General features: G+C 39.4%; 7 protein-coding genes and 2 long non-coding RNA genes across 10 annotated transcripts; 6 read left to right on the top strand and 3 right to left on the bottom strand.

The window, feature by feature from the left end:
- Positions 1–7,988: 7,988 nt before the first annotated feature.
- On the top strand, positions 7,989–16,264 carry LOC124260286 (tumor protein p53-inducible nuclear protein 2-like). The gene is given in 5 exon segments (XM_046694559.1): positions 7,989–8,193; positions 10,574–10,720; positions 12,440–12,481; positions 12,704–13,078; positions 13,081–16,264. Coding segments are annotated over 4 exon segments (618 nt in total). The 5' UTR covers positions 7,989–8,193; positions 10,574–10,578; the 3' UTR covers positions 13,140–16,264.
- Positions 16,265–24,708: 8,444 nt separating this feature from the next.
- Positions 24,709–61,112, bottom strand: LOC124260287 (phosphorylase b kinase regulatory subunit beta-like). The gene is given in 27 exon segments (XM_046694560.1): positions 24,709–25,407; positions 25,588–25,662; positions 27,100–27,207; positions 27,842–27,971; positions 28,120–28,257; positions 28,896–29,098; positions 30,429–30,704; positions 30,963–31,130; positions 31,933–32,023; positions 40,635–40,646; positions 42,313–42,395; positions 42,864–42,968; positions 43,383–43,523; positions 43,525–43,614; positions 44,151–44,248; positions 44,511–44,666; positions 45,585–45,662; positions 50,422–50,479; positions 50,812–50,889; positions 50,891–51,010; positions 52,487–52,646; positions 53,127–53,263; positions 54,818–54,877; positions 55,686–55,793; positions 57,890–57,989; positions 58,830–58,974; positions 60,798–61,112. Coding segments are annotated over 27 exon segments (3,246 nt in total). The 5' UTR covers positions 60,922–61,112; the 3' UTR covers positions 24,709–25,203.
- LOC124260288 (polar tube protein 1-like) lies at positions 36,841–38,127 on the bottom strand. Of its 2 annotated transcripts, XM_046694561.1 has the most exons (5): positions 37,625–37,668; positions 37,516–37,575; positions 37,141–37,260; positions 37,030–37,089; positions 36,841–36,971 (listed from the first exon to the last, which is right to left on the bottom strand). In XM_046694561.1, the coding sequence occupies exons 1-5, from the start codon at positions 37,659–37,661 to the stop codon at positions 36,841–36,843; spliced, it is 408 nt and encodes a 135-aa protein (XP_046550517.1). In that variant the 5' UTR covers positions 37,662–37,668. The 2 variants fall into 2 exon arrangements, with proteins under 2 accessions (XP_046550517.1, XP_046550518.1); XM_046694562.1 differs by lacking the exons at positions 37,516–37,575; positions 37,625–37,668 and adding an exon at positions 38,043–38,127.
- Positions 36,996–37,511, top strand: LOC124260289. The gene is made up of 3 exons (XR_006894049.1): positions 36,996–37,072; positions 37,163–37,303; positions 37,478–37,511. It is a non-coding gene; the product is annotated as an uncharacterized LOC124260289 (long non-coding RNA).
- Positions 37,825–38,137, top strand: LOC124260290. Its single transcript, XR_006894050.1, has 3 exons — positions 37,825–37,905; positions 37,945–38,025; positions 38,065–38,137. It is a non-coding gene; the product is annotated as an uncharacterized LOC124260290 (long non-coding RNA).
- A 9,933-nt stretch (positions 61,113–71,045) lies between the features above and the next one.
- On the top strand, positions 71,046–88,653 carry LOC124260299 (T-cell immunomodulatory protein-like). Its single transcript, XM_046694577.1, has 17 exons — positions 71,046–71,280; positions 74,652–74,897; positions 76,628–76,679; positions 77,393–77,464; positions 78,308–78,423; positions 79,738–79,799; positions 79,955–80,036; positions 80,297–80,385; positions 80,623–80,792; positions 81,475–81,628; positions 82,654–82,756; positions 84,952–84,995; positions 85,574–85,652; positions 85,956–86,077; positions 86,423–86,505; positions 87,755–87,872; positions 88,280–88,653. The coding sequence occupies exons 1-17, from the start codon at positions 71,103–71,105 to the stop codon at positions 88,337–88,339; spliced, it is 1,830 nt and encodes a 609-aa protein (XP_046550533.1). The 5' UTR covers positions 71,046–71,102; the 3' UTR covers positions 88,340–88,653.
- Positions 88,654–91,587: 2,934 nt separating this feature from the next.
- LOC124260300 lies at positions 91,588–103,825 on the bottom strand. The gene is made up of 11 exons (XM_046694578.1): positions 103,727–103,825; positions 100,383–100,498; positions 99,235–99,355; positions 98,537–98,648; positions 97,298–97,495; positions 96,801–96,916; positions 95,165–95,285; positions 94,343–94,440; positions 93,523–93,551; positions 93,011–93,247; positions 91,588–92,532 (listed from the first exon to the last, which is right to left on the bottom strand). The coding sequence occupies exons 1-11, from the start codon at positions 103,795–103,797 to the stop codon at positions 92,384–92,386; spliced, it is 1,368 nt and encodes a 455-aa protein (XP_046550534.1). The 5' UTR covers positions 103,798–103,825; the 3' UTR covers positions 91,588–92,383.
- A 2,861-nt stretch (positions 103,826–106,686) lies between these two features.
- On the top strand, positions 106,687–109,580 carry LOC124260346 (cilia- and flagella-associated protein 20-like). The gene is given in 6 exon segments (XM_046694634.1): positions 106,687–106,912; positions 107,555–107,634; positions 107,947–108,058; positions 108,226–108,414; positions 108,738–108,755; positions 108,757–109,580. Coding segments are annotated over 6 exon segments (579 nt in total). The 5' UTR covers positions 106,687–106,828; the 3' UTR covers positions 108,853–109,580.
- A 5,704-nt stretch (positions 109,581–115,284) lies between these two features.
- LOC124260327 lies at positions 115,285–135,692 on the top strand. Its single transcript, XM_046694607.1, has 12 exons — positions 115,285–115,833; positions 116,793–116,961; positions 125,405–125,560; positions 126,305–126,443; positions 127,022–127,124; positions 128,919–129,014; positions 129,370–129,463; positions 133,448–133,525; positions 134,232–134,323; positions 134,926–135,025; positions 135,277–135,345; positions 135,594–135,692. Exons 1-12 carry the CDS (start codon positions 115,673–115,675, stop codon positions 135,690–135,692), a joined length of 1,356 nt encoding a protein of 451 aa, XP_046550563.1. The 5' UTR covers positions 115,285–115,672.
- The last annotated feature ends 726 nt before the right edge of the window (positions 135,693–136,418 follow it).

Raw genomic sequence — 136,418 nt, 5'->3', positions numbered from 1 at the left:
TAACAAATAAAGAAGTTGTTATCCATAAAAAAGAAGTTATTATAAAGTATTATACTTTTCTATTATCCATCAACTTCTAAAATGCCAATCAAACAGATTAGTACATAATGACTACTCTAAAAGTCGTATTCGAATATTTGTAATGATCCCCCCAAAAGTATGTCCATCTTTTTAATAAATTGAAATCATCATCACCCAAAACATAAAAGCAATAAAATACATTTTTGCCTAGTTGTTTTAAACAGCTCATAACATTTGTGTGGCATTAAAGCTGTACTCTATACAAACGTTTTCATTGGGATAGATCGACGTAAGTAAGCAACGTACGTCTTTAATGTCAGGGCGTGTACAGGTTCAGTCTGCATCGCACAAACATCCGCTAACTCAGCATCACACAGCATTGCTGTTAAAGGCTGATATGATTCCGTCAAGGACAGAAAAGTGAGCTCATACGACACTTTAAATATCACGCCCATACCTGAATGAGTGAGTATAGATTACGGCACTTCACAGCGATTTTTGTATATTGAGGCATGTTACACCTTGAAGTTAGACTAAAGCTTAGTCTCTGAATATATATAATTGTCATACAGACAAATGACTTGGTTGAACTTGAAAACAAGCCCTATAGTGTCTAGATTACCACAGTTCCTAAAAATGAAGAAAGTCTCTGGGCTCCTTTTCGTTCTATTTTATGGCTGTAATTTAGGAACCGTTTTTCTTTAAAATATGTTCATTTCAGAGACTAGATGTTAGTCTAGGGAAAATAATTTGGTTCAGGGACTGTTATACAGACTATTCCCTTGAAGCAGAGACCATATACAAGTAATGATAATCTTATTATATGGTCTCTGCTTGACGCATAGAATGTGACTTTTAATCTTTAGTGTCCTTTTTTCCGAAGTCGGTTGAATTCGTGAGGAATAAAAAAAATATTTATGTTTAGAGGGGAGTAATGAACAGGGTAATTTGAATCCTGCAACACCGCTTTGAAAAAAGCCTCTATATTAGGTTGACATAATCGGCGACCCATTGTTTCTCCACTGTACAATAACCATTCTTATGTCAACAGCCGACACGGGATAAGGGACGTTATCAACTCAAACCTGTCCTCCCGGCACATGTGAATGGCGGATATATTATCCGTTGCTAATATTTTCATTTCCCTGACGTTTAACGCAGTGTAATGTAAATCCGCTTGGGGGAATCCGGCCCCGGTTGATACCAATACGAGGTTAAACAGTGGAGTAAATTAACAAAAGACATATTAATATTTACTTTCAAAACATTTTCATTTCTCAGGTTTTCCTTTAACACCACATAAGCTGCAATGTTGTGTGTAAAACAAAGGCGTCCACCCGCTCCCGGCTTATAGGGTTCATTCTGGGCGCTAACGACCCGTAAGCCCTGGACTTTCCGGTGGAATAGAATCATTCATAATGAATGACAATAGCCTCCAGTGACCCTAACAAAGGCGTTGGTCAGCAGGAGGAATCAATAAATCAAGAATAGATGTCCAGCGTTATTACTAAGGTCACGTGAGCGTGTTTCCAAAAAGCGATATGTTAGATAATGTTTTTAGACTGTAAAGATATCATTGGTAATACGTTATCAGTTTGCATGTATGTATATGTTTTCGATAGAACATATATGGGAAAGTCAATCATGTATCCAGGAGATTGCGGACAAAATGTTTCTGTTCATATCATGACCATAGAATGTAGCCTTGCTCCAAGGTTCTACTGAATGCTGAGCCCATGGGTGTAGAGTACAATGTAATTAATTCTATCCTTCGAGGCACGTCCAGATAAGCAGACAGTACATCTAAGGACCCCAGTCTGTTATTCATTATTTTTTAGAAATTATCATTTCAACTATTTATTTTTACCTTGGAGACTTGTGCAAGTCTACATCGACTGTAAAGGAGGAAATGTTTTTTACCTAAATATATATCGAAAGCTTTCACAACACAACGGGACGACGAATGTGATGCTGGTTCAACTCGGTGCAGACCTGGACAAGGAAGACACGCGGGAAGTTCCCTTGCAGTGGGCTGTATTCATAACGTGTAACATATACAATCCTCTGTAATATGTAATAAATATTCTGATTCTGTTTTATCTACAACCAAAAGAATATCGCCAACTTCCATACGGAAAGTTTCATGAAAGGAGATATGAGACAAAATATCATGGATGTCAACTTCTTTCTTTCTTGCATACCGCAGCGTTTCTGGTCTTTTCCTTGCACCTACGTCAGGTGAATAATTAAGGAAATACTTCTCATGTCATGTTATTTGTACGTTGTCTAATGTAAGTCCGGTAACATGTATACTCCCCAGGGAGTTGAGATTGATGATATGATGTGCCGTTGAGATTGACATCCAGTGATCGAGGGAAAAATACCAGCGCCTTGAGCAAGCACTAGTTGCCTGGATATGTGCGCTATATAAATATCGTATAATATAATAATAATAATGTTTAATAGTAATGTCATATGTGACAAATATTCTGATTTCCTCAACAAAAGCAGAAAAGGAAACATAACAGCAGCTGCCATGTCGTACACTCGGCACACCAAGTTACCTTAATTAACAATCCTCATACCTTGTACTTTACTAGTTTGTTTAATTCAAGTCCGTTCACAGTTATGGAAAAAAGCCACCTTCAGCTTAAATAACAAAAGATGCAGTAATGGTGTTCGAAAACATCAAATAATGTTGTGACCTATATATTTGTGTTAAACATCATGACGGGGCCGCCATATAGCTGGAATATTGCTGAGGGCGGCGTTAAGCAACAAACAAACATCATGATCGGGCACCCTCACAAATGGACTTGCAACAAGTCTCTAAAGTAATAATTTATAGTTTAAATGATTATTTATAATAAAAAAATAGAAATAAAATTAACACACTGTCCCTCAAGCAGAGGCGTCTAGATTTGACCCATTAAAGGATAGAATTACAATACATCAATACATCCAGGGACTTAGCATTCAGTACAGTCTTGGAGCAAGCCTACCCTACGGCCTGTCCGCGAGTCCCATCATACACAGACGCGTTCACATCATGCACGAGGGTCAGAGAAACATTCTGCCCGGGTCACCTGGCAGTCTACCAACATCCGTTGTATAACCTATTCCAGTGTGCATTTAACCTATTTCGTCATTGGATACATAGGAGAATGGCTTTCAGGTCATTCGTACGACATCAGAACATTACCAGTTGGTTCGAGACCAATGAATTACTAATGGTTGCTTGAGACAATCACTGAGCTCGAAGACAGAATTAAACAATTGGCATGGGTTATCTCAGACACCTACATATACAAAACGGGAGTTATAAGTATTGGTGAAACAGTATATTGCCACTACGGTATGTTGGGCTGAGAAAAACACAGACGATGGCAAAGCATCGGTCAGTTTATGCAGGAAGGGCCTCCGTGTGTTTTACCTCACTCCGCTGGGTTCCCCAATCAAGTGGCACGGACCCATAAAGCGACCTTAGTGCTAAGATGATTGTAACCTTCTCTAACATAGGCTACGATAGTTGCATAGTAGAACCTGCCCTTTACGTCTTTACAACTGAAATGTCTTGAAAAGCGACGAAAGTTGATGATTGTTTCATCTTATCTCGACCGTGTGTGTGACATTATTCGTATTGTGATATAATCACAGGTTTCTACATTCCATTATAACTAAGGTCTTATTGCCCGTGACGTTACAAAAAGTTTCTGTGCTGACAACAATCTCCGAGACACACAAACTTAAGGCTATAAACACAACATGGTACCTGTATCAAACACGACGCCATCGAATAACCATTTCTTGTTTGAGTCGTTTTAGCCGCCACCAAACATCTAATATAATTTTTCCCCGCTTAGTGGGCTGTTTTCTTTAACCTTCTTTTCCAGCTTATCCACTGATTAAAAAGCTACAAACCAGTAGCCGTCATGCAAAAACCACTTTACCTCAAATTCGGATAGTCACTCTTCAGTGCGAAGCGATTCGCAGCACCAAGTTGCCTATAATGGCGGGTTCGAACCTAGTGTTGGTTTGATTGTGTTTCTAAGTACGTCAGCCTCCGTGCTCGTGGTGAACGTAATCAGATCCGTATCACCATCCGGCTCAAATTTCCTTCCACAGCAAGCTGACACCCAGTGACACCGTTAGACGCCATTGGTCATAGCTAAATAGTGTGTAGCTCATTCTGACTAATGGTTACGTAAATGTATAAATTGTTAGAAAAATACAACTTTGGATTTTCACTTGTCTTGAACTAACGGACAATCGTCCGAGTCTATCCATGGTTGACATTACTGAATACTGTTAACAACTGGCGTTAATCTCCAATCACTCACTCACTTCACATTCCTTGCCACGCAACCGCCATGCAGTGTCATTAATGAATACTGAATATAACGTTGAAGAAGAACAAGTTGCATTGATTGACAACTTGTTTACTGCAATAGATCCGACGTTTTAGCGTAGATGCTAACGCCATAATGAAGCAGGTGATCACCGAAACGTCGCCTCTATTGCAGTAAAGACATTGTCAACCCATACTCGTTCTTCTTCGTCCTACAAACTTCCAGTCTGCCATACAAGCCCTGAAACAAATATATCCAAGAAAGCCCCTACAAGTCTAGTTTATGTGGCAAGTCTAGATTTCCACAGTTTCTGTAAATGAAAAAAGTGTCTGGGCTCCTTTTAATTATATTTTATGATCATAATATAGGAACTGTTTTTCTGTATAATATGTTTATTTCAGAGATGTTAGTCTAACAAACTTGTAAATGCCATGTAAACAAGAACAGATCTTTCTATATTTTTGTCCTGCACCTGTGTAAAGTGAAGCCTGTCACTGAAGCACTAGATCCACCGACGTCATGGCCGCCCAAACAATGTTGTGAATGACGTCACCATGTGAGGTCAGTCAGTACACTTTATCTCCTAAGTGTGTATACCAACAGGCTACGTGTACAATGCAGTATAGCTCATGAAACAATACATCTACAACCTACTCGCCACAGTAGCTACCAACAACACTACGTGTATATTGTTGTGCATGCAACACAGCGTGTAAGTTGCTTCTCCAATCACACAGTCATTATGAGTAAATTCCCCTTGATAGAGTGTGTGTTCTACTGTCTGGTTTATGATGTCATAATATTGTTACATAAACACTCTCATTCACGATCTATAGACAATGTTAAGCTGACAATTATACTCTGTATAGATAGAGCTGGCGTAAGATCGTAGTGTCAAGATAACCACAGAAGTACCGCTAAACAAAACGGGGGGTGGGGTTGGATCAGTCGACACTGCACGGTATCCACCTATAAATACTGCTACGGTCAGGTTCAATCGTGTCAGATTGCACTGGACGCTCCTCTCGGGGTATTTCGGATCGTTACGACACTACCACATCACGGTAAGTCGCAGAATGAACTGATCGTCATTATTATATGTTAGATAGGTCTGAGGACATTTTGGTGAACTAATGTGTTAAAAAGATCTAGGGGTTTAATCAACCATAATCTTTGATGCTGTCGCAATTGGCAAATTAAAGATCGGGTGGTCAATATCTGTGACTTGGTTAATTTGCGTGGATCATCATCATTCACTTCAGTTATGACAAGAACCGGGTTAGAATTGATCTTCAGCAACCAATGTTTGTCGTAAGAGGCGACTAACGGGATGGGGAGGTGACTTGATTGATGCATTTCATCGTATCTCAGATCGATGTTTATGTTGTTCATCACTGGATTGTCTGGTTCAAAATCGATTATGTACAGAACGCCTCCATGCAGCTGGAATATTGCTGAGCGCGGCGCTAAACACACACAAAAAAAAACAAAAACGGATGAATTACTTTCATGCTCCCGTTAGTATATGGAATATTTATGAATGCAGCGTACGCGCACGTGCGCAGAGATGCATCCAGTTATGTACGGTGTCAACTTACCTAAAGTTCTGCTCAGGAAATGTCCCAAATATGTGTAACAACTAGGGTGATATGGCCAAGCACTCCTGGGTAGGAAGGTGATGTGAGGCTGACCATGCTATAAGCTAAGCAGGGTTAGATACATCCTTTTCTTCAGCATGTGTAACGTTTAATCAACAGGAATGAAGAAGGTTTTACTTGACATCCTTTGTTTTAGGGACAATGTGCAGCAACTGTTCTGACAAATGAAACTGACACAAGGTGTTACAAATACGTGTTACTCTCGCCGTGTCAAGTGTTGTTTGAAAACTAACTGTCACATAGTTGTACCTAATTAACACATGTGCCTAATTAAGAAGTCCATAGTCCATGTGAGACCGCACAGGTGGCCTTGGATTTTAGCTTTAAGAAACGATATGTTGCAGACAGACAGACAAGTATTTTATTAGCCTCACCTCAAATGTGGTACATACATTACATTGCATTAAAACATATATACATAAAATACCTTGAGCCACTCCGTTAGGAGTTGTGAGAGACTTTTCCGCGAAACAAAGTTGGTCATACAAATATACATATATACAATTAAGAGCAATTTTCATAGAAAATACTTTTACATTTATCTAAAATAAGTTTGCAGGCTTTGGCACTAAACACAGCACAGTCTCCTTTGCATGCTGTATCTTCCGAAAAAGATGTGTTGTGAAAGAAAATTGTGCAGAAATGCTGTGGGCTACGAATCACCGACTTATAAGTATAATGAATATGTGGAATGTGGAATATATTAAGTTTTTATGATGATATCCCGCGACATTTTGGGATAAATTGTCATTATGGAACACATAACAGTTGTGAAGTTTGGGGGCAGATTTTGCAAATATCAAAATGCATTTTATAGAAAAGGCTTCATTTAATCCAACCAAACAGATTATACACATACATTATATGAAAAAAGGTTGGCCACCTCAAGACACCCCCCACCCCCACCCCACACAATTACACACTCCTTTTGTCAATGCAACATTTTATTGTACACTTAATGTCAGCTCCGAATATAGTTCAAATAAAAGCGGATACGAGCAATCTACGTTCCAAATAACATTGCATCTGTTCTAAAATGTCACTTTTTATGTAAGTCGCCCTTTCCCCAACATCGGTCTATCGGACACCTGGACTTATAACACGTCACGGTAACCCTGACAAGCAGTCATCGAATGGTCAGAAAGCTATACACATACTTTGTATTGAATGACCTATATTTTGAAATACGCATCAGCGCTAAGGCTTCTGAAGAGGCTCATCCTGACCCATGTATTATTGATTCGTCAGCCTTCTGACCCACATAAAGGTGGTTGACCTATATGCTGAACACATAGCCCCCTCATTCGCGTGTATCTTTATAATATGATCAAGAATGACTTAAATAGGTCGACACAAACGTTTTTGCTGAGCCAGCTAAATGTTTAAAATAGCCCGGCGTTAGCCAGCGTGAATACTATTAGATTACTGCTATGTAGATTTCGGCAAACAGGTATCCTTTCTGTTTCTCAAAAAAGAATCACGTATTTTTTCCTAGACTATGACACTGAAGTTTTTAGGCATTCTCAGTAGGCAGTCTCTCCGGTTCTTACCAAAATGCAAAATAAACTTGCAAACAACAGCTAAACAATGGGGCCCCGCCCAGGTGCATATATTTATCATCGTATCAAGAATAGAACATTGATTAATGTTCGTCTGAAAAAAATCTCCTATGAAATTGACACTTGTTGCGTAATTCACCCTGCTTATATAAATACAAAAAATGACTGCTTAGATATTGCTGACATGCAAGCTTTAAAAATAGCCTGTGTTAGTAAACAGAACTGCCGAATCACATCGTCAAGCATTAGTGACCGCTGGGTCAGCCATCCGGGCATCAGCCACAACTGTCAAAATATCAGCCAATTCGCACGTGATATAAACATTACCACGCGCTGGTATTGCCTTATAGGGAACGTGGTCCTCATTAATATTCATAAGATATCCATATATGACAGGTGATCCCTACGCAACAGCCAATGAAAACCTGCCAAGCTCAACGTAAACAGAAGATGACGACACAGATTCGCGACTGCTCTGCTTAGACGCGATCAGCTGTTTTTGACAGAGAGCGACATTAACACAAAAAATACATTACACAAACTTCTCCTGAGACCTGGGTTGAAACTTATATTGAAGCATAGATAAAAAAGGAGCTCATACACAAGGTAAGTGTACATTATCTTGACGCACAGTCATCATTTCCCCAAATTTCTTTGTTCACAGCTTGCAAGCGGACGGCCTTCCTCCATTATTCGTTTCTCTGCGCCAGTTTGTCCGAAGGGTACATCCCTTGGAGAAAGATATTTGCGACGAATTGTTAGTGCATATCGTTGAACTTTGTTTCTAATCTGTCAAATAGTGTATTGATGTAGTAAAAGCTGAAGGTTCAAGTGAATAATTCGGAGAGCCAAGGTGAGTTCTCGGGACTCAAGGTCAGCAATCTGAAATTGTCAATGTTGATAGCGAAAATTCTCTGACAGCGCTTATTGGCAGCCTTTCCAAATCGATCATAGTATGAATTATATTGATGCTAGGTCCAAAGGTGGTTTTCTGCTAAGGAAATTCAAGCTTACTATTAGTCAATCTGATATTTTGGAAAATTATAACGAAGGTGCCACTCCCACAGTCCGTTTGACAGAATGACAGCCGTCATAGATGATTGATTTCGCCCTACATTCTGGTGAAGTAGCCTAATTATGTTGTCTTTAGTCAGACGAACTATTTCTGATTCGCAAACTGAAGTCCTATGATATACATCCTGGGGCATCCTGTATTGGCTTATCGCAAATGGACAAGACAAATATTCAGAGTATCGTCCTGCTTTTCGCTTAATATTGGCCTAACATCTAATATTTTCCTTATTCATTGTGTGCTATATCCGCCAAGAGTACCTGTAAATGACGCTTTGTCGCCCTAAAATGTAAGTCAGTCAGTGGCTAGTCTCATATGATATTTGTGAAACGAATGCCAGGGCAGGGATTGCATACATTTTCAGAGTACAAATAAACGATCAAACGTTGATCGGAATTAACATCTATGTTTAATTTTCCCCTGACCTTTTCACGAGAATATAATAATGAGAAACTATTTTGGATTTGAAATACATAGACAATAATGAACGGCGCGCGCGATAATCACTTGCAGGTCAAAGGTCATTATATGTGGAAGCGTTCGCTCTGCGCGCTGAACTGTCAACATTCATAATCATGCCTCGAGTTCGTAAGTCCGCAATTGCATTTCGTCACATTTTAAAAATAAATCTGTACGTGCCATACAGCTCTGTACTGTAACGTAATGTACAAAGCGACGCGAAGTGTTGCAATGGAAGAGAAAATGTATGCATGCCGACGAGACAAAAGACACTTCTGTGCCTGTAGCGGCTGTACTGCAGTACCGTCGCTTGTGGTTGACAGTTGGACTAGGCTTCAAATTTCATCTCAGTACGTGTAATCATTTATGTCATAACTAATTCTGTCTTGATTATCGTCAGCCATTGAAATACATGACCCAGATAAGTGTTAATATCCAAACTGATATAGGGACTCACAAACCGATAGCACATCACCAAGACAATGGGATTTATTTTGGCAGTTGTTCCTTTATTGTTTACACGGCCCAAACTGGCCGGTTCAAGGGAAGTAACTCGTTCCTTATGGTGTTTCACAACCACCTGTCAATGTTGCAGAATGTCATTTGTGTGTTTGTGCGTGAATAGTGGGGGTAATGTTCTATTGTGTAAATGAGTTGACGGCAGCAAGTGTGAAAATAATTCACAGGTAATAAGTTATTGAATTAGTAATGCTAACTACATCAGCTAAACTCCAGCTTAATCGTTCTGTTTCAGTATTTAGAATAGTATGTCTCTTCATATTTATTTACTTCATTAAAATGAATTCTTTTTGTCTGTTCTCGAAATCATTTATAAATACCTTTCGAATACAAATTACAATTCTTGGTTCATTTAAGAAAGCTGGGAAATATTGTACTTTCATTGATCTCCTGTTCTGTTACGCTTCATTGTTAATTATGTTCAGCTTTTTAAGAATTGTATGACTTTGTGAATCATTTTACATGAGATATTTGCCATCTTAATATTCTAATGAAAATGCTACTTTCTTAATCAAGCAAGTGAGCAAGTGAAGTATCATTAAGCTGTTCCTATTAATGGTGTGAAAAGTAGCCTTTATAATGAGGAATTTGTCCAAGGCATTTAGTTACAAGGTTTCTAAGTCTTCCATTTTTAACATTAGAACGATATCATGATAGAATGGTCAAAGAACATTTATCTGTATTTTTAATGCCACATATTTTAACCTTCAACATTTGGCTAATGAGGGGATTCAATTCTGCAAATCTTATTCTGAACACATCCTATTGACTTGTACCAAGTTCAAATTTTTCAGGTTTGCTCATAATATAAGAAGGTGAAGGGGTCAAATTTATTGTATTTACTGAGCAATGTTGAGAGTGACAAGTATTTCAGTGGTACCATCACATCACCAAAACCATCGGCCAGTTTTGATATTTTGTAACTGTTACTTGCAGGAAAAATGTTCAGCGGTGTCGCCAACCTGCTTTTTGGGAGCTCCTCCACTGAGCCTGAAACTGAAGTGAAGGAAGTTGATGTCCCAACGCGTGATGCTGAACTAGGCTGGGTAGTCGTGGATCTCCCATCCTCGGAAAAGTCCTCCAGTAAGTAGACACTACATGACTGAAGGTGGCTGGAAATTGTCCCCTGTTCCTGCTTTCTGCTTCTAGAATTGCCATGGTAGCCAAGCCTCACATTTCTTGAATTGGGATTCAGGCCAAATAGAATCAAAAGCTCTTCTCATATTTAAAGAATTAATAGTATAATGTGAAAAGATGAACCTTTCTCTTGTTGGTATTAATTGAATCCAAGTCATATTTTGTAAGGTATATCTAAACTTTGTGAGTGTAATTTAATGAATTTGTGGAACTCGTAATGGTTTATCATTATATGGGATTAGATTCTGAGAAAAATATCTATGTATTTTAAAATATATCACACCTGTTTGGTATTCGTTTGTGATTGTGATTTTTTTAATGTATTCATGACATTCGCTATTTTATAATATGAGGAAGTGAAATGCATCTCTCTTTTTTTTTAAATATCAAATGATACTCTTTGGCCTGGACACTCCCAGATTGTAATTTCATAGCAAGAACATGAATCCTGCCTTGCAGTAGAGATTTAGCAGTAGGTTTTCCTTCCGTGTACTGGATCACTGTGATGATATCAGTGACCAACTGTCTCTGTGGACACACTTGTCTTGCATATTTTACTGATGCATGACAACATATAATATTTTGTGAGAAGAAATAAGTAGACATTAATCAATATTCCAGTCATATTACACTTTAGACAATCTTTTGATTGCGGTATGTACATCTGATCTCCACAGGGAAATATTTCATTAGCCTAATTTATTTGAAAAAGATATAGCATTAAGTATTATTTAAGTTCAAAGAATGTACAAAAACAAAAAATTGTTCTCTTAACATATACATAAATATATATATTTCTCTAAAAATGCCAATAGCATTTGCTTATTGAATAAAATCTTAGCAGTGCCTGATCATAAGCTAGTTCACAAAGAAATTGATCATTGATTTATTAGCCAATTTTGGCCAGTAGTATGCTGATCTAACTACTCAAGAAGAAATTATATACTAGATTTTCTTTTGACTTGTTTGTCTAAAGACACAGACACTGTTGGTACAATATTTGTAATTGGTGTAGATCTGATGTATACAGTTTATTTGCCTTTATGATCAACTTAATTTATCCTTAGCATTTCCCCCTTTTAGCTTGCTGTCGCTGCTGCTGCTGCTGCTTGTCTCCTGTGTCACATCCCTATACAAATTGTGCACTTGTTCACATTTGGTCATTTTGTTTACATATCTCTTTTACTAGTGTCTATCTTCATTTCTCACAGTTTTAGATAACCATAAACATTTTCCAGACTCTTTTTGTGTTTTACCCTGTGTTCTGAAAGGTGTAGTTGTGATAGAACATTCATTGTTGTCACATATTTTGTATATTGTAGTGGGACAATTGTGTGGATGTCTATTGTTTAACTAAAACTAACTTGTAATTTTTGGTGTTTGGTGAAAGTTAACAATAGGAAATATATGTTTCTGATAATCAAACATCAGCTAGTTAATTCCTAATTGTAAAACTGAAAATGCAAAATTAACAGTGTCAAAATATTAGTATCAAAGATGAAATGGAAAAAAAGTATAGTCAGTATCTTTAACTTAAATTCAAACTGTGAGACAAAGAAAACAATAGTATGAGTAAGATATGAACTAAGTGTTTGGACAATAAGTGCACATGGACGATGAGAAGCTTGTATCAGTTACTGTTAGACTTTATCTGACCTGTTCCAGATGAAGGTGAATACAGGCAGCAGCAGCAGCAGCGGCAAGGGGGTGAGTGCCCACTTCGCCCTCACCACTGTGAACTAAGGGTACCTGTGGAGATCCCTGAGGGGGACAGCAGCTGTCCGTCCGACCCCGAGAGTACAAGCTCGCAAAATCCCTGTAGCCCTGGCTGCTGTAGTCCCTCATCTCACTCCAGTGATGTTGTTTTATGTAATAGAAACAGTATACGTGTTGAAAGTTGGGTTCTAACACCACCACCTTGTTTTACAGGGAGGAGAAAAAGAAACACCGGAGTAGCTGATAGCCCCATGGAAAACTTACTAATTGAACACCCAAGTATGTCTGTATATAATTCTTACGGTGGTGACAGTACCGGTGAACTTAGCAACCAATCAGAGTCTTCCAGTGATGTAGACATGGAAGACGAAAATGTTGCTAGAAGGACTCGCAATCAGGTGGTGCACCAAGCTCCACGTAGGCCACATGCTGTAGCTGCACGTGCAGGGATGCTTGCACATGTTCAAAACGTTAAGATTGCTCAACGAAAACATAGGTTGCAGGACTGTAAGCATATGAGCAAGAAGAGCCTTGAGAAATCCAACAAGGTGAAAGAGTATCAGTCTCTAGGCAAACGACAGAGTCAACGCAACCGTACCCTTCTCCATCTGGTTGTATGAATGGCCGTATTGGCCAGAGGAAATTCTAAAGTCCAGCTCTACCGGTGAAATGTTTCCTCGCCTTGTTTAGAGATTAAATACCCCCAGAAGTTTATGACTTTATGTATATTAGAATTTGTAATTATTAATATTGTTATTTATACACCTTTATGATGTTTGTATTTTATGTATATTGAGGTGAGTAATATGGAAAATAATAGTTATTGTTCAGATTGAAAGTTAATGTCCTTTGCTGCAGTATAAGTCAAGAGTGATGATATCTAACACTTGTGTATGTGTGTAAAAATGAGGGAAATACCGGGAAAAAACCCAGCAAAACAAAAACCCACAAAAATAACTTTTATGAGGTTCCAGTTTCTGTTGTATTGTTTGTTTTTCTCGTGTATGTTAATGTCAAGTTAAAATGGTTCTGTATGTCAAAACAATGGCATATATGCATTATATGTGTATAATGTATATAGTTGGCATATTCCCAATTCACAGCCATGGTGTTCAGAAGTTAACATGTGTCACTTCTGACCCCCTTGTTAATTTGTTTTATGTTAATGTGGTTCAAAGGGTTATTTTTAAAGTTTATTGTCTACTCGAATTGTTACTGCATTCATCATGTTGATCAAGGAAATTTTTAACATTTTTTTTGGTATTACTTTTGTCTAACTATAATATTATCATGTCAACACAAAAGATTCAAAGATTTAGATGAACAACATACATTTTACAGGCTATTTCTACATTAATTTATTCTGGGAGTATTTCATGTCATACACGTATTAAAATATGTAGTTACATTTTTTTATTTTGACATTTATGCATAGTTCTCTATCCATACTAATGAATTATTTTGCTGCATGGGTAGACCAGAGATTGAATGGCATTGAATAAAATCATTTGATATATCAAAGAATGATTGGCCACCCAATACTGACAGATTGACAGAAACACAAATGTCATGATGATTGAATTACTGCTTATCACTGGAGACCAATGTTTTACTTCAGGGAACAAACAAAAGCACAATGTGATTACCCAGACATCAGACAGAATTGTCATTGCTGTGAACAGAGGTCTTGAAGACTGAAACTGTTGTATCCATGTTGCTAAACAGTCAGCACTTTGAAGACTTCATATCATTGAGATATTGATGTGTTATATAAATTCAGGATTTAACCGTTCATGCTTACCTAAAATATTCATGTACAATCAGACAGAATGACTGATACCTCCAAATCAATGTTATTTTTTAGTGATCTGCTTTAGTGAGCTGCTAAATGCCAATCTGATTACCAAGGTGCTTAAGATTGAACACTGCTTGTCAAGTTGTACATAGAACATTGAGTATTACTGCCATCATCAGCCAATGAGTGTACATACCTGTAATATACTGCAAATTACATCATCACCGTCAGACAAAACTGGTGCTAAGTCATCTAGGCACATGGCCCACCCACTTGCAACATGGCCCTCTCTTGTCCACCCATTCAACCTTGTGTGACTGCAATACTCTCTGTTGCAGTCTCCGTCCTGTGTTACTTTCTTGTAGACTAATTGTTACACTGACTAGGTTTAAAGACTTTCTTGTTACCATGTTCTAGTGTGGAAGTGAATATCCTTCTGATGTGTTCGACTCTTCTGACATGTTTGCATTCAGAACTATTTGACAATGTTGGCATCAACTGATTTGCGTTTTGTGTTGACACTGCATGTGAAAATTGTAGATTAAACTTGACATACTACCACTTGTCTTTTTGTAAATCTGTTCTACATTTTGAATTGTTTTAATGAAAATAAAACAAATTTAACTAAATATGAACTGTATGCCTTTATGATGTATACATCTCCTTCAGTAATATGAAAAATTCAATATTTTAACTTAGAAAATACATCACAAAAATATACACAAATAATGTCAGCTGTTTAGTAGAAATACAATTTTCATGTATCTAATTTATATAAAAAAAACATACTTTTGTTTCTCACTTGTGGATTAGGTGTTTGTTTAGACGGATACCAAGCTTTGATGCCTCAAATTACCTCTTGACCTATTTGATGTTTTATTGGCACATGCATGGCGCTGTCTTTAGATAGCTTTGCCCTAAGTGCTGTTTTATGTCCAGTTGTATAGCATTAGTAGTCTGTATCACATAGTTGCAATGTAGATGATATAAACAAAAAAAATAACACTGCATCACTCCCGGGAAAATATGCAGCTGTACTTAGGATACACAAAAAGCAGTAAGAAATTACTGTTAGGGTCATCTGTTAATAATTTGGATTACAGCATCATTAATCTTTTCCATCCAACCTGTCCAATAGTTCCCCTTAAATGATTCAAAATGCCTCCCGCCTCATGCTGAAGGCATGGTGATGAGAAGACCTTGTTAATATAACTACCTCCAAGGGATCTAAGTGGCCATCATATTTTCTTTTTGCTCCTTAGCATCTTGCACTGTTTTCCATGATATATCTACTATGCTGTGAGAAGTGAGTTTCTAACTGATGGACAGTTAAGTAGTAAGACCTTCAATTCGTTTTTAAGCATTTCAGTTTAATGTGACAATAAGGATTCCTCTCACCACCAATCAAACAATGTCTGATGTAAAGATACACCATGGCCGATGATCAACCTAGCTTTATGAAATGTGAATTTACATTACAGTGATGTTAAGCCAACTACTCTGCTGTTGCCACTTGTGCAGCAAGCATGACCTTACTATGCTGTGTGCACCTGTGCAGCAGGCCTTATCTGTTTACTGATCTGTTGTTGACAGTGAGCCAGCTTGCCACTGTTGAAGTCTTATCTTGCTCGAGTCACCCTGTGACAGCTGTATATAGACACCTTGTATCATACTGATGTTATGGCTCAATATGAACTATATGAAACTGAAAGGCAGCTTTTCCCCATTTGTTGTTAAGAGCCTGTTTTTTTAATTAGAGGATTCTGTATGATATCTCGGGCTATTAATTTTGCTGTAAGCTGAACATGTTGATGAGGACATTAATGCAATTTGTATTTATTCATAACTGTCATACTGTGTATGTGTTGAAGTTGTTACTCCTGTGAATGATCTGCGGAGAGGCAAGAATGTTTGTGTCTGAGTAGCTGTGTGATGCAGGTTTACAAAAACAGTAATAAACTTCTTCTTTTCAAGTTAAACAAATTGTTTGTTGTATTTATATACAGTGAGTGTAAGCATTAAAGAATAACGTATGAGGAATTTAGTTTGTGCTGACACATAACCTTGATTATCCAATATCTCCTTTCTGTTACAGTACCCCAGCCACATCAGCATGCTTTTGACTGTGATGTCACATTGCCATCTCTCTGATCACTAACTTCACAGAGACTTGTGCACAGAGCTCGAAATAAACAACCAATCAAAATGCCACTTCTGAAGGCACATTCTGCACAGCTATTGTCATAGCTGCCACAAAAGCAATCATAAAGACATTTAGCTGGTAAAGATATTCTCCTGAGTAATGAGACATGAGGGATGTCCTTTTGTTAAAAGATGTTCGAGTTGTATTTGAGACACTAGTAAAGTTTGAATTGGTAAACACACTTGTTTCAATCATTCATTTTAACTGGGCATTTATTTATCATAAATCAGACAATAGAGTGATATGATGCTTATTATGGAATAAGAGATTTCAGGGTTTCAAATCTGTAACATTTTTTTTTAACCAAGCCGATCGCAGCCTGTACCCACATTCTTCTTACAGTGGAGATTTGATTGATACACTTGGCAAACCTTTATATGATCGATATAAGTAGTCCGTCTGAGGAACACATTCATGTAAATAATTTAACCACAGAGAAATAGGATGAAACTTTCTTGATGCTCCTGGAACGTAGTCATAGAACTCTGAAATTCAATATTCAGACTTTCATTCCCTTCATTCTACTATGACTATGATCAAACAAGTATTTTGAAATATTTCCTGTGAAGAGCAGCTAGGAAGGTTTTGATAATTTGGAAATGGGTGAACTCATAAGTAGAGCTGCAATGGTTGACATATCATTCCAGAGACATTTTATTTGAGATTAAACTTGTATATTGGAAATTGTGAATCCTTGACAGCATGTAGAGGGGTGTGGAACTTATGTTTATGGTTGGGTTAGCTTGATATTTCCTCTATGCTTGTGAAGCTGAAGGCTTTTGCATATACTGGTTACTCTTAATGACGGTCACAGAATTCCAGTCTCACTCTAACACCTTAAACTTTTACAACATGAAGCTGATACACGTACTTCATTTCCAACATCTCTGAAAACTCTGGGCATACAATTCTCAACAGTTTATGATCAAGGTCTCTAAAACCTGCTCAAAGAATTCCTATTCCTAATTGCCCAAGGTCACTTATGTTCACATAAAACATTGCTCAGGTTCAGGAAACTACAGATCAAGCCATTTCTCTAATCAGTAAATGAATTGAAATGGCTTGTAAACAGTTTCATTCAGGAAGTATTGTACGTAAGGAATAAAGACTCCATATTTGTAATAAAACCTAAGCTTGTGACAAGGACTTCCTGTTTCAAACTGTATTGTGTCTTCCCAAGACAGCTGCCCACATCAGACTTTCTGTTTCAATGTTACTGAACAGGACATAAGATTTCCTCAGTGTGAAAAGCAAGACCATTAAAGCTGTCATGCTTTGGACTTAGTCTGCTATCACTGTGACTGAAAGTGCACATCTGACCCTTCACTCAGCCAAATACTGATGCATCTGTGTATAATTCAATGTACAGTAAGCAAAGGTTATTCCGAACTCAAAGAGGCCACTAATTGTAGTTCGGTATAACCATAGTTTGTCATGTGGATTTCAACCAAAATATACAGCAAGTAGGCAGGGTCCCCGTATTCAGTGTTATATCCATCAGTTTGTTGTAAGTGTGTTCGTTATAAACAAAGTGTACTGTACGTGTGTTCTGTCGTGTAGAAACTTCTGATAATTACTTTTTGCACATTCTTGATGATGATGCTTCCTTATCTAATTCTAACATTTCAGATATGGTTTATAACAGCGATTGGGTCGAAGGTATTTTTCAAAACAAACATGAGACATTAAGGATGATAATGAATCTGTGGAACTACACCATAGACTATTCAGTGCATCTACTGGTGGGCTTTGAGTGGGTGTACTGTGTCAAAGTGCTGTATCCATGTTGTACTGCTGCAGGGTGTTGGGCTAGAACATGAGATAAGTCTGGACTAGAACATGGGATAAGTCTAGACTAGAACACAGGACAAGTCTGGACTAAAACATAGGACAAGTGTGGACTAGAACATGGGACAAGTCTGGACTAGAACATGGGGCAAGTCTGGACTAGAACACAGGACAAATCTGGACTAGAACATGGGACAAGTCTGGACTAGGACATGGGACAAGTCTGGACTAGAACACAGGACAAGTCTGGACTAGAACATGGGACAAGTCTGGACTAGAACATGGGACAAGTCTGGACTAGAACACAGGACAAGTCTGGACTAGAACACAGGACAAGTCTGGACTAGAACATGGGACAAGTCTGGACTAGAACACAGGACAAGTCTGGACTAGAACATGGGACAAGTCTGGACTAGAACATGGGACAAGTCTGGACTAGAACACAGGACAAGTCTGGACTAGAACATGGGACAAGTCTGGACTAGAACACAGGACAAGTCTGGACTAGAACATGGGATAAGTCTGGACTAGAACATGGGACAAGTCTGGACTAGAACATGGGATAAGTCTGGACTAGAACATGGGACAAGTCTGGACTAGAACATGGGACAAGTCTGGACAAGTCTGGACTAGAACATGGGACAAGTCTGGACTAGAACATGGGACAAGTCTGGACTAGAACATGGGACAAGTCTGGACTAGAACATGGGACAAGTCTGGACTAGAACATGGGACAAGTCTGGACTAGAACATGGGACAAGTCTGGACTAGAACATGGGACAAGTCTGGACTAGAACACTGGACAAGTCTGGACTAGAACATGGGACAAGTCTGGACTAGAACATGGGACAAGTCTGGACTAGAACATGGGACAAGTCTGGACTAGAACATGGGACAAGTCTGGACTAGAACATGGGACAAGTCTGGACTAGAACATGGACAAGTCTGGACTAGAACATGGGGCAAGTCTGGACTAGAACATGGGACAAGAACAGAACATGGGACAAGTCTGGACTAGAACATGGGACAAGTCTGGACTAGAACATGGGACAAGTCTGGTCTGGACTAGAACATGGGACAAGTCTGGACTAGAACATGGGACAAGTCTGGACTAGAACATGGGACAAGTCTGGACTAGAACATGGGACAAGTCTGGACTAGAACATGGGACAAGTCTGGACTAGAACATGGGACAAGTCTGGACTAGAACATGGGACAAGTCTGGACTAGAACATGGGACAAGTCTGGACTAGAACACAGGGACAAGTCTGGACTAGAACATGGGACAAGTCTGGACTAGAACACAGGACAAGTCTGGACTAGAACATGGGACAAGTCTGGACTAGAACATGGGACAAGTCTGGACTAGAACATGGGACAAGTCTGGACTAGAACATGGGACAAGTCTGGACTAGAACACTGGACAAGTCTGGACTAGAACATGGGGCAAGTCTGGACTAGAACACTAGAACACAGGACAAGTCTGGACTAGAACACTGGACAAGTCTGGACTAGAACATGGGACAAGTCTGGACTAGAACATGGGGCAAGTCTGGACTAGAACACTGGACAAGTCTGGACTAGAACATGGGATAAGTCTGGACTAGAACATGGGACAAGTCTGGACTAGAACACAGGACAAGTCTGGACTAGAACATGGGATAAGTCTGGACTAGAACATGGGACAAGTCTGGACTAGAACATGGGACAAGTCTGGACTAGAACATGGGGCAAGTCTGCACTAGAACACAGGACAAGTCTGGACTAGAACACAGGACAAGTCTGGACTAGAACATGGGATAAGTCTGGACTAGAACACAGGACAAGTCTGGACTAGGACAAGTCTGGACTAGAACATGGGATAAGTCTGTCTGGACTAGAACACTTGGACAAGTCTGGACTAGAACATGGGACAAGTCTGGACTAGAACACAGGACAAGTCTGGACTAGAACATCAGGACAAGTCTGGACTAGAACACAGGACAAGTCTGGACTAGAACACAGGACAAGTCTGGACTAGAACACAGGACAAGTCTGGACTAGAACACAGGACAAGTCTGGACTAGAACACAGGACAAGTCTGGACTAGAACATGGGACAAGTCTGGACTAGAACACAAGTCTGGACTAGAACAAGTCTGGACTAGAACACAGGACAAGTCTGGACTAGAACATGGGGACAGAAGTCTGGACAAGTCTAGACACAGGACACAGGACAAGTCTGGACTAGAACACAGGACAAGTCTGGACTAGAACACAGGACAAGTCTGGACTAGAACACAGGACACACAAGTCTGGACTAGAACATGGGACAAGTCTGGACTAGAACACTGGACAAGTCTGGACTAGAACACACAGGACAAGTCTGGACAGAACAGGACAAGTCTGAAGAACATGGGACAAGTCTGGACTAGAACATGGGGCAAGTCTGGACTAGAACACAAGACAAGTCTGGACTAGAACATGGGACAAGTCTGGACTAGAACACTGGACAAGTCTGGACTAGAACATGGGACAAGTCTGGACTAGAACACTGGACAAGTCTGGACTAGAACATGGGGCAAGTCTAGACTAGAACATGGGATAAGTCTGCACTAGAACACAGGACAAGTCTGGACTAGAACATGGGGCAAGTCTGCACTAGAACACGGCACAAGTCCAGACTAGAACACGGGACTAGTCCCAGTCTAAGTAAACTTAGGCTCAGTATTATTCGTTTTAGATGACACGACCTTCTACCAACCTATGACCGTCCAATCAAACTGAGATGTCTGAACAGACTTAACGAATCAGACAACGGCTACTATTTAGTATTCGCAGGACTTTTTCAGTTCCCTTTCAAAATCACTAATGACTAGTTTAATCTTTTCAATTCTTTCTGAATTCAGTTCGAGTTTATGTGTGAAGAGTTTTTGGATTTTCTCTTCCCTGGTCACTCAAGAAACGAAAATCCGCACAGATATTTGATCTGCAGTATATATGCTTAGGGGTTTCCGATGATATGGTTTCCGACTGTTTACTCACTGTTGTGAATAATGGTGTCCTCCATGTGTATCACTCGGAAGCGATCATGTGAAAAATAGCATTTGGAATCCTTCGAGTACAAACGTTTTCAAGGTAAAAGTTCAAACGGTATGTGTGAATGTTAACTTTCGTGATTTGGTAAGCTGTGTTCTGATTGGTCAATTCAAAAGGTTAGCTGACGCAACCTTCTCCTAGGGTTTGTTAGACTCAGTATAGCAGTGTAACGAATAACACTGAGCCAAAGTTTACTTAGACTGGACTAGTCCAGGCTCGAACACTGGACACATTCGGACAAGAACAAGCAGACACATCACAGTCACCTCCAACCCCATGTTACATTACAATCATGATTGCACCATACAGACTCCAGAATAAAGTTGAGTTGATGAAGAATGATGACAATATTTTTATGGATATACAACTTCTTTATTCAGAGAAAGGAGACGTTTCGACATAGATTCTAATGTCGTTTTCAAGCAAGTGTTGACATCACTTGCTAGACAACAACATTAGAATCTATGTCAAAACATCGCCTTTCACAGAATAAAAAAGTTGTATATCCATAAAAATAGTCGTCATTCTTCTTTATTGGAAATAACAACAACAGAATTTAGCATGAAGTATTTTTATCAAACAAGTTTCATGGCAGTATCTTGCATAACAATCCATTGCATGGAGTAGTACCTCATGTGATCTCACAGCCAGATATAGCAAGTTCCAGACCATTATATAACATGAACCTGTAACCTGGGTCACAGCCTTGATAAATAGTGACAGTTTCCTAATGGAACATATTACATCCCAAATATATGTACATTGACACAAACAATCATGAATATCCATTCAACAAGTGCCATTCATGCAGACAGCTGTAACACTGCTAATGGCCATCTGGTGCCTACTGAGCCTATTTAGCAGTAGGCAGATAATCTCCGTAGGGTATAAGGAGGTCTTATTGGGTGCAATGTGAAACATCCTAATCTTCCTGCTTCCAGATTTTCACAGGAAGCACTTGTGAATGTATTATACATAAGGTGATGAGTTCACACTGCAAACTCAAGACAATCTGGTGGTAAACAAGTTATACTGTATCCTGACTTATGCTACATGAGACATGGCATTAAACTTTTATGGAAACAGGAACATTTATCAAGATATTTGAGAAAATATAAATATGTAACATTCATAAAACTGTCTTCAGACTGGCACAATGTGCTCAGTTCACGGTTACTTCATAGCTACCCAACAACATCACACACAAGAACACCTTTGGCTATAAACAAACATTGGGAAGTATCACAGTTACCTTTGTACCCCACCTTTAACCATTACTACTGAAAATAACCATGTATAATACCATCAACAGTCAACATTGAAAACACCCATATTCATGGTCAACACAAAAAGGTCATTTCAAAAACATTGTGAGCATGTCTGTTACTAGTATTTCATTAACTTATTGAAATCATCGTCCAATACCATACCTAACATGTTACATGTGGCCCCGTTCCACAAAGCGATCATAGCGCTAAGATGATCATAACGCTAAGATGATCGTAACTCCCATTCTTTAACATAGACTTACAACAGTCGTAGCGCTACAATCGCTTTGAGGAATGGGGCCCAGGACCTAGATTTTCGAAGCTATCTTAGCGCTAAGATAGCTGTAAGTGCCATACATTGACACTAACTTACGACTATCTTAGCGATAAGAGAGCTTCGAAAATCTAGGCCCTGGATCTTAAAGACACCTCAAGGGGAACCCTGAGTTAACTTTGAAAGCTCAATCTAAATCATTGTTTCTTGTTTTCTTGATTCAAATGATTTGGCTTATTTCTTCACCAATGTTGCTTTGAGAATTTTATTCTTACCAACAATGTAAATGCCACAGAATAAAATGTACCTTTGGGAGTACACCATTTTGGGTGTAGAAGGTGCTCAGAAACAAGAGGGCACATAAACATGATAAACTATCATCAAGATTGCTGTAGTACATCATACAGTTCTCCCCTATGAGAATCATTCACTCCTTGTACTGAGAATCATTGACCGATTACTAAGTTCCAGGTGTGTCCCACAATGTGACGAGGCGTCCTCAGATCTTCATGCAGAGAGGCATTGTATCAGAATAACAGACCTAATTTTGTTGAGATTGTTTATTTTACTACTGTGATTATGCAACACGTTGATGGTTTTTGCTCTGAATTTAATATGAGATTACCCATCCTATCAGTGCTGGTACATGATCTAATTATCATGATATAATCTCTGGTTGACACCAGTGTCAGTGGTTCTGTACACAATGACACCATGGCAACCTCAGGCTCAGAGCAAGTGACTGAGTTTGTTTCAATGCTCTTTTGATCAGCAATTTGATCAGTTTTGATATATGAGCTAGGTGATGCAAATCTTTGACAGTTACCATTTGGAGAAACCCACAAGCACTGGTATTGTGCTGTTAAACCTGGAAACATAGCCTGGGCCAACTGGGGATTTGAAGGTATACATGCCTAAGGGAGGCAACTCTGAACAGGGAATGGCTTTGCTTCAGACAACAGGGCCAACTGTGGCCCCTGTCAGAAATTATACAATGGTAAGTAAATATTTTTGTCAAATACTCCATGAGAAAAGTCATTCACAAACCGATTGTTGTTCTACTTCTCCATAGATGTGAAATCACAAGATCCCACTGTTTCAGGAAGACTGTCTATTACATTACCATGTCTGTCTGCTGGTGCTGGCAACCCTTCACACATCAACAGCGCTGTGAACTGTTCAGCTGCTTGTAACAAACTGAAGGCTTATTGCGCAAGTATCACATGCATATTTCACAGGCATGAGTTGTCCCAGCAATGAAGACACAGGGATGTCCAAACTGGTCACACCATGAATCCATATCTGTGCTCAGCACTTGACTGACCTCATGAGAGGACTCATGTGCAGCTTCACAATCAGCCAGCCAGCCGGATATCCATGTTTCATGGTTCCTTTGGTATGACAGGTGAGGGTTTGTCCATGTGGTCATGGTTCACATTTGGTATGTGGTGCTGAGTCACATCAAGTTGGGGACAATGTGGTGCTTCCTGTGAGTCACATCAAGTTGGGGAAGATGTGGTGCTTCCTGTGAGTCACATCAAGTTGGGGAAGATGTGGTGCTTCCTGTGAGTCACATCAAGTTGGGGAAGATGTCGTAGCTTCCTGTGAGTCACATCAAGTTGTGGAAGATGTCATGCTTCCTGTGAGTCACATCAAGTTGGGGAAGATGTGGTGCTTCCTGTGAGTCACATCAAGTTGGGGAAGATGTGTGCTTCCTGTGAGTCACATCAAGTTGGGGAAGATGTGGTGCTTCCTGTGAGTCACATCAAGTTGGGGAAGATGTTGATGCTTCCTGTGAGTCACATCAAGTTGGGGAAGATGTGGTGCTTCCTGTGAGTCACATCAAGTTGGGGAAGATGTCGTGCTTCCTGTGAGTCACATCAAGTTGTGGATGATGTGGTGCTTCCTGTGAGTCACATCAAGTTGTGGAGGACTGATGGTGGTGAGGAGGTGGGGAACCATTTGCTACACCGTGAAGCGGATTAACCACAGCCATCTTCACCATCACAAACAAGATTTCATGAAAATGTGAAACATACCAGGTCATGAACATGACTGTGAACATATGAACCTCTGCTGTCAATGAACACTTTCTGTAACTGCAGATGCTGTGAACACAACCATGTTCATTAAGGGGGATTCTGGGAACAGGTGAACCTCTGCAGTCCACTGTGAATTACAGCTGGCAAGTTACCAGGATCAGTGATGTTGGAGGAGGGAGTGGAGAAGCACCACCAAACATGTCTTTCCCCCTGCTGTTGTTTTTGGCAGGTTCCTGCAGGACCGGAAGAGTGTGGCACAGGCGCAGCTAGGACACACAGCACATGTCCTCCATGGTGACTCGTAGATCTCCATCCAGCAGCGTCCTCATCACAGCCTTGCCGATGTATCCTGTCGTGCCATGCTTCACGTTGGGTGCCGTATTGAAGAAACAGCGCATGTCATCCTGCTTCTCGCGACCTTCAGACTTGTTCAGGTCACGCTGAAACTCGTCGTACGCCTCCTGGATGATCTGAAACATGCAGAAGTATCACAGTGAATAAGAGATGCTGGCAACATCTTACTTGAAGCAAGGTATAGGGAATGAGCAAATGTTTTATTTGAGGTTTGTCATGGATCCCCATTTTTAATCATTTGAACTTATGTTTATCCCCCAAAGGTTATGAAAATAAGAAAAAGAAAAAGTTGTGACCTTGTCCATGTTGACTGCCTGCTGGAACATGAGCTCTGGGTTCCTCTCCAGGATGATGGACACCACCATGAAGGCCTACAGCACATAATAACACAAGATCATAAATCATGAAACTGCTCCATAACACAACACTATATATCATGAAACTGCCCCATAACACAACACTATATATCATGCAACTGCTCCACAACACAACATCATAAATCATGCAACTGTTCCATAACACAACAGTATATATCATGAAACTGCTCCTTAACACAACACTATATATCATGAAACTGCTCCATAACACAACAGTATATATCATGAAACTGATCCATAACACAACACTATATATCATGAAACTGATCCATAACACAACACTATATATCATGAAACTGCCCCATAACACAACACTATATATCATGAAACTGCTCCATAACACAACACTATATATCATGAAACTGCTCCATAACACAACACTATATATCATGAAACTGCTCCATAACACAACACTATATATCATGAAACTGCTCCATAACACAACACTATATATCATTAAAACTGCTCCATGATAACAAAACATCATAAACCATTAAACAGCATTGTAACATGAAACTCCATCATGACAAAACAACATCACAGATCATGAAAGCGCTCCAGACATCATAACAGGCAACGACAATAACCAACAAGACAACAAATATAATTAAAATTGCGTCAAACCCAAATGGCTGACTATCACCAGTCAACACTAACCTCCACCATGATCTGTCTGTATGAAGGGTCCACAATCTTTGACAGTAAACACTAACCTCCACCATGATCTGCCTGTATGAAGGGTCCACAATCTTTGACAGTAAACACTAACCTCCACCATGATCACTAACCTCCACCATGATCCTGTATGAAGGGTCCACAATCTTTGACAGTAAACACTAACCTCCACCATGATCTGCCTGTATGAAGGGTCCACAATCTTTGACAGTAAACACTAACCTCCACCATGATCTGTCTGTATGAAGGGTCCACAATCTTTGACAGTAAACACTAACCTCCACCATGATCTGTCTGTATGAAGGGTCCACAATCTTTGACAGTAAACACTAACCTCCACCATGATCTGCCTGTATGAAGGGTCCACAATCTTGGACAGTAAACACTAACCTCCACCATGATCTGTGTATGAAGAAGGGTCTGTATGAAGGGTCCTCCACAATCTTTGACAGTAAACACTAACCTCCACCATGATCTGTCTGTATGAAGGGTCCACAATCTTTGACAGTAAAGGGTCACAGTAACCTCCACCATGATCTGTCTGTATGAAGGGTCCACAATCTTTAACCTCCACCATGACAGTAAACACTAACCTCCTCCACCATGATCTGCCTGTATGAAGGGTCCACAATCTTTGACAGTAAACACTAACCTCCACCATGATCTGTCTGTATGAAGGTCCACAATCTTGGACAGTAAACACTAACCTCCACCATCTGTACGAAGGGTCCACATTCAAGGACAGTAAACACTAACCTCCACCATGATCTGTCTGTACGAAGGGTCCACAATCTTGGACAGCATCTGTTCCACCAGGAGGGAGAAGTTGAGTTCATACATCGTCATGTCTGATAGCGTGGGTTGCTGGAAAGTATAATACAACTATTGAGAAAGTGAAGCATTCAACTTCTTCACAGCAGTTTCCTGGATTAGTGTAGATAATAACTTTAGAAAGCAAAACCTTAAAACAACAGGAAGATAAAAGAATGTCTATTGCGACTGACACATCTCATTTCCCAAAATCATTTTGCAGCATCCTATTGTATTAATTTAACACCTGCTTCCATGACTTCTTTGTGAAGCCTGACTAAGAGTTTCCACCTCTTTATACACAAACCTCTTGTGATGTCATCCCTTATGCTGTACAGGATTTTCTCCTTTAGGCAAGTACTAAATGAGTGAGTGAGTGAGTGAGTGAGTTTAGTTTTACACCGCACTCAGCAATATTCCAGCTATATGGCGACAGTCTGTAAATAATCGAGTCTGGACCAGACAATCCAGTGATCAACAGCATGAGCATCGATCTGCGCAATTAGGAACCGATGACATGTGTCAACCAAGTCAGCGAGCCTGACCACCCGATCCCATTAGTCGCCTCTTACGACAAGCATGGGTTACTGAAGGCCAATATTCTAACCCGGACCATCCCTTGAGTTAACATATTAAACCAAAATCTTGGAGTCATGTTTACTCCTGTACAAAACCATGACAGACCGACCTGTGGCAGTAGATAGCCAGCAACTTTGATCCCTCCAGGGGTCCGCTCCAGGATCTCCCACACTCGGTCATAGAAGTCTTTGGGGACACGGTTCAGAGCTCCATCTAACTGGCGTTTCTGAAATGGCGTCCTGGAAGGAACAGTAAAATATTATGTGCATAATTATGATGTCCATAAAGATGTATTGTTTATAAGTTAATATATTGTACTCTATCATATAGCGTGTCCTCATGGGCTATTTTCTAGTTTGGATCATGTTACTGGTGTGACTTCTGTACCTGATGTCAGCCTCGGAGGTGTTGCGGGTGAGCACTGTGAGCATCATCTCCTTCACCTGATGCGGAGAGATGGCGTGGATGTCGAAAGCGCTGCCTTTGTCCTGCTCCATCTCCACTTCGATGGCTCGCACAAACCACCTGCAAGTAGTCACAACATTCCAGTGCAAAAAACACATATGTATGCTGGACAGTTTTCTTCAACTGGCCCAGAGGCTTTAAATTCCTAGTCTTTTAGACTTGTTTCTAATTTTCACCCCCTCCTGATACTGCATACACATGGACTAAAGGCTAGTTTATCCTTCTCCTTTAATGCATGAACATTGAGTAAAAGTCACACCCATCCTCTTCTGATAATAAAATGAGAAATAAAATGTAATTTTTCAAGTAAAAATCTAATTTTTCAAGAAAAATGTAATTTTTATGACAAAATTAATATTTTATACTTATCCTGACTCGCGGGGAAGGGCAAAAGGGAGGTAACTTGTGGGTGAGTATTTATACGTCCGCTTTGGGAACTTCAAGGGATTCAAGTGTTCCACTACCATTCGCAAGGGAAAGGGAGATAAGCAAAAGATCATGAGTCAGGATAAGAAAAAATAGAAGATATTCTCCCACTCTACTAATAATGAACAAGAACCCCCTCCAACTCTCCTGATAATAGCATAACAATAAAAAAAGGCAAGTGTCTCCCAATCCTGGTAATGAAACAAAAAGAACCAAATGCTCTCTCAGCCTCTCCTGATAATGAGTACACAAGAACATAATGCTAGTCTCACCCAATGCGGACCTTGAGGATGCCATCAAACAACTCGGAGGATGTAGCGATGATCTTCCCCAGACACAGGATCAGCTCCTGCTGCAGCACAGCTTGCCGGATGTCATAGGGAAGGCACTTGCCATAGATGATTGTCTTGATTTCATTGGGACCCACAGGCTTGTCCAGTACCTCCTCCTCATGGCCAAACACACCCACCGTGATCTACACACAGAGATGTGAAGGGTTCACTTTTATTTCAGCAGTAGTTAAATTACAGTGATGTACACAAACACAGGCTTCAAATCTTCAAGAAAACTGGCCATGTCCTTTGTGTTTCCATTTGAAGGTGATAGATGTGTTAAAACCTATCCTATATTGTATCTTCCACATTAACTAAACATTAAAGGCCGGGGTGCAAACCTCCAAAACACCCTTGGGTTTCCACTTAGTTTCCCACTGGCTACTCCTCAGCAGTGTAGATGTTATCTGCCCACGAGTGACAGGACTGTAACTGCTATGGGCACCTTCACTATATATTTTGATTGGCATATATGAAGGTTTAAATTTTACTTATTTTCGGAAAATATAATCTTCAACATGTTGATGTCAGCATCAAATAAGTGTACAATCCTAACCCTGCACAGCTTGGGGTCAGGGAAGTGGGGAGGGGATCATTTTCACAGCCTGCCTAAAATATGAAACCTTTTTTTCTGTCGGGCAAGCAAATTCGTACATCACACTGTTCTGGCGTCCAGTTGACTTTCCAATGTTAATTATGTTGTTTATTTAAAAAATTCCACAAGAAAACGGCTGGTATAGAGGAAAAATTTTCAGGGCAAGTGATTTCACATGTGCCACTGTACCGGAGTACACTAGCAATTTTAAAGTTATTTTCACCCCTGAACCCACTCAAAGGCTTGTTTCTATGGAAACACACCTCCTCTGGCCACCTGACTGATACAGTGGGAAATTCAAATATGGATTTAAAAAGGAGAAACATATTTTCAAACTGTATGTTTTGTTGGCTGTCTGCATCCATACATTTTACCATGAGCCTTCATAACATACTTCTTTACACTATGGCTTAATTTCATCATGAACCGGTAAGTCAATTTTGTGATATTTCATGGAATGTACTTGATTACTGCATTGCTTTACATTGAAAGACAGCTTTGACAAGGCAAGGAGGCCACACCCCATGTGTGTATAGGTTTGAATGCCAGCCTTTAACCATCTCTCTTTTCGCTTTACAAATCATAGAGGACAGAGACATGAAATGACATTCTCCACTCAGTTCAAATCCTAAACTGGTAACCTATTCAGAACACCTTTAATTTCTCTGTAGTGAGTGAGTGAGTTAATATTTAACGTCACATCGGCAATATTTCAGCAATATCGTGACCAATTTCTCTGTAAGAAATGAAACTTTGAAACTTATTATTTCAAAAGCAAAATTTTACATTTCACATCTCACAGAGAGTCATTAATCTAAACTTGTAATAACCACACCTATCCTATCCAGTTCCTTCCTGACCAGGAGACCCCCTCTCACCTGTTTCCCCCTGACCAGCACCGTGGTGACCGATGGCGCCAGACTGTCCACCAGTTTGCCCAGGAGTGCGGAGCAGAGTCTGACCACTGACCAGTGTTTGTGAGCCCCCGCCTTCTGCACCAATCTCTCCAGCCTCTCTTCCACTGTCTGGCCCTCTGTGCGGTACAGCGGACCCTCACGCTCATACAGGATCTCCAGGATCTGGCTCTGGATCGTCAACCCACTCACTGCCTTTAGCATCTGACACAGGTCATAGGTGGACCTGGGCACCAGGTCCTGTGAGAGGATCAACACTTGTCAGGTCATATCATCACATGAGCCTACCAGCACAATCATGACATAACACAGTAAGGACGTCATGTTGATACTAATGGTCCTATTTGGATAAGGATGTGTTTCTTTTCCCTCATTGATTATTGCACAGTAAGATATTGTGCATTTTATACCAATATCTTATTCCTGGAACTTTATCACAATTCCTAAACACTCTGCCACTGCCACAAGATAATTTTCTTAAAAGCCAATGGAACTGACCTTCTTATTGACATGGCCATCCTCAACAATGTCTATGAGGCTTGGAATGTCCGTGAGACTCTTGAAGTTGGAGCCCACAGTCTTCTCCTCAAACTTGGTAAATATACCTGGGTCAATCAGTGTGTGGAGGAAATCCAGGTGCTCGATGCAGGCTGACGAGATGAATGACTGAAACAACCAGTCAGGCATATCACCATGTTGTCAGTATACTTGCACTATACATACTTTTTGCATACTCTGTTGTACACATTTTTCTAGTCTTTTGACTTTAGTCCTTTATATAAACATGCTGCATTGATTTCTTCACAAGTCTATTTTGTCAAAGCATTGTTGAACAGGTAGTCAATGAAACTTTAAAACCTTCAACATGACCTGGAATCTTCATGTGAAATACATACTGATCTGGGTGCACAAAGCACCCACAAAGTTGTACAAAGCAGTCTTAACGCTAAGGTGATTGCAACTCATATACCTTATCATATACTAAGACAGCAATAGCTAAGGCTGCTTTGTACAACAGCACCGTGGTATACCCACCTGTAGTCTGCCCCGACTGACGCGGATACCGTAACATATACTAAGACAGCTGTGGCGCTAAGGTTGCTAGCACCGTGGTATACCCACCTGTAGTCTGCCCCGACTGACGGGGATACCGTAACATATACAAAGACAGCTGTGGCTCTAAGGTTGCTAGCACCGTGGTATACCCACCTGTAGTCTGCCCCGACTGACGGGATACCGTAACATATACAAAGACAGCTGTAGCGCTAAGGTTGCTAGCACCGTGGTATACCCACCTGTAGTCTGCCCCGACTGACGCAGATACCGTAACATATACAAAGACAGCTGTAGCGCTAAGGTTGCTAGCACCGTGGTATACCCACCTGTAGTCTGCCCGACTGACGCAGATACTGTAACATATACTAAGACAGCTGTAGCGCTAAGGTTGCTAGCACCGTGGTATACCCACCTGTAGTCTGCCCAGACTGACACGGATACCGTCCACACTCCCCTTCTTGAACTGAGACAGCAGGTCCAGAAACTCCCCGAAGTTATGACCCCTGAAATACACAAACCATGATAAGAGCCCAAGGTAACCCCCCATTACCCCTACATGCCACTACCCCTACAGCTTACAACAACATAGTTTACGGTCTGTTGCACTGGTAATCCCCTGCCTGTTACCTATTCCATACAATGGACTAATCCACTTAAGAGACATAACAACACACAGCTATAAGACTGAGAGAATGATTTTAATGAAGGTTGAAATCATCATTTGTCATCATCAAGATTTTAATAAGGATTAACAATAAGTTGTCATCATAATTAATTGATGAACATTAACAATTAATTGTTAACATTCAATGTACATAGTACAGTGTTGATACCCATAGTACATTGTTGATACTAAACCCCTTTAAATAGAAATATGATTTTTGTCTTAATTCTGTGTATTTATTGCATGTAAAGAAATAATGCACAGCATTTTCGACTGGATGTCCACATGAGCACGAGGGGCTGTCGATGATGTCTATCAAACCTATCAGCATTCAAATCAAATCAGTTTATATAAATAATAGTTTTGTTATATTGTTGTAATATCGAGTTTTTCAATCGGGATAAAGTATCAATATTTTGAATTTCCGAACTTAGGGATTTCCACAGTTTTATTGTATCAGGTAGAAATGATCTGGCATATGTCGTCGGTAAGATGAAAGATTTGTAGATAATTTCTAAACTTTTACGCGATAATCGATATTTCAAACTTCTTGAGCATTTAATCAGTGGGCTAACTTTCGTTTCATAGAGTTTATGTGAATATCCCAGTAACAATTATTTTGAAGGGTCAAGATGCTTATGATTATCTACGTCTTGGTTATCACACCGTTCATTGTAAGATCAGGTTCAGTGCTTCTATTTTGTTTTGTTAGGATTGAATGACACAAAACACTATCCAATTTGTAAAATTGTTCTACTCACTAGAGGTTTATCTTTCATCATGAAACTAATCAACTTTTAGCTGATCCGAAATTTCCTTGACACGAAACACTAAACAACAGCTTAATCCCTCCCTTGATCTCATCTGTATACTCTATGCACTAATCTCTCCTTGGGTCAGTCCATTATGCCAGACAGGTAAATGCCGTGTGTTGTTTTAACTAATTGTAGGGGTACTGGGGTGTAGGGGTAATGGCATGTAGGGGTTATGGGGTACAACCGAGCCCAAGCATCCTCCCCATCCTCCATGTGCTGGTACGGAAGAAACTAGTCAAGCGTTTCTTTACTCAGATAGTATAACGAAACTCCATTATGCTCCTTAACATTACAAGTATTACATTTGAGTCTGACAGGAATAAGCTCTCCAATTACTGATCATTTACGTGGATGTAAATAGTTTATTCTATTCATACATATGAAGCATGTATAGAAATTATGTATGTGGCTGCACAAATTTGAATAAACAAAACATTTTAGAAGGTATACAGAAATGAACTAAATAAATAAATCATCAACAATAACAAGCCAGTGCTATATCATCTAGGCCATCTATGAACCAATGCTAGCCCTAGAATACGGATAAACTAGTGTCAACTCTTCTTGTGTATAGATAAACCTGTGCCATTCATTGGAGCCTTCATATTATCAAAAACAATGATGTGATTCCATCTCTGAATATCCAGCCAATGAAATAAGGCATGGGGCAGTAGGGAAAACCTTTGACCAATGAAATCAAACTATCCAACAATATTGTAAAAAAGTTGAACAATCATTTGGGACATATTACAATCATTTGGGACTGGAAAACATATCTCTGTTACAATTTGGGTAAACAGACAAAAGCATATCTCAAGGTCTGCTATTCACAATTATATCATAATCAGTGTACTTAAATCATGTAAGATTTTCAGATGTCTGTCTGTTCATCTTTGGATATGTATTATAAGATGAAGGACCTGTGGTATTGAACAATGGAGAATTCCCCATATATGACAATACTGGAAGATGTGATGGCGTTCTACATCAGAGTTGTCATATGTAAATCAAGCTATGTTGAAGATGAAATTCACTTTCTTAATAAATGTCCTTTGCACTTTAATATTTGTCTAAAATATTTTAGAAATATACCTTTGTACATCAAAACTACCCACTAAATATGTTTTTTTGCAAACAGTAGTATATCCCATCTAGAAGCTTACTCTAATTACATCAAAGATACCTTAAACTTACGCAAATCTTTCTCATAATTGTTGTGAACTATTGTTGAAACTCACCCAACACTTTTAAAAAACTGCATCATTAATGAACATAGGCCTAAGTCCCCATCTACTAATAAAATGACTAACTTACTGATATGAAAGGTAGCCAACACTTTGAAATATAAAAGGATAATAATCTGTTCAAACATTTCTTTCTGTATCTGTGAGTCATCTGTAATAGCTTGTGTCTGTTTCTGAATATAGTGTAAATTTGCCAAACTATTGGCCACAGGAATCTGCACAAATTATACCAATATTATGAATTACACAATGAATTATGTTTACAGAATGGATACAGGTTCTATGAAATAGCACAATATATGAATACCCCTACAGAAATCAAACAGAATAGGCAATTGGCATCATCAACAGTTCAGCTTCAACCCTCAGGACAGAAATAATGCTGCATATATTTTAATAGGTTTTGTTTTGGATCAAAATGTCCAAATCAAGGCAGTAATAAAATAAAGCCAAATCATTCAAAAAGCTAAGATCTCATTTGCTCAAGGACCCTATATATCCCTCCCTTATTGCCCGGGAAATCAAAGTTAGCCCAGGGTTTAAATGACATGACCTTCTATTCCTTTTATCCTCATGCAAACAGAAATCATAGCTGAATAAAAAAAGATCTCATTTTAATGAAATTAAAAATATCATATGCCTACAACCTGCCACAGTGAGACTTGTCACTAAGATTCTAGCATAAGTGTATAACTGACATTGTTAATTAGGTTTAGGTTTCTTACTTTTCTTCAAATTGGATGTCCACAAAAAAAAAGGAAAAGAAATGTAGGAAATAAGAACAGAAATTTTTCGGTCTTTCAGCGGCATTTCGAAGTTATATATTGATGTCCAAGATATTATTTTATGGATTATGTTGTCATAGTGACGACATCATAGTCTCAACTGTCAGTTCACCCATCTGCAATGGTCCCGAAATGTTGTGAGGAAATAAAAAGACGTTTAATCCATAAAAACATCTTGAACAGACATTTTCCTGTAATAAAATTACTTGTCTAGTGACTGTTTACAGTAGATGAACTACCACATGAAATCTTCTGGCTGTCAACTGAATGCTGTACAGTGAAGACGTAGACAAACCAACATGCCATTATAGGTATGATATAGTATTTGTCGGACATTTCTACTTTAGGACTACCAAATATTTTAAAACACCATGTGCGGCTAGACCTTCATCAAAAGTTCTGCTATGTGAGTGAGCCATTGACATAAAAATGTTAATTAAAACCAATATGCACTCATCTACTAACAGCCAACAACAAAAGCTAAACAGTATTCTGCGACACTGTGTCAGACACATAACAGATGCACACAGTGGAACCCTGCTTATCCGGACCCCAGATATCCTGAAACCTCACAGAACACAGTTTTTCATGAAATGAAATATATACCACATACTACATAATGCACAAAATATACAGTATTGTGTCCCCCTTACTGGACAACCACACATGGCAATGTTTGTTTTGCACATGATCGACCAAATCATCCTTACTTAAGACAACCACAAGCTTACTACTTCTTTTTAAACATTGAAATGAATGGTAGTTGATACAGGATAAATATGTCATACTTTTCCTCAAAATATATACTTAAATAGCAATTAATTATACCAAATTGGAACCCTTATAAATATTTCTTTTCTCTCTCCCTCTACACATAGACAGACAAACAGACAGACACAGAAATTAGTTTCTGATACAAATTATTCTGGCCATTGTGTCAAACTTGTTATTTTATTGTATATATCTACTGAATCAATGGCAGATTGGGAGAAAACATATATTACTGACTGCTATTTCTGGCTCAATGTTGTCTCAAATTTCCTATTTCTAGTGACTAAATTTCTTCTGTTGTTTGTGCCTCAGTAGAATTTGATAGTGAAGTGATTCGGATATCCAGAAATTTCTTTATCCAGACAATATTTGAGCAAATGCAAGTGTCTGCTTAAGCAAGGTTCAACTGTAGTACAAAAACAACACTTCCAGGCCCATCCTTGAGAGGTCATGTTGCCTGAACTAGATTAGCAAAGCAACCTTACAAGTGACCTTGACCTTTGATAAAAGGCATGGACACATTGAAAGGGATATATGTCTTTACTACAAATTGCAGAAAAGTTTATTACATCTAAAACTATCTTTACTAAGAAGGTTCCTACCTCTACAACAAATCCTAACTCACAACAACTACAGCCAAAGATTTAAATATTTTTAGGAGAAGTGAAAAGTTAGTGAGATCTCTGACTGATAGATACCATAGTTTCATGCACCAAAGTCCTTCGGTAAATATACTGTCATAGTTTAAGGTTCAAACTTGTGAGTTATTCTAATCTTTGAAAGACATAATACTAAAAATGACCTTCCACTGTTTCAAAATGGAAAAGTGGACGCAAGATGTGTCAGAATGCCTCATGGTTTCACATAGAGATTCATCAACACAACATACATCAGCCATGTTTTCACTGGCCTGTTTTGTAAGCAGTAAGTAAATTTACTTTGAATGCTGACATGTTTCTTCATCATGAATTGAAAAGAATTTATAGATATGCTGTTGATATTTTAGGAGACAGAAACTTTGAGTTGATATGTTTAGTGTATCTATTTCACAGCAGCCTTATGTACCCATGACAACACAGCCCTGGAGAAGAAGCGGTCAAAAGAGTCAGCATCCTTCCTCAACAGGCTGACACACATCCCTAGCTGCATCACACTGTCTGCCCCATGGGGACCTGGAGCAAAGTGTCCTCAGCATCCCTAGCTGCATCACACTGTCTGCCCCATGGGGACCTGGAGCACAATGTGTCCTCAGCATCCCTAGCTGCATCACACTGTCTGCCCCATGGGGACCTGGAGCACAATGTGTCCTCAATGTGCATCACACTGTCTGCCCCATGGGACCTGGAGCACAATGTGTCCTCAGCATCCCTAGCTGCATCACACTGTCTGCCCCATGGGGACCTGGAGCACAATGTGTCCTCAGCATCCCTAGCTGCATCACACTGTCTGCCCCATGGGGACCTGGAGCACAATGTGTCCTCAGCATCCCTAGCTGCATCACACTGTCTGCCCCATGGGCATCACACTGACCCCATGGGGAGCACAATGTGTCCTCAGCATCCCTAGTTGCATCACACTGTCTGCCCCATGGAGGACCTGGAGCACAATGTGTCCTCAGCATCCCTAGTTGCATCACACTGTCTGCCCCATGGAGACCTGGAGCACAATGTGTCCTCAGCATCCCTAGCTGCATCACACTGTCTGCCCCATGGAGACCTGGAGCACAATGTGTCCTCAGCATCCCTAGCTGCATCACACTGTCTGCCCCATGGGGACCTGGAGCCTAGCATCCCTAGCTGCATCACACTGTCTGCCCCATGGGGACCTGGAGCACAATGTGTCCTCAGCATCCCTAGCTGCATCACACTGTCTGCCCCATGGAGACCTGGAGACAATGTGTCCTCAGCATCCCTAGCTGCATCACACTGTCTGCCCCATGGGACCTGGAGCACAATGTGTCCTCAGCATCCCTAGCTGCATCACACTGTCTGCCCCATGGAGACCTGGAGCACAATGTGTCCTCAGCATCCCTAGCTGCATCACACTGTCTGCCCCATGGGGACCTGGAGCACAATGTGTCCTCAGCATCCCTAGCTGCATCACACTGTCTGCCCCATGGAGACCTGGAGCAGAAAGTGTCCTCAGCATCCCTAGCTGCATCACACTGTCTGCCCCATGGAGACCTGGAGCACAATGTGTCCTCAGCATCCCTAGCTGCATCACACTGTCTGCCCCATGGGGACCTGGAGCACAATGTGTCCTCAGCATCCCTAGCTGCATCACACTGTCTGCCCCATGGGGACCTGGAGCAGAAAGTGTCCTCAGCATCCCATTGCTGGTCCTAACAAGTGAACAAATTGGGAACCCAGGGGGTTTCTGGGTTGCAATTAGTCTACCCATGAAGATCTAGATTAGGAATGATCTTCAGCACCCCCAAATTGGGAACCGATGGAGTTTCTGGGTTGCAATTAGTCTACCCGTGAAGATCTAGATTAGAAATGATCTTCAACAACCCATGCTTGTCATTAGAGATGACAAACGGGATCGGTTTGTCAGGCTCACTGACACATTTGCCACATCATCATATCCCCATTGCATAAATGAATCACTGGATTGTCTGGTGCAGACAGTTATTTACAGATGTTACATATTGCTGGGTTGAGCATTAAACAACAAACAAGCAAATACAACTTGTCACTAGCATGCTATGCTGCCCATAAGAGGTAATCCCTTTAATATGAGAGCTTGATTTCCTGAACACTATCATGACTGCAGGAATAGTTTAACTTCCTTTGTCCTGTATCCAGAAGCTAACCCACAAACAATGTTATCATCCAAAACAGGACTTCCTGTTATTCGCAGTGACATTCAAAATGGCCACTCTCATGTTAAGCTGTAAGACTGACAGTGGCACCAATAAACAGTTTGATCGGGTGCAAAAATAGATTTTGGAATCAATTGAGTTGGTCAAACTTATTTCATTTTCCATAAAATGAATCATGGTGAGTCTTCTTTCATAATTTAAGTAGTGCTTCCAGGGCACATTGAAAATATTCAACCGTGCCATTTCAATATTTACAATTAGACTAAATGTATGTCACACAGATTAGGCACAATTTCAATCCCTGTCAACTATGTAATGTGACCCTCATTGAACCATAGCTTTACAATGTGCACAAATTCCTTATCCTTTAACAAGATGAAATACAAGTGATGGATACTGGCACAACAAACCTGTGTTGTTAACATGATCAGGTAGTCTTTCTGATGAGGTGTTGACATATTTCAACTTCACTATCAAATAATGCAATTCTTAACTCCAAAAGAATATGTAAATTGATGATTTTAGACAGATTAGACAGGGTTCATACAGACAGAAGCTCTCCTTAGCATGTCTAACATCAAGGAATTGTCAAGATGAACCTCCAAGTTCAAGATATTGTCAAGATGAACTTCATAGCTAATGGAATAGTCCCCATGATGAACCTCAAAGCTCAAAGCAATGTCAAGATCAAATCATAAGTTCAAAGCATTGTCAAGATTAACATTTAAGGTCAAGGAATTGGCAAGATAAATCTCAATATTCAAAGTGTAGTCAAGATGAACCTCCAAGACACCATCAAGAACAACTTCTCTGTTCAGAGAGTTGTCAAGATGAACCTTTAAGTTCTAAGATTTGTGAAGATGAACATGAATGAACACTGTTAACTTCTCTCATGTCAACCAGTGAGTGAGTTTAGTATTACGCCGCACTCAGCAATATTCCAGCTGTATGGCGACGGTCTGTAAATAAACGAGTCTGAACCAGACAATCCAGTGATCAACAGCATAAGCATCGATCTACGATGACATGTGTCAACAAGGTCAGCAAGCCTGACCACCTGATCCTGTTAGTCGCCTGTTACGACACGCATGGGTTACTGAAGATCAATTCTAACCCGGACCTTCACAAGTCACGTCAACCAGAGAAACTAGTATTAGTGTATATACTCAAGTAGGAAGAGGGAGCAAAACACTTGCTTATGTTGATAGGTCTGCCTCACTTGATGCTAAGTGAGTGTTGTAAGGAGTCAACATTTAACATACTTTATGACTGCAAAGAAATATAAGCTTAAAAAGTAAGCTATAGATATAGTCAGGCAACCAAATATGACAGCTGCTTGGGAAAATGTCTTCTCAAAGAAAAGAAATCAGCTTTAGGGTATATGGGTAACATAGAAGGCATCCATGGAACAAGAACATGAAACAAACAGAAACAGTTGGACTGTAGGGTGTATCAGAAAACAGTTGGAGTGTAGGGTGTATCAGAAAACAGTTGGACTGTAGGGTGTATCAGAAAACAAGTATCACCCTATCAGCAGAAGGAATCGGAAGCATCACTCTGTTTTATTGATTTAAGGAATATCATAAATGTTGCTATGTGTGGCCAGCTACCTTTTTTAGCATTGAAATGACTGGATTTTCTACCCAATACGTGACAGAAATAGTTCAGCAATATGACAGCTGAGGATATGGTTTCCACACATTCCACCCATGCTGCAACAACTTCCCTGACTTGTCTACTTTACATGATTCAACAACTTCCCTGTCTAGTTTACATGATTCAACAACTATATACAGCGCCAACAACTGAAGAGATTACCACATTAGTTGCAGAGAGGGCTACTGGACACAAGCTGATACCCTGGCAGTGTTAAATGAGTGAGGTGATACACTGGGGCAACTGAGCAGCCATGGTACTATCCATGCAAGCATGTCATGGCATCCTATGTATGTCAGGGTAAGTGGACACAGAGCGACTGGAAGCAAGTCAAACTGTCAAGGATATTACCAACCTTTGCAGCTTACTAACAAAGAGAACATCTAATTAGAATATAGGTACACATCAGCATATGTACATATAATGCAGCTTTGATGGACAAGTTTGTATCAAATTATGATTTTACATAATTCACTTAAATGATTCTTAATGATACATACAAAAGTACAGAAAAGGCTCTGTGAGGATGTGCAAAGGTGAGTTGTCACAGTGCAACTTGTAGTAACATTTTGTGGCATACAACTTGTAGTAACAGTAAAGATTGTAAACAACTTTGTGTAGTTAAGAGTCACATAAACTCATATCTCATGAGATTATCAAGCATTACTTGACAGCATGGATTCGTCAAGTGAAGAAGATACACTAACTGTATATATCAATATATATCAGGATATATATCGCAGTCACTACAAAAGATTAAATAGCTGTGTTTTCACTGAAGTTTCTTCAGTCATCTCTCCCACATGTCACCACAAACAAAGGGACATCACTCTGAGGTGCAAACAGACCTGAGTGATTTGATTGGTTGTGAGCCTGTGACTTTTAGTAGGACAAATCCTACATCATACAGCTCAGCTGTAACTACTTGTATGGAACTTAAAAGGGTTACGATTAGGGTGTTCTGATGTTGCATGCTAGAAGTTGTTACTACAAGTCACACTGTGATAATGCACATTAACAATTACACTGAAACTTTGCCAACTCCAATCTTTGTAAGGCAAGTACTAATACTGTGTGTGTCTCATCTCCACACTACAGGAAAGTAAAAATGTATCTAAAATACTTTATTTGAGAATACAACTGATAAACCGTCAAGTCTTTGACAAGATTAAGAAGTTGGGAAACTTAAACCAATGACACTTTTAGTATGGACAACAACTTCGATAACCTTTGTAAGGGAAAAACCATTTGAATTCTGCAGAGGAGGGTGGGAAGATTTCTAAAATAAACAGTTCATTCGGAAATCTGCCCAATATGAATTGTTTCTGGGCAGTGGAACATTTCTAGTCCACTTCCTCAGGTGTTAAATGAGCAAGAAGTAGTTCTGAAATGTCGATACAAAGAAAAAAGAAGTTGTTATCCATTATACAAAGCGCCATGTATTTATGTTATTAAAGATGTGTAAAAATGGTATTTCACAATCTGATTGTTAATAAGACAAATTAACAGAAAGAGTTACTTCCCTTCTTCAATTATCCTTCCAATTAAAGTGCATATATCTTTCACATGACACAAGAGCAGGATATCAATTCAGGAAGGCAAAGTGCTAGATATCAGGAAAAATAGAAATATGTTTCTCACTTTTAAACAGAAGGTACATTAGAAAACTAGCAGGATGAAAAAACACAAAACTACAAATAGCCTATCAGCACTATGGTACAGATATTACACTGGTAGACACAAGTTTTGATGATCCTCCGGACTTGTAGTCAGTAGGTTTCACTGTTCACCTTCCAGGCAGTGAAAGCACTGTGGCAGCACTACCATAGGGAGAGATGTTCTCAACAAAAAGTGAAGAAAATTTTGGAATAATGAATTTCCTTTGTACTCAGAGAGCCTTTTCAGGAGGTACTTCAGAAGACTCATGTTGTTATCCAAATGTTATTTTCCTGTGACCACTAACAAGATGGCCTGAATGCCTGGCTGAAATAAAAAAAAACACATCCACTGCAATAGAGAGAGTTACGTCTCACCTGATCGAGTTTTCCCTGATCACCATACACCACGTTAGGCGGCCGGACAACTTCCATCGCTTTGACAGGAATGCCAGATCATTCTGCGGGACAGAAAGAAAACTATGACATTACCTCAATTTCATTAACTGTTTTTTAAAGTCAAGACAAAAAATTACAAGAAACAAATTCAAAAGTTAATTCAGTTCTGAACCTCATGGCCCAGAGATCGATTCTCACGATGTCAATCACTGGATTCAGTTATTTACAGACAGATGTCATGTAGCTGGAATATTGCTGAGTGCAGTGGTAAACAAAAACCAAACAGAGTTATCAGTCAGTGATCCAATGTTGTTTTACACCACACACAGCAATATCCAAACTATATTACTTGGGCATGTAAATAACAGCATCTTGGCCACACAGTCCCAGGGGTTTCATACTAACAAACAATCTGCCAAGTCACACACTTTAGTTAGCAAATGAATCCAACATCAAGCATTATTACTGGGAACTTGTGTATCTAAGTCATTGAGAGTTACTTCCCTTGTAGGCAGCCATTGTCAACCTACCTTACAGTCATCCATGACCAGTGAGATGTCTTGAGCCAGGTAAAAGTCGGACAGTTCAAACAAGAGTGGGTAGCAGAGAATGGTCTTGCTGCAAGCTCGGTATATCTGGAATACATTCATATTCTGATATCAAACTACACTTCCATCAGTAGTGACAAAATATTTTATCACAAATGTTTCAGATCCCACTCTTACCTCGTCATCCGAAACTTTGTGGATTATGATGCCCTTCCACAAACATCACACCTTCCTGATCAATACGTATAACAAGAATTTAAGTTAGTGAACTAGGTTTACCTCAGAACACTATAACACCTGTATCAATGCATGTGAACCTGGAGGAAGCCAGATAAGAAGGTTTTAGATGCAATACCTGTGAGTATGTGGTTCTAACAAACCTAGAAATGTAACCCAGGAATAAAGGCTTCTGACACACTTAGCAATGCAACTGTGCACAGTGAACTGTGTAGTCAAGTTCAAGACAAGAGATAGTGAGTGATTGACCAATGGACTTCCTACCTTGGATGTACTGAGAACACCGAACGGACGGGATGGCCTTCCAGTCAGGCCCAGCTTCTTGTTGATGCCCAGATACTCGTAGGCTTTGGTCAGTTCTTTCGGTGACCAGATCTGGATGGGCTCTATCTGATGCGGAGTCTGTCGTCTGGATGCCGTACGTGGCCAGCAGCTGCTGCAACCGGGTGCTCTCCGCAATCAGAACAATCTGGATAATCAGGTCTGGTGGCGTCCCCTAGAAGGAAAACAAACAGAAGCTGACAATACTCCAAGGTCTGGTGGCCAGTTCTCACATTCTGATGTACATAATAAAATACTAGTTAGTAGCCACAACAGGTATTGAATAACTGGAATCGAAGCATGAAAGAACTGCAAGCTGAACCAGGTCATGTCACTCAAAAATCAATAATTTGTTTAATGCCACACTCGGCAATATTACAGATGTATTTAAATAATCAGTCTGGACCATACAACGCAGTGATTTACATCATAAGACACGACGGAAGGGCATGCATTTATGAATCACTTTCAAATAGAACAGTGAGTGAGTGAGTTGGGTTTTACGCTGTTTTTAGCAATATTCCAGCAATATCACAGCATTGTGCCCATGTGGGGAATCGAACCTGGGCCGTTGGCATGACGAGTGAACACTTTAACCCCTCTGCTACCCCACCAACCCACACATAGAGTAACTCACAGTACATTAACTTTGCAGATCAGGGCCATGTTTACTTTGCTAATGACAGATACTATCGTCTTCTTTGATCTCACCTGAAACTTGGAGTACCTTGCACTAAACTTTGGCCTTTCTAGAGCTGGCAGGTATCTCCTGATTGGATCTAACTCATTCACATTCAACAGGCCATCAGCTGAAATGGACATACAAGGTCAAGTTTAAACAGAAATGTCACCATCAAAATTGATAACAACTTCCCTTTCAGTTATTAAAATTCAAATCTGATTTTACATAGAGTAACCTTCAAAGTAAAGTTTCATCGTATTTGACAGTACTTACTTTCAGACAACAGCCTTAAGTTCATTTCAAGGTACTGATAAACCATAAAGTCTAGACCAGTGACAGTTTTCCATTGGTTACATCTGCTGCTGAGTATGTGCATCTATGGGACGTACTGAGTAGCTGTGAGATGAGGTAGACCGCCTGTCCCCACATGAAGATGCCGTCAGTCGACCCCTCCGGGCTGGCCAGCCGCTTCTGACTCCCTGGTTTGCTCTTCTCTAGGTCGATCTTGTCTGCTGGGACGTAGTAGTACCGTGGGATCAGCAGCCCTAGGAGGTCACAACATTAATTACATCACTACCATAACTATATACATGTAAAGTATCACCAACCAAACAGCAGAATCCATAGACGCCATCACTAGTTGTGGATTTCGAGTAGTGAGTGAGTGAGTTGAGTTTTACACTGCTTTTAGCAATATTCCAGCAATATCACGGCGGGAACACCAGATATGTGCTTGACGCATTGTACCCATGTGGGGAATCGAACCCAAATCTTCGGCATGACGAGCGTACGGGATTCAGAATAATACCTCGGTAAAATAAGCCTAATGTCAGAGGTAAGGCACAATGGCCAGTGCCATGATGCAGCTTTTCAAAATTCTATTTTCAACCATTATTATGGCAACACATAAAATGCATGTTAGTTTCTTCTCATCTTCCCAGTACATTCACACATTTGCAATGTTAGAGTGGTAGTCACAAGTCTTGGATATGATAAAGTATACTACTCACACTTTGCCAAGGATCTCAAAATTTAGCAACTTTACTTAAACGTAGATTTATAATTTGAAATTGTATCCATTTAAAACTGGATAAATAATTATATGGTAACATATCTTTAGAAAAACAGCCACTTTAAGCTAACCGTATGCACTTGATACATGAGTAACCATAAAAATGGTTTTTATGGCACCAATCATGGAACGAGTATGGGATCCAGAAGATGCAATGACATATTGAAACCAAGGATCCATGCTTACAATAGGCTTAGATATTTAAACCAAATGTGACCCCACATCATAGTTTACTGTTAACTCAATGATTTGATCCTTAGCAAATTGTGAACAGTATAGTATTGATAACTATTTCCTCTGCTTCACACTCCCAGTTCCCTTCAGGTAACAATACAGGTCCCCAATAAACATATATATCACTGACAACATAGCAACAACGTCAGTGCCTCACCATCAGGACTCTCCACCAGCAGCGGCTTCAGCAACTTCTGGTACTTCTCCGCCCCCTCCTTGTCTCCATGGAAGATGCCTGAGGAACACCACACAGGTCACGGTAACACATCTCATAATAGCATGATATCCTTAGGATTTGCAAATACACTACATTGATTCTCATTGAATTGTAATGAATTCATCCAAGACACAATGTGATTCGTTCCTTCCTCCCATAACAAGAAGAAAACAGTGAACTGCTATCACAGATAAACATGCAAATTTTCATTTTAGCTTCAGCAATTTTTAGAAATCTTGTCTCAATTTCACATAACCCCTGCTCGTCCATCCTCGATAATCTCCAGGGTATACGTTACAATCACTCTCCACTATACCCTGGATGCATCCACGGCTTGGCCCGATAATTATATTACCTCCCTTTGCTGACTCCACATTCTCACAGTAGCCAATCAGCTAAGCCGCCGTTACATCCGACCTTCCAGTGTCAGTCTTGAAGAAAGATATTGATCGGTTATCGAGTTGTGTTCCGGAAATGAAGCCTACCCCTCCCTTTTGAGACTAAGTCCAAATCGTTTCCATGGATATCATAAAAATTAAAAATGCCAAAAATCTGCAAATAGCAAAAGGCACCACTTTGGGATCTGCCTCACATATCTGCCAAGTTTTGCTGAAAGATATTAAGAAGTTTTCGAGTTGTGATCCGGAAACGAAAGCCCACCCCTCCCTTGTGTCCGAATCGTTTCCATGGAAACCGAGAAAATAATAAATCACAAAAGTCTGTAAATAGCAAAAGGCACCACCTTAGGTTCAGTTTGATATACCTACCAATTTTTATTGAAAAATATTGAACGTTTTTTGAGTTATGCTCTGGAAACAAAATGATTACTGACGGACGGACTGACAGACGGACAGACGGTCGGACAAGGCGTCGTTTATATCCCGCCGCCATAAAAAATATATGAAAGAACTGCTTCTACCTCTTTCAGAGTACCTCTGCATCAATTGTGTTGCCAAGTTTAAATGGTTAGATAATTTAAGAAGCGAAAGTGAGTTGTGATTGGTTCACTCAACTTCCCAGCGTAGACACCTGATTGGATAAAAAGCCAGCAAAGGGAGGTAATAAAATCATCGGGCCAAGCTGTGGATGCATCCAGGGTATAGTCCCAGGTGGCATGCCATCATCGGCCCGACGTCGGCTGATAGTCGGCACCGTCGGCTAAAATCGGCATCGTTGAACAGCGCTGGGCCGACAGCAGGCCAATGTAACCCAGATAACACATAACATTTTCAAAACATGTTCATAAAGTTTCAAACTGATTTAACAAAAATATTTTCGTCAAAACACAGTCACAATCTTAAAACAATTCTCTCAACTATTTAAAAGCATTAATTACTCATTTAATTATTAAAAGTTGTTCATGAAGAAAGAAATGTTACCGCTGGAAAGGGCGCCGGAATGGCGTCACACGCCGTCCATATTTTCGCACCCGCCATCTTAGTTGAAGTTTATTGAGGGGGCGGTACAACAATGTCATTGTGCAGCAACAAATGGAACAGTATCATCGATCTGACCTCGGTTAAGGTAAGTTAACTTTACAGTCACTACTACGGTTGTTGTTATGTTTATGTACATTTTGATATTCACTTTCGATCGTGCTACTCAGAAATCGCGATGTTTTGAGCAGCCGTTACCGATCTGTTAGATTCGGTGTTGTTAGGCTTCCAACAGAAAGTATTATGTATGTTGTTGTGAAGGAGACCTAAGGGAGTTTGCACCATATTAATTTTATGTTGGATACAAAATTTTATTCAGCTATCAATGGCATGCAGTATGTTCTTAACCAGAGTTCATGTCAGGCGGACATTTGTCGCTATTACGCTTGGTTTTCGATCTAGTAAGCATATGCACAGCTCACAAGCCAGTGACACTTATCGACATTAATTTTGTTCCATGTTATTTCTGAAATAAATATTTTTAATTTAACATTACACCTTACTATCAAATTTCTAAGCTATGAACAGTTCGCTTCACTTCAGTCGGTGGGAAAAGTTGCATCAAACTTATAACACGAAAATGGGGAATCAAATACTTTCTGGTCCACCTGACTGTAGGCTATTAGTTACTGTCATAGTCTAAGTATCCGTTATTTAAAATGAATGTTCAGTCAGAAATGACCGAAGCATACTTGGTAAGTTACTGTAACACTGACTAAACTAAATGTTGATCATCCGCATGGTTGTTGTGGTTTTGCTTGTCTAACATTCCCACGTTATTTTCAGTAAAATGCTAGGTCTATATTATCAAAGTAAAGTGTTTACATTGTGTATTCTTCAATTTTCCCCAAAACGAATCAGTTTATCATTTTCGGACATTTATATTTCTCTTCTAAACGAGAGCCAGAAATAAATATGTTTCCAGCGCTATAACGGGCTTGGCGATGACCGGTCCTCGGCAATGTTCATTCGGTTTTCGATCACCATGAATTTTCATGATACAGTATTAATTATTCAAATTTACTTAGTCTTTGTTCAGGATATGTAGACCAAATAAATTTATTATGGTTTACTTGGTTCACCGAAACATTTTGCCAATGAGAAAAAAAAATATAGTGATCGAAAACTGAACGAATCTGGTTACAATGCTCGCGAACGAAATCATACTGCAGCAGTAACTGTCCCGCGTGTAAGACGCGTGAATCATGTAGCTAGTTACAATAGCTATTTAATATATCAATTCAAGTTTGTATTCCAGGTTAGAATGTATAGAAGCGCTGTCCAGTAATCCATGTCTGTTGTAAAGGGGCAGAGTTATTTCCAACCCAACTTTATACACGTTGGTGTTAAATCTACACACGTTGACCCCAAAAACTTTAGGCTATAATTATTACACAATATATTTCAGCATCGGACTAACTAGATTTATATATGCTTGGGGAATCTAGTTCAAGTTGTAACTTGTTATAATGTGGAACATTGTTATTTTTGTTGCAGCAAGGGCGAATATGAGACACAAGAATTCCGGCAGATGCAAACAGAAGTGATGGATTTGTTGAGGATTAAATCAAATAATCCAGGAGCTGTGAATCAGTAAACGTAAGTGCATCTGTTAAATATCACTGTCTATATACTTGTTGGTGACGTTTTGGCTTTTTATTGCAAAAATTGGATTTGTACCTGAACTCAGCCTCTGACCAACAAGAGTGGTGGGGTAGTGGTTGCTATGCAGTGTGATTTGATAATATTATATATATATATTCAAGGATTTCCATTATTTTCCATTGTGTACTGGTGTCCATCAAACACTTGCATATACATATGTGCTGGAAGACTTCATTAACTGATTATTGTCTCTTGATTTGACTTAATACACATACTATACATTTGTTTTCTATATTTCAGAAAAATGGATAAAGTCGAAACCAAAGAAGAAGCTTCTGAAATAATCTCGAAAAGTGTACGCGCGTTTTCTGAAAGAAATTAATAAAGAGTGTTGATTACATGTCTGCCATTCTGTTTTTATGTTCTTGTTAAGAGTAACAATGTCTATTTTCTATAGACATGTAACCTTATTGTTAACGGTTAGTGTTTTACTGAAAAGTTAAATCCATATCTTGACAGAAAATGTTATTACAACGCTTCCTGAACCATAAACATTCTCATGGATAAAGGTTTTCAGAAGCCTTTTGGTGGTTACTGAATTTTATAACCAAACGCTCATAGAACACACTGTTTCTGGAACCATACAAATTCATATGAATAAATTGTTTTAAAACATGATATGTTTAGGGATGTTTCTTCACATTTATATATATGTTTTGATACACATTTAAGATAGTATTCATTTATGAATTGTGGTATGCGGCTATCAAATATGTATTCACCGTTGAGAAGTGAAGTGAGCAACTAAACTAACAGGTAAAAGAAAACGATGATAAGTCGAATTACTGATATTACAAAGCGACAAACCACCATTGTGTAAAAGGAAAGTGAATTTTAATAACAGGTGTATGGGCATGTGTATGCACATGCATGTTGCCCATACACCTGTTATCAAAATTCACTTTCCTTTACAATGATGGTGGTTTTGTCGCTTGTAATTTTTCGACTTGGTATCGCTTTCTTTGCCCGCTTAGTTTAATATTGCAGTGCCTATAAAATGACGATGCTAAATGATGCAGTGCCAATAAAGTATGCCGACGCTGAGCCGCATCGTGAGGGCCGCGATACAGGGCCATTGAAGTTTGCCAACGCTAAATGAACGCCTATACGATGAGCAAAACTTCATCGGCCCGATGAAGTTTGCCGACGTCGGGCCGATATTGCACACGACGTCGGGCCGATGTCGGGCCGATGATGGCATGCTACCTGGGGTGGAGAGTGATCGTAACGTATGCCCTGGAGATTATCGATGATGATGCTTGTCGTACGAGGCAACTAACAGGATCGGTTGGTCAGACACGCTGACTTGGTTGACACGTCATCGTATCCCAATTGCACAGATTGATGCTCATGATGCTGATCACTGGATTGTCTGGTCCACACTCGATTATTTACAGACCGCCGCCATATACACAACAAACCAACCAACCACAACCAACCCATTACAAAGCAGACATACAGACTGAAGGAAGGATGGAAGCACAGATAAATGAACTCCAGTCCTACATCCCCAGCTCCCTTCCTGGTGGGGGATGATAGTACTATCTTCATTGTCATCTACTCGGTAACAGACATTATTCATTCCATACCGCAATGGATGCAACGTTACACAGCTTGTGACATGAGGTTTGTTACAGATCCATATACTTCTGTTGCTTAACATGTTGTATACTTACAGTCAATCATGATGAACAGGTAAAAGATTGGCCATTCACTCTCAATGCCATCAAAGTTCTGTGAAAAATATGAAACGATTCAGATACATGTATTTATATTCAAGTGTCGTTCAACAATTAGTGAATACATTTAACAAGGAAGAAAGAAAACAGTAGCCATGTTTAAAATCAGAACAAAGTTCCATGAGCACCTAAAGTGATACGTCTGCTGGTATAAACTTTCAGCATCATTGGCCTCCTAATTTGACAGACATCGGAAAACTAAGATGGATGCCTGAACAGCATTTTTGAGATTATTCAATTATCCTAAAACAAACTTGAAATTTTCCTGTAATAAATAAATATACTGAACACAGATCTCAAAATGCTTACTCAGCACTGATGACTTACTTTTATTTCAGCCGGCCTGTAGTACTTCCTGTTCTTGTCCTCCAACTCTGTCTTGTATCCGTCCCGGAAGAAACGCTTTGATGCCATACTTGCCGTTTAGTTTGCGGATCACTTTATTGACGGTGTTGCGCTTCACAGGCTCCTCGTGTATGGCGAACGCCGGCCAACACACGGTGGGCAGGAGGGAGGCATCAGTGTTCTGAATAACAAAAACAACAAGCAGTTATCACTAAGGTGATATAATCCCCTGCCGCAAATTATCAAATCAAACTTGTATGAAATATTAAAAACATAGTAGGAAAGAAATTGCTCATAAAAAAATATTAAAGAGTCTTGAAAGTCTATGAAGAAAATCCAGTGAACCATTCTTGAGATAACTCGCCTACAACCTTAACATGCTGAAATCTTCAAAGTGTCGCCGTGACCTTGAAAATTACATAAAGGTCACCAAAATCGACTGGGCCCTGCGTCTTTGCTAGATGAAGCTTTATGTCAAATATGAAGAAAATCCAGAGAACAGTTCTTAAGATATCTCTCTGACAAGGGTAAAATGTTAAACTCCCCTTGTGACCTTGAAATGAAGGTCAAGGTCACCAAACCTAACTGTGACGAGCCTGGGTGCCAAGTATGAAAAGAATCTAGTCAATGGTTCTTAAGATATTCCAATTTTCTACGTATGTACGTACAGATGGACGGAGCCTAATACTATATCCCCCTGCTTCGCACTAAACATGCGGGAGGGGATAATAACTTATAGGGTCTTATGAAGTAGACAGGGTTGCCTTAACGATTAAATTACTATATTTCCTCAATACAAGGTTTTAGTTCCGATGCTTGAGCTAACAGTATTTCACCTATCTCATAATGTGTCAGCATAATGTGGAAGATAACCAGTTTGATGAAACCTAAGAACTTTAACAGGATCCTGGCACACATAAGAAACAGAACTCAACATAGCAAACAGCATAATCAATGTTGTTCGTAATACATATCTCAACCCTGCGAAGGTTGGATAAAAATTTCAACAAACCTGTAGAGGTTTCTAATTCTTTGAAAAGAATCCTCCTTGGGGTACTTATATGCATTAAAAATTCCATTTTATAATCCTACAACAGTTTAACCAAACCGAGCACGCTCACAAGAGTGTCTGTCGAGTTGGCAATGATGGATGAACATGCTCGGTCGGCTCCAAATAACTGCGGAGCAGATCTCCTCAATGGGCAGGGCCACAGCATACACCTTAGAGGTGGCCAGTGCCCTAACTGAGCTTTCAATCTGGGGGAGAAAAGCCTTTGTGTATATAAGCCATACGGATGGCCGAGACAAGCCACCTAGAAATGGTTTGCTTGCTCACCGGAAGACCAACCTTGTAGAATTCTACGAATCAATGAACAACACATAGACGTCCTTCTTCAAGAACAACAGCATGAAAAGGGAGGTACGAGGTTCACGGATAGAGTTACCTGCTCTTATCTGTTGGGGCCCCAAAGGGGCCCTGCAGGGGAGGCCATATAGTTGGAATATTGCCATGTGCTAACAGACAAATATACCTCTCTTTAAGCCTCTTCTCATTACAATTATTACAAACAAGGTCAACAAGGGAAAATCCTTTGTGTTGCAAATTTTTGATCTTCAAAAGGCCATTATAATCATTAAGATACATCATATTTTTTACCTTAGAATTAGATTCTCTTGGAAGAATAGTTTCAAAGATTGTCCTGTTTCTGTTGTGGGCATCAATGTCGACATAAATGACGGACCATGCAGCGCCCTGCTCCCCATACACGTTGTTTCCATTCACAGCTTCCAGAGCTGCCTTCGCCATGCCAATTGAGCTGGAAGAGGATCAGAGTGACACTGGAGAGTTATGTTATCAACATTCAGCCTTATAATTATCATGTGTTCTCATGAAGGGGTGATGGGGTAGCCAAGTGGTTTAAGTATTCACTTGTCATGCTGAAGACCTGGGTTTGATTCCCCACATAGGTACAATGTGTCTCCCACTGTGATAGTGATGGTATAAGGCAACACAAAACTACATTCACTCACTCACTCAGTTATGAAACAATTTTGTTCATCTTACATGCATTTCTGTGGAGCCACTGCTATGACTTGGATGTATTTCCATGGAGAAACTATATTCACCTTGCATGTATTTCCGTGGAGAAACTATATTCACCTTGCATGTATTTCCATGGAGAAACTATATTCACCTTGCATGTATTTCCATGGAGAAACTATATTCACCTTGCATGTATTTCCATGGAGAAACTATATTCACCTTGCATGTATTTCCATGGAGAAACTATATTCACCTTGCATGTATTTCCGTGGAGCCGTTGTTGTACTTGCTGCCTCTCTCCCACATACCGTAGTCTGGAGTTCTGTATGCACGCTCTACATAGAACACCATGTTCTGTACAAAGTTCACCTCATCCGTTGTGAATATCAGCTAAAACCAGAAAAAGCTTGTGGAATGAGGGTGAAAAGAAACACATTTATTCCACAGTATAATAGAGTATCTCATAGTGTAAAAGAAATATCACACAGTACCCCCCAGTTTCACATAGTATCACACAGTACCCCCCCAGTTTCACATAGTATCACACAGTACCTCCCAGTTTCAAAGCGTATCACACAGTACCCGTGCCCAACCCCAGTTTGAGAGCATCACACAGTACCCCCTAGTTTCACAGAGTATCACACAGTACCCCCAGTTTCACAGAGTATCAGACAGTACCCCCCAGTTTCACATAGTATCACACAGTACCTCCCAGCTTCACAGAGCATCACACAGTACTCTTCCTCTGCCCCCCCAAGTTTCACAGAGTATCACACAGTAACCCCCAGTTTCACAGAGTATCACACACTACCTCCCAGTTTCAAAGCCCAGTTTCAATCCCCCCATCGCAGTTTCACACAGTATCACATACCCCAGTTTCACAGAGTATCAGGGGCGGTGGGGTAGCCTAGTGCTTAAAGCGTTCGCTCGTCACGAAGAACCGGGTTCGATTCCCCACATGGGTACAATGTGTGAAACCCATTTCTGGTGTCCCCCTGATTGGGGGAAAAATTGCTAAAAGCGGCTTAAAACTTAACTCACTCACTCACTGAGTATCACACAGTACTCCCCAATTTCACAGAGTACCACACAGTATAAAAGTATCACACAGTGCCCTACATTTTAACACAGTACCACACTGTATCACACAGTATAAAAGTATCACACAGTGCCCTACATTTTAACAGAGTACCACACTGTATCACACAGTATAAAAGTATCACACAGTACCCTACATTTTAACAGAGTACCACACTGTATCACACAGTATAAAAGTATCACATAATACCCTACATTTAAACAGAGTACCACACTGTATCACACAGTATAAAAGTATCACACAGTACCCTACATTTTAACAGAGTACCACACTGTATCACACAGTATAAAAGTATCACATAATACCCTACATTTAAACAGAGTACCACACTGTATCACACAGTATCAAAAGTACATCAGAGTACACACAGTACCATTTTAACAGAGTACCACACTGTACCACAGTACATTTTAACAGAGTACCACACTGTATCACACAGTATAAAAGAGTATCACATAATACCCTACATTTTAAACAGAGTACCACACTGTATCACACAGTATAAAAGTATCACACAGTACCCTACATTTTAACAGAGTACCACACTGTACCACACTGTATCACACAGTATAAAAGTATCACACAGTACCCTACATTTTAACAGAATTTCCACACAGTATTACAGCATCACAACGTCAGCCACAGGTAAACAGAAAATCACAAAGACCCTATCAGTGTAACAGAGTATCACACAATATGATGCACAGTGTTAATGCAACACACATCATCACCTTGCAGTAAACCTCAGTATGACACATTATCCTAGTGTCAAATCATCCCACAGACTGATATAGTCATCACACAGGACAACAACCACATTACGACACAGCATCAGCTTCGCCTACCTGACACCCTGACGAGATCATCTGAATGAGGAAGATGAGGTACAGAGCCACAGCATCTATCTGAAAACAACACAAGATTTCATCAAACACATCATGTTATCAACTAACACTAGTTATATCCAATACGTTTAGTACCCATTACCAATGGGATACAATAAAACATAATAGCGACAATCAATGCATAATTGTTGACCTGGGTTAAATATCATAAATATCATCCATTTCTCAAGGGCTTCCTCCGTTAATGACAATCAGGCATCACAGACTCTATCATGCCTCCTCATCTGTCATGTCTGGGGAAATCAACCAGGACAAGTACTTGTACGTTGTATGTTTATAGCAAGTATGGAGGTTACAGTCCACTCATTCATTCAGGGAATTGAAAACTATCAGCTTTCAATTTGTATTTGGTATCTGCGACCTTCTAAACTGAATATTTGGTATTTATATATGTCTGCAACAAAACAACACTGACTCATTGTAAAAAGGTCCCCCAAATCTGTTGCCTTAACTAACTGAGACATAGACATGTATTATATATGTTTGTATTACTTACTGTAACATCATTATGGCCTGGTTATTTCACTGCTGGAAGCTGGAACTATGAAACAAATACTGCCTGTTTGTTATTTAATGCCTCACTCAGCAATATTCCAGCTATATGGCCTCAGTCTGTGAATAATCGAGTCTGCACCAGACAATCCAGTGATCAACATCATGAGACTCGATTTACGCAATTGGGATATGATGACGTGTCAACCATGTCAGCGAGCCTGACCAACTGATCCTGTTAGTCGCCTCTAACACATACTGACATACAATAACCTCACATGATTATATGTATGACCTTAACAGAATGTAAACTTACCTGTAAATGTTCATAATCATCATCAGCATAGATAGGATCACCCGTGATGATGTCAAACATGGAATGTAGGGCAAACACAGGGTTCTGGTTGGATTTGAACTTCTCTACCTGTGGTAAACAACATGAGAATACATTAGAAGTAGCAGTTGTTGCAGTTGTAGTGACAGAGGTATTAGCAGTACTAGCAACATTGAAAGTAGCAGTAGTATACTAGTAATAGTAGTAACTGAGAGACAAGCAGTTGTTATAACTGCAGCAGCAGTAGTAGCAGTTTAGTCATCAAAGAAGACCTGTGAGTAGTTGGGTTTAACACTCAATATTTCATGGAGGAAGGTGAGACAAATGCCAAATTGCTAATGTACGACAAAAGACACGGTATGTAGGCCACAAACAAATAATTATATTCATTGTAAATTTGAAACTTAAACCATGATAAAAATATCCAGTGCAGTCCTACACAAACATGCATGCACGCGACGCGCGACGCGACGCACGCACGCACACGTGTGATGGGAATCGACCTCTAAGACCATAATCGATTATCGATGTCTTCTGTCAATCAATTATCGATAAATGATCGACTACAAGTATGGATTTATGAACACAAGACCAGCTGGATGAGATGACTGCTACAAGATCACTTGTAATTAAGATCTGTCATATGACACGAGATCTTAACCCATTATTCTTAGAAATGGAGTAAACACTTTGACGAAAGGATATTGAAAATCTTGGAGCATTTGACAACAAATCTGAATTTAGATCACACTATTTACAGTTAAATGAATGTACGTCAATTATTTGTGTGTGTGAAAATTGAGAAAGTTGAACTCCAGATCTACATGTAGACTTCGATGCAGAAATCAGAATAGAACAGCTATAGATCTAAGAGTAGATGTGACAAGTATCAATAAAGCTATCCATTTCCCACCTTGCTGGTGAATTCAACGAGAACTGAGCCTTTCGATCTAGAAGATACAAAAAAGTTTTCCAACCTTGTTCGTGAATTCAACGAACACCTTCGCAAATGCAATATGTTTTCGGGAAAGCAGGCATTTTGTTGACAGTCTGCCCAGCCAATCAAACCGCTTGTGTTTCGATCACGTGTTATATTGTTTTTAAAGCCATGTTTTCATAACATACTACATTTACAAAACCTTCATCAATGCTTGCATATTTAAACATGTAATTAAACATGGGTCTAAATAATATATGCATCCACGCTAAAACTGTTATTAATATTACACTGCAAGCCACTGGTGGCGTGTGGTCTTGTGCACAGAGCTCAGGTCACGAATCGGTTGAAGTTAAGCACTGTCGAGCTCGGACAGTCCTTGGATGGGTGACCATGTTTGGCAGCATGACACCTGAGAGCTTCTAGGACTTCAGTCCTGCCCCACAACGAAGCACATGTGATACATGTGGTCTCACCTTAGGCAAGTGAGTTCGTTCAAAATTGCCTCTGTTCACCCAGCAGAAAATGGGTACCCGGTTGGATAAAGTCATGTGACTATAACCTTCTAGCGCCTAACAGGCAGCTTGGGTTATCTGGGGTAATAATCATCAGATTCTGATTAAGCATCACGAGCAATCACTTGGTGTTTGGAGACTGTGCGCTACAGAAGATGACTTATTATTATTATTATTACCTGCACAAGAAGAGAATGACTGCTCCCCAGGCAAGCTATAAATAGACTTGACTTCCTGTATTATGGCTGCGATGGCGAGGCTACCAGAAGGTATTTACAAATCTTGCATGTACACACCAATCGCTTATGTTATTCTTGAAGATAGTATACAGTGTTATCGATTGGAATTTTTTTAAATCAATAAACGAAATTTGATTGTCAAACGATCAATAAACCGATTATTTGATCGATCGGTGCACCACTAATACATACATACATAAGTTTGTATAGCGCCAATATCCAGCTCAGCTGCTCAAAGGCACTTTGTTTTTCCCTCGATCACTGGATGTCAATCTCAAGGGCATGTCATATTATCAATCTCAACTCCCTGGGGATCATACAACTCTTGCAGCCACTAGGCCTTTCGCAAATACAAAATGTTTTTTAGTGTGGCTTTCCCATCCTACATCATTAAATAATTGTAGTTGCCACTATGTATTGATGTGTGGTAGCCTCTTGGTGAATTCCAGATGAATCATGGTTGCCACTAGCAGGCTGTAACTCACTCCATCTCACCTTGTCTGCCTGTCGTATCCAGCAGAAGAGAATGCCTCGCATACATTTGACGGCAATCTGGCCAAGTTCATGTGTCTTGCCTTGGTCGTCATCAATGCGTCTAAAACAACACAACATAGAAACAAGTGAAAGAATCACCTGGACAGAATATAGATAATCATTGGATCACAGTTGATTTGGGTCAAAGTCAGAGTGAGTGAGTTTAGTTTTACGCTGCACTCAGCAATATTCCACCTATCTGTAAATAATCCTGGACCAGACAATCCAGTGATCAACAGCATGAGCATCGATCTGCACAATTGGGAACCGATGACATGTGTCAACCAAGTCAGCGAGCCTGACCACCTGATCCCGTTAGTTGCCTCTTACGACAAGCATGGGTTACTGAAGGCACATTCTAACCCGGACCTTCACGGCTCGGTCAAAGTTAAGAGGTCGTCCGAGAACAAACATATGGTGCTGTTTTGTTTTTTAAAACTGACATCAGGTCCAGCATCTATGCTCAGGTCAAATGGTGAATTCACCATCTTTGGTGCCATGGTCTGCTTGATGCTTCAAGTTTTGTCACTTCATTGGAAGTCAAAAGGAGTTATCTTCGTTAAAGTCTGTGTATCCTTGACAAGTAAAATATCTAGAATTATCATTTTCTCTTCAAGCCAAGTATTTCAAAATGAAACTTGCAGGTATGGCATGTTGGCAAATTGATAACAATAACAACTGGGGACTTACCGTTATTCCAAGTATAAACATGATACAGAAAATCTGTGATCCAACAAATATAAGAGCAACAGTTTCAGGATTTAGTGGCTTCCAAACTGGTGCATATTAGCCAGGATTGATTTTCTTCATTCCAGTCCATACGACTTGCAGTTAAGTCTGCTACTGAACATGTCATGAGACTAAAATCAACAGTAGCAATAGGTAGCATGTACCAACCAACCTGTAGGCTTGTGATAGTGACCATGCAGCGACAGCGCAGTAGATGCTGTCTCGGACATTGGCTTCGCGGGATTGGTTATCCTTAGACCCAATGGTTGGGAACAAACCAAGGGGACAGCTCTGGTACTGCAGAATCTGGCGCTTCACTGAAACAAAACACACAGGAGATATCAACATCTTGCAAACACAAGAGTTATCTCCCCTCCCTGAGAAAGCAGCTCATGATGAATTACTTATAAAAGTTTAATGGATAGTCAGACTGCTAGTCTGATATACAGGCCCTGAAACTGCTATGTTATCGTTGTCCTTTTAAATAAGACAGACAAGATTGTGACATCTTTACTTCAAAGTCCACTCGAGGGTTACTTCCCCAGCTAGCCTTGCTTCACTTATTTAGCAAGTCTAAATTACTGCAGTTTCCATTCAGACAATAAACAAAGTCTCTGGGATCCTTTTCATTATATTTTTAAGATAATCTAAGAAACTGTTTTCCCTAGATTTTGATCTACCAGACTGCCTCAGTGCATCCGAAAATGCATTAAAATGTGGTTGATTACAAATGACAGTGAGTCTTACACCACTTTGAACAGTATTTCAGTTATATCATGATGTGTCAGTAAGCTATGTGAGGAAAGCTTTACATGATACAGACTTTGGATTTCACCAGTTCAGTGAATCTGTGGTGCTGACTTAGACCCATAATGAGGACAAACCAGGCTTTGAATCAACAAACATACTTTCTAGCACGCCTTAGGGAAACAAATCTGCTGAGCTTATAGCAGTGCCTTAGAAAACTGGTCAACCTGTGCGCCCACAAGATCTTTAGAAGATTAAAATAGTGATATGAAGAATATGTTTAAGGTGAAATCACATGAATGTTAATTAACTCTGAGAAATTGTAAAGATTCATGGTGTATTTTGCTCTCTGTGAAAACTATGTGAAAAAGACAAAATGAATAAATCAAAATCAGCTTGAAACCATGGAAACTCATTGACTATCCAAAAGAGCTTGAGGCTAGTCAGAGTAACTACAGACTATTAAACATCTGTTGAACTGTCAAACAGCACAGTAACATTACTAACTAACAGTGACAGTCACCAGTATAATGACACAGGGGCTTGTAACATGGCAACGATAAAAACTGGCATCAAGTTATATACTGTCACTGACGGAGTCTTAACACTGTATAAAAGGATACCTTGATTCTAGCTTGTAGCATTACAAGCCCCATGTATAATGAGAAATCTAGATGTTTAAACAGATGTGGCAAAGGAAATGTGAACTGTGATATATTAAATACATGACACTGTTCGGTCATCACCATTAACAATGCTCCTTTGATTTCCATAACCTACAGGGGGGAATTATAAAGAAATGTACTGACATTTTCAAGAATATTAATAAAGATCTACATGATTCAAGCCATAATTATGAACAGCAACGCTCAATGCCCTGAAATCTTTAAGTCTAAATATGCATTGACTTTGCTATGTGAAGTAAGTGTATGAACATGAAACAATGCCACTATGTGATTGAAGCATTGAAGATCATTCAACCTCAGACTGATACAAATCGCAGTGGACAAACAAAGTGGTTGTTCCTTAGCATGAAAGTGCTGTGGCTGTCAATGCATCCAAACTGAATCCCTTAGTCATGAAAAAGCTGCATCATCACCAGCTGATCGTCACTTGGCCGTCCAATCCTTGGCCAATCTTTCAACAAATTTATGCAAAACACTTTTTAATTTTTCGAAGCTATAAATTAAATGGTGTGACGGCGTCGTTAATCCTAATCCCACACGAGCTACACGTTTTGCACGTGTCTAGGTCACACCATAATCTGTCAAAACAAGGTCATGATCACACGAAAAGGAGAGACGTCCTTGAGTAACATTCTCCAAAATGAAGCGTATAAATTAATCGGAAGTTCTCTGCGTGAAAGCGGGGTTTTGTCATCATTAAGACTTACTCATCGTGTAATAGTCGTCCAGTTTCTTGACCATTTGGTCGTGATTATTCTCCGCTTCCTCCATTGCGACCCGCTTAAGGCCAAGGCGGTTGTCTAACCTTAGCCTCGTCCGCAAGTTGTTCATGCTCGCTGATAGGTCCAGGCCTTATCAATATTATAATAAGGTAAACAAACCAGAGGTTCAAAGTTAAATGGTTATAGCTGCAAGTCACGCATTTTTACGTCGCTTGGGTGCTTGTCAGTGGCCACCGCGTCTGCACTCAAGCCGTGTCAATGTGACATAATCACTGACATAACATGGATCATTGTCGTAAATGTGACAAGATATCAAATTTCAGTCGTAAACTACTTTCCTTACAACTTATTCACAAGGGGCGTTCGTGTGCGTTCTTCTACTGAATTCGCTAAAACGCGAAAGGTTGACTTAAAACCATCACTTTTAACTGACAACAGTTTTCGCTTCAGTGCCATTTATTGCCCTTTCCCTGGTGAATTCTGAGTACGCACAAAGACACATGCTGATTATACATCCTGATATATTTACACAACAAAACATAATTATGGTAGGATTTATATCGTTCTGATTTCATTATCCTTTTTCTATTATTTGAACATCCTGAAATGTAGGTGTGTAAATTTCCAACACCTTACGTACAATATGAGAAAATCTGTGTAGTTTCTTCTTTTAAGTGCCATTTAGAAGCTGGTATGATAAAGAGTTTAAAGAATAGACAACTTCGTTACTGCAATAGATGCCACGTTTCGGGGTAGACCGTAACACCGTTATCAAACAACAAGGATCAAGGATCTACACCCTAACACCGTTATCAAACAACAAGGATCAAGGATCTACACCCTAACACCGTTATCAAACAACAAGGATCAAGGATCTACACCCTAACACCGTTATCAAACAACAAGGATCAAGGATCTACACCCTAACACCGTTATCAAACAACAAGGATCAAGGATCTACACCCTAACACCGTTATCAAACAACAAGGATCAAGGATCTACACCCTAACACCGTTATCAAACAACAAGGATCAAGGATCTACACCCTAACACCGGTATCAAACAACAAGGATCAAGGATCTACACCCTAACACCGGTATCAAACAACAAGGATCAAGGATCTACACCCTAACACCGTTATCAAAACACCGTTATCAAACAACAAGGATCAAGGATCTACACCCTAACACCGTTATCAAACAACAAGGATCAAGGATCTACACCCTAACACCGTTATCAAACAACAAGGATCAAGGATCTACACCCTAACACCGTTATCAAACAACAAGGATCAAGGATCTACACCCTAACACCGTTATCAAACAACAAGGATCAAGGATCTACACCCTAACACCGTTATCAAACATCAAGGATCTACACCCTAACACCGTTATCAAACAACAAGGATCAAGGATCTACACCCTAACACCGTTATCAAACAACAAGGATCAAGAATCTACACCCTAACACCGTTATCAAACAACAAGGATCAAGGATCTACACCGAATGTCGCATCTATTGCAATAAAGAAGCTGTCTATCCATAAAAAAGTGTTCCTCTTCATCTGTGTATTTATTGAATAAAAAATATTTGTGCATGCGTAGATGTGTCGACACTGAACATAATCAGCTGCTCGTGGGCTATGCTCTCTGATGATTCAATCCAATTTCAATTGCTGTGTTGCTCCAATAAATCACTGAAATCACTGTATGAGTATTTTGTTTTAAAAACATCGCTGATGGTATATGGATATCATATTTCAAGGACGAAAGAAAAACGGTTGTCACTCTTGCAGCCTCATGCAGCTGTCAATCAGAAGGTCATTGACCCGTGCACGGACTGCTGCATACACGAGGCGGACAACACATGCACGAGACAGTATTTGTGACAACGTTCGACCTCCAAAATACGCGAGCCATTTTCAGACAATTCAAATATTGTCACTTTCATGAAAAACAACACGTCTGCACATTGCCTGACGAGGATTAACTCCCGGTGCACCTTGCAGTTCATACATGAATGTCCGCTCCTACTTGACAACTGGTTGCAAACAGACACAAATAAACATATATAAAAGCCAGAAATAAATATAAAACATGTCCAATCCTTGACGTTTTTATTCAATGACTGAAGTTAATTCACCATATAATCTATCCGTACACAAGATCTATATGATGAGACAAATTAAAATAACAAACCCCTTTTCACAATCACACATCTCTTTCCATTGTACTATTCCGACTATATCACGGCCATATGCTTTTAAAATCCCTTAAAGTCAAAAGCGTACAAAACTCATGATATCAATCGCTGCATTGTCTGGCCCAGTTTCAGTTCTTTACAGACCGCTAGCATGTAGCTGAGTGGGACGATGAGCGTGTTTAGTTTTACGCCGCATTCAGCAATATTCCAGCTATATGGTGGCGGTCTGTAAATACTCGAGTCTGGACCAGACAATCCAATGATCAACATCATGAGCATCGATCTACGCAATTGGGATACGATGACATGTGTCAACCAAGTCAGCGATCCGGTTAGTCGCCTCTTACGACAAGCATGGGTTACTGAAGTTTTTCTAACCCGGACCTTCAAGGGTCCGCCTCTTACGACAGGCATGGGTTACTGAAGGTTTTTCTAACCCGGACCTTCACGGGTCCGCCTCTTACGACAGGCATGGGTTACTGAAGGTGTTTTCTAACCCAGACCTTCACGGGTCCGCCTCTTACGACAAGCATGGGTTACTGAAGGTTTTTCTAACCCGGACCTTCACGGGTCCGCCTCTTACGACAGGCATGGGTTACTGAAGGTTTTTTCTAACCCGGACCTTCACGGATCACCTCTTACGACAGGCATGGGTTACTGAAGGTTTTTTCTAACCCGGACCTTCACGGGCCCGCCTTATACGACAGGCATGGGTTACTGAAGGTTTTTTCTAACCCGGACCTTCACGGGTCCGCCTCTTACGACAAGCATGGGTTACTGACTGTATCTGAGTGTGGTGTTGTACAACATACACAGAAACAAAATGTAAGCTTACAGCAAATCAAGGCCAAAATTTAGACTGGACGAGCAGACAATGGCGTTACAAATCAGACAATATTCAAACTGTCCAACTTTTTAAGCGTCCCTGGCTGAAGTTTCAACCAAAGGAAAATTGTAAGATCATTTTTTGTTATATCCTAATATTGTTGGAACTTGTCCTGGAATTAATACGTGAGTAGGTTTTGTTTTCAAGAGTAAAACTCTCAAAGCTCTCTGTGTTGCTTTGAATTTGGACAGTTGCCTATCAATCTTATTTGATGCTTCCGTATATGTCAAGTCAGGAAGGCCTCTTATGGTGCAGTCCCAGTGGCGACCTCGGGAGCTCGACCGACTCGACCTCGTCAACTACTCGACCTGTCTCGACCTGGGAGGTATCTCGACCCCACAACGACCTCAAAACGACGTCATAACGACCTCGTAAGGACCTTTACGACCTTAGTTCGATTTTAGTTCGACTTCAGTCGACCTATCGCGACTCGGGTCGGCCAAGTTGAGAAGACCTATACTTGAACAGCTAGACCTGTATATCGACCTAATTTCGAATTAATTTCGTCTTAAGTCGACCGGCCCGACCTCTACGCGACCTGTGTTCAACCGGAGCGACTGGTTCTCGACGGAAATTCCATTTTTCTGCCGAGTAGACCCTTGGTTTCCAAATTGTATAAATTACAGGGTGCATTTTAACCTGGGACCCATTCAATTAGAGGACTGCAAAGTAGTAACATCACCATCAGGAACCTTGACGTAAACCTGGTGAGCCCCGAGAAGCGAAGACTGCTTACCATTTGGGTGCAGGTAGCCTGCATGGCACCTGCTTGAACTGGTAGATGACCTGGACAATGCCAACCCTCCTCCAAAGCCAAAGCCTCAGCCGTAAGCACATCAATCCCATCCTTGACGCCTTCAAAGCTGAGTATTGGTCAGAAGAGTGGGATCAGAGCAGATGGAATACTGTAGCCCGTGCTTTCAAGGAAAGGTGGCAATTTCCATATTGCACCGGCGCGTTTGATGGCAAGCACATACGCATCAAGAAGCCTCCTAAAAGCGGGTCCCTCTTCTACTACTACAAGAACTTCTTCTCCATCGTCTTCAGTTCCCGTGGGACAACGTCGGGGCCAAGGGATCAGCATCAGACGCTGATGGTCTTCAACCATTCACGAGATCGGATGGAGGGCGATGACCTTGTATTCCCCGTATGGTGTGCCATACTTCATCATCGCCGACGATGCCTTTCCACTCCGCCCCTGGATGATGAAGTCCTTTTCCATGCGTCAGATGGACCCCGATCAGCAGATCTTCAACTTCAGGTAATTATTCTTTTCCATAAATACCTCAATCAAATTATAACTTAGTATCTTTGGGTGTATGCAATGTCATATCAAAGGTTTTGAATTTTGAATGCATTTGACTTAAAAATGTTTAATTTGTGACTTTTGCAGACGGTCTCGGGCCAGACGAGTGGTGGAGAATACCTTCAGGATTCTGGCTATGAGGTTCCAGATCCTCCGATCGGCTCCCTAAATAGCACTGCAGACAGAGCTGAAAAGATAACCCTGGCCTGCGTCACTTTACACAACATGCTGAGAACGAGGAACCGGAACAGCCAGATGAACCTCATAGACCGGGGAATGAGGACTGTTCACTCACCCTAGGCGAGAGGCGCTCCTGCACACAGCTGCTTGATGGGGATAACCGGGGTGTGAGGAACGTTACCCCACTAGATGGCGCCAACCAAAGAAACTACTAGTATTTGAAGGACTATTTAATGGGCCCAGGAGCTGTTCATTGGCAAGAGAAAATGACTTTAAAGTATACTCTATTATTTAGGACTACTTCAATTACAAAGGAACTATTGTTTCTTTTTTATTTACTCTGTTTCAATCAATCTTTATTTCAGTACTTAAAAAAGCCACAGGCCTGTAGTACATTTAGATTTTACATGAGTAGATAGAATTTAAGTCATTTATAAATTCTTTTCTGTAACAATACTTTGTCATTGCGAAATAGATGTACATTGCCAGATTCTGTAATAGTGATGTGGTAGTATCTGTTAATAGTGAAATTAATTCTCTTACACTTGGATGCTTATAATAGTATGGCTTTAGGTAGTTCGTTCGTAGAGTCGTATAAACAGGACAGATTAGAAGGAGATGTAGTTCATCCTCAACAGTATTCATATTACATAATTGACATATTCTGTTTCCTCCTTGTATGCCTGCCAGTTTCAATAAATAATGCATGGGAAGAGCAACGAAAACGAGAGAGAGCTATACGAAACTTCTTTACGTCGATTTTTGCTAAATAGTCTTCAAAACGTATGTCCGATTTCCATTGATTATAGTATTAACATTTTGTGGATAGAAGTAATGATTCCGACCAAGATTGGAAATACATATCTTTCATTCTTTGTGTAAATGATATGATAAAATTTGCATGGAACTGAACATTGTGATCACACCACACATAACCATAACCAGTTTTGTACAGCAACTCTCTGATATCAGTCACCCAATTTCTTTTCCCATTTTCGTCATACAATTTCATCACATCATACATTTTTTTCGGAAACCTATGGCATGGCATGTGCAGTAATCGTACCCAATACTTTATGGCTTTAATGGAAGGGGAATCTACCTAATTCTCCGTAAACCATCATATTACATGTGTTCCGTTTTACACCAAGAAACATTTTGCATGCATATAAATGAACTCTTTCAATACTGTCATATTGTTGTAATCCCCATATTTCTGAGCCAAATAGAAGTATTGGACTTATCTTCATATCGAATATTTTAAAGAATGTGTTAAAGGACATTTCACCTAAAGATCGCATATTTTTACAGACACCGATTAAGATTTTCAAGGCGCTTGTTTTGAGTGTTTGAACCAGGAAAGGCCATTAGAGAAATATACGCCAAGGTACTTATAAACACTGGTAGTTTGGAGTAGTTGCCCTTTAAAATACCATTTTTCTAATTTAGGGAGTTTTCCACCTTTCTTAAAGACGATAATTTTGGTTTTGTCTCTGTTTACACACAATTTATATTGGTCAGAAAATGTGTCTAATTCATCTATTTGTTTCTGTAAACCGCTAACAGTACTAGAGAATAATACAGTATCGTCGGCAAAGAGTAGTCAGAAATAGTTGTATTGTATCTGGGTGTAGTTGGATCCCATTCGTACATGTGTCACATATTTGTATTGCTAATTCATTAATGAAAAACGTAAAGAGGAAAGGGCTTAAAATACAGCCTTGTCTAACACCTGGTTCACTAATTAAAGGTTCAGATAATTCATGCTTATTCCTTACACACACTTTAACGTTTTCGTATATACTCTTCAACATTTTATTCATTTTACTGCTAAGACCGTGCGATTGTAGATGTCCCTATAGTTTATTCCGCTGCACAGAATCAAAAGCCTTTGAAAAATCAACGAATAGTGCGTAGAACTTTCCACCTGTTGAGCTGAGGTATCTTTGTATTAGACTATACAGTATAAAGATATTATCTGTTGTTTTATATCCCTCCCTAAAGCCCGCTTGACCCTCGTAAATCTGATCCATTACGTCCGCCCATTTAACTAATCTTTTGTTGATAATATAAGTAAATAACTTGCCAAATATACTAAGTACAATTATTCCACGGTAGGTATTGGTATCTTTAGGGTCACCCTGTTTATAGATTGGAACACGAATGTCAACTGACCAAGATTCAGGATAGTTCCCAGTGTCGAGAATAATGTTTTATATAAGCTCAAGATATGGAAGTAAAAGATCAGATGAATGTTTGAAAAATTCCCGGAGGATGTTGTCTATTCCTGGTGACTTTTTACACTTTAGATGCTGTATACTGCTTAATATTTCATCTCTACTTATTGGGGCATCCAACATGTCGGAGGTGACACCTGAAATATGCGTAGACTCAGTATCGTTCACACAGTCTTGTCTATTTGGATCCGGGTTATTATCAGAGGTAGAGAATAATGACTGAAAGTAATTGAGCCATTCGTCGATTTCAATGTTGTTGTTTTGACTATTCTTTGGATTTAGTGTTTTAAGTTCATAGCAGAATTTGTTGGGATCATTTATATTATTTTCTAGTTTTTTTCTTTTCTGTTCCATAAATACCTTTCTTTTTTTCCTTGCAAGTTGTATTATATCTATTTCTAGCTTTGTGATAACTCTCCAGGGATTGCAAGGTTTTATCTTTTCGGAAGAAGTTAAGAAATTTACATCGTTCTTTTTTTAAATGATTACATTCATCATACCAGATATTCGTATTATGTTTTTCTGAAAAGGGGCGCATCCGTTTTTTCATATCCGAAGCAGCTATATAGACACAATGCTTCTAATAATAATAATAATAATTGATTTATAGAGCGCCTATTTCCAAAAGATATTGCTCAATGGCGCTATAAATCTACGACATAATCTACACATTTACACTATTTACAAATGGTAAATGCGGAAAAAAACACAATGAAAACTAACTATATACATGGTGAACAAAAAAAACTGTATTACAATCGTACATGGTGTGTTTACATTTTCACTTAGCAATGGATGGAAAATACAACAAAAATGTCAGATGAAAAAAAGCTTATAAAGCTTTTATTGGAAACTCATTTAAATAATCTGAAGGTAACATTTCACATCAGCATAAAGTGCTCATGACAATATATGAGTATCAAGTTCTACTTCTCAGTTTCACTGCCCTTGCATGTGACTGATCCTCTGAGGTGTGTGTAGGGTCCAAGAGACCGCTTGGCAGGTACAGAGATATACCTGCTGCAGCACTGGAGTCAAAGCTGGGGAAGATACCAGCCTGTTCCGCTGCTTTGCGGCGTGTTGGAGAGGGTGGGGTGCTCAGGGTGGACCTCTGGGTGGCAGCAGGTTGGTGTGGAGATGATGTGCTACCACTGGCTGCCGTTTGGCTTTTATGAAGCAATTGGGAATATGACGACCATTTATGCTGTCGGCGCGGACTCGATTAGGTCGAGTTGAGGTCGAGATAGGTTGACTTCAGTTCGAGTTGGTCGACTCGAGGTCGAGTCGAGGCCGAGTACAGATCGACTCTAAGACGAACACTCATCGGCATGTCAGGCCAGCTCGACTTTCAACTCGACCAGCTCGACATAATTTCGACCTAAACTCGACCTTTTTTCGACCTATTCTCGACCTCGTCTCGACCCCATCTCGGACCGACAGTCGAGGAGGAACTCGGGGAAAGTTTTGACATGTCAAAATGTTTTCAAAGAATTGGTAGACCTGATTCGATCTGACTCGACCTGACTCGACCTAACTCGTTCTGAAACTCGACCAACTCGACCCCGAACTCGACCTTCAGAACATGTCGACCTTCAGGTCGAGTAGCGTAAGGTCGGCACTGGGACTCCAATTATTCGGCACTGGGACCGCACCATTATATATTAGTTACCAGCTTATGTTTACAGAGGCCTATTCATAGTTTGATAACATATGATGTCAGGGACCGTTCATAATTTATGGCTAGAGGGGTGATGATGATTTTAAAGTGTGGTGGGGTGTGTCACCCATTTTGTTCTGGGGAGGTAGGGGGTGGGGGTGGGGTGGGGGTTCATCAATTTTGTTCACATGTACTTTGGGGGTACATGCTTCTCCATAAAATTCATCATCAAACACACACACACACACACACACACACACACACACACACACACACACACACACACACACACACGCCATAAATAATAGAAAGTCCCTTATGTACGTTTTGGCTTATCTTAGCGCCGTTTATCATGTTTTTGACAAAACACCGAGTTCGCCGGAAATGGGCTTCACACATTATACCCATGTGGGAAATCGAACCCGGGTCTTCACATTCGGCGTGACGAGCGAACACTTTAACCACTTGGCTCAAGGCCATACTAAAGTACTGTTGGGAATGGAAGAAAACTGTTTTTTCATATTTATCTCTACAATTTATGTAGTTGATAAGTGAAAGTGTGAAATATCTGATAAACTAAGTTCGACCTAACAGCAGTCTCAGTGGTAGGGAGATAGGAACCGTAACAAAAGGACTTTACTGAGAAGAGATTAGTGCAGAAATGAGCAATGAGGGTTTTTTTTAAGTCCAAAGCGACTTATTAGTGTGCAATGATATTGTATTTCAAAGGACACTTTTTAAATACCCATCTTGAAATTAGACTTAGCTTCATTATAAACGATAGCTGACGTACAAAATAATAACTTTCATGCTGAAACTATTAAGGATGTAGCTACCATGGAGTCTCACTGTCACTATGAAAATAAACAGATAGGAGGGGTCATCTCAAAAGTAAAACCAGGGCGGGTGTCGCATACGATGGTTGGGGTCGGGCTGGGGGATAGAGATATCATCTAAGATAAATTAATCCTTTAGGAGACATACTGGGGAAGTACACGGCATGTTATAACAATTTACAAATAATATCCAGTCCTGTCGATCTTCGGGTGTTCATGCCACTCTATATATTTTGAGATATTTAATACGATGCTTTTCTATGGTTATCAGGTCTCTTTTACATACTTTTCTCAACATAACTTTATGAAAGAAAGACACGTAAGATAGCTGAGACATATTCGACACACATGAAAAAGTACAACAAATCTTTGAGATGACCCCCTTGTGCCTGTAGGCAGCACGTGCATTTCATGCCAGGTGAGTCGACGGTCCGTCCTCATACCTGGCTGCGCGACCTAATTGCCATCTATAGTCTGAACTATTGTTTTCAGCAGCTATTCGTATTTTTTCTAAGTTTTGCCCCGATTTTACAAGTAAACATGCTTTTCTGGATATCCTCTTACGCATCCCACTGAATGCCCAGTTAGGCCGAACTGGGTTATTTCGACATATGCTATTTGCAGTTGTGTAACTTTTAGGGATACAAAGCAACAGCCTAAAAACAGTTTTTTTTCTATTTCCGACAGTACTTTAGTTACAAACTGTTCAGAGAAATCATGGAAACCAATGTGAAACCTCAGATATTTTCAACTCGTGAGAGACGACTACTGTGTGGTTAGTCAGCGACCATCAATACTCATATCATTTAAAATATTATGGCGGTCAATGTATGAAAAAAGAAATAGTCAACAACCATGACAAATCTCAGGAATATTACAACATAGAGTGTTGAGGTAAATACTATGTTACAACCGGAAGCAGTTTGGTTTGCGACACTTGCGATATTTACGACATATGAGTTGGTGCTGACTGTGAAGATGCGAATATGTTTCTCAAATTGACATTAGTTTTAGTTATTTTAGAATGTCTTTCACTTCATTCTATGGCGTCGTTGTCCGATGTGACATCTCTGGTGTTTGGAGATTCTTCAAATGGAATTGTTGCTGCCTTTGGCGACTTCGATGCTGATAAATCAACTGATATTTTTGTCCTGTCAAAAGATGGTAATGTATCTAAGCATACTATTCTACTCATGACAGTGACTCATAATTATATCTTCATACGATGAGTTAAAGATTAAAGATTTAGAGTAAAGATTCCAAACATGATTACAGTAACATACGTTTTTTTAACAAACGCTAATATAACAAACTGACTGTCACTAGGAACTGATTTTGTGGTCCCGGCCAATAGCTGTATATCATGTCTTATCATATATCGAGTATAAGATAGTTTTGATGGATATAACGCACGAAGAAAGTGAAATCTCCTTTTTGCCCTGTGTGTCATCTGTCAATAACAATGTTTATGTTTATAACGAACTGTTAAGTTCTCATGTCACAAATAAGCCCATCAAAACTTCCACAGCCACGCGCAGCTGTTCATAGCTGGAATATACAGCTGAATGAAAGTGATTTACTGGATTAAATTCTGATAGTTTGTCTTTAGTTACACCCTCAATCAAAACAGTGATTAGTTAATGCCTTTGAAATGGGCAAAACCTGACCAGTTCCAAAGTTCAAAGTGAACTAACAGATTTCCTCACTGACGGCAAGGTACTCTCATGCATGTGTCAATGAAAAAATACTTTATGACTTAGGATGACTTTATCCAAGATATCAGACAGTTGAAATATGTGTAAATATTTAAAAAAGTATGTTTATTATGAACTAACATTACATGATTTGTTGTCCCGTTGAGGTTGTTATGACCATAGTTTCTGATCTGTGTATTTCCTCAGACAGTGACTGAATGTTATCCAAAGTGCCATAAGAATATCGTATGTATTTGATAATTGAATAAAGACTCTCCAAAGAGATGTCAGTGATAAATCTAGATCTGATCAGAGGCCAGTGTTCATCCCCAAATGTCAAAAACAATATTTTCAAATTTTTATAAATACCCTGTATTTGGAGAAAGAACAAATAAACAGGAAGATTTTGTCAAGCTTAGATATGTGATTGTAATTTTAAATACAATGTTAAAAACAACCTCTGAATTTAAGAAAATAGGAACTTTCATCAATTCCAAATTTGAATGAAGTAACAATAATTCCGTATTTGTTTGTCAAATAAACCCCTGAGATGACTATGCAGAAACAATGCACATTTGCAGACTTCTCAGCCCTTATGTACCACTAAGTGAGGTGAGGTGAGGTGAAATTGGGTTTTACGTCATGCTTGAGAATATTTCGCTCATATGACAACGTGCATGCATGTGTATGTGTATGTGCGGCTGCTTGTACTAGCCCAGACTGAAGCTGGTTTTATAGTGCTAGCCCACTGAGATACCATGCCACAGTGAAGCATGAATACCCCACTCAGACACATTATACTGACTCCGAGCCGACCAGTCCTTGTTGTACCCATTAATGCCGAACGCCAGACAGGGACCAACAAGTACCATATTTTAACGTCTTTTGGTATGGCGGTCGGGATCGAACCAATGTTCCGCCTCGGCTGGATTATAATACACCAATTGCATGTGTCCCACTAAATGATAATGTTATATCATTAGCATAAAATATCATTAGCATAAAAACAAATAAGAGTTGATGTTGATTTATTAATCTAAAAGTCACATATTTCCCTTGAAGGAGTGTTTTGATTAAATAGGTTGTGAATGCACCATACAAAATATGCCTTTGAGTTCCAAATTTTAAGTTAATAAGACAACTGGAACACAATATAGCCACTGACCGCTTATTGGGACTGGGTCCTGAATACAACAAATATGATGCTGATGTTACATTGACGTATCTCATGTAAACTACATGGTCCTTTAGTTTAGGGTAAGACAGTGATCTGTCAGTCAGCTGTAACATTAATGACATCCTCATAAATACAAAACTCCATGTTCAGCACAGTAAAGAGATACATTCTCATTCTCTCTCATTCTCACTCAAGGGGTGGTGGGGTAGCCTAGTGGTTAAAGCGTTGGCTCGTCACGCCGAAGACCCAAGTTCGATTCCCCATAAGTGTACAATGTGTGAAGCCCATTTCTGGTGTCCCCCGCCATGATATTGCTGGAATATTGCTAAAAGCGGCGTAAAACTAAACTCAGTCAGTCAGTCAGTCATTCTCACTCGCAGACATGCATGAGCATTTCCTGTCCATGAAGTCCAGTACAATTTGTCTATGGTTCATCTTCACAGCAATAGTTGATCTTCACTGCATCAACATTATCAACTTCTGAAAATATATTAAAATTAACAGGTAACACATATTGCAGAAAATAAAATTGAATTAGTACATTTGATTAGCATGATCAGGATCAGACTGTAAACCATAATTTTGAAAATATCCCCAGTGAAACGTCATCAAGCATACCATCTTCCCGGGGCTGCAAAAGTCCACTTTCCTTCTAGCCCAATTAGACTGGAATTTTGTAGCTTGACCATAGCTCCTCCAGTGGCTATTACAAACTATGTCTCTCCTATTGGCCTACCAGACCTATCCCCTATGTCACCTCCTATATCACTTGCATTTGCTTCAAACAATATGATGGTGCCTGGTCAATAATCAAGATCTCTGTTGTTACAATACACCTTCACAAATGCATCAGCACCCTATGAAAAAACATAAGAAGATTTTGCAAACATCTTTCTATGCCCATTTGATGGTACATTTAGCGTTATTTATGGATATACTAATGGAACAGAGACAGTTGTGTGAGGAGCATGATGCCTTTGGTGACGTGTGCACGATTATCATGTTTCATCTATTCATAGGTTTTGCTATCAATGGGAAGTGAATCATAAAAGAATCATCTAGATTTGAGATTCAGCACATTGTCACATGTCATCAACATATTGTGTTAAACATGAGTGCAGTGTACTATTGTTTTGTTTGTGATTTTGTGTCTGTGACTTAACATGTTAAACATGCTATAGGGTTACTTGCTCTTTTCACAATATGTCTATCTGTGGAATCTGATGTTGCTTCCATAGTATTTGTTGATACCTGAACGTCCTAAGGCCCTTTTGACAAAGCAGTCATAATGCCAAGATTGTCGGAAATCTCCAACTTTATGATAGGCTTATGACACTGACAGTGATAGTGCTACAATCACTTTGTGGAATGGGGCCCTCAACTCACTTGGGCCCTTGTAGCTATTCTACCAAATTGATTGATTGATTGTTGCTTAATGCCACACACAGCAATATTCCAGCTATATGGCAGCGGTCTGTAAATAATTGAATCTGGACCAGACAGTTCAGTGATCAACAGCATGAGCATCGATCTACGCAATTGGAATACGATGACCACCCACCTACCACACTGCTCATGGTCCAAAGTAGACCCATGGCTTTTACACAGCCTCTGCTAGATAATACCCATTTAATTGAATTTTCTTGTTTGTTTTTGTTTTTTAGGAAAAAGATTGTGTTTACTTCTGGGTCATGCTGAAGTAACGCCTACTGTGACAGATATTCCCTTCCTGAATCGCACTGTTCTTGAGGCCAGCGACATTGACCCTCTGACTGTCACCAGCGTGGTGCCAGCGGACTTCGATGGGGACTCTATGATGGACGTGATGCTAATACTTCAGGATACACGCCAGCCAACCAACTCCTTGAGTGTCAGGATTTACTGGGGAAATGGACTCAATCTGGATAGAAGTAAGGGGAAAATATACCTGGAGAAATGTCTCACACTGACTGAAGAAATCAGTTCATATGACTCGTTTATATTTTTGGCAAAACAGTCTCAGACATTGGTCCTCATATGACACTTTTCAATTTTCTGTGGATTGCCTGATCTGAAGAAATCCATATTCAGTGAACAAAATATAAATTACATGTAAAATAAACTTAGGCCAGACCAGTTTTATTTCTTGTTTTACGGATCTGCCGGTCGTATTTTTTCAAGAACAAGAAAAAAAATAAAAATTAATTTGCCCTGCTCAAAAAATTAAATCCTAATGTTTTTATTGGCCAAAAATGTAAACTTACAAGAAAATGTTTTTTTGATTGTATTTTGCCCCATATACACTTCATAAATTGCCAAAAGTAAAATACTTTTAGCATTTAGAAGGAATATTACTTTATGACTTTATATATACAGTAGAACACGGATATAACGAACTCCAAGGGACCAAGAAATTTAGTTCGCTATATCCGTTGTTCGTTATTCACATTTGACCGCCATCTTGGATTGTAGAGATGTAGACATTCACAGACATTACCTATATCATGTTGATAAATATGAAGTTTATTTTTATAATAAAATTGAAATAATACAACTACAACTTAAATAAATTATTTTTTAATGAAAATGCAAGCTTACATTTATAATGTCCAGATAAACCACGAAAGAAGCAAAAACTGTAGCAATTTTTTTTCCATTTGTGACATCTCATAACATGCCCGTGCCTTTTTCTTTTAAATTTTCATTTTTATGTAATCAGACTTTCCGTTCGTTAACATGACACAACAACGGGAAATACCTCCGTTTTCGAAGCTTCTTATAAATAACATGCGAGGCGAATCGTGTGGTGTCTGGTATCGTTCGACAGCTCTGGAACATCAACAATATCACTGTACCCTTGCCGAGAGTATTTTCACAGTTGTAAAAAAGCGATTTTATTGGATAAAGATTGACGCTTTTTTCGCCACAGTCTGCTATAAGGATCGTGATTGGTCAAAATCAGACACGTGACCTAAGGCAGCCAATCATACTACGGCAATGGATACCGTCCTCGTCAACGAAAACGATTATTTGGCCTGACACTGAGTGAGTTCGCTAATCACGTCGTGAATTGGGTCTAGGGGGTAGTAAATCAGTTCGCTATAGCCGTTAATTCGCTACTCACGAGTTCGTTATTCACGTATAATTTTAATGACATTATAAAGGACTGTTGACGGGACTTTTAAATTTGTTCACTATATCCGTTTGTACGCTATATCCGTGTTCGCTATAACCATGTTCTACTGTATATATTTTTCCCTGCTGCCGAGGACAAAAATCCGTAAAACAAGAAATAAAATTGGTCTGGCCTTAAAATATTTTTTTAATGTTTTCTCTTTGAAGAATTGTAAATGCATAGATGAATCTACAAAATTACACAAGTGGTAACTATGAATCTTTAAGGTAATATTTGATCAAATCCACTGCATATAGTCTCTGGCCAGTGCAAACTAGGAAGATCAAGTGAACAAATCCTGCTCATACTGAACAATATAACACTACCCCCCTCAAAGTAGAATTACCAGGTAATCCCTGGCAAAATAAACCTATCCAAACAACTAAATAATTAGCACAAAATGTTACTTTTGTTCTAGCCTATCAAAACTCACTGGTTGTATCTTTTTTGTGTCTAATCAAAGATGAATCGTTATTTGTATTTCAGAAACCTACCTGAATCTGAATGAAACATTAAGGGATCAACCACAAGTTCTTGAGTAAGTCATGAATTTGATCACTGGATTGCCTGGTCCAGATTCGATTATTTACAGACCACCGCCATATAGCTGGAATATTGCCGAGAGTCACGTTAGTTAAACAACAAAGGAAGGGAAAGTTTTGTGTAAGCTTCCTGAATTTTTAACTCACCTGACTTAAAGTGGACCAATGAATACACCTTTGTCTGTTCAGGAGGTTTTCAATATGGCTGCCACATCTCCCATACAGAAAAAGAACCCCAACAATTTATGTCTGTTTTATTTTCACAATGCAGTAAAAATAATATGTACATAGTTAGTTATAGGACTGAATACATATATTAAGTTGCAGTTTTGTTGATTTTAATAATATTACCTGTGTATATTTTGACCACACTCATTTGAGCTTCATGTACTACAATGGCTGCCAGTAAAACCATGGCAAGCATGATGTAAATCTCCCACACTGAACATTATGCATGCAAACGATTAAAATGTATTTTAATAGGCATTGAGGATGTTGGATTGTAGAACTTGTTTTAATTCTTTTGCTTAGCATTCTTTAACCTGTATGATAATATTCCAGAAAAAAAAGTAAGGTTAGCTACTGAGCCTTGTACCGCTATTTGAACCACTAGTTATCCATGCTAACATTCTGATATGTTGGAGTTATTATTTTAAATACATTTGTAAGTGTATTCACTTCACTGATTGTGTGTTTCCTGACTTTCCAGTGCTAATGGAGACATGATCCCTGATTTGCTTGCTGAGTTCACAAACAAGTCTCGTGCTTTTTGGATATTCAGGTAAACTTGAGTGTGAGACTTTTCCATGTTTCTAGGGAAAATATGGACTTCAGTGGCCATACTGAATGTTTAAGTCAATTGTTGAGACCTGCTGGACTTGACAAGCAACCATATCTTCTTGTGTTTGTTGCACAGTTTGTCTTCATGCTGTGTAGAAGGTGCTTCACATGGACAACGATACTAAACCCAAAATACAAGGATATGTACGATGAACACTGTTTATTGCAATCTGCACTGAATTTTGCTAGTTTACAACATGATAAACCTGAGCACAACAGCAGATTTGTTGATATGCTATTTTCGATGACGTGAAGATGTGTGATCGCTGGGCAGCTTTTTTAATATGAGAGCCACGGATTACCCAGTGGTTTAACTGAATCCGCGGTATCGCGAAGAGTGTAATTGCGGGGACGACTGTATTGCGATTTGGCTTTGTTATCAGGCCATTGTATTCCTGTATATTACACTAGTGTAATACCGCTAGATGTATGACGTCATAGTGGTTTACAGTTATGACGTCACAATGCTAATATCACTGTCACAATGGTGTTAGACCTTGCTTGACTTGCGGAAGCTGACAGTCATCACATTGTTTCTATCAGTTAATGTTGGAGAGTAATAAACAGAATACTAAACTCGCTTCCGTGAAATACCACTTTTTATTAAACTCATGAAAGATTTAGCATCAAAACTCGTTTTCGCTCGTTTGATACCAAATCAATAAAAATGTTATTAAACAGAAGGTCGTTTAGTATCCTCTGCCTAGGTGACCTCACTACATCACAGCTCCAGCAGACATCCTTTGACTCCTCTATGTGAATCACTCTGTCCCTTGTATTACAGCAAGCACAGAAACTACACAGTGCAGTATCTACACAACGGAACCTCCTCTGAATTGCCTGAACTCCACGTCCCACAGGCATCTGGATTCCTGGACATCAACCACGACATGACGCCAGGTAACTATAGCAACCATGGTCCTTATCTCTTATATGTGGTTCTATGTTTGGCAGACTAAACAGAAAAAATTCTTCACAAATCATAATAATCAACTAATTTTGGAATTGTCCATACTGCCATCCACATGTTTATTTCTTGACTAGACAGTATACTGTATTACGATTGAACTGAAGCACCCAAAAAAAATCACAACACAAATCATCTCCCTTCTTTCTATCCAATCAGAACACGTGTTACATCGACTTAAATCCAATTCTGAAAATCAGAAACTAGCAATAGAAAGTGGGGCTACAAATATCCCTCCTCTGCCGATGACTTATGTTGATGTAACACAAGACATTTAATGGCTAGCTTGTCCATTGTCAACGAGGGCGATGGAGACTCCATTGATCCACCATTACCGGTACATGATGGAGTTCTGTCTAGAAGAAACGTTTGCGCATCGTGCAGGGGAAGAGGTCCTAGTTTTCCCAAAGCATACAGAAATTACTGAGGCTTTGCAAATGATCACTTTTGAAACAACCTTGCTGATTGCACAACTAAATCTGATTGCAACCAATCACGAATCATGAACACTCGCACCATGAAAGGACCGTATTAGAACAGAGGTTACGTGGGAAGATATGACTTGAGTAACCTCTGTGGGAAGACAATGCTAGTTAACAGGTCAACCAAATAGTTAGACCTGTGTCATATAATTAGGAAACAATGTTTACACTGTTGATTGAATATTGTTGTTTCATGAGCTACAAGGGTGCTGCCTATGCTGTCAAACTTTCTATATTCTGTTCCTTATAGTGAAATGTTGCATTTGTGAATCGCCTTTGTAGATACTGTAAGAAATGCTTGCAGCTCTTGAATAAGAAAATGTATCAGTTAATCATTGTTTGCTTCTGAGAATGGTATATCTTAGTTTTCAAGGTTTGTGGGATCAACTTGCACTATGTCCTTGATGGTGTTCAGATTCCAGCCGTATGTCTTACAAACTGTGCCTGTGAAGTTCCGGGTTAGAATTGATCTTCAGTAACCCATGCTTGTCGAAAGAGGTGACTAACGGGATCGGGTGGTCAGGCTCGCTGACTTGATTGACACGTCATCGTTTCCCAATTGCATAGAACGATGCTCATGATGTTGATCACTGGATTGTCTGGTCCAGACTGGATTATTTCCAAACCTCCGCCATATAGCTGGAATATTGCTAAGTGTGGCATTAAACAACTAACCAACCAATCTTACAAACTGACACAATAAATGATGAAGTTTTAATGACAGTGTTGCCGTTTATATGTAATTGATGCTTGTTTTCTGTTCAGATCTGATTGTGATGTCTCTTGACTCCCAGATGAAAAAACAGTTTGAGATCTGGAATAATACAGTGAGTTTGTGATTGGCTAATTTACTAAATGCTTCACTCCTACAAAAGTGTCCAAATGTTCAACATGTGTTTGTACATAACAATACTGTAACCTGCCCGGGTCTAATGAATCAGTAAATCTGATGGTGCATGATGAAAGAATTTTGTGTCTTCAGAATGGAGAGTTCATTTGGAACCAAACAATTCCTATCCCTGATGAAGCTGTAGAAGTAGGACATCCAACATTTGTTGACATGAGTAAGTCCTCTGTTGCTTATATAACACTATCCTGAAGGAATTCATGGTCAGACACTGAGACAGTGAAATATCCAGACGGCTTATCCCTTTCAACAAGTTTCCACTCATCAGACTGCAGTCATATGGACATTTGTTCTGCAATAGTGATTTGCTTGATCAGCTAGTAAGAGAAGTAAAGTAAATGTTGAGTGTGATATTGAAATATATTGTGAACACATATTGCAGAATTTATTAAAGTTAGATATGTTTAATTATTTCAGATAGCGATCATCGCATAAACATTGTGTTACCAGCTTGCACAGATGCTGCCTGTTCCTCGAGTATGATCTTTGTATGGTCTCAGCACAAGGTAGACAACTCTGCTGTTCAATGTTGTAAAGGCCACTAAGAATATTTTTTGGATGGGCTTTTCTTTTATAATTACAATATTCTTGCTAAAAACAGCTCCTTATTTAGCTCTGGAGCTGCCATTTTCCGTTTTTGGCTTTTCTGAATCATAATGCTTGTTGTTTCTCGATGTCATCTATCGCTAATCTTTTACTTATTTGTGTTGTCAGTTTTCACAAATGTATATCTGTTTATCCAGTGGCACAAAATGGGCGTAAACTTCAAAGAATCAAATGGCAGAACGTGGAACTTTGTACCAATGGCAAATCAACTTCCTCCCGTGAATATTCCCCCAATGCTTCGTGCAGGGGATTTAAATCTCAATTCCTATCCCGACGCTGTCACCGTCCTGTCGACAAACACTAAAGGGTGAGTAACCAACTCTTACCTCGACGCTGTGAGTAACAAGATATTCTTGCTGCTGATCGGACATCCTCAGATATCTACAGTATTATCTCTCAGTCTCAGTCTCCAGCTCTCTCGTCACCAACTCACAATTTGTGTCCCACATGACCTTGAAATCAACAACCAAAAGCCAAACATTATTCCAGTATAGCACAAAAATAGTCTCACTTGCATTTATACTTTCATTCATTTTCAATTCAGAATACTGTATAGACTGAACTCTTATCTGGAAAGTTGTTCCATGAAGACTAAGAAAAGAGTAAAGTCCCAGTGGTCTTTGAAACTTCATGATGTAATTGTCTCAGACTCAAAATAAAGCTATTGTTGCAAATGGGGCTGGGATCGATATAAAAGTGTGTGAGTAGGTCTGCTTACTTTCACGCCACTTTTAGCAGTTTTAGCAGTATTCCATCAACATCGCAGGAGACACTGGAGATGTAAAAGATAGGGACATGATACAGAGGAAGATTGAGGTAAAGGTTCTGATGACTTAATGTTCACTGGGTCAGTTAACATGGTGGTGCTCTCATGGAGTGTAGTGGCAGGATGTGTTAGACAAACTGGCTATATTGTCTTCAACCTATAGAGTTGTAAGTTCAAATCTCAGCAGAAAGGAATGTGCAGTGGATGTTCATTTGTGTTCTAGTAACAAGACATATGGAGCTTTTTTCCTGGAGAATGTTGCCTGTTCCTCGGCATGTGACGGCTTCTCACAGACGTACAGCATCGCCTTCCACGCTCCCCTGCAACCCCTGGGGCCAGACATGCAGCAGGTGTCGTTCTTCGACCTGCAGGACGACGTGAGTGCACCAGATAATCAGATCAAGTGTGTGTGTTTGAGATTGGTAGTGAAATCTCAGTTGTCATACATACAGTAAACACACATTCATTGAAGAATAAGTATGATATGACTGCTGTTAAGACTATATTTGCATCAATGGTTTCAAGGCTAATATGTTCCTGGTGGGTGGTAGTTAGAGTTACTTCCCTTAGACTGGTGTATTCTGGGGAGCCTTTGAACAAAGGATGCTATGTGAAATGGGGTTTAACACTGCGCTGAACTTCTCAATGATTCCACTATGTGAGTGATATGCATGCACAGGTGTGTGCAGCTGCTTGTACTAGTGTGGACTTATCAATTGTGATAGTGCTGTCCCACTGAGATACTGATTTATCCCCTGTTGTAACCTTTCGTGTCTTTTGGGGATCGAACCACCTATCTTCCAATGTCTGCGTTGACACTCTGTCCACTACCCCATAAACGTTCATTCATTAAAAAAATTAAGCTCTTAAATCTTTCTGACTCGGGTCAGATAGTTAGCATGTAAATGTAATGGAGATATTTGTCTCTGAAGGGCGTGCAGAGGTCAAGCCAGTCGGTACAACAAAATGTCACTGTACAATATACATGGTTGATTGGTTGGACAGGGATTTACAGGACGCGAATTCCTGTGTCCTATACTCATAAAATTTGACAATGGACGCAACAAAATTTATTAGCACATCAACAGGGACGCAGAAAAAGTCCAAATACTTTTAAATTCCAATCAAGTAACAATAAGTTATCAAAGAGTTTGCTACTAGCTGGGTTATGGTGTCATTTGCAATTCAATTACTGTAACAAATAATATGATGATCATGATACATAAACAATATAACAGTATTCATAATAATATTTATGTGTCTGGACCCCCAATTTGTTGTCCGGGACCCCTGAAAATTAAGAGTCCCAGGGACCCTCAAAAACAGGACTCAAGGTAAATCCCTGGTTGGATTAGGAGAGGTATGTCTATCTGTAACATGGATGTTTGCTTCTGGTTACCAGGGTGTGTTGGACATCTTGGTTAACACCATCAGTTCCAAGGATGCACACATCACAGCTCTCAGGCAGACTTTCTCTGAAGACGCCTGCTTCCTGAAAGTGCTGGGTGAGTAGGCCTTGTCTTTAGGGGTTCCCATGGTGTAGTGTTTGGCGGATTGTATTCACTGTCACTGAGCTGATACGTTTTACATATTCACAGTTGTGCTGTGAACCCGCTCCCTCTTTCTCTCCTTCTCCCCCTTTCACTCTCTCTCCCACTGCCTCTCCCCTTCTTTCTTTCTCCCCTCTCTCCCTCTCATTCTCTCTCCCTCTACCTCACTCCATCTTTCTGTCCCTCTCCCTACCCGTGAAGATCCGGGTTAGAACTGGTCTTCAGCAGCCCATGCTTGTCGTAAAAGACGATTAATGGAATCAGGCTCGCTGAATTGGTTGACACATGTCATCATATTCCAATTGCGTAGATGGATGCTCATGCTGTTGATCAGGATTGTCTAGTCCATTTACAGACCGCTGCCGCATAGCTGGAACACTACTGAGTGCAGGGTTTAACAAGAACCAACCAACCAACTCTCCCTCTCTTTCTCTCTCTCACTCCCTTTCTCTCTCCTCGCCCTTTATTTTTTAAGTCATCTTCTATAGCGCACAGTCTCCAAGCACCAAGTGATTGTTTGTGGCACTTAATCAGAATCTGATTATTATTACCCCGGATAACCCAAGCTGCCTGTTATGTGCTAGAAGGTTATAGTCACATGACTTTATCCAACCGGGTACCCATTTTCTGCTGGGTGAACAGAGGCAATATTGAACAAACTCACTTGCCTAAGGTGAGACCACATGTATCACATGTGCTTCGGTGTGGGGCTGGACCGAAGTCCTAGAAACTCTCAGGAGTCAAGCTGCCAAACATGGTCAACCATCCAAGGACTGTCCGAGCTTGGCGTTGCTTAACTTCAACTGATTCGTGACCTGTGCTCTGTGCTTTCACTCTCTCGTCTTTCTTTCTCCTTCTCCCCTCCTACTCTCTCTCTCTCTCGTCCATACTGATAAGTATCATATAATCTATATACAGTAAGGCCGCGTTAATTCGAACAGTGCCGTTTTTCATTAAAAATGTTCGGATAGTGAAACGTTCGTTTTGCTGACAGAAGTCCAGTACACCACACTGCAGTAGATTTACTTCCCTTTCACTTCACTGATAGAGACAAAAGGACGTATACTGTATATATCCGTAGATAAGCTAAATTTTGAGGACCAAAAATACCTGTTTGTAGATTCGGGTCGGCTTATCCATGGGTTACACTTTTGTCAAACTTGTTTTCAGGGGGTAAGAAAACAACATCGTATCGCTTTGTGTGAATGAACAAACAAGAGAAGACAACTTTGTCAGTAAAGACATCAAATTTTCAATTAAACATGGCAAGACAAGATTATTTACGTATTCAGTTCTAATTTGTTTTTGCTAGGCATTATCTTATAGGCAGTGATTAAGATTACCCTGTGTAATTGTCTCGTATACAGTGCCGGAAATAGCAATCAGCTGTGCAGTGCACACATTCCCCTACCGGTGATGGAGTTAAAACGTACCGATGTTATAACGAGATGAATTCTGATGAAGTGATCTTAAAAATATAGTATCTGAAACTATTATTTTATAAAGAGAAATATATTCTAGTATTATGTCATTTTAATTGCAGGTTTTGCTTTATAAATGTAAAATATTTATAATAACTAAGGTTATGCAACAGCTTTCTGATGTATTGCTGGATAGTCTTTATGCATGGAACATTTGACCTGTTACCGATGAGGTTTCGCACGATCTCTCTGCGAAAGCAGTTTGTTGACATGTGATCATCCAGCTACTATAATTATGACATTTAGCGAACAAAGTATGTATGCGTATCCATTTACTGTCAACTACACTTTATTTTCGAGATGTGAGTAGACGCATTATGTTAGTGATTGGCTATTGTTAGGCAATACGGCCGCCGAATTAATGAAGCAAAAACAAGTACAATTAACTAATCCGTTAGCGATAATTGATGTTCGGAGTCGGAGACTGAAGCATCGGATTAATGAATCAACAATTGATGTGTTTATATAGTAAACAAGATTGGTTAGATCTTGAGTTTGTTCAGATGGCACGGGAATCGGATTATGGGGGACTGGACTAACGCGGCCTGACTCTACTATGGTAATGATGCACTTTTACTGTACAATGTTCTGCTAAATGGTGGGTTGTACTGCCAGCTTGTCCATGTAATGAAGATGCTGAATGAGGTTAGCTGTATGTCTGTGTTTCAGTTGTCAGTGGATTGTGCAATGAAAACTGCCCAGATGGACACAAGGTAGGTCTAGCGGTCACCTGTGTTCAGTCAGTAAGGTCTTGGGATTAACAGTCATCATACAAGTACAATCATTTTGAATAAGAAAACCAAACTTATGCTGTGTTTTTTTTACATTCATAATAATATGAAATAAATGTGTCAAGTTATGGTTGGAATAATCATGCTGTGTATTTAGAGGTAATCAAACACAACAGTGTCAACACTCTCGATTGAAGCAGATTTAATGTGGTTAGGGACTTGAGCACAAAATTCCATCATGTCTGATGCTTATGAACATGCTTTTGTGTTTTCATTGATAGTTGTTGATGAAATGTTGATATCGTTTTGATCATGAACTTTGGCAAGTAAATTATGTTATTGGGCAACTGAAGGGTCAGTTTACTTTGGTTCATCTAATGTTTGAAATGGTTTGTAAATTCCTGGCCATGGTCGTTCAGTAGGTAGTGACTATATCAGGGTACAACTGAGAGGTCAGTAAGATAGGTAGTGATGAGTGAAGAAAGAAATCTCCGAGTCAGAGACGATGCATGTAGTATTGAGTTTTATGCTGTGATATAGCCTGTGTTTGTTGTGTGCAGCCCTATGGCGTGAATCAAGTAGGTCCGGTTGTCCGATTCACCACAACACGAGCTGATGGTGACACACAGATTGGAGTAGGTGAGGCAACAGTTTATGTCTTACAGCTGTGTTACCTGCGACAAGCAGTCACACTCAGAAGAGAAGGTGTCTTTAATTAAATCAGCATGGTCAGGATTAGTGACCCGTCATTTACAGGATGCAGTGATGTAGCTAGATTGTTTTGGTTTAGAACAGTTTCTGATTTCATGTAATTTTTATATGTTTATAACAAACTCAGATCAACATCGGACTTTAATAGCAATTAGACATCCTAGCCCAGTAGACATCAGCTGTCTTGAGCTTGTTTCAGTATAGTGAGTTATCCCCCCTTATCTTCCACAGCCTCTCAGCTCACACAGACTGCCTACTTCTCCCTCCAACTTCCGTTTGTACATTTTGGTCTTGGACAGATGCCCAACTTTGTTGACAAGTTGGAAGTTGGTATACAACACCCCAAGGACAAGGTACAGATATTTACTGGCAAAGACAGGTCTGAGTTGTGCCCCTTTGAACAATGGCTAGACACTAAAACAATTTGGAACATTTGTATGTAGCTTTAATCATAATCTTTAATGGGGTCAATATTTAGATAAGGCAGTTTAGTAATGTATAGGTTAGATTTCTATCACCAGTTATTTACATGATGATGTAGATGGTCTATATTGCTATATATTTTATATTTTCCCCTGAATGAAACATTTAACGTCAGAATTAGTCAATACTGTTGTGCTTCCCAGTGCAACCACATAGCTGTGAAACTGTATCTCCCAGGCAATGAAAGCATTTGTTGTATGACATCATGTTTCCAGCCTCCACGTCACAAGGAGTGGACTCAGCTGATTCCAAACTCTCAGTTGGTGATTATCCCTTATCCACTGGATGATCCATCATCGTAAGTAGCACTTATACACAATCACACATACCCATACTCACTCATACACACTCACACAGAAAACTTAGCCTGGAGTATTTATCAAAACAGAATTGATATTTCACTTGGATACTTTGATACATTAACACTGGCCATTCTTGGGTTAGGTGAGGGGCCGGTTATTTATAAGGATGGGACGGTTTTGATGCACCTATATACTGAAAATAATTACCCTTCCCTAATGCCTGTCAGGTTTTGGGATGACCCTCCTATTCGCTTTGTACAAGGTACTGGGGCGGTTGGGTAGCCTAGTGGTTAAAGTGTTAGCTCGTCACGCTGAAGACCCGGGTTCGATTCCCCACATGGGAACAATGTGTTAAGCCCTTTTCTGGTGTCCCCCGCTGTGATATTGCTGGAATATTGCTAAAAGTGGCGTAAAACTAAACTCAGTCAGTCAGTCAGTTGTACAAGGTACTAGCTACACACTATTCTTGAACTTCCCCAGGGGTGGTAGGATAGCTTAGTAATTAAAGTGTTTGTTCGTCACTCCGATGTGTGAAGACCCTCGCCAAGATACTTTTTGTAACCCTCGACTCCCTCACGACTCACCAGCCTAGAAAATCTAAACTTTGTTATTAATACACTACTGAAATTATGTTATTGTTCCTTCTTAATCATGATGATATTCTCTGTGTCTGTGTGTGTGTGTGCATGCGTGCGTGCATGTGTGCGTGCATGCGTGCGTGCCTAGTGGTTAAAGCATTCACTAACACCGAAGGCAGAAGCATACTACTTACAACCTTGCCAAGCTCCTCTACAGCCACATGTCATGAGTTCCCCTGGTGGGGCAGACAAATGGTTAAAGCTGAAGACCTGGGTTCTATTCCCCACATGGGTACAATGTGTGAAGCCTATTTCAGGTGTCCCCTGCAGTGATAGTGCTAGAATATCACTAACAGCTGCGTTAAACTAAACTCAGTCACTCACTATTAACATGGGTGTGAATGATTGAAATAATATTCAGCTTAGTATTTGTTCAAGATTAAACAGACATTGAAGTTTTCTTTTATATACATTAAAAATTAAGTGAACCTTATAAGATTCAGTGTTTGATAGATTGGTACATGTTAAAAGTGCTATGATTTTCTTGAGTTTGGTTTATATAACTCCTAATATGAAAATGATATATCCGTGATTGACCTAATGTAGAATATCTGGTAATTCTTTAAGTATCTGTTGACAGTTGACGTTTACCATTGTCTGTATGCAGGTGGGTGAACATCCTGTTCCTGACACCGAGTCGGCTGGTTCTCCTGACGGGGGCAGCCCTGCTGGGAACGTGTGGGTTTATAGCAGGAATTGTGGGAATTCTACACTGGAGGGAAAGGGTATGTGTGGCTAAGTAAATAGTTTGTTAAATGGCGATGTTGTAATAAGTCATCCGTCACAATATCGCCCTTTGTGATTACGCAGGGTAATCTGTGGCTCCCTTTGAAAAACAAAATTGCCCAGCGATCACACATCTTCACGTCATCGGAAAAAGCATATGAACAAATCCACTGTTGTGTTCAGGTTAATCATGTTGTAAACTAGCGAAGTTCAGTGCAGATCATAATAGAAAGTGTTCATTGTGTATCAACTCAGTGCAGAGGGAAATTCACTTTGTCAATCTTGATTTGGAACATGATTTCTTTTTTATTTAGTTTTTACTTCCATCTGTGTGTGCTATATATTCTAGACATGAAGTGAACAAGGGTTGCTTCACTCATTGTGTTCATCAAACTTGTGTTTTCAGGCTGAAGACAAGAAAGAGAAACTACAAGAAGCTCACAAGTTTCACTTTGATGCCATGTAAAGTGCTTGTGAGACTGCCAACCACACACAGCTGACGTGACAGTTACTCAACCAGACATCTTCCAGACATCATTTGACTTAGTTCATGTAGCAACTACAGTAGAGTATGACCACTATAGATCTAGAAGTAACATGAAATAATTTGTTAGGCCAGAAATCTACACATTTACAGAGCATCAATAGACTCCTCCTTGAAGTATTGTCAGACAAATTTGTTGTCCTACCATGTTTACAGTGCCTATAGGAAACACTAGTCAACTTTGAATATGGTTAATTATGGGGCAGTGTTACGTGTAGCTGTAAATCTGATCGAAACAACTTGTCAAATTCTATTTCATAAAGAACTGAAGCTTCTCTCCATTTGAGAACCCAGTTCCACTAGTAACTTCCCATAGTTTACACAGTCTAGAAGAAACTCCAGAAGAATTCATTAAGACATCCTGTCTCTGCAGTTGTCTTTAATCATGTGTGGTGCAATCTTGTAGCAGAAGATAACCATATAACATGATGGACTTGAATATTGGTACATTAAGTTAGACGGTATTCAAACAATGAAGTAAGATTGTCCTTAATCAAGTTTGGAAAATCAGAACTGGAAGCACATTTGGATTTTACATTTTGCATAGAAAAATGGTATCATTTGTTTGAAATTTTGTAGTTTAGTATCTCTGACAGAGATTGCTCATGGATTGTGAGCCAAGTTTATTTTGATAGTTTGTAGAAACTATTGAACATGTTCAAGATGCCATTCTGTAATTCCTTGTGCCCTGACCTGATGACCTGTTGGTTGTCTGTGCATGCAAGGTAAAGGGGGACCTAGACACACTGTGGGTACTGTCAGTCTCCTGAACAACAGGGGTTCATTCTACAAACCTTCCGTAGTGTTAGACTTCACATAGACTTTGTAGACGGTGTCTTCTTGCAAAGAGGTATCACATTGTGGTAGAGATTTTGAAGAGATCAGTTACGGCTTCTTAGATACCATGCATTGTGAGGACCAGAAAATCACAGAACTTTGTTTCAACTGAAGCATACCTTGACCGTTTTTTCATTTCTGTGATAATCCTGAAACAGGGGAAAGTTTGGGGGACCTCAATGAATCTGAGCAGATAAAGTTGTCAAGGAAACAATGTAGTGATATGCTTGTTTTTCTCTGAGTTATCACGGAGTGCTTGGTATCCTGTGATATTCTGGACAATAAGTTGTTTGACTCCAGGTTTAGTATGAATCAGGTGGATATGTCTGTTGTCATGGAGACAGGGCTTATTGAAGAAGTATTAACATTGTTTCTGACATGCATGTATTTCTTAAAGCAAAAATGTGTTTGACCATATTCTTTGATTTTTATCTAAGTCTTGTAACAAACTGACAGTGTAATACGCTTCATTTGTTTTACAATTAGCTCTGCCTGTTTTCCATTTTAACATCTGGCATGATCTAGTGAGAGATTTTGTTAGTCACTCAAGTTTTCTGTACCTTTTGTAATTTGGCGGTTGCACCTGAGGACTTGCTTACGCTGTCACCCTTGTGGAAGGTTCAGAGTTGTGATATGTGTGAACCTGATCTGTATTATTCTTGCCTCTCTGCATAATCAAGGCTATTGGGATCAGCTGAAACCGAGGCTGTGTAAGTCTGTCTTGTCATAACTGAGAATCTGGTTCAAGAGGAGTGAGTTGAGCATAGTGCTGCTTTGGTCAGTGATGTTGCTTTGGTTGGAAATAAAGACGATAGTGATGCTGATTACAGTCACTTACCACGTCGGTGAAATCCATGGACATGAAACTGAAGCAACAAGGATAACTTTGGCATGAATTGTGTTTGAAAACCCAGCTGCTGCTATGACAGAGGCTCAAGCCTGAACTGTTACCGTCAGCCATTTCGCCTCTGGTTCACCCATGGCCACTTACATACTAAAGCCTATACACACAGACCAGACGAACAGCAATAGCTGTGGTTTTAGATACTGCTGCAATTAGCTGGTGTGCATTGTGTACCTAGGTGTGTTTGGATCCTATAAACCTTGGTTTTAACTCCCCTATTTGTCCAGATTATACTCCTTGTTTTGTTGGGGGGCCATACCTATTCTGTAGGGTTTCATCAAGGTGTCTAGTACCCGGATCACAATGACCGGGATATAACTATACATTCCCCTGGTCTGAAGTAGGGTCCGCACCAACTAGATATGCTTGAGTTTTTCATGTATTAATTTATTTCCTTTAACATTATATATTTCATTTGTATGTCCTGGGAGGTTCATATTCTGAGTGTGTCATCTTCCTTCATATCATTCCTCATCTTCTGGCAGTAAGTATCATGTATGTATGCGTTATTGAATTTTTCTAACCCTTGCAGTATTTGTTTTGTGAAGGTCTGAACATTCCAAGCCTAGTTTGCTTAAAGTCTGGGCAGCAAGATGTAAATCTGAGCTCTTTCTTGTTTGTTTCCGCCTCATTTGCATATTGTAAGTTTAATAATACGTGCAGTACATGTTGGAAACCATTAACATAGATCAAGGGAGATAACTGTTCCTAACCTGTATGTAATGTGGAGTGTTACTGCACCAGTTATAAACACAAACGTGTGATTTCTGGGAAATAGTTGCATTATGGGATATGTCTGCCCATAATTGGGATCAAATGCACAATACAGAAAGAATGATGGTATATTCTGACAGAGCATCTCCTGTGACTTGTGACATATGTATGCATGTGTGTGGAAGAGATATGGTGTTAGTCTTTTTCTTTTGCATGAGTGGTAGTTTTCAGGTTTGTTGGAAGTTTCTAGCTGGATCCTTGTCTTCTTTGTTTGCCTATACAGACAATCACAGAAATAGTGCAGTACCAGTCTGTTCAACTGTAAGCAGTTCACATTGTATTAGTCAAGTCCAAACATGAGAGTACTATGAAGGAAGCCTTAGTGTTTTAGTTCCTAAATCATACGGCGCTATACAAATTTTGTATATTATATCATTATGAAGACAATATTTGGTGAAAATGTGATTTGTTGTTGCTAATGCATTTACTGTCAAACACATTTGTTACTGCATGGTAACTATTCCAATGCAAGTAAACAGATCATACCTTAAGTACATCTCAAATCCCATTTGAGTTAAAGTTAACAGTTTAGCTTTATGACTGGTTCTGTGAGGTGGTGTCTGTAACAGACTGGGTGACGTCTACAGAGAACAGAGGTCCTGAGTAGTATATACTTCCTGTCTGTTAGATCTTAAGGCTACAACCTGGTGCTACCCTACAAACTGATCAACTACATGCCCTGTTTACATACTTGTATATGTATTTATTTTCAAACGCCTGTACATACTGTGTCTATATATTTATGTCTGTTGACAATAAAAGTTTGTTTTCCAAATAGTTTTCATCTTTTTCTCCAACGTTCTAATGTTGTTTGGTGATATATGTTTGAAAGAACACCGTAAGACTGTAACAGAAGTGGTTGTGTGTGCATGCATCGTGTATCTCCCAAGTAGTTTGACAGTGGTAAAGTTTGACCCATACAATCCCGTGATAATGGTTTTAGTGATATGATGATTCTGTATCAACCAAATCCAGCATAAGTTGCTGAAGACCAATCATAACACATAATTACCCGGAGAATACTGATAGGGAATTGTGTTATATGTAATTAAACAGAACAATGTAATCATGTTTATTGATGTGGACACAAATTCCAAGCACTATTTGAACACAATCCAGGTAATCAGGAAGGTGATATAAGGTATTGCACATGATATAAGACAGTAATGAACACATCAGGGACATAGTGAGGTGAGTTGTAAACTTTTTAGAGAAAATAACATCCTTATAAAATATATTGCTGCTATCCAGGTACACCAAATAATACAATAGTTACAAGATATGGATACAACAAACAGTATGTACATCAGTTTAACCAGCTGTTTAACTATCATAGAAAATTTACTATCATAGAAAATATATCAGTTTATTCCAACTCTAGAAATGTTGGTTGAATTGCCCCATTTGACTATGAGGAACCTTCGTTTATGAACAATACTCTGTAAGACATGTTACTGCTGCTTCTTGTGTTTCTGGGCCATGAGTCTGACGGAGTCTGCAGGATAGGATCCATAGCGACGCTTGCTGTAGTTTTTGGGCCGGATCCAACCGTAGGCCATTCCATCCTCGTTGGCTGGGAGCTTCTGCTTGATGACCTGACCTGGAACATAACACTTGTTTAACACACTCATAAACATGATAGAGAAGTGTGGTGGGCAAGATCACTGAGGTTTTGTTCAACTAAACAAATTTGAGATTGGTACTCTGAGACAATACGTCCAGCAGAGTTCATGTCGGAAGTGAGTGACGTATTTACCGCCTGTCATCTACTGTATGGTGCAGCTTGTTCTAAAGTTGCAATAATCTAAAGGCTACCTTTTATAATAAAACTGAAATTAAATAGTATTTGAACAGGGCTACAGATGCTGCAATAGATTTATAACTTCCCTCAAAGAATCAACAGCTCACCAATGTCTAGACTTACGCTCAGTCTCTGAAAATATAGAATTTGGATACAAACAAATATGTTTCACTGAGCTTCAGTGGGATTGAATCTGAGGAAAATCTAGTCCTGCTTCATAATCGGTTTTTGCTTTACAGAAGGGAAACCAGTATGGTTCAGGGACTGTGAGACTAACCAACGTCATAGGACAGGTGTGTTGACTGCCGGGACCAGTGAGCGCGGATGGCCACAACTCTGACGTCACTTAGCCTAGTGACGTCGACTGTGCTCGCCGTTAGCGCCTCCCTGTCAGTGTCCTCGTGACGCCGGGGTCCTCTGGCCTCCTCCTCGGACCCCTCGTCCGATCCTGGGGGTTCCCAGGCTATTACGGGGGTCGGGGATGTCGCGGGACGGTCCATGTGGGTATCCGAGTCTAAAGAAGATGTTACATGTATTTGTCCTGTTAAATAGTAATATAACACGTTACACATTAATATTAGAGACAATTATACTTTATGTATATACGGAAAACCATTGGAATATAACACGACACAGTTTGTAGGCCTTTAAACCAACCAGGGAGGTAAATTGTTTGATAGGTTATAAGTAAGATATGATGACTTAGATTTAAATCAGTTCTGAGAATATGTAGGGTTTGTTTCTCAAAAAGATTCACAGCACTTGTGTTTCGAACAAATTGTAAGGTACCTCTCTCAGTCCGAGTAGTGGGCAAGACTCTGAAATAGAAAATATTACTTGTGTTGTCCATTTAAGAAACATTGTTCCAGATGGTGTTAGATTTATCCCCCATAAAGGAAAGATGAAAACATACCAGCACGCACATAGGAACACGTGATAAATGATCTGATTAAATGGGTCCCGTTGGTATAGTCGTATGGCTTCTTCATGACGATGGGCAGTAATCAGTTTTACATAGTGCCACCAAATACACTACAGTCGGAAATACATGTATGCTGACATGAGCGCAGTACAACACAGTGTCCCGTTGGCATATAAACGCGCAAGATAAAACCTCGAAACAGCTGTCTGTATAAGGCCAAAGTCATTTTAGGTGTTTCTCATATCCAGATTCAACCAGCGAGAGAGCAGTCGGACGACAAAAATGAACCAACTTTCTTTAGAATACAGACCACTTGGTCCTAGTATTCAAATTAATGTATGATGTAGATAGAATCGCTCTACTTCGGGAACATATTTAAGTATATACGGACAAAGAAAGGTCAAGCTCATCTCGGGTATTTTTCATGAGTGTGCAAAGGTTAGAGTGTTTTTTATCACACAATGGCATAAATTGTGATGAAAATTGTCAAAAGAAAACGTTTAAGTCGGATTTAAAATTCAGTAAATAGGAAACACAGACATCCTTAGTATCATCCTTAGTACCGCGTGACGATACACTATGTCAAGCCCATTTATGGTGTATTCCGCGTGATATTGCCCGAATATTGAGAAAAGCAACGTAAAAACCTTGATTCACTCCCTCACTATCTACATACAGGTCACTCACAACTCCCTGCTGTCCGGTGCGTCCAGGTCCACATCACTGTTGTCGTCCACTGTGGCCTGACTGTCCTTGTTGTCCTCCTGGCCGTGTGTCCGGTAGTCCTTCAACACGCATTGGACAATATTACCAATATTACCTTCGAAAAATGTTTGCTTCGTGTTGATTGGCTACTTCGTGCCAATTGTTCCACTGTTTCAAAGTGCGAAGAGGACAATAGCAACGTAACGTCATATGAACGCTTATCACAAATAGGTTGTAGATGACGTCATCCAGTGTTCATTGTTCACAGAATATTTCATCTTCTTTACGTATTTATGTCGAAAGTCGGGTTTCATCACTGGTTTTCGGTGTCTGGTGTTCCTATTGTATAAGTTTCAAGGCTACCTTGTCCTTTGCCCCCAATGGGATCTTGGAGACAGTTGTCCTTTGATCTTGACTAAAGTCTCCACTTCAGATCAATCAGAAGCTACCTATTTCTACAGCTTGTCAGATACGGTCATTATAAAGACTAACATTCGCAATTTCGAATATCGGTTTTCATGTCTTTCGTGAGTTACAATTAGGTTTACAAAATCAATTTCCGTACAACGACATTCAACGAAAATAGTAGGTTATTCTCAGCACATGCGACCGCTGATTTCACAATAAATAGTCAGTTCCTGAAAAAGAATTAACTCTGCTTGATGCCATGGTAAACAGTTTTCTCGTAAGTATTATTTTTAATTCTTTTCCCTCCTACAGAACTGAGTATGTGTGCGTTCTGTAAACATTACATCAAAATACGGTTACAACGAAGTCGGTTATAACGAACCTAGGCTGACGTACCTCGAACTTATGGAACGTGTGTTCCTTTGCAAACAGATTGCTGTACTTGTTGACCGCGTCCGTGACTGAAAACTCCTGCACCATAGTCTGCAGCTTGGCAAGTCTCTCCCTGCTCGGGTCCCTGTCAGTGATGTGAGAGGGAAACAAGGTTATAGCCTCGTGGTAACAACCCCATTCCATCGTCAGTCACACCAATTATAAAATAGTCAGGTACTACTGCGAAGGATTCAAGTCGAGGAAAATGCAATAGATCTTGTGACGTCTATCTTACAGCATATCTATATCTTATACTAAGTATTGCTTGTTTTCTTGAAAGACACAGACACAATCATGTCATCGTATCCCAACTGCGTAGATCAATGCTCATGCTGTTGATCACTGGGTTGTCTGGTCCAGACTCGATCATTTACAGACAATAATAATAATGGCCATTTATAACGCGCCTTATCCACACACTTGTGCATGCTCAAAGCGCTAACACATTATTACCCCGGATAACCCAAGCTGCCTGTGAGGCGCTAGAAGGTTATTAGTTATTGTCCCACCGGGTACCCACTTTCTGCTGGGTAAACAGAGGCAATTTTGAACAAACTCGCTTGCCTAAGGTGAGACCACATGAGTCACATGTGCTTCGTTGTGGGGCAGGACTGAAGTCCTAGAAACTCTTAGGCGTCAAGCTGCCAAATACGGTCACCCATCCAAAGTCTGTCCGAGCTCACCGTTGCCTAACTCCAACTGGTTTGTGACCTGAGCTCTGTGCACAGGACCACGTGCCACCACAGACCACAGGCTCTCGTGTCTTTGTGAGGATTAAAGATTTAAGAAACTTATATAAAAATTTGAGATGACCCCCGACTCGAAATGAAGCATTCGAACACACAAATGAATAGGGGTGGGTATTGCAGAGAATTTTCACATTGCGATGCGAAAGAATATATATTGCGATATGTACTGCAATATATTGCAAGAAGTTGTTTTTGACAAAATATCGAGTTAATGCTTGATTTATAAAGGAAAACCACAACAAAATCACTATGCTTGATTAAGCTTTAAAAAATCCCTATTAATCATGACAAAAAATGAAAAAAAAATGTGAATAATATTTGGCACAAATGAAACAAGGAAATATCCGAAGATTTCCGAGTGTTACGAAGTTTTCCGAATGCATGTCAAAATACCGGTTTTCCATCAGCGTATCGGAATACGTATCGTTTTTACGTCTGAACCGGTAAATACCGGTAAACCGGTTTTATTGCGCAGCCCTACAAATGAAGCATTTGAAGCATCGGGGGTCATCTCAAATTTTTATATATTTTTCTTAAATCTTTAGTCCTCGCAAAGACACGAGGGCCTGTGCCTCAGACCACCACCATACAGCTGCAATATTGCTGAGTGCGGCGTGAAACAAGAAACCAACCAATGAACAACAGTTTGAATTCTAGCACACAATCAAATACCGCTGTGTGCAAGTTGAATGGACCTACTCCAATACTCCGAATTATGACGCAATTAGGAATAACCAGGGAGTCAGCTTTTTACTTCGAGACAACCGGGAGTTCGACACAACGGTGTTTGACTGTACGTGTTATCATCACATTCGGGGTTTCTATAGGGTACACATTGACGATATACTTACCTCTCGCTCCCATCCAACATTGCCAGATCCTTCAGCATGTCTTGGACCCTGTCACACACAGCCAGCAGACGCTGCAGCTCGTGGTCGTTATAGGCAGCCTCGCACTCCCTCATGTCCTGCAGTACAGTCAAGTCAAGTGGACAGGTATATCAGTCAGGTCGGGGAGAAACTGGCAGCGTTTAGTGCACAGGTATGGGTTAAGATCAGGTCGAATGTGGAATTCGAACACACAAGAGATCCTGACAACCAAGGGACATAACTCTGCACGTGTAATTATGCTACAATCAGCACCTACATGCAACCGAGGTAAGAGATCCTTTAGGTCTAATTATATTCGGTTTCCATCATTATCTAACATGGGTAAACATGTTCTAAAATTGTGATTTATTTATTAAGCTCAATCTCACCAGGTTTGGTTCATCCCTTAGAAAAGATTAATAACTTCCCAGGAGCAAAGGAATAATTCGAAATAAAGTATTGTTTTAAGTTCAACTCACGCGAATGAACTCCTGTCTGTTCATGATGTCTACTCGGAGACGACTCTCGTACCGGAGATAGGTGTCGGTAGCCTGGCGGGACAGCTCCGCACGCTTCTCCTCTAAGTCCTGGTACTTCGGAGACGAGTCACTCCGGAACGGGAATTCCGATATGGACTTCTGCACGTGCTCCAGAGCGCTTTTCTTCCGATGATATCTCTGTAAACATACATTCGAAAACTAAAATTTGGGAGGTTTGAGTCAACTGTGTCAACCGAGGTTAACACATTTCAAGCAACCAGGCTTGACTCTTGATTCAACCCGTCGGAGTTGGCTGTTGATAAAGGGTAACTGAGCGTAGTACCCGGAACAAAACGCAAAAATGCAACCGTAGATAAAATACAAAATAGCTGAATGGAAATACCTCATAAATGACATTGAAGTGCATTGAATGCAAAAACTGCACTGTAAGTGAATGTCATAAAAAGAATTGCAGAAGACATCTCATTTCTGTTATAGTAAGTAATTGTAATAGACACCAGTATATTTGTGTATTAATGTAATTAATTGAAACACCCCCATTTGTATTGATATAGGACACAGCTATCACTGCTTTAAAGCAAGTTCCATTGCCTGACACAGCTGTCTTTGTGGCCATTCAATACACGTAAATGTAATGGTTAAATGTGGTGTAGTTGCTTTCTTGATTGGAAAGTGTGTATTGTTACGAGTGGATCCACAATATGGCCTCCCTACATAACAGAGGGAGATCGCACAACAATGACATACGATCACTCAATCATCCCGGTCTCGTGCGATTTATTTTGGAGAATGTGCACACAAGTAGATTAAATACGTATAAAGACTATCACAAATTAGATATATTCAACCAAAAAGAAGGGGACCGTGCTGAAAGATGTTCACATTTACCAATTATGGTACCTGCCTTTTCTTCACAGCGGTACAAGAATGTATAACAAAATATACCGTGTACTCCTATCCATTTTTACCACATAACGTCGTAGGTCTGAGGTATACCTTTGTCCATGTGAGCCTCGGTGTTAAGCGCATTTTGATAAAAAGAAATTCGAAGGTCAACACGTGAACATGCATGACTATTGGTCAACTGTTTAGATCTGAATAATAAATTAGAAGTCACAACAGTATACATAAGCACTTGATATTGTTACTAAAAGTTCCGCGCCGGTTCACTCCAGTGCACATTCTCTCCGAATTTCGCCATGAACATACAATACGTACCTTTTTAGCTTTCCGAACTCGCTCCTCAAGCTTCAGTTGTTTCTCCATAGCCTCGGCATACTTCGCCATTGTCGCGGACTGGGCCTCGCGTTTAAAGGTGTCTTTGTAGTGCCTGAAGACGTAGAGTGAGTGAGTGAGTATGGTTTTACGCCGCTTTTAGCAATATCCCATCAATATCACGGCGGAGGACACCAGAAATGGGCTTCACACACAGTACCATGTGGGGAATCGAACCCGGGTCTTCGGCGTGACGAGCGGACGCTTTACCCATTAGGCTACACCACCGCCACCAATAGACGAAGGAAGCCATGGAGACATGCAAGAAGTCTGGTAGATCTAAAGCAGCAGACCCGTGAAGGTCCGGGTTAGAACTGATCTGCAGCAACCCATCCTTGTCGGAAGAGGCGACTAACGGGATCGGGTGGTCTGGCTCGCTGACTTGGTTGACACGTCATGTCATCGTATCCAAATTGCGTAGATCGATGTTCATAGTGTTGATCACACTTATATAACTTAAAATATATCTCAGGAGGTAAACGCAACCCACTCACTCATACACAAACACACATGTACGCACGCATGGACACACACAAACAACACACACATACATACATTTACAAATATATACATGAATAGTAATGCCTGTCACGTGGTATTCAAACTGTACACAAACCCAGACACCGGTCTGGTTTACTCACTTTTTCAACATGGTCGCCTCGTTCAAGATCCTGTTGGCAACTTTGTTGTGTAGCGGCGCCTTGTCCGTCGGTTCATTGAATATCTCTCTTAACACGGTGCGGAACTCGTGGTACTCGAAGTCTGTGAATAAGCCCCATGGAATTGTACAGCAATCGTTTTCACATTACCGACAAAGGCATAAAGAATATGCTTCTGAACAGGTAAATTTTATAGGTGTGAAGTGCCCGATCACTCTCCCGTACTGACTGGTAATGTCTATCGTATGACGTTCATTATATTTACAAAACAGCAGACAAGAGCAGTAGGTACTGCCATTGGGTGTGTGTTTTATATGTAAACGCATATTTTGTGTGAAACTGACAAAGGATTAGGCAAGTGACATACTTCGAACTAGCACTCTCTCATGAAGATTATTGCAATATACTTATAAACAAGAATCTACTACTTTCTAGGGATTCGGCGGGTTGAGTTCGACGTAGCTTTCAGCAATATTCCTGCAATATCACGCCGGGGGCACCATGAATGGGCTTTTAACATTGTACCTATGTGGGGAATCAAACTCGGGAGTTCGGCGTGTCGAGCGAAAGCTCTAACCACTAAGCTACATATTGTTCCCACTCGTCCTCTTTCTTTCCACACTAAACCCGAGAAGATCCAGGCACGAATTGGTCTTCCGTAACCCATGATTGTCGTAAGAGGCGACTAACGGGATCGGGTGGTCAGGCTCGCTGACTTGGCTGACACATGTCATCGTGTCCCAAATTGCGTAGATCGATGTTTATGCTGTTGATCACTGAATTGTCTGGTCCAGACTCGATTATTTTCAGACTGTTGCCATACAAACCAGCCAACAAATATTTCACACTAAATTCGTTTCATGTTGATTTTAGTTAATTCACCCACTCCACACTTACGTCATGTTTCAAAAACCCAGACTTTTCGACAAGGATCTAAACTGGAAAGTAATCAACTCATATTTTTTTCAGAAATAATCAGCATAATGAATAACATATGTGTATATATGCAGAGAGAAAAACATGGATTACAGTTATATCCATTAACAATGGGGAATATAATGATGCCTTATCCTTCACTATAGCCCCACGGTCAAGTGATCAATGTAGAGGCATTACGATCATACACTAACCTAATGTGTCGGCGAGTTTCCTGTTCCACCTGGCTGCTAGTTGTTCCAGAGCGACCGAGTAGTTCATCTCAAGCCGAGCCCTGTCCTCCATGTACTCCGACAGGCACTTCAGGGACCTTCGACGAGAACACGTGAATGTTAGAGTCACGAGACAACTGTCGGTGGAGTCTTACCGCGTCCAGCATGTAGCACTGCGCATTCACGCCCATTACATAGTGTTACCATTTAGGAAATCAGTTCTGAGGTTGGTGTGACCGAGCCTGATACGTAAAATAAAATATAAAATAATTCTTCAACACTATTGGTACTACGATGGTGGTAATGGTGTAACCCATAAACTACTACTACTACTACTACTACTACTACTACTACTGTTATAGGCTTGCTCCAAGGCTGTATTGAATTTTGAGCCCATGGGTGTATAGTAATTCTATCCTTCAAAGAGGCAAGTCTAGATAGGCAGACAGTACGATAACGTCTGATACTTTTAGAAATTATCATTTAAACAGTTTACTATTAATTTTGACCTTCGAGACTTATGCAAGTCTACTATTCCTCCTCCTCCTCCTCCTCCTCCTTCTACTACTGACCCGTGAAGGTCCGGGTTAGAATGAACCTTCATTAACCCATGCTTGTCGTAAGAGGCGACTAACGGGATCGGGTGGTCAGGCTCGCTGGCTTGGTTGACACATGTCATCAGTTCCTAATTGCGTAGATCGATGCTCGTGCTGTTGATCACTGGATTGTCTGGTCCAGACTCGATTATTTACAGACCGCCGATATATAGCTGGAATATTGCAGAGTGCGGCGTAAAACTAAACTCACTCACTCACTACTACTACTACTACTACTACTACTACTACTACTACTACTACTACTACAACTGAAGAATCCGGACAATTAACTAATCATCAGTAAAGGCCGATGACACTAAAACTATTGCTACGACTTCTGCTGAGACTAAGACTTCTACTAATGACGATGTTCAATCACTACCTTACACTAACTGCACTATACCAGTGTATCCGTGCAATGTAGTAGTAGTAGTAGTCGTAGTAGTAGTAGTAGTAGTGGTGGTAGTAGTAGTAGTAGTAGTGGTAGTAGTAGTAGTAGTAGTGGTGGTGGTGGTGGTTGTAGTAGTAGTAGTGGTGGTAGTAGTAGTAGTAGTAGTGGTGGTAGTAGTAGTAGTACTACTAGTAGTAGTAGTGGTAGTGGTGGTGGTAGTAGTAGTAATAGTAGTAGTAGTAGTAGTAGTAGTAGTAAGACATGTTGCGGTATCCGCGGGCATATTCCGGGTATGAATACTAGTATATACTTGTGGAAATAGGCGGCTAAATGGATCCACATTTCTTTAATAGCCGGTTTGTATAAGACAGTCCTCCAATCCACACGACGGTCGTTCAAAGCACATGATATATTATTATCCGGATGAAGGGCTTACTTGTACACACAAATTGTATGTTCGGCTCCCTGCAAATCAGATGTAACAGTACTTATATTAGGTCACCATTATTGGCTGCACACCGACATACCGTTATTCCAGACAGCAAATCTCTTTATACTAGCCAGGATAGCCGTTATGACTTGCACGCCCCATGCACAAACAGTGATATAATCTTAAAGGGTGTCGATATTTGTGTTCATCCTATGTAATACTTTATCGATTGTAACCAAGTCTCTTATTTGCCTAGCCTAATATCCAAGATTTACTACATTTTGTACCGTTAAATTACCACTCTTTCCAAACAACGCGGGATCACTGATAAGCTCCAAGCCTCATACGAGCAAGATGGAGACATCGTTTTGGGAATGTGCAAGTACTTGGTCATTGTATGTTCCTCAAATTGTGCTTAGTCCAAAGGTCAAATGCCCCTGTGTATTTTACCGACTCGTCACAAAGAATCATTCTGCTCAATCGACAAATGTTTTGTGCGTGTAAGTGTTACAGTCAGATTGTGAAATCAGTCATTTCGTGATGATGCAGCCATTGTTGGTCAGATGTATGATTATGAATCAGAACGACGATACAGAGATAATGTAAAGAATTTCACATCATGGTGTACAGAGAAATGAATCATTTGATTTTAAATGTGAAAAAGACAAAAGAACTCTGTATTGATTTCAGAACTAACTCCCCAACAGTACCGCCTTTGTTCATTAATGATGAACCAATTGAGACAGTCACTGAGTACAAGTACCTTGGAACTTTTATTGATAGCAGGTTAACGTGGAACACCAGCACAGATGCCCTGTATAGTAGATGTCAACAACGCCTCCATCTAATGCGCAAACTGCGATCTTTTAACGTTTCCCAATCTGTTATGATGTTGTTTTATACCACTTTTATTCAGAGTATACTCACTTTTTCTTCTCAGTGCTGGTTCGAGTCTCTTTCAGTCAAAACAAATCAAAACTTAACAAAATTGATTGTAAATACAGCTAGTAAAATAGCCGGGGTCACTTTCGATAATCTTTCACTTCTCTATGAGCGGCAAGTACTTTCAACGACTGAAAAAATCATTAATGACACAACACATATTTTAAATCTAGAGTATAAGCTTTTACCTTCGGGCCGCCGCTATACAGTGCCAATCACCAAGACTAAACGAGCTGGTTCGAGTCTCTTTCAGTCAAAACAAATCAAAACCTAACAAAATTGATTGTAAATACAGCTAGTAAAATAGCCGGGGTCACTTTCGATAATCTTTCACTTCTCTATGAGCGGCAAGTACTTTCAACGACTGAAAAAATCATTAATGACACAACACATATTTTAAATCTAGAGTATAAGCTTTTACCTTCGGGCCGCCGCTATACAGTGCCAATCACCAAGACTAAACGAGCTCGAACGTCTTTTGTACCTCAAAGTATTGCAATTTTAAACCAATGTTGAATGTCCAGTTTTCATCTTATTCATTTATTTCTATTTAAGCACATATTCTTTTTATGTTTTTAGCAATGTCATATTTTATGTTGTTATTCATTTATATTTTTGTCGAGCTCTGTGAACCAAAACGAATTCCTTTTCAGGTAATAAAGTATTGTCTGTCTGTCTGTACCTCTATGATATTGTTTAATGTCCACAAAAGGAGTTCACTATTACCCAGTCCGCGCGGCTGTAGCCTTGTCAATTACCCATCGTAGCTGTGGATTTCGTTGATATTTCCTGACACGGTCTTACTGTACGACGTCCACTGGTCGGTATTATATACTGGACGTCAGATAAGTAGATACATTAAAAATGGAGCTACAAATAGATATAGAGTTATTCAATTTGTATGCCAACTTTGATTAATATCAGCACAAAAGGATAAGATGAAGATTCAACATAAGTATTGTCATACCTATTTCCAGAACTGAAACGCTTAAAAGCATCCTGATGTAAATATCTAGTCTTCTCCGGCGGCGCCGCCATCACACCGTCGACTACCTAGACAACGGCAGCTCGGTGCCGCGCTACTTCAACACCGGTGATTGTCGCGCCGGTTTCTGGGTGAACCTCCTTCAGTGGTATGTGACGTGTATGTGTACAGTGTTCTGTGACGTCACAATTGATGACGTACTCCGCAGTAGAAACATTCAGCCATGTATGTAATCAATTTCTTTAGTGTAAACATGTAATGTCGGCTGCACTAACTATCTCCATGTCCACAGTGAGGACATGCACTGTCACTGACCCGTCCCATGGGTCAAACAGGGCCCCAATGGTCACACATCTGACAGTGCAAATAAATGACTATAGCACATAAGTGAGGGGATGAAGAGGCACACACACCACCACGCCGCCCCTTTTTGCATGCTCACCACCATGCATCCATACAAAACACGTGTGTAAATAAATAGTCAAGTGATATGTTTTTAACAATAACAAAAAGACAAACTAAAATACAAAAACAAAAGACCACACATACACAAAAATACTTTAATAAAACAACATCACAAAAACAAAACAAAAACCCTCGGGTACCATACGAAAATTGACTAGCTTATTACAGGCATTCATACAGAAAGTTGAATTATATTGTTCGAGTTTACCCGGTACTGTTTATTGTTCGTAATTGGAATTAGACTTTGTTTCATTAAAACCATTAGTCAGTTTCAAAGAGAGACAAAAGTAATTGTTTCCAAGTATGGTGTTAAGTGGGGTTGCGAATCACTGAACATTGTGAACGTAAACTGGGGTCCTGTGTGTGCATGCATACATTTTGTAATAAAACGCAATTTCCTGATTTGTTCTTTGGTCTTTATCATTAATATATTTTATGTTTTAACTGGTTTCAGGTCATTCGATAAATGTACATAGTTTGCATGTATAACCGTATCAAGTTTAAGAAGTAAGGTTTCCGGGGGAAATAATTAACACGTATTGTTTATGTTAACAAACAAGGTCTTCATAGATCAACCTGCCAGCAGAGTGCTATTAATCACATCCAGATCATAAAGATTTATGTGACTAACACGTTCATCATACGTTCCGTCATATCAAATCCGTAAATGTGAAATTATCGCCCTTCCGTTCGTTTCGTGGTCACTATCTATGGTGTCAGTAGCTGGAACGCGCGAGCACACACACGTGCATATGACATGCATACACAAACGGTGATTATGTAATTAATGAGAATACGACAAATTGAGTCCATTACACACTTTTCACCGGTGGGAATAATTTTACAAGACATCACTTAATACCGTGAATTAAATAATTACCTGATGCATTTCAAGTTGTTGGTCTGGTACGACATTTTTGTTCCACACATATAGTTTAGCGAGGACACTCGGTTACACATGGACCCAATACAGCAGTTAGTCCTCTGATGGTAAACTCAGTCCCTACTTCCAACTATTGTTTACAGTTGGAAGTACACTTTCGATCGAAAAATGATATACACACTACCACATCAGAGTCTCACCAAACAACATGCGAAATGTCCGGATTCCTCTCGATGCTGTAATACCGGTACACAGTTAACAAGTTGGCACTGCTGTAGCAGAAGTAGTCGTGCAGGTGTTGGAGTCGCACAAAAATGTACACTAGCTAAGACATTTCCGACGTGAATGAGTCAGCATGTATCCCTTTCTTCAGAAACAAAACAAAATCATATTACACGCTGCCCATATCTTATGTTTACGGAAACGCTTTTTATTTATAAAATAAGAGTCTACCATCATCAGCACGATAAAGTGAAAAGCGTTTCTGCATTGTGTATCCAGTCTCCCAGATATCGGGACTTTCTCACCTTCATATTAATGTCTAGAAAGAAAGGTATCGTCCACACTTTCCGAGCACGCGTTCCCTCGAGGACAAACGCACATATGAGGCGAGATCTGTTATAATTGGGTAATCCCTAGTTACTAATACCTCAGAACTTTTCATGGCGGCCGCACGTTACTATGGCCCACTGATTAATGGGTGTAAGCCTGGCAATCGAGACCAAAGCTTAAATGTGACAAGTAAACAAAACGGTAATCGGGAGATTATTTCGGTTAAATTACTTACGAAAATAGTTGTTATAGCAATGAACGGTCTCATCACGACCTCTGTAATATCACATTATTGTTAATGTACAAGTTCACTAGAATATGCATTAAAATGACATGTACGAAAGTGTTTCTGTCATACTACAATTACTCACATGAATTAATATTTTAACAAAATATATTTTAACAATCTACTCTTAGTTTTTTTAATTTTCCTACATTGATTAAATTATATCTTCCACAAATAGTACAACACGCCGAGAAATATCCTTTAAACGACTCCAGATTTAATTAAAATGTATATATTTGTAATAACGTTCGTCAAACGAATTTCTCTCTATTACTAATTCAAATTGAATACTGAAAGATTGTATATAAGATATTAGGAATATTTTTCTCCTTATTTGTGCATTTCATATTATTCCACTTAAAATGTGATGTTCGTATGCGTATAAAACAGTTTACTACTATCTCGTGCCATCTCCATGTTTGATAGTAAATGAATGAATGAAACTACGCTGACGACCTCAAAGAACTTCCCATATTACCGCAGCAACCACGGTCAGAGGTCATATACGAATGACAACAAACGGCACGCGTCACAACCGGAAATTCACTGTGCCTGTCTTACAAAGTAGGGCGTAGGTTAGTTTCCAAAAACATTATATAAACTATCTTTTTACATCATTTTATTAACAGGTCATACGTAATATGTTCATTCATAGCTAATCGTATAAAGAAAATATATGTCGAATCATTATTCAGGATTAGTGCGATCGTTGTGCTTCCTTAGCAACGCGCAGTAATATTACGAAGGGATTTGTCCCTTGACAACTACACTTAGACACACACCACACAACGGATCCTTCACTTGACAACTTGGTGATCAAGGGAGAAGTTGCATATAAGGGCGAGGAGCAAGAAGTTCGGTAGATATTCTCCTGTAAAGTCCCTTAGCATCAGTCGAAATGTTCAAGAACACATTTCAAAGTGGATTCCTATCCATACTTTATAGTATTGGAAGCAAGCCTCTACAAATATGGGACAAAAAGGTGAGTAAACTGCTAGATGTGTGAAACAGTTTTCCATGGATACAGATGGATAGCAACCGGGAAGATTGTCGTTTTCTCGGTTTGTGTGAACACTTGTGACATGACAGCTGTTAATGCAGCAAATATACGGTATCTACAGACGTTATTTGGGTTTATATTTTACTTTTATACCTCCCATTTTATGATATTAGCGCTGATTTGTGACTCGCTCAGTTATGTACTATGCCGTCGAGAGACGCCTGTCAGTTCACTGCTATTTCGGTTATTTTATGATACGTGTCTAGTTGCACAGCCATTATGAATGTGTTACAACCCTGTCGTTTATAATTTGGTACGTCTAACCTTATGTGATCATGAAGGCTTTCTTTTCTGGCATCAATATTTTGGTTTATTTCATGCTCCGTTTTCATATGATCGTTTCCCCTTAACACAGCCATTCTGTGCCGTTATTTATCAATATTTAATAGTATAAATGATTAGTGATAGCTAAGTAATTAATATGTAATGAATATTTTGGAGTACGAGGACGGTTGCTATGATCTTTTAAAATTGTTTCATTTCAATACACATCAAGTTGTCCGCCATTTTGGATTGTTCACTGACCTATTTCATATGTATAACACATGTGTTTTTGTGTTTCAGGTCCGAAATGGGCATATCAAGCGTATCACAGACAACGACATCCAGTCACTAGTCTTAGAAATTGTTGGGACAAATGTTAGGTGAGTAGTTTTTCGGAAAGCGGAAATGATTAAGTCCTTTGTACCGGTACCACATGGGAAGGGCAGATAACTCTTGTGTGTCTATGCGTTCTCGCTCATGAAAGAAACGTCATAAAATATCCAGTGGTGACTGCAAAAATTGTTATGATTAAACAACGATATACTTTCACAAATGTTATGAAAAAATACTCTGAAGATAGGTAGTCCAAATTTATACGTAAAATCCAAAACCACAAATTACATCAATATGAGCATAACAAATGGTGGGGATGTTCTTATATTACATTACTGACATTCTGTTTTCTTTTACAGTACAACATACATTACGTGTCCAGCAGACCCAAAGAAGACACTTGGTATCAAGCTTCCTTTCTTAGTGATGATCATCAAGAACTTGAAGAAATATTTTACATTTGAAGTTCAGGTAATCAATCATATCTTTGTTTTTATTATGTTCAAACAAACAAACAATTTGAAATTGGAGGAAACAACTGTACAATTCATTAAAAATAACACATGCACAAAAGTGATTTGAATATTGATGCAAAGTGTATTTCAGTCAAATAAGTATTCTCTTTTTGTCCTATTCAGGTATTAGATGACAAGAATGTAAGGAGGCGCTTCAGGGCTAGCAATTACCAAAGCACCACAAGGGTGAAACCCTTCATCTGCACGATGCCCATGAGATTGGATGATGGCTGGAACCAGATCCAGTTCAATTTGTCAGACTTCACCAGGAGAGCCTATGGAACGAACTACATTGAAACTCTTAGAGTACAAGTAAGTATTGGAATTCAATATATATTAGCCATTACAGCAATGTATATATGTGATCTGAAGTTCAGTTCGTACATGTTGTGGGCAAATTGTGATGTTAAGCAAGGTCATTTGGGTCCTCTACAATAGTACCTGAGTTTGAGCCCATAAATCTTTAATGATTAACATTATGATTAGTAAGGACCTCATCAATATCATGCTTAATTGTGAACAGTGAGACAAGAACGGAATCATGACTCAGAATCAACTGTTGACTGTATTGTTATAGGATAAATGTTATTGTTGTGTTGAGGTTAGATTTTACATGTTGTCACTTGTGTTTTCAGATCCATGCCAACTGCCGTTATTCGTCGAGTGTACTTCTCTGACAGACTGTATTCTGAGGATGAATTACCAGCAGAATTCAAACTTTACCTCCCCGTTCAAAACACCAAGAAATAACAAACCCGACCTTGGAAGTAACTCATCATTGTAAATATCTATATGTTACTACTCAAACTGATCAAAATGGAACTACAATGTACAAAGGATTCTTGGAGCCAATGCAAATGCCATTGTGCTTGGCTAATATACATTTTAAGTTACACATATCTCGGGAATATTTGTTGAGAGTAAATGTGTCACAGAGGAGTGCATTGTTGCACACAAAACAACTGTAATGAAACAAAACAGGATAATATTATTTTCAAAAGGACACTGTCCTATTTAGGCAGTGACAATTGGCATGTTAAATTATTTTGTTGCACACAACCACAACTCTGAAGATTTTGTGAACGCTGAACCTCAGTTCATACTTGGCGTGGCGCAGCAAGCAAGATACAGACCCATATTTGTGACAACAGTAGTAATAGAAGCATATTTTGTCAGTTCAAGTTTGGGGACAGTTAAAACATTTTGTTTCATCTGTATAAATTTTTCATGGATTTTATATTGTTTACAGTGAAACACAGATTGAGTTGTTGGGACATGTTGCAATATGCCAACACAGTAGTCCCTGTTATCAATTTGCTTGAAGTTTCCCAGCTGCTCATTCTGCTTGTTCGTTAAGGATTGATTGTGTACAGACTGCCCTCTCCAGTAGGCATGATGTATCTGCATTTGGAGGAAATGTCAATGTTGAATTGTAAATACCACTTCCATAGTAATAAAATGTTCTATTGCCATATTTATCATCTCTTATGTCTTTCTGTTCTTTTCAAAGGACTGTTACTACAAAGTCTGGTTCTAATCTGCATTATTGGAGACACAATATTATGCTTAGTCATTACAATTATTTCATTTTCCGTTTTTATTTGCAACAAAAGCTGTTGAAGATGGAAAGATAAGTTATTAAGTTTGATTACATTTTCGAATTTTTTAATGCAGTAGAAAGAATCATGTCAGATTATGCAACCTGTCATATGGGTCAGTTAGCAGGAATGCAAAACAGCATTTTGTATGCTATAAATGGTGGAATATTATATTATTGGAGTTATCCGAATATCCTCTATTTGATTGGAAAATGTGCAGATAAGGGCAAAATGAAAGAATGTAATTCATTGAAATTGCTGTAGAGGTATATATGTTATTGTTTTAGAATGTGTTTGAAATAGAATGTCAGATAAACACTACTTCATTTTAGCTTTGGGACCATGGTTCTGCTTTCATTAAGATCAGTGATCGAACTAAAAATGAAATTATTGAACAAAGGTTTCATAAATGGTTGATGTAAATGATCATTTTCTCTGAAGAGAGAAAAAACATTCTACTTTCCTGCCAGGATGTTGACCCAACACAGGGTGCTTTATCCTTTGATCAAAATGTTTTGTACAGTAACAAGAGGAACTCCATTAATGAGATGCATCAGTTATGAGCATGGAGAAATCGGCACTCCACATCTGTTATCTCTGCATACAAAATTATAGATTCTTTCAAATTTCAAGAATATTATTAATTTGAAAAGGATAAAAAAACGTCCTAGATTTTAAAAAGAGGGAACAGATTTGTAACCATGGCAACTGGATACTTGAAATGTATCAATTCCCTCATTCTTGTGCCTGAGCCCGTGAGCCTGCTAGGCTCTTACAACAAAACACTTACACTACCACGTTTTGGATTCTTCAGTGCATTTGTATTCTGTTGGTAACACATTGCAAATCCATTTAAAAAGATCAATCCCAGTTACCCGAGTTTTAAGTGCTAAGACTATTTCAGCCCAACAGATATCTTTGTAGCTTATGTGGTGGGTGCTACTGTTATAAACCTATATCAGTCCTTTTCTCCTTTTTCCATTATGGAGGATATCTCAAATCATGGGTCAGGTGCCTTTTCAAATTCTCTCATGACATCAACAGTGGTTTACCTCACAGCCACACGCAATTGTTATACCCTTATTTTTAAGTATTAGTCAGTGGTTTGTGATATTTTCATCTTTCTTCCTTGGGAATCGGTGAATGAACATTATTTTTGGTTTCAATTGTATACATACACCTTTATTATTCTAGCTTGTATGTAAATTGGGTAAAATCAACAGAACATGGATCAGGCACCCAATGATCAATAACCCTGGTGTGGGGAGGATCCGGTATTGTAAGCATTACAGTAAAGAGAGAAAAAAATCATATGTTAATTAAGTCAGATAATTGCTGTTTAGTCAGTGTCACGAATGGGGATGTCTGATTGATTAACACAGAATCACTGTAATTATATCCTTCCTCAAGAACTAAGGGCCAGCCGTGGAGTCGTGACAGATACATGTTAATCACTTTCACGTGTCACTTTTTATCAATATTGCACGGAAACCACAGTGAATTCACTGGAATCTGTATGGCAATACAATCCAACAATGGTTTCACGTCAGCAAATATGGTGAGCGTTAACATGTATTCTGTTACCTGGCCCTTAACCAATATTCACCTGTTCCGTTAACTGCCTTCAGAAGGAAAACACCAAACCTGTATACTTGTTTGTTTGTTAATTGTTCAACGCTGCACACAGTAATATTCCAGCTATATGGCCGTGGTCAGTAAATAATCGAGTCTGGACCAGACAGTCGAGTGGTCAACAGCATGAGCACCGATCTACGCAACTGGGATATAACATGTGTCAACCAATAACGGGCCTGACCACCCGATTCCATTAGTCGCCCTAACGTTGCTGAAGACCAGTTCTAACCCGGATCGTTACGGGTAAAAACATATATGGACATAAATCTGCATGTAGTTCGTGCTACAGCGTTAGTGTTTCCTCATCCCAAGATGTATAATACTGTATGACAATGCATAGAGTGTTTCAGTTTATATTGCCTTGTGTGGCTAGTTCTAGGCCCCTATTGAAGCACGCGGGTTTCACGGACAGTATATCTTCCAATCAGTACCAGGTTCCAGTTAGAGAATATAAAACGAGCTACGAGAAATTGGAAAGAGTGGTCCAGATTAAAATAATTCACACGTACAGATAATACGTAAGTTCGAGTTACTTGCGAGTAGCTTATATTACCCGTAGTCTCTTTCGAGCACTGGAATGTCTGGTCCAGATTCGATTATTTACAGACCGCCGCCATATAGCTGGAATATTGCTAGTGCGGCGTTGCACAACAAATCAACAAATCAACAAACCAACTCTTTTGAGAGAGCAGTCTCTTTTGTTTTTCCTTATACTGAATCGAGACACCACCTTAGTTATTTTATTGTTGGAACGACGTCACACATTCATTGTATTTGTGATGTCATGATAAATAGATGACGACATCTTAAATAATTTGCGACCATTGCATTCACAAGACGTCACGTTGCTATGGGCCTCTTCTACGTTGCTATGGGCCTCTTCGCACACAATAAAACTACGGAGTAGCCAACCAGTATAAGGACAAAACTGTATAATGCTCAGTAAACATTACTGAATATAAATGCATTAGGCTATATGGGTATTTAAAGAAAAACCAACCAGCTAAGAGGAATTACAGATTATCCTATTTATCTTATTATCTGTCCCCACTGAATGGGTGGTGTTGATCCCGAGCCTTGGGCGAGGGACTTTCTACATTCATTCATGAAAGGCATAGGTCTAAATCCGAATTTCGAGTAGATAATTTTACAGGACACTCACTGTTATGAAGTCAGACGAACACAAACATGCAAACATAATGCCACAGTGTATTGAGAAATAGATACATGTATTACAAATGTAAAAACAAATGGTCGGCTCATTTAGGTCATCATACATGTTACACCGTGTTCTACTCAAACCGAATCTGGGGCTGTGGGGTAGCCTAGTGGTTAAAGCGTTGGCTCGTCACGCCGAAGATCCAGGGTTCGAATCCCCACATGGGTACAATGTGTGAAGCCCATTTCTGGTGTCCCCCGCCGTGATGTTGCTGGAATATTGCTAAAAGCGGCGTAAAACCAGATTCAGTCAGTCAAACCGAATCTGTTCGTGTGACTGACGGATGTTTGTACCGGTAAGTTCAACCCTGTCGTTATATAGCTGTAACTATCCACTGCGGCGTCAAACAACATTCACAAACTTAATTGCAGCTTAAAATGTAAGCGAAAGAGCCCTTTCCATAATCATATGAAATTCGTTCTAACAACAGGTTCGATTTGCGTTAATGAATCACTCTCAGAAGATGACATCAGATGTTCGCGAATAGTTCGCCTATCCTGACTCACCGGCGGTGCCCGTTACTTACACATGGCAAGGCAAGGCAGCTGTTCACGAAAAAGGTAGCATAAGTCACAGGGGCGGATACAGCTTTTTGAGAAAGGTGTGTGTGTGTGTGGTGGGGTGTCACACTATTGAGAAAAGGGAGTGTGCACACTTCATTTTCACCCGAGTTTCAATGGTCATTTAATAAACTTTCAGGACAAAAGGGGGGGTGCGCACCCCTGCACCCCCTCTGGATCCGCCTATGAGTCAAAGTAAGGAATTGTGTCAGATATCTTCACTCTACCATATAACAACCCGTGCTTGTTGAGAATTAACCTCCCAATTTAAGATACACGCGGCCAGGGACATATTAACCCTCTTTTTTACATATATGATACAATATCCGTTCAGGTAGTCAGTTCGATATATACATGCTTTGACAAGCTCGTGTTGTGTGGGACACCAGCTTAAAGGTTCGCCTTTATCTATGTCCTTTGTTTACACTTAAATGATTGGCTGGACAGTTTTACGACCCCTGGTGTCAAATCTGAGTGGCTGGTCTCCACTATCGCTTAACTTAGGCCATAACAACAACGCTAGATTGACGCCTAATATAGTGGGCGTGGTATCAACTGATCACTTTCCACGAATATTGGCCGGGTGTATCCCAGGTATAACACAGAAGAAGAAAAAATATTATATTATTGTGTCACATGCTAATAAGCAGTACATGATGACACGATTACATAGCATCTGGCCATTGGGCCCATGGGACACATATGAAACACAGTAAAACATTAAGGATTGATAAAAATGTGTATTCACATACATCACACATGCAACATCATACCGATTCTTACACACATACATACGTACATTCATGCATGCATCAAATAACACAATACATGATGTAACACAATACATGAAACAGGAAGTCACGACAAACATATATGGTCTTCAGTTGTTATGGTAACACAAACAGTGATTTTAATGTGGATTGCAGTTATGAGCACTTGTGTATCAATATGTGTGTGATGTGTATAGTTCCCATGGTAACCACCGTCATACGTTAGCAACTGGTACGGTATTCTTGACTAACGTTTCAGACTGAATAATTTACAAGTTTTACAGAGTAAATGCGACAATTGTTGTGTTGGAACATCACGCCAAAGTTGGACATCTGTCCGTTGATGAGAGATACATCTAACTGATTGCCTCGCCTGACTACATGCACGTATCCGAGGTTAGATATCCGCTCAGTAAAAAAAAACAACTCCTTCAACTGGACATATTGTGAAAAAGATAGAATCGTATGATGTCTCCAGCCAGAGGATATATTTGCATGTTTTAGAGCCGTCATTGAAAAAGAAAATGATCCTGTCCTAAACGACATTAAATGTTATATCCGTAAGCATCTGAAGTTCCACTGAGTGGTGGGGAGTGCTTCTGATTCTTCAATAAGTTAATATTTCAACGAGATTGCCTTCCGTGGTCCCAAACTATATGTAGATGCGTTTGGACCACATCGGAGCAAATTAGTGATGAAATTCGCCCTCCCACTGACCTGAATGTAACAATTCGCACATGACAATACGTTGCTTTCTCACGTGGGGCGACGTTTGTTTATCTTGACAACGGAAGGTGATGTACTATACACAATTGGGAGGCTGTTTGCATCGCGTAACACCAGCAGATAACGCGTAAATAAAAACACAAAGAGAGTATAGATTTTTCAAGACAAGGGGCGTGTTCCAGCTTGATAGGCCGTGGATGAAAGCCTGGTGTATTAATTGATGGCCCGCCTGCATCGACATGAGGGCATATTGATTATACGAGTTTCAAAGACGTTAGACAACATTCAGACAACGGATTGAGTGAGCTCATATGATGCCTGTCGACACCCAACACGTGTCAGTTTGGTAAATCTCTGAGTGGGAAAACCCCCACAGTTTAAATATAAAGTTAAATACTGTGAGACCGTCTATTGAAAAAGAGGTGTGATAATGAAAATACATTAATACCTCATTTTCCAAAATATTTTTTTCACTACCACTACCTGCATTTATACTAAAAAAAGACAAAGGAAAATTGACATTTTCAGCGAAATCCCATTTGGTTTTCCTTCGTGTCAAGGAAGTTATAAAGACCAGTGTTTACATCCCCATACACTTGATGAGGATAATAAGCAGTGGCCCGTTATATCACAGCAGGAAACGTATCGCAGACGGCCGTCAGCGCAGACTGGATTGCAACACGTGACGAAAGATCTCACTGACGCGCTGAACGAAAATCTCCCCTTCAGTTCACGTTTATGACATTACATATGTTTCTGAGTGGATGAATTGTGCCTGGATCAGAATTTAATGCTACTCTGGGCGTTCACTTCGCGTAACCAGGGAAGCTCTATTAACGCCCAGCGCTGGTCCTTGTCAACGAAGGCTCGAGTCTCATGAACAGATCAAGAAATATGTGTTGTTCACTTTAGAGTGATTCCATTGTTGGATTGATTCCCAAAGGATTTGTGATTCAAACGGAAAACTTGCATTGAGAACTATTTAAAACGCGTTTGTTTCATTTGAATCAATTCGTTTGTTGTCAATTACTGGTCACGTTACATTTGCTGCGGAACTGTAATATGGCCGCGCCCATGAAACAGGAAACAATAGCAGCAGACGATTTGAAATCGGGAATTTTACAAAAAATAGAGGGCAATTGTTTCTTCGAAGATGTATCGGATCATCTTAAGTGCCTTGATGTTTCATATGATATAGATAAGGAAAATTCAAAAGCTGCAAGGTAGGTAATAATTGACCGAAACTGTTGACTGACCAAACAGCCCCGCCCACCTTTACTTCAGCCTGTTCAAGGTTTTACCATATTGACCTGCCTGTGACTGCCAGGCATCATATTCGTAGATATTTGTCATTAAAATTGGAAATGTATAATATTTCCCCCACTGTGTATAATGTGAAATAACTTGCCGTGAATGAAATAACTTCATGATATGTTGATCGTATTCGGACAATATGGTGCAGACTGTTCATCAATAACCTGTTTATCAATGACTGACAACTGATTCAGCAATGTCTTCGAAGTGAAATGTTCCCAGATATCATTAGCTTATATAGGTCCAAGTAAACGCATTCAGAGCAATAAACGTATACCCACAACAAGAAGGCTCTTTAATCTTGATATAATTTGAATTGAGTCTTTGATGTGCATTTAGACATTGGAAGGGCAAAGAACACGGAAGAGCTGTGATGTTATGACATGATCCCACATGATGTGATGTAGGGCCATGTCTTAGTGTTAGACCCCAATAGATGGAAGAACAAGAAGTTAATTAATTTCATTAACATTAGAATTTTTTTATCATTTGTAACAGTATTTCATGGCATTGTGTTGCTCCTGTTTCAGATAATTGTCCATAGAAAGTTTCATGTCAGCAAACTATGAAGTTGTATTGTAAAGAATATTACATACATTGATTCCCTGAAACAGTATTAATAACTCTTGTCTAAAAGGCATAGGATCAGTTTTGCAAAGTTTGGTTTGTATTTTTACATAATTGATGTGGGAAAACTAGTACCAGATTGTGTTGTTGTTACTGTACAATTAGCTGCACCTCATAGCTATATGAACAGCTCAGCTCATGTCTGTTTGGAGATAGAACAAGTGTGTGAAAAAATGACAGTATCTACAAACAAGTTTTCCTTAATAGGGTTGAACTCCTTTATGATATCTTTTCTTTTCAGCTGGTTAGACTGGGCAGTGCGTATTCCATATCTTAAGGTTATCAAGTCTTCAGTGCCTGTGGGTATTCTACCTAATGCATACCAAGGACATTTGATTGATGTCAAAGTATTTGCAAGACATGGACCAGATGATGAAATCTATGACAATAACAAGTCTATACGAGAAAAGGTAAATATATCGCATATATGACAGAAATATTAGGTTTGAGGTATTCAACTTGGTGCATACAAAGGACATTTGATTGATGTCAAAGTATTTGCAAGACATGGACCAGATGATGAAATCTATGACAATAACATGTCTATGCAAGAAAAGGTAAATATATCGCACATATGACAGAAATATTAGGTTTGAAATGGTTTCCCTGGTTTTCCACAGTAAATCGGCATGGCAATCATGTCTGAAAGCTAAGCATAATCCCAAATATAATATATGGTTCATTTATTGACTATCTAAATGGCATTGTGTATTCCTTACCAAGGTTCAGAACATACAAAATTAATTCACTTTGGGTAGATAATCAATAACTACAAGTTAGCTGTAAGGTTATTCTCCAGAAGTGGTTTTCTGATTTGTTCACAGATATTTCTTAGAAATGACAAAGTAGACAACATTTTCAGGGATAACAACTTCTTTCTTATATGGTGAAGATATTGGTATCTGTAAAACCTTTGTCTTTTGAGGATTGCTGTTATAATATGTTGGGTGCATCAACATTAACCATGTATTCAAGATATGTCATTCTGAGTAGGAACTTATTCCACTAACTAGGGGTGAAACAGTACGCTCTTACCATGGCACAGTATGTATTGATACAAGGCCTTCAGTTCGGTATATAAGATGTGATCATAATGCAGAAAGTTGACAACAGAGGCAAACCTTGAATTGTTTAATACCATGGAAAGAAATAACTATAATCTTTGTTATTTTGAATGAAAAAAACGGTCATTTATGATTACAGAAAAAAGACGAAAACCCAAAATATCAAATATTTTTATTGTATTACGGTATACCGAACCAAAGGCAAAATACTGCAGTTCTACTAATACTGCGGTAACCGTTTCACCCCTACCACTAACATCATCTAAGACATAACAATTAGAACTTTCAGCCAAAGTTCTTACATTGGGTTCCTAAAAATTAAAATTGAATCCTATCTAATATCCATATGACACAATTTGATTTTGATGTCTAGTGAAATGGGATACAATGCAATCATGATTATACAAAAGACAATTATTTCTCAAGCAGACTTCAGTTAGTGTGGAACAGTGTGAAAATGCTTCGGTGTCAAAGGTATTGCTACTTGACTGATGTGATCATTGCAGACTAGCTTGTTGTAGGTAGAAAATTAAGGGGTAGTCCCGTATGTTCGACCTTTGGGTCCAGGTAAAAGACACTGGTTTTCTACAAAATGTAAAATTTGTCCACTCAGGCAACGAAATTTGACATTTGTACCAGCGGGTTGACATGTGAACCATAGGGTTTAGTGAGTAAGTTTAGTTCACTCAGTTCATTACTAGTGAGTTATTCAATTTCTTACATAAACTTGCAAGCTATAAGAATGTTGGAACTGACAGTTTTCATCATCATTCAGTTATGGCAAATGCACAGTAGGTTTCTTCCTACTTCTCGTGGATGAAGATACATTTATGTAAATGGTTATATGTTTATTGTGAACAAGAAGAAAAGGGGAGAATGGATGTCGTGGATATGCATTCAGAAAGACTGCATATCAATATCAGTAGTGAATGACATGATTTCCTAAATACCTTGAGACTACAACCACGGTCCTGTACACAACGAAGTCAAGGTGAATCTTTTCGACAGTACCAAAAATACTGACAGTCCCCGCACAAACAACAAACTCAGGTGTTGGCATGGCCGTCTCAAGAAGGTTGTGGGAAAACAACATCCCAACCTTTTCGAGATGGCCAAGTTTCTTGGCAGATGAACAAGGACTGAACTAGGCAAAGATACTTCAGGACAATGCAGGCCAAAGACTGCCCCCAAAAAGAAGTACAGATAATTAGAGGAACGACTAGATGCTGAGATAGCGTGAATCTTGTCCACTTATTTTCCGGTGAACATTTTAGCATTAACCCTACCGTTGTAAAAACATTGACTGACCATTGTCCAGAACCAGTCAATCTTAAAGATACATCTCTGCAAACCGACCAGTTTCTTTTTACACCCATCCAAAGGTCGGACCTAACCAAAATTAAGTCTGGGACTGGATTGATCTTTATGATGATCAGGTATTTGTGGGCAACCAGACGAAAGTCAAGTTTAAACTCTCTTATTCGAAAAAAACTAATGCTGAAGGGGTAGTTGTCGGCACAGGTACTACAGATATGTACCCCAGGAACGTTTCTGTATACAGACATGTACACTTAACAAAGTCAAACTACGAAACGTATCCGGTACCCTAAATGACGGATGAGTCCATATTCCGCAACCCAATACCGAAACCGTATGTAGTTATTCCCGTTAAGCTGATTGCCAGTGGTGTACGTTGTGCACCGCGAAATATTCAGTACTGTGTATGCTCTTATATAACGCAATCAAATGCATCTGATACAACAGTATGACAGTTTCGATCAAGAAAAAGGCACAATGCAGAATGGAATCGTCCTAGGATACGTTTCTGTATTCTGATTTTGTTTAGGGTACATGTCTGTATACAGAAACATACCTGGGGTACATATCTGTAGTACCCGTGCCGACAACGACCCCTTCAGCGAAACCAATAGATCTTATGTTGTAATTTTCAAAAGTTAAGTGATAATATTTTGAGGATAAATGAAAATGAATGTAAGTGTGCTGTTACACATCTGTCAGGTACATACGGCAGGGGAGGTAACAAGCTGAGACTAAAACAAGAGTGCAGTCTGGATATGTATGTTGCCCGCCCTATGCCCAAATCCCGCAGAAAACCCCTGGTACAATTTAGAAGTGATTCTTAACCTATACATGTGGAAACAGGGAGATATAATAGTGTACCAGTCAAAGAGAGAACATGTTTAAATTGTATGCATGAGGTTGAAGATGAGTACCATGTAGTGTTAAATTGTGCAGTATATGTTGAGCAAGGTGAACTTGAAAATGATGTCACAGCATGAACTCAAATTTTACCTTCTTTTGCGATATTCTTAACACAGCTGTTATTCTGTCAAATACTGTTTTGTGCCCTTTAGCTGCCAAAAATATCTCTATTATATAATTGATAGTCATATATATATATATATATTTTTAAGCATTAATTGATTTTAATTTTTAATTATGAGTCATAAGTTCTGACTTTATGTTTTTTGTGTATGTTTTTATGATCATGTAAATAACCTATCAAGAAAAAGAGTAATAATAATGAGTTGAGATTTTGCCTGTTGTTGGGTATTTTAATTAAGAGTGGTGATTAGGTGTAGGGGTCAAGAGGTGCTTCAGTGTAATGAACTGCCAACTGTGGGAGAGTGGGGGTGAGAAGGTCACCGGACAGGCATGACACAGAGGAGGTGGGCTGTTGCTGTGGAGGATGTTTCAACAACATCAAGTTAATTGGCTTAATGTTGCCCCTGAAGAATTGCAGGATTGCAGAAATGGGCACAAGTGCCCCTTGTTAAGACATTTTGCTGACAAATCAAGCGAATTTTCCAGTGTTGAAAACCCATGTAGAAACTATACACTACAAGAGCTAATTTGTGGTGGAGTTTGACAGTTATTGTTGAGATTTCAGGTAGTGCCAGGCTGACATTTAGGTTAATTTGCCCATTTTAGCCCCTACGAGCAGGTCAGCCTAACAAAACTCTCTGTTTCTGGCAATTTCTCATAAAAACTGTTAAAAATGACATGACATAGCCATCATTTTAGGTTCAAAATTAACCAAAATGGAGACACTTCATCCACGAAGACCAATTTAAGTGAAATAAGTTGACCATGTAGTCTCACTTTCAGAGTTAGGCACTGATGGTCAAGCTGGTGATAGTACAGAATGTCACAATATCTTGTATTAATTGTTAATGATGTTCATTGTGAATACATTTTCACACGTTGACTGATTAAAACTTCAAGTTTGGAAATGCACATCATACGTTCCCCATGTTATGTTGGCCTGGCAAACCTGTCTGCGTATCTTAGTCCTGTAGGTGTCAACCTTGCAGCACGCTCCCATTCCATCTTTACTTTGAATCTGAAGTCATGCTGAAATTCAGAACAGACACAATTTGTGAAACTGAATTTTTAATTATATATTTTCATTTTATTTCAGAAGAAATATATCTGTTTAGGATAGAATTTCAGATTTTCTTTCAATTTTAACTTAAGATTTTTAAATTATGTTGTTGGAGACCGATTCCAACCTGGAACAGCAGCAATGCAATGATACAATGGTATGTCCCTGTATGTATGCAGTGGTCACTTTTAGGACTTTAGTTTCTAATAAATTTGAAAAAAAGGAATTTTGTGATGATAATAATTTGATGAATATTTAATTACATGCAATTATTGTGAATTTACAAACTGGGTAATTTCGTCCAAAGAATTATTATTTTTATTTGTTAATTTCAAATTATGTCCTATACAGGTATTATGATATATTTACCCTCGGCCATCCCAATGATGACCAAACAATGCAGTCAAATCCTGAGACTGCTTCAGCATTGTTTCATTCTGTATTGTTTGTGTTCCATGAGCATTATATCTTTGTTTCTTGTAACTTGACACACTTACTAGACTAACAACTAGTCTCTGAAATGAACGTAGTTTACAGAAAAAAAGCTCATAGTGAAAAAAATAAAATATAATGAAAAGGAGCCCGAAGACTTTCTTCATTTTCTGTGGAAATCTAGACTTGCCACAGTTTCTAGACTTGCGTGGGATTTCTTGGATATATTTGCTTCAGGGTCTGTATGACAGACTACACACTTTCTGTCACTGGAAGATATGTTTTCAGTTGAAATCAAGATAAATTCAGATACTGTGACATTTTAATTTCTGGAAGGCACTGATTATGATTGATGATCGGTCATTTAAGAGCAACCGATGGATTATAAGAGATGATCATTGATTAAGTCAGAACCAGTTTCCCAATTGACAACCAACAAAGATCTATTTCAATTGCCAGATCTACCAAAACGTGACATTTGGAATTGCTAGAATGGGCAGAATGTTTCCTATTCAGACCAAACATCATCCATCACTCGAGAAAAAATAGGTTTATCGTAATTGCAATTTGATGCAAATTTCAGGTCTATCACAGACACACTTATCATGCTGATTCAATGCCCGTATTTGTTCCCTAATGCTTCAGCTGAACATTTAACATATGAACATCCTTAAACTTTGACCATTTCATCTCAGAAAGCACTTAACCAGGGAAGAAAAGGTTAGCGCAAGTGATCCCATATGGTATTTTCCTTATATTTGTGCAGTAAGTGTGTGAGCAAAAATCATTCACACTTGGTCAGCAATTTCATAGCAATGTCAAAGTGATCTGCTATGTTCTAATCAGATAAAGTGCCCGAGTAAGAGCAGTAGTTGGAACAGTGAAACAAATGCACGTGCGGTTCGTGATGAGCGTTAACTTAGACCAACTCTACATGTACCGGTGTTTAATTTAATGTGCATACCCCCTTGTAATACAAACCAATAATAGCGATTTGAAACTATGATCGTTTGTTAAACAACTTTTATCCTAAGTTGAATAAAATTCTGAGATTTTAATGTTCATTTGGCAAGGTAAAATTATGAGGATTCGCAATCATGATTCCACTTTATTCAATTTACTTTTTTTGTTTAAATTGAAATTCATCGGTACGTTTTCACTGCAAACAGACTATAGTGGCAAGGAAAAATTTCTTCCAAAACACTGCTTGGAAAAATAGTGATTAGAAAAAAGGTATATATTTTTTAAATTATCCTATCTCACACTATGCACTTTCTCTTGTTCTTCGACTGTGGAGTGGAAATGATAGGAACCTAAGTTTTCAACTTCTTGTAACACATCACCCAAACAGACCCTTTGCTCCATCTATTGTTGCAGGCAGTCACTGGAAGCCCTTGCTAGTTAGTCTGTCTCACAAGCCCAGAACCATATTATTTTCCCTACAGGTAGCCCCCTCTGCAATGCTAAAGTCTAGATTTTCCCAGGTTCTGAATCTCTGGCCTCCCTGGGGCTCCTTTTCGATTTAAGTGGGTTTATTTGTTACAATCAAAATTATATATATTCAGAGACCATGCCTTAATCTACTTGCTAGTGTGCATATTGCTCTGGTTGACCATGACTGCCAACTGAAGTCATTCTCTTGTCTCCCTACCTACCAGTGTAAATGATAAGAAACGAGATATATGTTGATGTGGCCTGTGTTAAGAGTCTATTTTGTCCTGAAGGAACAAATTAGAAACATGCTCCTGTATCTAGGCTGAAGTGATTGATTTGTTTGATTTAAAAAAATATGGATTATGTCTCTAAACTAGGTTCTTTATGTCCGTAGATTTTGTGCTTCCTGTGCAGAATAAATATTTTGACAACGATTTGAACATGATTAGATACATTACCTCGACATAAACATCTGAAAGAAATTGGAGGCCATTGATTTTTGTGGCAAGCATGGGGATTACTGACTGATGTCAAGTCTTCACTGTGAACCATTCCTAATATGATTAAGTCACATCGTCACCATTTAGATTGATCAGCAGTGTGAAGAACATGGCCCTACTTAATTACAAACTGTTGCCATGGTGATTTGGGGAATGCTGTGAGAACTATTTCCCAGCTTGCAGTGTCATATTGGATTTGGATTGTGACTTGATTGTATTTCAAGAACTGAGCGTACAGAAATTCTACAACGTAAATTACCACTTTTGTTGAACAAATTAGGCTCATTTCTTTTTCTTGTGAAACTAATTCACTTGCTCATACCGTAAATCGGTTTCCTTATTACCAAGGTAGATGTTTTTCGAGATATTTCTACATGTGTCTTAAAATTGTGACAGGGGGTAGGAGGGCCCTTGACTAAATGGTCTTCATATTTTGGTTGATTGTTTTTTTTATCATAACCCCCATTGCACATCAGCCTGGGTTGTCTGGTACAGAGTCAGCTATTTACAAACTACTGTAGTTTTGCATGAAATGTTGCTGAATCAGGCATGCTATGCTGAACCAACAAATACATATTTTGAAAATCACAAAAGGTATATTCAAGATACATGCCAACTGATTTGTTATTGTGATCCTGCCTAAAATTGCAAGCTCAGCACAAATCTTCCTCAGGCATTGTCTTGTTATTGGGTGACACCCCCTGATAGTCTCAGGTACAAGATGACTCAGTGTGTCAGTTATTCAAGTAAGTTCATTCCCCCACTTTATGGATATTAGGGGCAGCTATACAGCTTCATAGGTACATGGAGCCAGCAAGACATATGATCTTATATATTGACAGTGCTTTTGGTGGGATCTTAAAGTACCTTCAAGTACAAATGTTTGTAGCTTATGATCAAGTTACGTGACTACAAGCATGTGCTTTTTCATTTTATTCCCCTGTTTATAATATGTCCATCTGTCCATCTGTAATAATTTCTTGTCCAGACCGTAACTCTAAGACAAATAGGAACTCATCCTCGAATGCACACACAGAGAACAAGTTGTCAGCTGGTGCCTTTTAGGATGCCGTTACGGATTTATATAACTAATTTCAACTCTGTTTATAGTAGTGTCCTTGTCTGAACCATATCTCTAAAACTAAAGTATTTATTCACAAAACTGTACACACACATTGATCATATTGGTGTCTTTCAATATGTAGGGATATTTAGAATGTTTTTTTTTCTGGTACCAAGAGCCTAGTAACATGTTATATCATAAGCCATCTACGATTTCTGACATCCGACATACAAATACAAAGTAACTTATCCCTATTCCTTTTTTATTTCCCATTATATGCTGGGTATATAGTCATAGTAATCTTCTGATGACACTTGTTTCAATAGCTCAATAACATGTATACAGACAGATGGATACATGTACTCTCATGAAGTTGGACATAAGACTCTAGTACGGCAAGATGCTTACCTCTGTCAAATTTGTGGGAGACAGGGAGATTTGTCATCTTCTGATGACTCTTGTTCTGCTCTATGTTAGTATTCTTCATGAGTGCCCAGTGTGAAAGCTTAAATATTTGTACCATTGCATTTTTATTAGAAAACAATCTTCTCCCCAAAACAAGAGTATCACTTAACAATGGCAGGTTTGTTGAAAGAAACATCTATTTTGGGGGTTCCATTGGGAAAATAGATAGAATGGTTGACCGCCTGTAGGACAAGACTATTCTGACTCTGAGGGTATTGATGGCTGTGGTCATTCCTTAGCAGTATTTAGGACCAAAACAGCACTCAAGAATGAGTCGCTTGCTTTATTTTTAACTTTTGCACTTATCAGTTAATAGTAATGTTATGCCATCAGTGGGTTACCCATTACAGGCCAGCATGATGCCATGATACCAGAAACTGCTGATATCGCTTCATGTTGTTCATATTCACACAACCTTTGTAAATATCCAAGGTTTTTAGAAGAGGTGTATGATATGTTTTAATCAAAATTCAAAATCTGTGATTTCAGGTTGCCAGGGGTAACTGTTTTCTGAACATTGAGAATGGCCCCCACAGAGGAACCACCTGTGTTCTCTATGCCCTGAAGAAATTTACAGGGGGACTTGGCGATGATGATGACAGGGAACAGGGGGATAACTTCACGTGGAAAAAATACTTCACTCAGGTATGTAACAATGGCTTGGCTGGAAAATGCTACAAGTGATTTTGAGCATCTTTTAATTTTCTAAAGTTTTCAGACCTACTTCTGATACTCATTTTATCAAAGGGTAATATGATGATTTTCAGAATAATGAATAGATTGAGGGTTGCCACCATTATACTGTGGCATGATAAAACCAGGAAATTGTAAAAGGGATATTCAAACTTCATATTTTGCAACATTTCTCACAGGGAAAGCCATTAGGGAGTCAGTATGTCTCAGCTCCACTATGATTGGTTGTATATGTATGTTTTCAGCCAATAGAATCTACCTCTAATGTTGTGGCCACAAGGAAAGCCAATGGGGAGGCAGCACATCTCAGCTCCACTGTGATTGGTTGTATATGTATGTTTTCAGCCAATAGAATCTACCTCTAATGTTGTGGCCACAAGGAAAGCCAATGGGGAGGCAGCACATCTCAGCTCCACTGTGATTGGTTGTATATGTATGTTTTCAGCCAATAGAATCTACCTCTAATGTTGTGGCCACAAGGAAAGCCAATGGGGAGGCAGCAGAATCTACCTCTAATGTTGTGGCCACAAGGAAAGCCAATGGGGAGGCAGCACATCTCAGCTCCACTGTGATTGGTTGTATATGTATGTTTTCAGCCAATAGAATCTACCTCTAATGTTGTGGCCACAAGGAAAGCCAATGGGGAGGCAGCACATCTCAGCTCCACTGTGATTGGTTGTATATGTATGTTTTCAGCCAATAGAATCTACCTCTAATGTTGTGGCCACAAGGAAAGCCAATGGGGAGGCAGCACATCTCAGCTGCATGATGATTGATGGTGAATATGTCCTTTGTGGAGGATCCAAGAATGTCCATCTGCTATTCAGAAGAAAATGTGAGTCTCAAAACAGCAACCGTTATTTGAACTACCAATTATTGTTGTTGTGGTTTTAATTATGAATTATATTTTTTACAGCCATTGACTGATACATGATGGGATATATATCTCATAATGTATGGCTTGTGATACTACACATATACAGCATCAAACAGGCGTGTTGCAAGCCCCTTTTTTCGTGTTAGCCCGATAGGTTGCAAAGCTTTATATTCAGATAGTATTGAGGGCTTGCCCAACCTTTTTAGCAAAAATTATGTGTAAGCCCGGGCCTTTTTTTATAACGGTAGCTACGCCCCTGTCAAAATATTATTAGTTACAATGCAAGTTCTTCCACTTTGTTGTGTAGAAACGGCCCTCACGGTCAATCAGACATACCAGACTCTAATGATCAAGTGCTTAAATCTCAGACTCTCATCTTTGTCAGCAAGTCTCTCCTGGTTTTCCTCCGAAACTATGCAGTCATGATATGATATAACTGGAACACTGTTCAAGGGGCGTGTAACCCAACTCACTCACTCACTCACTCACTCACAAGATCATACCAGACTCTACATTTGATCTGTATTTTGTTTCAGTGGATATCAAGCGTTACCCTGAGGATCGATTCCGTATTGCACGTGAAGTGTGTACTACTGTCATGGATGTCCTGGATCAGATGGAGGCTTCAGACAGACAAAGGTGAGGTCATCCAGGTATCCATAGCAACAAGTTAACAACAGATTCTTGCAACTTTGGCTCTCAATTATCATGCCTCACAATAAATCAAATCCACTTGTTGCAAGCATTATTCAAGATGAGAAGGAATATTAGAGAGAGATCCTTTATGATTCATGCATATTATGACACTTCAAAAGCCCTTTTTACTAATTAGGATGATTGGACACCATTCTGATGGGTTGTGGTTCAAAATACTGGTGGCATTGCTGCTTGTTTAAACCATGAAAGAACAGTGTGGAATTTGATTAAATGTCATACTGATAATGTATTGTGAAGAAGTCTACATCTTCCTTAGACCAAATCTGTCAATGCATCAACACTTTTGCAATATATTATTATGTGAACAGTATTGATCTTGTTAGAACAGATTGACAAGAAGAAGAATCTTTCCTAAAACATTATGATTCTAATGTTATGGCAATCTACTCAGGGAGGTCATTGAAAGTATTAACTAGATTGCTTTCTGTCAGATTTACATACAGTATGTGTTATGATGTCTGTCTTAGATTTCAGTAGGTAATGAGGCTATGATCGAAGAATTTTGTCCCACTCTAACTTCCATACAATGCTGATATTACATCGAAATATATCCGTATGTTTACTTGCTGACACAGTTTCTGTTATAAGTATGTTATAATGGCTGCATCACTTAACAACGGCAATAGGCTCAAAAACAGCTAAAAAACTACAGACATGCTTATGGATTTGTGACAGTTTTATTTATTTAAAGTAATTCTGCTTTAGTTTTTCATGTTTTTAGCATGTTCAGATAACCGTTCACTAGTTGTCTGTCAGAACGTATATTCAAGTGATGGGATAATCATGACAAATAAACTCATCCTTCCTGTCACCTCTGTTCTTTATCATCAAAGGCTGGGTTATAAAATCATGATCTATTTCCTTATATGTGTGTGAGCTTTCTCCTGTGTTCTGTCACCATGTTATTTTAATTTACAAAATCATGGCTGTTTTGAATAACATTTAGTTGTGCAGTGTCAGTGCTAACCAAAGATATTTTGATTATACATCGCTGTGAAATAGATTACAGTGCAAATTTTAATTGTCACATATACAACCAATTTATCAATGAAATAATGAGTTTAATTATTAAATAATATATTAATAATTTCTTTTAGCTTGTTTGAGAAGGTCAACAGATCTGTTGTTTGATTGATAACATACAATGCAGAACCATACCAGCATGCTCATAATGATTACTAACTTTCTTGAACGTTACATGTAAGTTATTGCTGACATTGCTAAGGTCGGACATGTCTACAGTGGGAGTGACAAGTAGTCACTACAGGAATGTTTTCTGGATTTCTCATCGACTGATAATTATCTCCGGGTTCATATCAGTTGTCTTCAGCATTTCAGTAAAGGAAACATTGGTTTTCCTTAATTTAGGATTATTTTATTATTTTTAATTATCCTTAAAACTTATTTGAAAAAAAGGGCTCAAGGCATTATTACAATGAATACAAGCTACAATATCTTTGAATATAAATGGGACAGAAGCGTTGTAATTTTAAAATTTACATGTCAGTAAGCTGAAAATCCTAGATAAATCCCAGCTTATGCCCACATTGAAAATAGAACCTGCTTCACCTGCATGACCAGCCAAAACATTATCCACTGTGCTACTCCCCAGCCCCTAGTGTCAGTAGTGAGTGACAAAGTGATGCCGTTGTGACACAGTATGCAGTATCCCAACAGTCCTTGACTCTTATTCCAGAGTGTTTCCTGATGTTTCAGGTTGCTGCAGTTCCTGTGTTTGAGTCGGTACACAGCGGTGTTCGAGATACTGGCCCCACACCATCAGCATGTAGAAGACCTCTCCCATTTACCAGGGTACGTTGCTTAGTGGTTCTCAACGCACATCACTGAAGCCTCCATTTTGGCAGAAGAATGAATGCAGTAGCCAGACATATTTCTGTTTTATGGAACTTGAAGTTACAACAAAAACCAATCATAAAGAGAAAAGAAAATATGCTCTGTATTCTTCCTATGTAAATATATATTACTTCAACTTCATTATGTTAGAAAACCTTACCTTCACAAATGAAATAGGGCCACATAAGTGAGAAGTGAGATCTCAATGCATGCGATTATGATTATTCCAAATATTGTATTCAAACAGTACATAAATATGTGTTTAACTATATACCTAAACACGATATATTTATCCTGTGTTTTCATCTGCCAGGCCCCAGCTACAGTTTATTACATGGACCAGTACAGACCTCGAGCCGCCCTCCGACTCCCAGCTGTCAACGCTCCCTCCACATGTTGGTATTGAGGTCAGTGTCACTCACTGTCTAGCAGCAGTACAATGGCTGTCAGTATCTAGCAGCAGTACAATGTCTGTCAGTATCTAGCAGCAGTACAATGTCTGTCAGTATCTAGCAGCAGTACAATGTCTGTCAGTATCTAGCAGCAGTACAATGTCTGTCAGTATCTAGCAGCAGTACAAGTATCTAGCAGTCAGCATCTAGCAGCAGTACAATGTCTGTCAGTATCTAGCAGCAGTACAATGTCTGTCAGTATCTAGCAGCAGTCAGTATCTAGCAGCAGTACAATGGCTGTCATCTAGCAGCAGTACAATGTCAAGCAGTACAATCAGCTGTACAGTATCTAGCAGCAGTACAATGTCTGTCAGTATCTAGCAGCAGTACAATGTCTGTCAGTATCTAGCAGCAGTACAATGTCTGTCAGCAGCATCTAGCAGCAGCAGCACAATGTCTGTCAGTATCTAGCAGCAGTACAATGTCTGTCAGTATCTAGCAGCAGTACAATGTCTGTCAGTATCTAGCAGCAATGTCTGTCAGTATCTAGCAGCAGTACAATGCAGCTGTCAGTATCTAGCAGCAGTACAATCTAGCAGCAGTGTGTCAGTATCTAGCAGCAGTACAATGTCTGTCAATGTGTCAGTCTAGCAGCAGTACAATGTCTGTCAGTATCTAGCAGTACAGTACAATGCAGCAGTCAATGTATCTAGCAGCAGTACAATGTCTGTCAGTATCTAGCAGCAGCAGTACAATGTCTGTCAGTATCTAGCAGCAGTACAAATGTCTGTCTAGCATCAGTAGCAGGTATCAGCAGCAGTACAATGTCTGGTCAGTCAGTATCTAGCAGCAGTACAATGTCTGTCAGTATCAATGTAGCAGCAGTACAATGTCTGTCAGTATCTAGCAGCAGTACAATGTCTGTCAGTATCTAGCAGCAGTACAATGTCTGTCAATCTAGCAGCAGTACAATGTCTGTCAGTATCTAGCAGCAGTACAATGTCTGTCAGTATCTAGCAGCAGTACAATGTCTGTCAGCAGCAGTACAATGTCTGTATCTAGCAGCAGTACAATGTCTGTCAGTATCTAGCAGCAGTACAATGTCTGTCTGTATCTAGCAGCAGTACAAATCTAGTATCTAGCAGCAGTACAATGTCTGTATCTAGCAGCAGTACAATGTGTCAGTATCTAGCAGCAGTACAATGTCTGTCAGTATCTAGCAGCAGTACAATGTCTGTCAGTATCTAGCAGCAGTACAATGTCTGTCAGTATCTAGCAGCAGTACAATGTCTGTCAGTATCTAGCAGCAGTACAATGTCTGTCAGTATCTAGCAGCAGTACAATGTCTGTCAGTATCTAGCAGCAGTACAATGGCTGTCAGTATCTAGCAGCAGTACAATGTCTGTCAGTATCTAGCAGCAGTACAATGTCTGTCAGTATCTAGCAGCAGTACAATGTCTGTCAGTATCTAGCAGCAGTACAATGTCTGTCAGTATCTAGCAGCAGTACAATGTCTGTCAGTATCTAGCAGCAGTACAATGTCTGTCAGTATCTAGCAGCAGTACAATGGCTGTCAGTATCTAGCAGCAGTAATGTCTGTCAGTATCTAGCAGCAGTACTGTCTGTCAGTATCTAGCAGCAGTACAATGTCTGTCAGTATCTAGCAGCAGTACAATGTCTGTCAGTATCTAGCAGCAGTACAATGTCTCAGTCTAGCAGCAGTATCTAGCAGCAGTCTGTCAATCTCTGTCACAGTATCTAGCAGCAGTACAATGTCTGTCAGTATCTAGCAGCAGTACAATGTCTGTCAGTATCTAGCAGCAGTAGCAGCAGTACAATGTCTGTCAGTATCTAGCAGCAGTACAATGTCTGTCAGTATCTAGCAGCAGTACAATGTCTGTCAGTATCTAGCAGCAGCAATACAATGTCTGTCAGTATCTAGCAGCAATGTCTGTCAGTATCTAGCAGCAGTCTGTCAATGTCTGTCAGTATCTAGCAGCAGTACAATGTCTGTCAGTATCTAGCAGCAGTACAATGTCTGTCAATATCTGCAGTACAATGTCTGTCAGTATCTAGCAGTAGTACAATGTCTGTCAGTATGTCAGTATCTAGCAGCAGTACAATGTCTGTCAGTATCTAGCAGCAGTACAATGTCTGTCAGTATCTAGCAGCAGTACAATGTCTGTCAGTATCTAGCAGCAGTACAATGTCTGTCAGTATCTAGCAGCAGTCAATGTCAGTATCTAGCAGCAGTACAATGTCTGTCAGTATCTAGCAGCAGTACAATGTCTGTCAGTATCTAGCAGCAGTACAATGTCTGTCAGTATCTAGCAGCAGTACAATGTCTGTCAGTATCTAGCAGCAGTACAATGTCTGTCAGTATCTAGCAGCAGTACAATGTCTGTCAGTATCTAGCAGCAGTACAATGTCTGTCAGTATCTAGCAGCAGTACAATGTCTGTCAGTATCTAGCAGCAGTACAATGTCTGTCAGTATCTAGCAGCAATGTCTGTCAGTATCTAGCAGTACAATGTCTGTCAGTATCTAGCAGCAGTACAATGTCTGTCAGTATCTAGCAGCAGTACAATGTCTGTCAGTATCTAGCAGCAGTACAATGTCTGTCAGTATCTAGCAGCAGTACAATGTCTGTCAGTATCTAGCAGCAGTACAATGTCTGTCAGTATCTAGCAGCAGTACAATGTCTGTCAGTATCTAGCTAGCAGTCTGTCAGTACAATGTCTGTCAGTATCTAGCAGCAGTACAATGTCTGTCAGTATCTAGCAGCAGTACAATGTCTGTCAGTATCTAGCAGCAGTACAATGTCTGTCAGTATCTAGCAGCAGTACAATGTCTGTCAGTATCTAGCAGCAGTACAATGTCTGTCAGTATCTAGCAGCAGTACAATGTCTGTCAGTATCTAGTATCAATGTCTGCAGCAGTAGCAGTACAATGTCTGTCAGTACACAGTAAAGGTCTCCATAGTGTGTATGAGTATTTAACATCAGAAGCCAAATGAAAGGAGCCGTAGCAACTCCAGGCTGAAGATTCCCCTGTGATTACTGGGCTAGTTGCATGTATGAAATGTGGAACCAATGGCCATAATTTTAAATTCCAGAGTTGCCCTGATAATGATCTTTTGGATATTTGGGGTTTCAACGTCCTGGGTAACAATGCGGTGTAATGACCTGGTGTAGCTACCTGGGCAATGACTTGGGTAGCTTGTGTTTTTCCTCCAATAATGACCAAAGTGAAGCAGTCCTGAACCTAATACACCGCTTCCAACACAAATCTTTGTCTATTTCCTTGTTTAAGTCAGGGAGTTATGATCAAGTTAGCACAAAGACTGCTTTGTGAAATGGGCCTTGTACTATAAGGATTACATCTATGACACTATATCTGAACAGTTATAATAATACATCAATCTGTTTCACTGGGCTCTTGTAACGCTACGACAATCGTAAGTTAATGTTGCAGTATAGGAGGTATGAATGCTAAGAGAAAAGTTACGAGATCTTAGGCATACAAGAGCTTTGTGAAACGTGGCCCTGGTCGGTAACAGACTTTAATCACATTTCTGCTTTAACCATCCAAGGTGTCATGTCCTCATTTATATAGAAAATGCACCATAATATTGAAAGTTCATCTCTGCCTTATGAAACATGAGGATATCTTTTCATCAGATCAACTGATGGAAATCTATTGACCGAAACAAATATTAGTCAGTTTCATGTGCTACACAGTCATATCTCCCATCTCTACTGATTGTACCACCCACTGATGATAACTCTGTAAAGTAACACGTCTTTAAGTCAATAACTTGACAATATTTGTTGAACGACAGGAATTGTATGATAATAACTGATGACTGCATTGATTTCTTCCTTGTATTACGATGAGAGTAGATATTTCATGTGTATTTGATAGTATATATGATATTAATCTTATTTCAGATTCCTGCGGAACCTGTTTCAGAAGTATGATATGTTCTTGTTTTTCACAGATTGCCCGAGCTTTAGGTTTACAAACTGTTGAATATGAAATCATACCCCCAACAGCTGTAGAGAAAAGAATGATTGAGGTAAGAAAATATATATGAATTTATATTTTGCATCTTGCAAACAAGTGGATAATTTCAGATAACAACCTGTATTATAACAAAACTGAATAGACACCATGTTAGGATATTATTGTACAAAACAATATCAAGTAAAACAATACTGGTTCTTCCCTTATGCCTTATTTTTCAAAACTAGAAAACATGTATGAAACTAAATTATGTCAGAATGTAAACATACGTTTTCAGTAGAACTAAGAATTAGTGACCAAAGGAAGCCCCCCCCCTCTTTTTTAAAAATATACAAATGTATTATAAGTAGCTTAGACATAACTAAACTTGATAATATGATGAGACCATTCATTATCTTACATAAGTGAAACTCTCCTGCTTCAAAATGATTTATTTAATTTAAGACAGTAAAACAAAGTTTATACCCTCAAATGGTATAATGTTTAATAATGAAAGAACTACAACAAATGTACCTGGCCTCTGGTCAGCACCAGTCACAACTCCCAGCAACCTATTCTGTTTATTAGAGGTGACTTAATGAATTGTGGCTTGGTGACTTGGTTCCCATGAAAACATGAATAATTGCTCATAATATCAATCACTTGGTCATCTGGTGGAGACTCGATATATACAAGCTGCAGTCATAGCTGGGAAGATTTTGTCAATATTGTGGAATTTGTACCACTTTTATTAATATTTCCTTTATCATATTTTTCAGATCCGCCAGGGTTACAACTATGAAGGGGAAGTCCTGTATTTCCTCGACTCATCTAACTGTGTGATTGGGCTGCTGAAAAAGAAAACTATATGGTAAGTTTGTCATGAAACCTCACAGTAGTAAGTTACGGCCTCACAAAGAGGTAGCAGGAAATACTCATTTTCTGTAAATGTATTTATAATTATCATTACACGTTGAAGAATCTTGCTGTCTGATTGGCTGGTCAGCTGGCATGTTTAAAGAATTTTGCTGTCTGATTGGCTGGTCAGCTGGCATGTTTAAAGAATCTTGCTGTCTGATTGGCTGGTCAGCTGGCATGTTTAAAGAATCTTGCTGTCTGATTGGCTGGTCAGCTGGCATGTTTAAAGAATCTTGCTGTCTGATTGGCTGGTCAGCTGGCATGTTTAAAGAATCTTGCTGTCTGATTGGCTGGTCAGCTGGCATGTTTAAAGAATCTTGCTGGTTGACCAGTTGCTGTCTTTGTGAATCTCTTGCATGCAGAATCATTATACTGAGAGTCCAGTAGCAGTCACGAGATAGGTTGAATTGTGAAAAACAACCAAACTGATACAATTCTATAAAAACTTGTTATGACTTGTTACCTATATGTGTCCATAGAGGAATTTTACAAGCTGAATGTTACATGTACTTCCCTCCTGACACTAGCGATGTATGAATCACATATATATTCCAGGTATATCATCTGTAGAGCTACACGCGAGAAGGTCCGGGTCGCATGTCAACTGGCAAAGAAAAACCCAGACACCTTTCAGATATCTCGATCAATACAGAAGGTAGAATGTTGACATGCTTAGACATGTTGTGTGTTAACTTTTTCAAGCAGGTTTTGTGACAGCTTTGTCTCTGGAGGCAAACTGATGGTAAAAAGTGAAGCAACTGTTGTTGGACTATATACCTTATTGTTAACATGGATTGTATGAATCAGTAAGATCATGTAGTTATTATCATTCAGCTTTGTAAAGTTGAGTCTGTGTGGTGGCTGGATGTTGTAGAGGTTGTGACCACTGTCTGTGTTTGTTGTCAGCTGGAGAAGAGAATGATGGAGATACAGATGTGGCTCGGCATGGACGACGACAGTGTGGAAAAGTGGAGGGTAATGATGATGATGATAATGATCTTGCAAACAAATATAACCATGGGATGATAATGATGATGATGATGATGATGATGATTTTGAAAACAAATATGATAACAAATATAACCATGGCATTATATTGTTGTGGATGACTATTGCATTCTGTTATTTTTTATATCTGAGTAATGATCTGATTATAATGAGTTTGGTGTATGACAATAAATAGTTGCAATGAAATCTCATGTTTGTAACTATATTATGTGCAGGAACTCGCTGTACGATTCTTACGATGGAGCATCCATGAACTGGAGGCAGGCCACATCTGCGTGAATGACATCTCCGACAAGTTTCCTGTTTTATGGTGAGAATGTGTTATTCAACACTACATACAATCAGTGTCTACAATACCTGTGACATTGCACTCAAATATTATTTTATAACCAATATTTTTGTTTCAAATTTACAACAATTAAGAGTTATCTTCTCCTTCATTTTCCGGATTTTACACCATGTGCGTATTCAGAAGAGTACCTACACAGGAATATTTCTGTAACTGCAACATAACCAACAGTGTGTTCAAGTCAGGGTAATGTTGGTAAATGTTTTATGATATGTCTCAAGGTATGTCTTTATTCCTTATATGTAGTTTGGTCCAGAAATTAATACATTTATATCATTGGAAATGATCCAATATATATCACAGGGAATTTATATTAATCATTATGTTGCCTCACACATATATATTGTTTTCTGATTGGCTGAGCACTCTTCTTTTATTTTCAATGTACCGCTCTTACAAGCGAGTAACATTTTCTATGTACCCCCCTGAGAATGCCGAACTCATTTGATACTTCGTAGTAGTGATTCTTTATCTCAAATAACATTGAATCATGCATAATGTACGGAAATTACTGATGTTTTGCGAATGCAAATCGATGGAAGGGAGATAACTTTCTTTTTCTTGTCGCCTGGTACTCCATACTATGATCTGATACCCAATGCTTCAAACAGTTCAAAATTACCATTGAGGTGTTCGGTAAGATAAATACGTTGTTCACTGGTCCCTCGGGGCCCATGGGCTGATGTACCCT

Source organism: Haliotis rubra, unplaced genomic scaffold (assembly GCF_003918875.1).
Source record: "Haliotis rubra isolate DU_JTF1 unplaced genomic scaffold, ASM391887v1 Scf76, whole genome shotgun sequence".
NCBI classification, from domain to species: Eukaryota; Metazoa; Mollusca; class Gastropoda; order Lepetellida; family Haliotidae; genus Haliotis; species Haliotis rubra.
The sequence above is the reverse complement of the archived record's forward strand: the minus strand, read 5'-3'. Positions and strand labels throughout refer to the sequence as shown.

Excerpts from the sequence above, each read along its gene's own strand:
- LOC124260288 (XM_046694561.1), bottom strand. The coding sequence starts at position 37,661 with ATGCAGCTAGGGATGCTGAGGACACATTGTGCTCCAG. Across the intron at positions 37,090-37,140 it reads GAGGACACATTGTGCTCCAG|GTCCCCATGGGGCAGACAGT; the intron begins GTCCCATGGGGC and ends ATTGTGCTCCAG. Across the intron at positions 36,972-37,029 it reads GAGGACACATTGTGCTCCAG|GTCCCCATGGGGCAGACAGT; the intron begins GTCCCCATGGGG and ends ACTTTGCTCCAG.
- LOC124260299 (XM_046694577.1), top strand. The coding sequence starts at position 71,103 with ATGTTTCTCAAATTGACATTAGTTTTAGTTATTTTAGAATGTCTTTCA. Across the intron at positions 77,465-78,307 it reads CGTGCTTTTTGGATATTCAG|CAAGCACAGAAACTACACAG; the intron begins GTAAACTTGAGT and ends CTTGTATTACAG. Across the intron at positions 87,873-88,279 it reads TTCTACACTGGAGGGAAAGG|GCTGAAGACAAGAAAGAGAA; the intron begins GTATGTGTGGCT and ends TTGTGTTTTCAG.
- LOC124260300 (XM_046694578.1), bottom strand. The coding sequence starts at position 103,797 with ATGGCGGCGCCGCCGGAGAAGACTAGATATTTACATCAGGATGCTTTT. Across the intron at positions 100,499-103,726 it reads CGTTTCAGTTCTGGAAATAG|GTCCCTGAAGTGCCTGTCGG; the intron begins GTATGACAATAC and ends TTCTCGTCGAAG. Across the intron at positions 93,552-94,342 it reads GCACCGGACAGCAGGGAGTT|AGTCTTGCCCACTACTCGGA; the intron begins GTGAGTGACCTG and ends TTTCTATTTCAG.
- LOC124260327 (XM_046694607.1), top strand. The coding sequence starts at position 115,673 with ATGGCCGCGCCCATGAAACAGGAAACAATAGCAGCAGACGATTTGAAA. Across the intron at positions 126,444-127,021 it reads TCTGCTATTCAGAAGAAAAT|TGGATATCAAGCGTTACCCT; the intron begins GTGAGTCTCAAA and ends ATTTTGTTTCAG. Across the intron at positions 129,015-129,369 it reads GACCTCTCCCATTTACCAGG|GCCCCAGCTACAGTTTATTA; the intron begins GTACGTTGCTTA and ends TTCATCTGCCAG.